This window comes from Telmatherina bonti, assembly GCF_933228915.1.
Source record: "Telmatherina bonti genome assembly, chromosome: 20".
NCBI classification, from domain to species: Eukaryota; Metazoa; Chordata; class Actinopteri; order Atheriniformes; family Telmatherinidae; genus Telmatherina; species Telmatherina bonti.
The window spans coordinates 19,636,279-19,759,943 of NC_136618.1; the positions used below are offsets into that span (position 1 = coordinate 19,636,279).

Consider the following 123,665-nt stretch of genomic DNA (forward strand, 5'->3'; position numbering starts at 1 on the left):
CAAACACTTACCTGCTGAGGCCATGCAGCTAGACGAACAAAGAGCTTACAACATGTCCTTCGCCTTGGCCGTTCCACATAAATAAGCTTTTATTCATTTTTTTCAGAGTGAAAGGAGACAGAGATAAACAAACAAGGCAAAGAGGACATTTTCTCTATTAGTCCTCTAAATAGTATAGTCTAAATATCAGGTGTGATGATATTGTAGATTCTGACAGAAAGGTTCATTTAAGTCATCTGCCTGTGGCTTTACACTGGATCAACAACACTATTATAATGAAGCTAAATACACTCACAGCTCTACTGCACCATAAATCTTCACACAAGCCAAAGAAAGTTTACAAATAATAAATTCAGCATTTCTATACAAGGGAATATATTCCCAGTTGTATATGTGTATTATCATTCAACCTACTGTAATTTCCCATTAAATCCAATGAGAACGTGTGTCCAGATTTTTGACTGGTAGTTTGTGGATTCAAACGTCTGTATCCATGGCTCTATGGACAATTACCAGAGTTACTTTAACACCAAAAAACAAATAAATTGTTGATGGTTCTTAAACTGTAAGAATATGCCCTTATTGTGTTTTACTGGATTAATGTTTATTTGTGATTACAAATAAAAGGGCTTGCTGCTATTCTTGGTTTTGACACATGTGCAACTGAGGTCTTTAGAGATAGTGTGTAACATTGTGATTGATTCCTGTGCAGGAATACAATGTGATAATCATGATTAATGACGGGAAGCATAACCTGCAGCATCAAAGCATGTGTCGAGTAGGAAGGGAAAAGTCAGATAAAGCTATGATTCTAAGTTTGCATTCTTCCCCACTAATCATGTGACTGTTGATAAATTAAGCCTCTCTGCCATTATAGTCTCATGACTGATTTGTCTGATATACATTTATGTTTATAATACAGGCAGTAAAATATCATAGTTTGAACCAAAGCTGATTGTCTTAAAATGAATCAAATTATGTTTTCATGGATTACTGGCTGTCAGGTCCTTATATTAGATATCTAATTTAGTGTGATAGACGATATTTATGTCTTTCTTCATTTAAAGTGTGAGTCAAGGACCACCAAGTAACTAGAACTGATAGTTCATATATATTTTTTTTCAATATATTAGCTCTGTATGACAATATCAATCCATTCTTGGTATTACTGAAAAAAACATTAATAGAGCTGGATAGTGAGTTGTAGTCAGAGCGATTTCTCATAAACATTAAATAATCCAACAGACAAGAAAAGCATGAAAAGGACAAAAAATTGTTATTCAAATTTTTTTTTTTTTTTTTTTAAATTAAGAATATTATATTATTTTACTGAATTAAGAATATGTTAAGAAAATTTTTAAAAACATCTTTCTTTTTTTTTTTTGCTTTGACTTATGTAACCCGTTGAAGTGTAACTACATTGACTTGAGAAAAGAGACCTTACACAAGTCAGTGTGGATGAGCCTATAGTGCAGTAATGCCACCAGCAGTACCAAGATAACAATATTAATCAATATGTGCATCTGCAGTTAACTTGGAGTGGTATGGAATGACAGCTGTAGCTAAAAAATGAACTAAATCAGCACCAACATGATGCTGCACCCTGATGTTCTGGCTTAGAAAGGCAACACATGAAGACAGACTCTTGAAATCTCTCCCTTTTTTATATATGTTGAAATCACTGCGTATTACTGAGGAACTGTTGTGCAAGCCGGAATAATCTGTGTCTACAGTTACAGTGTAGCTGCACACCGCAGGGCTCTGGCTTTGGTGATCATATGCTTCCGCTGTTGCTGAGCCACCAGGACTTTACTTCTCCTGCAGGAGTGTTTTAAAAGGCTTGTCAGATCTTAGGCGAGCGCCTCCCCTCTGCCTCCTACATAGTCTGATACCCAATGTACAGCAGAACCACAGTATAAGCACAAAACAGCCTGGGTTCAAGGACAGTTCACCTGCTCATTAATACGTTAGCCACCTCCTGCTGTACTGTTCTCTCTGTTTGCAGCTCTGCATCAGATGGAGCTTCCACTTCTCTCCATGTCTCTAACTAAGACTCATCTGATGGCTGGACTGCTCATTTCTGACAAGGAGTGCAGTGACAAAAGTGTTGCAGAATTATTTTGAATATAATACAGACATCATTATGTGTCTGAATGTAATTAGGCCTGATTTCTCTCACTGCATGAAGTCAAACATTCCAAAAGGTCAGAAAAACAACAAATGCCAACTCTGTTTTAGCCTAGCACAGCATTTTTTATTTAAACAATCCTTGCAGCGACTGGACAACCTTCACACTCTTTCCCCAAAGCCACCAATCAAAGCTGTTTCAAATACTTTAAATGCAGCCAATTATATTTTGTTTGCCATGTGAAGCTTGAAAAAACTGTGAGCTGTATCGGTGTGGTGACACTGTGGGACGTTTGTGTCTGTACATACGAGAGCTGGGTGAGGTCTTTGGCATGGAGGCTCAGTCTCTGGGTCAGACGCTCCATCAGCTCCAAGCCCTTGTCATTGGTGAGGGAGCTGGAAGAAACAAACACAAGGCAGCTAGGACTCAGGTCTAGAGACCCATACTCATGAAACACAGACACAGATATTTAGCCGTTAAAATGTTATTTTTTTCAGGGTGATGCTGCCACAATTTATTCCTCCAAACGGGTCATTGCACACAAGCAAAGGCTATGGTTGTCTCAGTGGATGTACTGCACAAATTTGCACATTGTGGACAGACACATTTAAACACAAACAAACACACAAAGTACTGTGCCAAGGGAAAAGGGATCAGCTGCCTCTCCAGGCTTGGTAAATCACCTGCTTTTTTTTCCCAGCAATGAGACAAACAATAAGGTGCAAATGGAACCTGCATGAGGTGTAATGGCTGCATCATATAGATGTTCCTTTTTCTCTCTTTCCTTCTCTCATCGTTTTTCTTCTTCTTCTTCTGCACTGACTTTCTCCCTCATACGTGCGTACCCTCAAAGTAAAACATGATCACACAGAGAACACATGAGCGTGCACGCGCCCTCACTGTGAGATGAGAATAATAAGGTGCAAATGGAATGGAGGTGAAGTGTAATGGTGGTCTGATAAAGCCATGCCTCATCTCAGCCCAGTCTGCATCTGCTTTCTCACTCAGAGAGTAAAGGAAGGAAATAGACCAAACAAAGGCAATCTGCTGGCCAACGTGCTGCACCCAGGAAATAAGAATGGATCCACATTCAGAAAGCTATTTTACTGCTGACAGCTTAACCTGGAATCACTGAGAATTACTGCCAAGTGAGTGCAAGGTGACACACACCGAGAAGTCACAGGTCATAATCGGACATTTTTGAAATTACGTATTATTTTTTTGAAACAATTTTATGGAAGACTGCCCAGTGAGTTCATTATAACTTACAGTACATGTCCACAGTTTTTTAAGACACCATCTGTAGCTTAAAAAAAAAAAAAGAGCTTCCTTTGGACATATATTGAAGTCAGAATTATGCAGAAATGTTTTGTTGAGTCTGTGAGTTCGACACCACATTACAGCTGTTTTTCCTCGAACAAAACAGAGAACAGTGTACTGTGCATGAGTGACTGATTCACTCCACCTTTGAGAGAGTGGGAGGTTCTTTATTCCTCCACTTTTTGAAAGTTAAAGCTTCACCAAAGCAATTCTAGGCACGTTTGCATCCCTCTGCGGTAATTCTAGCAACTGGAGAGCTTTGGGAGTGACTTGGTTGTTGATGCTAGCACTTTTCCCCCTGGGTTTCTCTGTCTCTTTCTCTTCGATCCATACCTTTACACCCCCCCCCCCCCCCCCCCCCCTTCCACATATACCTCCTCCTTCTCCTCAAATCTACCACCCCAATACAAGCACCACAATGTCAGGAGCTGTCAGATAAGCAGGTTTGTGTAGCCTCACTGCAGGGTGTGAAGAAGCTGGGGATAACAGCTATGCAATCAGGAGGTGCAGCAAATGTGGACACACCTCTATAGGGCGACTATAGGCAAGGAGGAGGAGGTGAAGATATTTCACTCAGAAGGTGACCTGTTTTTTTTCCCCTGGCACACACTCTCCTATACAGTGCGTTAATCGGCTATTCTATTTGTACGGCAATAAGGTGATGGCTGTACCCGATTCGGACCTTTATGATGGTGCCTGTGTTGAACAGGTGAAGGACAACACACTGACAGTGGACTTGATAACACCATAAAGGGATTTGAGACAGTGCCAGGGGCGAAGACACAGTTGATAGGAACTTATCTTTGCTAAGACCGAGCCGAGTGAGAGGTAAGTGAGAAGGAGAGGGAACTTTGCTACCGCTCCTCACAGAGTATCATCATTAAAACTGTAATGCAGCGCTGTAATACCCACACGCTGAGGGATTTATCATCCCAACTACTGTGATTAGGTGCAGTACACACTAAAGATTACAACCTACAGCATCTTTTTCCATAAAGATGGCTGTATGTAGGTGGCTTTGACAGAAATTTCACCTTCTAGCAGCAATTTTAAGAACACGAAGGGCTTCTTAAACAGGTCCAGGTTTATAGCTGAACCAATGAATTACACTGTAACATCAGATTAAAATAAATAAAGGGGCTTTTACTGCTCAAGATGATAATTAAAAAATGTTATGATTTCAAGAGAACAACTAAGATAACTGAGCTTACTGACATAAATTACACTGCAGAAAAAAATATGTCCACTTTGAATCTGTATGAAACAAACTACAGATTATATACACTGAATGGAATTCTCACACATACAGCCCAACTCTGTCACTGTGTCATTTATGCAATTTCATTAGATTATTTCTCATTTATTTTCACGCAGACATGCACAAAACATGACACGGTTTCCCAGAATGGTACATTAATAAAATTGACTATGAAAAACTCAGAGAGAGAACATCAGCAAAGCACAAAATATGACAAATAACAGATTAAACAAATTTTTATAGCTATGTAAACGGCAAGACAGCTTCTTGTAACATAATGAAGGATGTCGAGGAATCTTTGCAAGTACGTGAATCAGATTTCAACTTATTTTCATTACATATTACTATCATCAAAACACCTTGTATTCAGGGATGGACGGATGGATGGATGGACAGATGGACGGATGGATGGACAGATGGACGGATGGACGGATGACTTATATGGTCAAATTCTCTGAGCAGTGCTCTCCAGCTATGGGTAATTAGCCACCAGGACAGGGTCCTGATGAGCAAACTGGTGGCTAAATCAACTTGGAAAGGACCCATAAATTTCCTGAAGGGCTCGGGATTTTTCCATGCTCAAAAGGAAAGTGTTTGTCAAAAGTACGGTATTGTTTACCAGTTGCAGTAGCTTGCTTCAGTGACTGGAAAGGTGCATATTTATGCGTCTACATAATTTTTTGTCTGCCTACTCAGAAGACAAAGAGACAATCAGAAGGTCCTCTGATGGTTTCTTTTGTTTGATCAATCAGAAAAGACTTTGCCAAGATGCACTCATTTTCAGAGTCGTCCTCCCAAAAGAAAGTTTTCACTTCTGAAAAAATCTGTTGGGAGTCAAGATAGCTGCAACAATAATCTAAAAGTAAAGATTAAACACTAAATGGGTAGAAATTATGATGAATTTGTCAAACATGGGGCGAAAGATTTAGCAGATCAGATTTCATCTTAATAACACCAGCACATCTTGCATTTAGCAGTGTGATTAAATTACTCCCATACACTAACTTTTTACTGTCTTTATCTTTTTCCATGTTCTCCCTTTTGCACTCAATTGGACCATTTTTAGAAAAATTCTATTTCCAGCTTTTTAACTTTGAAAGTGTGTTATCAATGTTAAAGTTTAAAAAACAGAAACATGACTGGTTTTTGTTGTTGGCCCACTTCTATTTCATGATGCTGGAACTCGGAAGTCAAAACATAGATGTAGTTTTCAGAGTGTTTATGTGAACAAAGCAAAATTTTCCAAGTAAATTTTCAGTGTTTGTAGTCCAGAGATGCTGTATGGATTAGAAAACCTTTCAGCATTTGATGAGGAAAACGGTCAGTTTGATTCTTCCATAGGGCTCCTATAGTGCTCCTCACTAGAAGCTGATCAGATGTATTTTAGGAAAAAGCTGAATGTGAGACCTCATGTTTCATTTTCTCTGTCTGAATGTGTCCAGCCTCCCTCTTGTTCCCTCATCTTTAAAATGCCTTGCCAGGATGGGTCAGTCATCATGGTTTATCTAAGATGTGGTGGGTTTGAAACCCAATGCCTGGACCGAGGACTGCTCCTGAGGCATGTTGTTCAGTGTAATATCACATGTTCAGTAGTTCTGACAGTGGTTCTCTGTGGTAGCTTTATGATGGAATGCAGCAATTTTTAATACTGTTTAGAAACAAACAATGCAAAGATAAGTTTGTGTCTAATTTGCCTTTGCTTGGAGATTAGATCTCGTAAAAGAAAAAGTACAACTGGACATGATTTTATAGGATCCCACATAGAAACTAAAAATGTAACAGTTTAATAGCTGTAATCTGCACATTGTGTCCTATTGTCCTTGTGTACTGTTCAATTTGTATTGCAAAGACATAAAAATCTGACAATTGCTGATATGTCAGTATATAATATCACAGCAATTCTACTCACTCTGAGCCAGTGATAATGTAGCCAAAGTGTCTATCCTTCCCTCTGCTGGAAAACTCCTTTATGCCCACATGGACCAGCTGGGTTTTAATTTTCATGTCCTTCTTCTGTGGCTCATCATCCTGCTGGCTCATCGCTGGAGCCTGATCCGCCTGCATCCATTTCTCCACCTCAGAGTCCACCTGTGCATCGGGCCCTTCAGCTCCGCTGGACAACCGCAGGGTGGATCCTGCCTTTGCCGGAATGGTCGCAGTCTTCTCTTCTGAGAAATGTGGGACAGGAACTTGGCCCTGCATCGTCCGGCTCTGGACATTTTCAAGTCCCACCATTTTCTGAAGGGAAGCTGGCCGACCACCGTTGACCCCTGGAGCCTCCCCAAAAGGCTCCCTGTTGAGGTAGTCCAGCAGCTTGGAAAAGACAGCTGAATGCTGGGTAAAATCAAAGTAGTTTTATTTTTAATTCTATATACGTATTACTTTTAGTTTCTTTACAGAACACAATTTATGAACTTCAGAGATCAATTAGAAATTCTAGTCTTAGAAAAGGCCGGAAATTTTGTTGAATTATCACCATCTGAGTCAGATTGCTGCTTCAAGGTCTAATGAGAGGACTTTCTTTTCCATAGTAGCTTCACTTATTGACAGCCAAACTAAATATTAGTTCTATTCACTGAAAATGTTGAAAAATTTTCCAACATTCTTCAACTGGGAGTCATCTTTTGACTTTAGTTCATTCAAAACGAAATGATAGACTGTACAATTTTAAAATCATCATTATTTGAAGTAGTATTCAGAAGCGAATAAAACGTTTGAACACGTCTCGCTCCCTGAGAAACCAGTTTGTCGTTTGAGGAAAATAAATTGAAATTCACCTTGTCAATGGAATCTTTGTCAGCGCCGTCTATTTGTTGGCCTGGAAACAAGCACAATGTATGTGAGCAGATTGGTTGAAAACCGAGGTCCTCTTTTGTAGTTAGCAAAGAAAAACAGTTACGACACAAAATGAAAGACCCAAAAAAAATTACATTTGGCAGCACTATATGAGGATTATAAAAACAAAGCCTTTTTTAAAGCATTTAGAAGCTCACAATGCCTTGTACTATTACATTTGCTTCACAAAATACACTCATCTAGTCTGACTGCTGCCAGCTTCTCCTCTTTTTTAGCAGCACAAACACCAACCTTGTTGTTTCATATTCACTGTGTCTTTCTGGTTTAGATCCTGCCCTTTGTCTGATTTCAGGTTCTGGTTTTGATTCAACATTGCCGCCAGTGGCTCCTGGTTACCCTGCATCTCCCCATTAGCGTCAGTGGCTCCTGGTTCTGGCTGGGCACCAACCGCAGTCTGCTCCTTGTCCAGCTCCTGCAGAGCGCCTGTGATGACCTCAGCCAGCTGGTCCAGGTCTTTGCCCATCAAAGCATCTATGTTGACGCTGTGCCTCCCCAGCTGGTTCACAGCATTTAGGAGGAATCGTTCTAGCAGACGAATTAAAAGAAAAACACAAAATTAGATCAGAGATTTACACATTAATAAAACGTTTTAACAAAATGCTGATAAAACTATTTAAATTAAGAATGATATGAAATAAAAGCAGAATCCAGGCAGTGAAACGCAGTAGAAAAAGTAACCTTACCATCCATGCCACTGAGAGGCTCTTTTGCATCGGGTCGGTTTGAGCCAGCCTTGAACAGCAGTCTGTCCAGATTAGGCTTCGCAGTCTTGGAGCCAAAATCAACCTGAGTCTGCAGTGCTGTGTGATCGCCCACAGGTGGCCGTGTATAGCCGAGGTAGTGGAGCTTTCCTTTGGGCCACACAGTCTCACCACCTGGGCTGCCCTGCCGAGGGCCCGGTGCCCCCACAAGAAGCTGCTCCAGATGGTTGGAGAGGAGCTTGCTTCTGCCTGGGTCCTGGCTGGAGTAGGCTGTACTGAGCTTGGGGTGCCGGCCCTCTCCACTCTGGGTGATGACTTTGGTGACTGGAGGTCCGCCAGCTCCTTTCTGCAGGCTGTAGATGGTGGTTTCCTTCCAGCCCTGCTTAGGTTTTGGCCGGCTGGGCTCTGACGCACCATCAGGCTTGATGTCTTCATTCTGCAACACAAAATACCCAGTTTGTCACATCTGAAGTTTTGTCAACGTGTCAGACATAATTTTCACAGTATCAGTGGCTCTTTGGATGTGACAATCCATCTGCCAGTTAAACTTTCAGACAAATCTGCCAATTCGTGTGTATCTGATCGTTAGCTTGTATCTACTTTTTGATCCCTGAAGCCATTTCTGGTTATGTAATGTTCTTCTAAATGTTATTAAATAATAACTTAATATATAAAATTAACATTTTAATGCTCATTTTCTGGCATGGTCCAACCAGGAAAACAAAAACAATTTTAATAAAGTTCTAATAAACTGCTGCACAGATGCATTAATGATAAATGCTAGTATGTTGCCATGCTAGGCTTTCCGTTTGGGGATATAAGTGATCGCACTGGCCATCTCCTACCAGGGGGTGTCATTGTAGCAAGTCTAATTTAGATCAAATAAAGTCTCGGTACCAAAAACAGAAGACGAGACTGATTAAATCAAGATAAATGTAGTAATTCATTCCATTATAATGGTTTTTTTGTTTTTTAATAAGTGCCCTATGGTCAGAGAAGGAACCTATACTTAACAAGCTATAGATAAGGTGAGCTGTTTGCTTACTTGTTGCGTTGCAGTTTGTGGTTTTTTTTTTGTTTTTGTTTTTTTTTTACCTGAGACTATGTTCTGTGTATATCCATACTAATATAATTTTCTTGGTAAGCTCCCACTTATGTTGCAAATTTAAGAGGAGCATTTATTTACTAGCGTTTATTATAAGTAGCAGATATTTAATTTATTACTTCATGTTAGACATACATGTTACACGTTTTATTTTAATCAGGAGTCAGTGATGAGCCCTATCAACTGCTCCATAAGATTTTTGACCCACACTAATGCTGGGTGAACATTTGGTAAGAAGACCTGGTAAACACTGCTGTTTGCACAGATTAAGAATTTCAATTTTTAACTTTTGGAGAGATGATGGGGCAACATTCATATGATAAATCTTCAACCTAGTCAGAGCTCTGCAGCAGTTTTTTCTTTTTTTTTTTTTTTTTGCTCAATGGGAACATCAAATGGGCTGCACTCGGTCAGCATTGTTGTGACAGGCTTTAGAATAAAAAGCGAAGCAACCTGGGCTCGACGAGACAGGACAGGATATGAATAGGGATTCTAGATCAAAGACAACTGCCCTTGGAAATTGCATTATGGAAATCCCAGATGAGATAGTGTCACTCAAAGAGTAATTTCATGCATTTCCACAACACACAACCAACTTTAAAAGCACATCCCCACTGAGACAGAAGTAGCAGCCATCCCTTATCTGAAAGGAAAATATGAGGCACCTGATTTCAAAGTTTATATTTCACGCATGTTGAATGATGTATTTGCATAACAATGCATTAAATACATCTGTGTTTAGAGGCCTTTTAACCATGTGGCATTGTAGGTGGAGTTGAAACTGGCACCATGGTGTGTGATTTTGTCCTTTTTCTTTTTCTGAAGATGAGGAATCATTCTTCCCATCTGAGTCATAAGCGCCCACGCACACAGCACACTGTACATCCGATCCACTGAATAGCATTATTATCCATGTCGCTGTAGCACTAATACTAGCTCTCTCCCCTGGTGCCATTTTCTGTCCTTCAACCATACATAGAGAAAATGTCAGTCTTTCCAAACCCAGCATACTGAGAAGCTATAATGGCATTAGCACAGCAAGATGGAGCTGCTCTGCCATTCATGCTAACCATGTTTGCCTCTTTTCATCACAGTACACAACAAAAGATAGCATTTCATCAATAAGGAAGTTCCTGAACTCTTCAACTTTGCATTATGGCTGCACTGACACAGCAGCAGGAAGCGACTCGGCTACGTGGGCTCTGAGCGCATTTTGCACAAAGAAGGGCGTCCATCCTAAATATGAAGATTGAATAATGTAAAGGGGTGACTGAGGACCTTTGTGTAAAGAGGTTCTCTGCTCAGTGGGAAAGAGAGATGACAGAAAGCAAGAAACAAAAGCAGAGCTGGGACAAGGGGGCAACCCAAGGAAAAGACAGATGACCCTTCGTCAAAATGAATAGGAAGAGGTTCTTTCATAGTTAGGCTGAGGAAGATACAGTTTCTTTGTTTACTTAGACAAAATGAAGCAGTATTCCTTGCTTTGATGTTAAAGGCTGTATCGTAGACGTGAGGAACCCGCTTAAAACAGACCTTTAATGTTTCTCTAGCAATTATAGTTTGAAACTTAATAAAGGCTGTCAACCATTTTCTGTGGTATTTCAACATTTTCATAAACCTCCTGCAGCATTTTTATGCCTAATTTTTGTAATACAGTATACTTTAAAATTGAAAACTTTAATTTTTATGCTTAAATCCTTCTTTTTTTAATCTTAGCCATGATAAAGCTGACGTAATCGCGGTGGCATCATTAAACGATAAGTCTTTATTAAATCTTATAGTTAACTGACCAATATTTGTGATTTAATAACATCTTTTTACCTCCAGATTCCATGCATTTATGATTCATTCAACTCTCACCTGAACAATGCTTCCCTCTTGTTGGTCTCCTGGTTGCTGACCTGTCCTGGCTGGCTGCAGAAAGTCCAAACCTGTCAGGTACTGCTGAAGGTTTCTGCTCAGCTGTGCCTGCACGGGCTTCAGCTTCCAGTTTCTGGTGCTGCTGGATGCAGTCAGGGGGATTGGAAGTGTGCTTTGATGGTGGAAAGGGATATTCCTCAATTTAGAAAGCTCTCTGGAAATGAGCTGCTGAGTGGTGTCATCCTGCCATGTCAAACCTGGAAACAAAGAGTCAGAACTGTAGTGATGGCTGCGTTGTAACAATATTCTTATGTGCTCTTTTCAACTACTCCTCCTTCCCACATATGTGAACTTTGTGGCTCCTTAACTGACAGTCTCGACAATGAAACTGCTGCAAACATAAACGCAAGTACATGAAGCACGTTTCCGTCATGCTGCTGATGTGGGTGGTACTTTATAAAACAAGTTTCAGTCATTTCAAGGTATGATTAAATTACAAATATGACTATTTCAGCTGGAAAACATGAAGTAAAACAAAATATGTTGGTATGTTTTCTAGGCAGTAAAAGTATTTTCACAGTGTTATGTATTTATTTTTTTTAATAAAGAGTTTGAAATACTTATACTACTATGCTCCTAATATATGGAACAAGGTATGCGAAGGCCTGATATCTACTCACAATATTGCCACAATGTTTCAATTAAGCTAGAGCTTTTTTTTTTTTAAATAAATATATTTTCTTGATCATGTACACTGCTTATGTTTGACATACGTATCTCACTGTTTGTATTCCTCTGTCTGAATGCTTCTTTTGAATATGTACAGCACATTAGGTTGACTTATGTATTAAATGTGTCGTATATTAAAACATGCTTTGCTTCACCCTGCCTTCCCATTGCCAATACAAAAATGCAAGTAGCAAAAGATAAAGCAGGATATTTTTCCGAACCCTCAAATCAGTAAGTTCTACCTGCTCTGAGCCACCTGAAAATGAATATCTCAACAACAACTCAGAGGATTAATTAACTCTCAGTGGACTCAAGGTTGTTTCTATACATACAGTAATGAACCTGGTAGAACAAGAGATTAACTTTGCTCATGACAGTGGAGAATTGTGTTGGTTTTTTGTGTGTGTGTGTGTGTGTGTGTGTGTGTGTGTGTGTAGGCTGCAGTGTGGTGAGTATGAGCAGATTGCCTCTTTCTGCCACATGTCGACTGCCAGTATCAGGGGATGTCCTGATCAAAATTTCTTGTGTCCAGTTGTCAGGCTGACTCTTGCATTTTCCGTTCACCAAACAGTTGCAAAATAGACGACATAAGTTAGATCACGGTTTCCAAAACATTTTCAGAAATATTTATAAACACTAAAATATGACAGAGAAAGCTTTTAATACTTTTACAGAAGAAGCATGATTTTTGAATTAATCTAAAATAAATGAATACTAACAAAATTCAAAAGTAAATAAAATGTGTCTGAATTATACCATGTGCAACACTGCCACAGTAAAACTGGTTTGTGAAACATAAAAAAAAAGCCACCTTTAAATAAGCATGCAATATTAAATGGTAATTGCTCCGTGATGGTAGTGAAAGTAGCATCTTGAGCCTTAATGATATTGAGCATAGCGTAACAGGGTTACATGCTTCACTGGAACATAAAAGTCTGTCAGCCGTCTCTCATTGATTCTGTGATTGTCGAAGTGTAGTTGTTTATATTTTATACATGGGCAAAATAAGTCCAGTGTCTATAATGTTATTGCCATAATGAGAAATTGTTTTAGTAAAGTGTTACTGTTTTGATATGGTGGTTAACCATGTGCTAAGTCCCATACATTCAACATGAATTGGACATCCTGAGCACCAACTGTCTGGATCAACAAATCTTTGTTTTTTCTTCATTATTTTTTTACACATGGGGTTCTTGGTATTTCTTAGGGAGTACTGCATCTCATTTGATGTGCAGGCTGGATATAAATATTGTACATAAATGTGTGCTTGGTTAATCCGCTACATCAAAGGTGGGCAACTTAGGTCCTTGAGGTCCACATTTCTTAAGTGTTGGCAGTTTCCCTGCTGCAACACATTTGACACAAAGCAATGAGTAATTAGCAGACTTGTATATTTTTTTTATGTGAAACACCGCACAAGTCTGTTAAGCAAGTCTGATGTTTGTCAGGTGTGTTGCAGCAGGGAAACTCTTAAAACTTGCAGGACCAGATTTACCCACCAATTCATTATTAAGGGTTGAAATACATTTCCACTCCAAACTTGTCATATACAGATGGATGGTGGGTTAAGAGTCTTTGCATGTGATGTCACTGTAACTTTTTAATGCACCAAGAACTGCTGCGTTTTGCTGATTTTCTTTCTGCTGTGGTAAGAGACAAAAGCTGTACCAAAACACCAACATTAAAGCGCCGTTCTGCTGTGCTGAGTTATCAACAAGCAATACAGTTGCTTAAGGACATCAAGGGGATGAATGTTCATTTACAATGTTTTCACTTCTGTTTCTCAGTTTTGATGAAGATTCTCTTAAGTTTACTTCTGTACTGCTTCAATTAGTATTAAAAGTATTTTGTTAGGAATATACCATTATACCCATATTACATCATCATACACAATTAAAACAATTTGCCACTGATATTTGCCCTGATGCTATGGCAACACATCCCTCAACTATAAATTTACCAGTTCAGTAAACATCCCAGGAGACAATGGATTTACTATAACATCTACAATTTATGACTGACGCAGATGAATTGTGCTTTACTGATGCTCTATCTATAGTATTGGGTAAATAAAACAATACAAAACAGAATGAACTGGATATTTTTTTTTTTTTAAAAAAAGGAAATATAAAACAACTGTGATACATGTATACACAGACATGCACACACAACATAGCCAGTCAACAAGCCAGGGGAGAATGTCACACTGTGGCCTGACACCATGCCAGCATTTCTACTAATTGCCAGCACATAGCTGGGATGCAGAACTCCTGGGCAGGGGTGAAGCACAATGGTGCCAGCACCAGATGGAGTTACCCAAGCAAAAAAGATACCCAAAATATGGCTCCATTCCCAATGAGCCAAGAGGTACAGGATTCCATCACCAAAGAGCATAGGCATACCAAAGATATACTTTTCTGTCGAGCCAAGATTCCTACTGATCGTACTCCCACTGTGGTGCAGCAGTTTTCACTTTTTTTTTAATCCTTTTTTTAAAAAATTCTAATGAGAATAATGAATTACAGTATGTAGGCTTACAGATTCTTACCTACTCCACAGCTTACCGTTTACAGGACTTGTCTGACAAAATAAAAACTACTCCCAGTTATGTGGACAAGTTTAATATCAACCATCTAACAGCCATGATGGAAATATGAGAAAATGTGGAAGTATTAACATTGCAGAACATCTTCATTAGCATGATTTCTCACCCACCAACACCGGATATTCTCATAGTTATTCATAAGGGCCAGATGAGGATCTGAGCAATGCAGAGCAGCTACAGATGCCTCCAGTCATTCTTGGCAGCGCTGAATGGAGCACAAAGCAGCGTATGCTGTCATCGTTCTGGAACGTAGCTCAGCCATCCATCCATACAACAATGATAGTTAACTACCCGTGGCTTACCCAATGTGGGGTGTACTGGCTATATGTTACCGTGGTGATGATCATTATGCTATCATCAGCCGTGATGGGGAACTCAGATCTGGTTTCAGCCTTGAACACTCCATATGCTACCTGAGTATACTGCAGCTGGTTACATGGTTTCAGAGTAAATGTGTGATGAAGCCACAAACAGGATGAGGCTGGTTTCATTGACTGTGACACCACTACTTCCTCTGTCTCCTTGGCGATGTGAATATTTCCATACATACCATGTTTTGTGAGCCAGTGATGAGCATACTTAAGGAAAAAGGTGTGTCAGTACAAATTACATTACCGTTTTATAAAGAAAGAAAGTCAAGAAGAGAGGTGTGTGTTGGGTGTCTTTAGGGTCAGATTCCTTTCAATCAACCTCTTAGCCGATTTCTCTGACATGGAGGAGTTAAACGTCACGCAAATTCATTTACAAGTCTAGAAAAAGTGGGCTTCATTACCAAATGCTGCCACTTTCTGCCTGTTAAGGGTAGCACCCGGTCTCAGGCAAACACATCAGTTAATTAACGCCTCGCCATTAGCCCAACAGCTTTCAAACAAGCAAGACATTTCTGTTGGCCTCCTGTCTGTTTTTCGTATGACAGAGAGAGGCAGACAGGGGGGGTCTCCTAAATATTCAAAGCCTATTAGATGAGATCCTGTCTACATGTCATCGTGTTTTATCTGGTGTTTTTGAAATGCAGATTTTCCCCTTTACTTCACTTCTGTCTACCAACTGACTTTTAAAAGCATTAATGGAAAAGAGTGTGAATAATCTAGCAGTTAGTTCTACTTAATTACTTGTAATTAAATGTGGCACTCTGGGTTTGACACATAAATGAATCCAAATGGTGAAAGTATTTGTCAAATTTGTGACAAAATAATAATTTGATATTAGCTTTATTTGGATATTTGAGAACAGAAAAAAATGGTCTAACAACTCCACTTCCAAAAAAATTCAAGTGCTTTACAAACTAACAATTCAATCGTATTATGTTCTTACAGTATCAGTGTTTTTTTTATGTTATTGTTGTTGTTTTGTTTTATTACACATTTATGGTCAGTCAGATATAGTCATTTAAGTTGTTGTTCTTGAAGGTGGTGGCTGTTGACATGACATGACTTTCCATGTTTCAGTAGGCCTGAAGAAGCCTTTCACTAGAGGCTATGGGGAGGATATGAAGGACCATCTATTATGTTCAGCAGTCTTTGCTCCATTCTTCAGTGGACAATCAGCTCCATGGGTTGCAGAGTTACACCCAGATGGCTGCAAAGTGGATTGTAATTTTTAAAAGACTTTTAGGGCACATTCACACCAGGATAGTCTGAGAAACTTGGTTCAGTTCTGCAGTGAATACCCCAAAATTATACTAAAACTATGGGGTGTTTGATTTGGTTTTCTGTAACATGGCACTTTACTCAAGTAGACCAAACTACTTAAAGAACATTACACGGTTTCAACAACTGCTCGCTGTGACCATCCCTGAAACGGCAGCTGACAAATAAGATAGAAGAAAACGCAGCTCATTGATTGGCCGAAACTAAAAATGTCTAATTTAGCACAAGTCAACAATGAAGCAACAATAAATTTATACACTCCTGGGCTTTATGTTATTACTTTGGTATTCAAATTTGTTACATTTTTTTTTTTTTTTACAAGAACCTGTTCTGTATGAGCAGCAGGAATGAGATATTATGCACATTGTCCTACAATACACTAACACAATAACTGTACAATCAGTGAAAGCAGACCTGAGGTAGTGCCGGTGTCAATGAACCCTTAGAAGATATGTAACATTTTGGTGCAGACATTGAAGGCTCGTAGCTTCTTTAAGAAGAAAATTTTGGTCTGTATTTTGTTGTAGACGTCCTCAGTCTTGCATTTCCAGTCTAGTCTGTTGTCCAGCTGAACTCCCAGGTATTTGTGGTCCTTTACCACCTCTTATTCAAGAATGTAAACAGTTGTTGTTCCTTCTGAGATTTACAATCATCTATTTTGTTTCTTTTAATGGGGCGATATCATTGCAGTAGAAATCCTTCTTTGAATATCAACAAAAAGAATGTGACATAGAAACCACGAAAAAGAATGTTGGAAACTAAGCAATTTGTGATTTTTTTTTCTTCTTGGCATGTGGTTTTAAACAGCAAAAAAAAAAAATCCACAGTATATTTAAACATGAGTCTTTTGTGACAGGAAGTGATGATTCTTTTAACCAATCAATGAATTGCAGTGGGTCAAGCTCCATTCTTCAGGGTCAGATACGTTTGGGGCCTCAACAAAAAAGTCCCAAAAAAGTAGGACAGACTACCCAATTTTTACATGTGGAAACCCAAAAAAGGCATACCTGTTCCCAGATCCATAGTTAAAAATGGGTCTTTAGTCTGTTATTGTAATCATTAATTTTGTTTAAAAAGGTTCAATCAGTTGATCTTATCAGGAAACACCTTTTCCATTGAAATGGATAGTTGTTATTCCAGATATAGGGAAAAAGCCAGAGTAGAAATAACCCTAACAACACAATCTACAAGTCAGCACCAATAAAATATTTAAAAAGTGTTTTCTCATTTTTATGTTGTTACCTGCAATACACTAAAAAAATTCGAGACAGGGGCATGTTTACCACTGTGTTGCATCACCTCTAAAGAATATGCAAAGCATTCACAGATGCAGTTGATGGAACTTTAAAAATGAAAATGTCCCACTTTTTCTTGCTCTAAGCAAGACAGTTTAGCAGCTTGAGTCTTTCAAAGTCCTGTTTGCTGTTTGGTGAAGAAATCAATAAAAAAAAAAACATGGGACCGAAATGAATAGTTCATCCACATCTGTAGACTGTACTGCACCACTGATTGCACATGTTGCTCCAAAATGTATGAATATCATTCAGCATTAATGTTACGGTTAGGGTTGCACTGATGCTCCCTAATGCCATGTTGGCTGTCTGACCCAAAGTAAGTTTTTAATAGTTATAGCGTGCAAAATTCTCACTTGGCTGTGAGATGACAGGCAGATCTGAATTTCTGCTGTTTTCTAAAGAAAGTATGTTGCAACGGCCTCCGAACAGAATTAAGAATAAGATTGTTTCGTTACCTCTGGTGGGACTTAGTATCAGTTTATGGTCACTGAGTCTCCCACACTGAGGGCTTTTATCACTTGAGCTAATGCAAATGTCACAATGCATCATCCAGACTTGACTTGGCTGTTAGAGTATACATCTACTGCTCTCCACAGAGTCTACAGGACAAATTACAGTTACTTTCATGTTGAAATTATTTCTGGAGAGCAGCTCACTGTTCTCTGTTGTGGTGCTCTATAAGCACCACAACATGAGATCTACAGCAGCACTACCATTTGGGCTTTCTGACAATAACAATGAAATTCTCCTAATGTGCAGGTAACATTTACAGAAAAGGACTTACAACATGTTTCTGTTTCATAACCATACTAGTATGTTTTATGTTTGTAAAATATTTCCCTATTCTGGAAATAGAAAATCCGTGGGCAAAACATGGATCTACAGGTGGGACCAGTGGTAGTTTTATTATACTCTGACAGCTACAATTTATTTTTACACACACAAAAAAACATTTTAAAAAATCTGACTGGCAACATAAATATAGAGTGTTAATGTACAACTGAGCTCATATACTTGAAACTACAATAAATATTATAGTTACCAGTAACGTCCCACATGCATTTGGAAGTAAGCTTTATATTAGATTCCTTGTGTGGGTAATCTAATAACTTATAGGTAATATATGATTATGATTGACTGGACGTATAATAATGCCATTTATTTGTATGTGCAAGCCTATAAAAGATTCATTTATACAGTTAAATAGTTATTGTCTAATAACACTAAGATTGTGTATATTTCATCTGCAAATAGCTTGTCTTTGTATTAATTCTGCACATGAATATACAATTAAAGCTCTATCTTAATAAATAATAATTAATCAGTATTTATTATGACACAATATTTGATTTCTAAAAGTCTTCAGTCATGCAAAAAACCATCATTATGTCATTATAAAAGAGGCTCCATGCAGCTATATTTACATTAAGTTTACCACCAGTAAGAACAGCTTTCTGGTGGTAAAGTTAAAATTTAGTTTTCTACTGTTTAGTCCAGTTCAGGGTCGATGGGAAGCTGAAGCCATATCAGGAATAAGCAGGCGAGAGCAAAGGAACACCCTGGACAGGTCGCCAGTCCATCACAGGTTACATAAAATCAAATCAATTAAAAGTATAGCACTGATGTTGTTCTTGTCTTCAAGTCACCGGCTGTTTCTAAGCAGGAAAGCCAAACATAATTAGTATTTGTAGACTAGAGATGTGCAGTTAATCACAACACAACACATACAGACGTCCATCCACTCATGATACTGTATGAGATGAGGCAATATCATCTATGAGCACAGGATCCCGAGTTAATCTGGTACCCAGAAATATGTTTGTCAGTATGTAAGATCTAAATGATTCATGTGTGGAAGAATTGGAAAATGTGATAATATCATTATGTTCAAGTGTGCCATGAGTTATTAATGCTTTCCAGTTGTTTTTCCACATTACTACATTGATTCCATGTAAGTTCATCCTCTATTTTCATCTTATTGATGGTAGAAACCTGTATTAAGATACAGCCACCTTCACAATATTAATATATACTCATTATTCAGAGTGTATGGACGTTTTGGCAGTTTAGTGCAAAAATAAATGCAGTAACCCTGATAAGCTACAATTTTGCATTCATGTTCTTAGATCTCTAAGTTTCAGCGTGGATATCTCCCATGTTGACAGACTCCATGCAGCTACAACTGCTAAGCTATCACTCAACATTTGATTCTTTGTTGAGGCTTTTAAAAAATAAACCCTCCTTTTATTCACTATATCAGATATCAGTTTTAAATGGCAGTTTCTGAATTTGTTCCCAAAAGAAAATATATTCATTTTAAGCAGAGTTTTAATTATTTTCAAAATAAAATTATGCTAGAGCCACTAAAAAAATATGTGGCTGCACACAGGGAACGCTCCGCTTTGGGTGCTTTGAAATGTAAAAGCCATTTGCAGTTGGATGACTGTGACTTGCATTCAAAGGTATTGGGGTGAAAATTTAATACCAGACAATGTGCTCTGCCAATAGGGACACATCCAGACAACCCAAGCCCTTTTGTACAAGGGTCAATTTCTATTGATCTGAATGACATTGGTGTTGTGCAGTGAGCAGAGATTGTGTGATTTCTACCTGCTCTGATGCAAGATAAAGAGGATTGTAAATCGATTCCATTGATGTTCCTCCTGCATTTTTTTTCTTTCCTTCATCTCCTCAATTTAGTTTACAGTACAATGGTCTCTACAATCCTGTCTAAGCTCAGAAAAGGGTCCCCACGTCTCAAAGATGACACTTCAATAGCTGTTGAGCTGATAAGAATAACATGCCACTGAGCATTAACGGTGCATTGTGGACTCATCGGCTGATAACACGCTCCGTCTGTGGATGTGACAGAAAAGGGGTAAATGTTTCAAAGTGATGATGTCATGTCTGTAAACGACCGTCTTGAAGCACAAGGTCAGCAATGAAGTCTCATAAAAAAATAACATCTAAGGCATTTAGAATCCCTTAAAACAAATAGAGAAAAATCACACAACAGATATTTTCTCACCCTCATAGCTTTAATTTATTTGTAAGTCGTAATTAAAATAAATGTGTGGTCTCACTTGGTTTAATGTCATCACTGCATTTTTTTTTCTTCTTTTTTTTTTTTTTTTTTAATTTGGATCTCCGCATTCTCCTAATGATTTTCAACACAGGTTCACGCCTGTTTAAAGATGTTAAACTCACAGTAGCCTGCAAAGCCAATTATGTTTAGAGGACTGATGTTTGCCGTCACGGTCTTTGTTAAAGATGTCTATTGCCCCCTAGTGGGGCATAAATGAGGTTACAGGCTGCAGAAAAGATTTGGCAGAAAACCTTGTTTTCTCACATGAAAGACCTATATAATTAATTTATATCTATTACTATTATAGGTGTATCATGAAGACAGCTGTGTATGCCTTATTCTACAACATGCTGAATGGAAAACATGTTTTTATTTTTTTTGCAAATTAAGCACACATAACATGTTCACTCTCTCCAGCAATTACTTAAATCTCATTACTGAGGAAGGTACAAAATGAACGGTGTGTGTATACAATCTCCACATAAAATTAGCACCATATTACACTTTTGGCTCCAGGAAAAATCCTTGGAAATTAGTCAGAATTTATTGCTCTGCTGAATGAAATTTTACCAATTGCTTTATATTTTTCTTGCTTTTGCAGATTTTAAGCGTTTTTTTTTTTTCCTCCTGGATTGGTGGCATCTCATTTGTGCAGTAAACTGCCAAGAGGTTAGAGTCATTTTAATTTGTTGTTCACAATTCAGCAACCATCAGCAGATGAAAACTGTTTTCCAGTACAAGACGTGAATATCAAATCTGGTATGGTTGAATTACAAAACCGATAGGATGCACCTATTGGACTCTTCTGCATGCCAAAAGCAGACCCCGACTCTAGGATGGAAAACAAAAAAATAGCATTCCTTTTTGCAACTTCATTTTTAATGAAGCTATATCGTTACTTTTGTTATGAAGATATCATATTATACATGCATTATAACTGCCTAAGGCTGCAACCTCGTACAACAAGCACATTATCATCTGCCATTGACTACATGAGAGAGACAGCCTGATGTGATTAAACTGCAAACCACACAGTTACTCATCCACAAAATTAGCTCTAAATGTCCAACTAGCACACAAGCCAATAAGATTGGCTGCTGGAGTTAGGCAATGATGGCAAAACAATGGTCCAATATGAGTCAAGTGACCTGTTCTGGCTCTGCGGTGGTGTGCTGTGCCAGCCAAAGAGACAGCTTGGCTTATTTGGCTTGCTCCACACAAAGGCATTTGCTGTAAGCCCTGCACACAACTGATCCTGAACGGGAAAAGAAAGTTGGACAAAGACAGACAGGCGGTTTATACCTCTGTGAGCCAGTTTCTGTAGGAGGATCCTGAGGCGTTGCAGCGCTGATGAAGAAATATCATACGTGTGCAGGTCTGCACCAGCTAGCTCCTGGCACCTTCCAAACACCCCATCTACAGAGGAAGGACAGGAGAAATGGTGAAAACATGTTCGTCAGGGATGTGTTTTTCAACAGTTCAAAATGAGACACGCAAAAAAACAAAACAAAAATAAAACAAATTTTTAACACACTCTTGCAGTGCCGATGTAAAGTGACATCTGCCAGAGCAGATGAAAGGCTGTAACGATGTGAGGCACCTGCTGGGTTTCATTCATCTGATTTTCCACTTTTCTTTTTTGGGGGGTGGGGGGGTTGGGCAGTAGTTGACATTTTTTCTCTGACAGCACAATGATAAGCAGACATTTGTGGCAGAAAGGACTATATCAGAGGCCATGGTAATCTCACTATCAGCAGGCCACTTGCCTGGTTGCTAGGCAACCCACGCCATGCTCCCTATCTGCCCCATAATTCAATGGCAGGTCTAGACCTGTGAAGGATGCTGAAGCTCGGGGGGTTCAGAAAGCACATTGTAAATGTATAGATGTAAGGTCTAGAATGTAAATTAACCGAGTCGTCACCTTCACTCAGCTGAGAAGACGAATTCCTGCATCTTGTTGGCTGAACTTTGTAAATGAAAGTCCGGCCCAAAGACGGCCTCTAGAGACGTAACCAGCAGATTCATTCTTCTCTTTGCAAAAATGTGTGAGCTGTCATGCATACAACCATGTGAGAGTACGTGCAATCGTTGCCGCTGTGATTAGATGGGATCTAATGATGTGAATCAACACTTGGTCATGCTCTACAGCCTCACTTTAATTAGCCCCAAGATATAAGACAGTGACAGCAGACATCAATACAGACGAGCCTCACTTAAATGTTTCTAGCCACAAAACTGATGTCCATTACATGCTGCAGTTTTCTGTTTCTAGTCTTGTGCTATTTTTACACAAGGCCACGAAAGTGGTGAAGCATAAATCCAAGGATTTACGATCAATTAGATTTGTGATGTAACATGTTGAAGCAGAGAGGAACATCCATATCTTTACATTGAGAAATAAACAATCAGAGTAGGTGGTGAATAAACACAAACAGCACGGTTCAGTGGTTATTTTGAGCTCGCAAACCGCACAGAGGAAATGTTCTGCCTACAGACACACAGATTGTGACAATTGTCAATTGTCTTGGGAGTGTTGAGTTTAGCTGACAGTCTTTTGTAATGACATAATCCCAGCTGGTGTGGTATATAATACAAACACACAAAACATAAGGCATTTTGTAAAAATATCTATGGTATGATTTTATTTCTTCATATTTTAACAAACAACACATATTATGTAAGAAATAAAGGAAAACTGGTGACGTAACAATTGAAGGGAAACTGCTAAATGTATGTTTTGGTTTTTTTTTACATCTCTTGCTGGTTTCTATGGCAATGTGGCATTACTTCCGTCCTTGTTGTCAGGGATACTCCCATTAGCAACCACACAGATTTAAATCATTAAATATAGAAATTAGAGGTATTTTACAACAAAGAAATCTTAGTCTAGAACACACAGCATTTGACTGATTTATCGAGGTGAGGCTGGGGTATTCTGAGCTACATGCATGATGGATCACAAAGCACTGTTCTGTCACTTCTTTTTATATATATATTCACAATACTGAGGGGATCAAAATAAAGCTTATTGCAGTTGACAGCTTGGAGAAAAACAGACTTTTTTTGCCCTCAATTTCTGACAGCTAAAAACAGCAAGTTAATTCCAGGCATGGAGGAGCACATGAGGTGTGTGTGTGTAGAGGGTTGTCCAAAACTGAAAATAATCTGCAGACATGCAGTTTGGTCATAAGGTAGTTTTCCTGATATTTATTCAGCATTCATCCATGAGATCTACAGTATGTCAATGATTTTTAAATAATCAAATCTCTGGTTTAATCCTAACAATAAGTAAATTCCTAATAAATTAATTTTGCCTTTTTTAAATATAAAACTAAAGCTGGCAACATGCTGAGCGAGATTTAAATAAAATGCAAATAAACCACAATCAATGTAATCCATAACACATAAAGCATGCCGCAAAAAAAATCAATTAATCAATCCTTAAATGCTCAATCCTCAGTCAAATTCTCACTAAAGAGAAGCTATGTTTTGAGAAGCAGCAATAAAGGAGATTTTCAGGCAAAAAAGGTAAAGAGCTCTAAATCCAGACACTGTCTCTCCTCCCACGGTGACAGACAGAGCGACACCCAGCTGCTGCTAAAGCTATTTAAACTGTGAAAGCTAATGCTCTGGGATAACAGGAGCCAGCACTAAAGCTGACAGTCAGCAAAGCGTTTTTAAAAGACAGTACGTTAGAAAAGAGGCAGACAGACCCAGGAGACAAATTAAGACGCATTGGAACAGGTGTATTAACTGAGCAACTCATGTCATGAAAATGAATAGGCTCAAACCAATGCACCGAGACCGGCCAGATGTAGTCTCCTAATGAAGAAAAATGCAGGAACAAAAGCTAAAGTGATCAGGATATGATTAATGAACTGTTTGCTGATTATTCTGGCCTTTCTAATGTGACAGTTGTGGCTTTGAAATGATAATTATATTTATGCAAGCACAGTAATAGAGGATAACCCCGGCTCAGAACGACATCAAAACATGCTACCTATTGAATTTAGCTGCAGCATATAAATTAACTTGATTATCATTTTTTTTAAATAAAACATATCTGTTTCTTTCCTTTTCAATTTATAAATTACAGTCTCTTTACTTTGCATTTCATGTTTGATTAATTGTTGATTTGCCTCTTCAGCCCCCTTTCTCTGGTCAATGTCTTGACAGACGGCTTATAATTAGCATTTTGCAGGGGTTACTAAGACTGTATATGCTGCTGCTGCACTAGTTTCTGATCAATAGAAGCATCACCTAAATCGTTTGAATATAAAATACAGTTCAGACATTTCGGACAATATTGGCTCTTGTGGAGGCAAGATAACCACCAATCAATATAGTGCTGTTGGTTAAGTGTTTAATAGGAGCCAACCAGGACCCCAAGGGAAGCATGTAGCCTACCACTTATCCGCTGTACTTTAGCTTAGCTTAAGTACAGCAGTAAGACACACACTCTAGAGGATAACATCAAATTAAAATACCTTTCTATGTTATCACATATTCTTTTAGGGGAAGCTCTAAAAAGGTATTCTGCCTACATCAAAAATTACATACAACATGCTAACAGGATATCCAGTGATTTATTCGATTGGGCCTGATGTGACTCTGTATGCTTTCCTGTCTTCATGCCCATAACAAAGAGGTTTCACTTTCTCAAGCTAAAGTTTTTCTTTAAATGGGCCGATATTTTAAGTCCTGCCAAATTATTTCATCCAATGAATTACAGTTATATGCAATGAATGTCTGTTTTAGTTATAAATGGCTTAAAAAACCTTCTATGGCCTCAGCCATCCTGCATGGCAACAGCCTGGGTGCAAAGGAAAATGGTTGGCCCAGCCCAGAATAAACCAGGTTACTCCTTCAGGGATCTAGGGAAGAGTGAAAGTGGCAGACCTAGTTACTCCCACACATCATCTGTCTGTGCTGTGGCTGCCGCTCACGAGCCCAGTGGAGAGTGACAAAGTGTAGACAGAGTAGGCATATGGCATTCTGAGTTAACTGAATAATATCTCATTACTTTCATATTATGAAGGATTAAAATACAGTATCAGTTCTTCATTTGATTAAATAAGAATAGGACCTAGAATTAGCACGTTAGTGTGAGAACAGGAAAAACATGTGGAAGAATCAACCAATTTTAAAACAGTTAAGACTTACATTGTAAATTGTTCTGAGAGTTCAGGTGAAATAAAAACCTCCTTTCTTCTTGTGGTTATGTTTTTGTTGAGTTGTCAGCAATTCCTCTGTATTAGTCTTTCTCTATTCCAATGCAGGATATGTAATTAAAGTTGTTGGTTTTTTTTTTTTCATATTTCTGCTCTGCACTGCATCCGCCTTCCTTGGCTCTTCTGAAACTAGGTTAATATGGAAATAAGACAGGACGTCACCAAATTTACTTCTCCGATATGCTGCAATTCCACACACTACATACTGCCTCCTGCACCCCATATACAGTATGACTCGCAGCTGTTTGTATCTTTTAGCTGCTAGCTTGCTACGTGAAAGAGTGGAAATAAGTCACACACTAGCATTTAGCTCTCAAGTAAACATATATGTATATCCCACTGAGAATTTTTTTATGGTCAAAAAGACATCTAAAAGACTTCTAGCCAAAACAATTTAACTTTTTTTTAAATTGGAGAAGGAGATTAACATAAAGGTTTAGCAGCCAACATGAAGATGTTGATACAAATTTAGTCCACATTTAACCAGGATATACAATATAATTGTGAGCTCTTGGGGAAGAACTTGAACGCACAATCTCAATCGTCTTAACCCCTTTGAGAGTGCCCAGAGAGACTCTAAGCTATACAGCCATGGTTGAATGCAATAACGTTGCTGCATCGGGGCTGTATAACATCAATCTTCCCAGCAAACAGCTTCTTTGTGTGGCATTCGGGATTGTTACATTTAAATCATCAATTCTGATCATGTATACGACCACAATATCTAAGGCGTCTTGGTGTCGACACACAGCCTGCATAACTTTATATAATGTTGACAGTGAGAGAAAAAAAATCTTCTCATGATCTCATAATTAAACTAAATGATCATGTGTTTTTAACATTTGGACATTTTCACATATTTTCACTTATTAAAAATGAGTAAAGAAAGCGACCTGAACTGTTCCATATTTAAGTACAAACAAAACAGACTCCAGCTTTGTTTCTTACATACAGTTATATTTGTAATAAATTAAATAATTATAAGAAATAAACTAGAAGCTAAAACTGCAGATGGAACATTGGACCCATGTCTAGTGCTCACAGAAGTGAACTATTCATTATGACTCTCTTTCCCTACAAAAACATAGCTATTGTCTCTACTTTTTCATTGTCAGTCAATCTGAGAGACTATTTGCCTTTGTTTTGTTTTTCTGAGTATGCCTTTCTGTTTGTTCAGCACATTGATAAACATTTGATTTATTTCAGCCATTAAACTTCCAAGTATTGTTTAAATAAAGAAACTGGTTGAAAGAAAATGAATGATTTTGAACTATGTGACTACATTCATTGATTTGACACTGGCATGACTTTTAAAATGTGTGTGTCCTGATAAATCTGGAAAAAAAAATCTGTTGAATGATCAGTAAAGGAAAATATTACCCCTGATTCGGATGCAGCTGTTAAAAATGCAGATTTTTTCTTAAAATATGAAGCATTGCTTTTTCCTCTATAAAAACTATTATGAGTATTTTCCAGTACCAATAATCAGTTGTTTAATCAAAATGTCTACAGAGAGCAGATGTACTTATACAGTATATAATGAGAATAACATTTAAAGTATGAAATATTATAAGTTCAAAGTCACAAGAATGCATGCTATCACAGTGTCATATAACCAAAAGCACAGCAAAGAGTCATAAACCAAAGCTGAAATCTAATTCTACCCCAAGTCTTGTGTTATTATCATATAAATAGACAAAATGTTTGGGCTCTGTGTTCTCCTGTCCTGTCTCCTGCAGTACATCACATCTTATTCTTTAAGCAATTCTGCTACTTTATATTGTTTTTTAAAAATATTGTCAAATAAATCTGCTGTAAATGTATAAAGATAAAGGGAGCGATCAAACATCCCCAACTAGAAGCATTTAATCACCATGCCCACAAAGATAAAAACATACATCCAGATGTAGAGGCTTTTTTTTTCCAGGTGCCGCTGTGGAACCACTGCTGTGGTGTTGAAACCTTCCGCTGTAAGAATACATTAACCTTTTTCAATGGCTTGACATGAAGATGATCCTCGATATCAACGCACTCAATTCACACAAAATTACAGGCTGCTGAAGGATTCGCCCGAAAGCCATGCTGTGAAAAAGCCTGACATTTCCGCTCCATTCATCAGCTTACAGGTTGTCATGGTAACTAGGGAGACAGACACATCAATCTTCTGTGACAAGATGGGTTGTAGACATGATTGTGATCATTTGTAGTCTGGGGAAACCTTGTTGTGAAGAAGAAAACGTCCTGCTAATGTTGCTAGGAGAGAGATGTGCTTCTACTATTTCAGTCTGGTTTTCATTTTTTTTCTTTCCTTTTCATACTGGACTGATTAGTCTAAACTGGGGAGCTGAAATAAGCAGTGTGGTCTGAGCAAAGCTTTACTTTACCTTCTACTATATTTAAATCCCATGAGAACAAAAATAGCAGAAGACTATATATGGGCTTTAGTTTGTTAGATGTTAGATTTTAAAGATCTCAAAATGTCTGACAACTGCTGATCTGCAAGTATTTTGATTTAATGATCATTGACTAAATAATTCCACCATAAAGAATATTACTAAACCCACACAAATAGTGTGAAAAAAGTTCACCAGAGTTTCATTATTGTAACAAAAAAGTAAGCACATTATTTTTGTTGTAATAACTGTTAGACTACCACTGTTAAATAGTTTTGATATATTTATTTGAAAGATGGACAAATTGATGGGTTCTCTGAACTTGAAAGCCCATTTAAAGCCTTCTTTAAAAAGGAATTAGCATTGCAGGTACTTGTGATGCTCTGGTAATTGCAATATTTGAAATTTTCTGTGTTTTCTCATAGACAATATGTTTCTTTCAAATCTTTCTTTTAGGCATAAACACAGACGGATCATGTTGCTGAGCAGCATTGTCATCTTTCTGAGATGATGAAATTAATGACAAGCATGACTGATATCAAACAATTCAAGTTGAACAAAAAGTTTCCCAATGCAATTTGAAGTTGCAATGAAGTATGACTAGCTTTTTCATTGTTATGTTACTCTGGTAACTTGGTAACCTGGGGTGGTGCTTATTTTTTCTAGAAAACCAAGGGCAGAAAATCTGGTGAAGATATAAACCTGCCTTCACAGCTTGGAATGCAGGTTCCATGAATCCCTTGTGAGGTAAAAGTGATAAAAAAAATTCCAGTCTGGTTCGAAACTGGGAATAAACTAGTAAAAGTTTACTAAAACAGAATATGACCTTCCTGCAAGCCCATAGCTTGATGCAAAAGTATCTGCTAGTTTCTAAGGCTTGTCTGAGCATAGATGTCCTCTTAGTTTGTGCCTCAGACATTTGAAATTACAAGGCAGAGCTTGTTCACCATTTTTAAGGATAATTAGGACCTTAATGTTGCATAATTTAATACATTTTTAGAAGTGTAAGAACACCGTGAGGAAAAGTGTGGGTCTCCAAGGAAGGCTTACCATTGACGCAGAACTCATAAGGTGCACAGAGCTCATCTTCAAAGAGACAACCTGGAGGTCAAAGAAACAGAAAGGACAGGAAATTTAAACATAGCATATAAAAGTAAAATCAACTTGGCTGTAAAATGTAAGAAAATACTGTGCAAAATTAGTTAAATGTTGCAGTTTCTATATAAGCCACTGTTCCATAAAAGTACAGCTTAGTAGTACATTAACTCTGGCTGTGGGCTGTGCTGCTAATGGCAGAGGCATCAATCATCAATTAGTGTGACTTCTTCTATCCTTTCTGTGACACTAATACTCAGACTCCATGGGCAATGTTTCCATATATGAATGTTGTATGAATACTAATGAACTTTAACGCTCGGACTAAGAATGGGAGTTCTAGACTAATAAATGAACAGATGGCAGGAGCGTTATGAGTAGCAGTTTCCTGACTTCATATCACACTCAAGGGAGATGCAGCGAACAGATAAGGACTCATTGTTCCACTCACTTATTAGCACAGGTTATTCTCTACATTTACACACTTCCGGGGAGAAGAGGAGAAAAAAAATGGTGTTAGAAAAAGGTGTCATGTAGGTTGAATGTGATCACATACTGAGGGACACAACGGGCTCATATAATGACTAAGATCTCCAGCGAAGGTATCTTTATAGAACATAATATGTAGATTTACTCAGCGAGTTCGTAGCAGTTTCACTGGTTTCACCGGAGATTGTGTCATTTATGGTGTTGGCACACAGAGAGGAAATGCAAACAACCAGGCCAAGCTTCAACCCTCTTTCCTCAAGTCTTTTATCTTTGCTATTTCCTCTCCCCAGGCTCATCAGAAGGAGTGTCGGAATTGGATGCACTCTCTTGGCCCGGTGGCCTTGATGGACAGCAACGAGGAGCTCGTGACCGTGAATGAAAAACAAGCTGAGTCGGAGGAGAGCCCTCTGTACGACTTCTTTAATAATGAGAAGAGATAAGTGCAGCAAGTCTGTTAATCGATTGACATAGAAAGGACAGATAATAAGGACAGCTGTGCACAAGACTGGAAGTTTTCTGGCATCAAACTTTGCTCAAGTTAAGCATTATTAGGCTGCTCTGTACTCTTAAAAGCTAATCTGCATGAGAAATTGATTATACAGACACAATGAAAAGCCATTTTGTTTCAGAGGGGGAGGGTGCATTTCATGAAATTCTGCCTTTCTAAGGTAATGGCTTCAATATGTCAGTAAAATGGCCATTTAATGATAAAAGTGAGACATCATCACAATGCTGTAAGGTCATTTAGTTCCTTAGAAAGGAAAAAAACAGAATGTCCTGAACTGAAGAGATATCACTTACTGCTCAAAAACCAAGATCATAAATTGAACTTGAACTTATTGTACCAGAGATACACCATGTAGTCACAATTTTAATAGACAAATTATGTGTTATTTAACCATTTACCTCCACAGGAGACTTAGGAAGCCAGAACAATTTTTCAAAGTAAAACTTTACCATCATTCCGTTCTTGAGTCTTTAAGGTCATTGTTTGAATGCACAACCTGAAATCTTTCTCTTGACTAATTCAACTTACTGTTTTTATCCATTTATTTTCAGGCAAAAAGCGCAGTTATTTATGATGAAAATATGGCAGTAGTCTATATTGGACACTGAAGAGGACACTAATGGGGCCTTGATCATGTAGGAATTACTTTTTTTTTTTTTTTTTTTTTTTTTTTAAATCCTAGTGTTTGACATTTGTCCACACAGAAACAGATTTAATAACCTTTTCAGCTTTAACAGATTGTGTCTTTGCATGAAGTAGTTCAGCACAGTTCAGGGGCGTTATGCACTACAGGGTTTATGTTTCAGATTACCTCAAACCAGAACGTAGAAAAAGCTCTATTGGTTGACTGAATAGCTTTTAGGTTTAAACCAGATGGGTATTTAATTAATTTAACCTTTTCATTGAAGGAAATATGATGATCTGGCAATTTTTCAACCACATGCTGAATATACCCTGATAGTGCCAATAACCAGGATGTTCATATTTGACTTGATGTAGTTGGAGATGAGTGCAAAAACATAGACCAAACTTATGTGAAGCGCTCATTTGGAGCTGGAGGACTCATGCAGTCCCTCTTGACCGTGCATCTCAGCGCTGTGCAATTAGTGTCAGTCCATTCAACTTTACCTCCTCATCACTTTCCTGCTTAATTCAATGGATTCGCTGGGAGGCCTTGTCAGCTCTCAATATTAATTACGACTTTCAACTAATGACGCATCCAGTCAAGCATAGAAATTATGTGTGTACGTGTGTGTGTGTGTGTGTATGCATGTGCATGTGTTAGGCAGGGAAACAGGATTGGTAACTGCCCATCCCTTTTCTGCAACACTATGCCAGAGATGATTAAAATGGTGGCTTTTAATTATAATGCAATCACTGTGGATGTTGCTGATTACCTCAAGCCTGGGGGGGAAAAAAGACCTGAACTAGATGGGAAAAAAGCTGGTAAAACTGAAGAAAGAAATAAATAAATAAAAGATGGCCAGGCTGCACGTCAAGGAAGCATTATGAGAACTGCAACATAGAAGTAGTGCTAGATTAAATATGGTAGCTCATCAAAGGGAAAACAGACAGTTTTTTAAATTAAGTGTAGCTTTAGCTGCATTTAAGGACCAAGAAAGAAAACTGGTCACTTAGCTATCCCAATAACTCCCAGTGCTCCAGAGTAAAGTTGAGTTAACTAGTGCTCATTAAGCCCAAAAATAAAGCACTGAAATAACGTTTTCTACCTAAAACAAAGCAGAATAATATATATATATATATATATATATATATATATATATATATATATATATATATATATATATATATATATATATATATATATATATATATATATATATAAATCGGCTTATTTTCTTTTTGCACAGATATATAGATATTTTTGCACACTATTTACATGCCAAACATAATTTCCATTATAAAATTAATCAAATTAATTTATTTAGTTCTCAAAAGAGAACAAAGAAATTTACTGATGCTTCTTTTTTTTTTTTAACTATGTCTTGTTAGGCACTGAAGCAAGCAGAATGATGGTCTGGGTGCTGTGTTCTGCTGAGCAAATTTGCTTTACTAAGAGGAGCTTTATAGATATGATGATCCCTTTGATAAAACAGCTTTTAACAGGAAGAAGGTTTGCTGATTTGTTTACCAGTTAATGGTTATTAGTTTAACATGAATGGTTGCTACTCCTTTGGTCATGCAGCTACTAGAAACTGTATGAATTCACTCATTTCCACTCAGTCTGGTTTTTCCTTTTATTACTCTAAAAACTGAATATCCTTGGATTGTCTGTTAGTTAAATGATCAGTAATCACCTTGTGCAAAAATGATGTTTTTAAGACTGTGTTTTGACACTATACTATACATTTAAGTGATTGTAAACCATTTAAGTGATTGTTCAGTATAGTAAAATGAATTGATGATGATATTGTTCGCAGTAATGCTAAATGAGAGCTAACTGCACAGCTCTGACTGTACAGCAAGTCCCGCTTCAGAAATAAATGCTGTGTGACCTACTTTACCAATACAGTATGCAAGGAGAATCCAAAAGGATCAGGTCAATGAGATGAGTCAGTTCACAGTTTGTTTTTTTTTTTAACAGGATTCACTGGTAGTTATTTGCCTGTATTCTCCAGAAATAGTGAAATAGGAACCAGACTGAACTGCACATCTTGCTGTAGCTGCCGCAGTTGGTCCTTTTTGTTCTAACAAAAAGCTGGAAGTTTGACTACAATGTATGTAGAGTTCGGATCAATTATCAGTTACCAGCTATTCGTCTTTTACAGAAAAACCCTTTGCCATGCTCCTCTACTTGTTTAAATACAACAAATGATTATCAAGGATAACAACTGCACTACTGTTAAAATTAGCAACGTACGCAAACAAACACAAACAAACCTTCAACAGAAATCTCACAGCATGTCAGGCACACAACAGCATGGAGATTTCCCTTCAGGGGCATAAAACTGGAGAAGAGGGAAAACCTCATTAAAGGCAATTTCATGACAACAGTTATACATGAGTAACTAACAGTCGCTCATTATGATATTATTATACAAGCATATAGAACATATTAGTTAATCTCCACCTGAGCGTTATCAAACCAGTCATTACAGAAGGAATTAAGGGCTGAATGATCTGGCTGTGATTGGCTGACCTTGCATGAAACATTAAACATGCCCCAACGAGGCAGAACCCAAAGCTAAACAAGAAGTCCATTCCATGTTCCCTCACAGGTGGTTGGACGGTAAGCGAGATACCATCTGCAATATTTGAGGGGCCAAGGAGGATGCTGGGAGCCTGGCACCGAGGACATACACTCCCAGAGCCTTCTGCACTTAAACACATATTTCATTCACTCATTGGAACATCGATGTATCGTTTATGAAAAATATAAACCTGCCACCAAGGACACCTGACTCATTTCTAATCACACATACGCTGCCAGCCAAAAAAGCCATTTTAAAACACAGCAGTGGGTGACAACTGCAATAAAAGTGCAAGTGAACTGAAAAGGGAGCGTGGCTGTAGCAGGGACAGCAAAAAGCATCACCTGCAAGCAAACCAGCATAAGCTTGATACCATGTCTGCTGATTTAAACAGCTTGTGTCATCAAGGCTCTGTCCTGCTAAAATTAAAGAAGGCTTCAAGCTTTTTTTCTCCAGTGGGGGTGTTTGTGTCAAAAGCTGCATGTCACCACGAGCGGCTGAGCTCAGCGCGTCTTCATTCTCAACATTTTCCAACAAACATGCAGTTTCTTTGCTTTTCTGAACATGTTAGATTGAGGTTATTGCAGTTGTTTAAGCAGGGTAATGACATTTTCTGCGCCTACTATTTATCCATTTATTTCGTCTTTGTGGTGAAAATGACAGTAAATGATCATAAAAAAAAAATAATGTAATAAAAATTTATGATTTCCTTTTTTGAAATGTTTTGACGCATAAACTTCATTTTGTGTCCAACAGTTAAAGAAGTTTGCCAGCTTCAGCACTGTTTACTTGTTTTTACTGAGGAATAGATACAATTTTTGAGAGAAACACTGGAGAAATCTAGCTCGATTTTATTAAAGGGGTAAATAGATGAATAAGATTTGTCAAAAAGGAAAAAAACTCATTCAGCTTCTGCATGAGTTAATTTAAGTCATAAAATGGTAATCACTGAGTTCGGTGCTGACTGGAAAAAGCTGTTTGTTTCCACTGAACGAAGCTAACTGGTTAACACCATCATTTTAACAAACAATGCAGTCAAAGTCATTGTTTATGTTTGCAATTCAAAACTTTTCTAACCCAACGTTTATTAGAAATTAACAGAGCTGACACGAAAACTGCTCAGTATTCAAATTAATTTAAACTCATTTTGAAAAAAAAAATAATACATCCTACATACATCCTCCAAATTAATAAGGAAAGGACACTTCTCATTGGCCAGAAGCCAGCAAATATATTCTAGTATATTTATGCATTTGGCATGGGCAACATGCAGATCTGGGAAAGAACCATGAATTCCATGAATTGAAGGTCCTTCTTAAGTAAGTCACCTTTTTTTTTTTTATGTATACAGCATCAAGTAAAGGTCAGGGGTCAAACTATCTCCCTGATGTTCACTTTTTAGTTACTAAAACGTACAATAAAAATATAAAAGTCAGAAATTAGCATTTTTTTTTTCCAAAAAACTTCAGCCAGGGCTGCATCACACAATACTAAATGTATCCATGTCCAGTTTTCTGTTAAAAATGATGCAGCCAACAAAATTAAAAAATGAGCATATGTTTAAAATAAATTATTAAATTCCTTGGTTTCAACATTAACATTGTTGTGTCTATACAAATTTTGAGTTTAAATTATTTGAGTCTTTCTTTTTTATTTGCTTAAACAATTTTGGAAAAAGGAAGACAATTATAATTGCCATCTACGTTCTGGCATAACAACCATAATGTCTTTCCAAAAAGTAGAACTTTTCTTTTAGGACAAAAACAATGCATCAGAGGATAAATCTAAATGTAATGAAGATGATTTATTATTGGGCCAAATAAAGAATTTGAGGTCACTTTGAAGGGTGGACCTGATGTGAGACCACCTGACATCTGGAGGAGTGTAAACAAATGTGATTCTTCCAGAATTCCCAGTCAGGCAGGTCACTTTCACTCACTCAGTTGCCAGCTTTAGGCGACAGCTCAGACAACGGCCATGAATTAAAGATGGCAGCATTACTGCGGCAACAGAGGACCCAGAAATAGGCTGGCTTGACCTTTTCCCTGACCCGTGTTGAGTGATTCAGAAGTTTGATTTTCTCCCCTCATCTGAGATGTGATTGTTGAAGTGCGGAACTAGAGAAAAGTCAAACAACTAAGCATCCTCTTTCTCAGGCTCTGAGGAGCTCAAAGTGAACCAACACAAGCTCCCCCAGAGGGAAATCTCAAGTCCTTCATTTGAGGATAAAGGTTTAGCTGCAAGTTGAACTTCAAATAAATTGCAGGTCATCACAGCTCCATTGTGTTTGAGCTCCTCTTTACAGCAGATGTGAATGCGATGGACATGCAAATGTAGAGGAAATTAGATTTTTTTTTTTTTGCTCGGCTCAAGTCATTCTCGTGGTAATCTCGTGGCTCCTGCTCAGCTGTGCCACCTGTGGGATGAAGTACCTTCAGCTGCAAATTAGATGAAATCCTAGTTTCCACTTTTCCATGAAACGCTTCATATCAGCTTTTAGGTGCAAATAAAGTCAAACTGTAATTTATTTATATTTTATGTACCTAAGATTAAAGGAAGCGCCGGGTGTCAGCTGATATGATTCTCAAAAGTAATACATTAAATAGTCAAGTTAAGAAACACATCCCTTGAGCTAATAAGCTGAGGAAAAGATCGATATAAAAAAAGGTGATGTGATAGTATCTGTTACTACCCTACAGGCATAGAAACTGACATTATCATACTGTGAGCATCACCTGAAGCTGCTCTGACTATCACCTGGGGGTGTTCTCATTATCAGCAAAGTTAGTAAAATCTATATTCACATGAACAGAAATGGAGTTACAGACCTCGACAAATTCTAAATGCAGAGTATCATTAATGCATCTAGTCGTGGAACAAATTTTACCATTTGATATACTATGAAAGTAATTTTTTTTTTTTTTACATTTTTTGCTTCCTTTGGACAGCACGATGTAAGTAAAACACTTTTCTGGTAAATCATTCTGACAGTTAGTGTGCATGAACAACACTGGAGGTCATTATAGGTTTGTTTTTAAGGAAAGTGGATAAAATCTATGCTCTCTCTCTCTCTCGCTCTAAACTGGTGGTGTGTCATTTGGCATGCCAAGTATTTCTCTTTCTTGTCAGTATTTTTGAGTGCAGGAATGAGCTGAACAAAGCATGCTACCATAAAACTCCAGAAAGCTGTTAATCCAAAATATTGACAAATGTGGCTTTTGTGGCTTTGAGCTTTGTGTCCCTTCACAGCTCATTAGACTGTTTATGTGACAACTTTACAAACAAGCTTATAAGAGTTTCGCTTCTAATGTCACAATAAGAGATAGGATCCATCAATACTGTCAGTCTTTGTGCCGGTGTGGCACAAAGAGGAGCTATCCAAACTGTTTTGATAAAGCTAGCAAGCCTAGTCAAAGCATGTCAATAATATGCAATGCTTCAGACAGTAGTGACGTCAATTAGTCCAGAAAGGAGGAAAATGTCTCTCCCAGTCTCTCTCCTCAGCCTTTCTTCCCTCTAATAGTAATTTCTTTCCTTGCTGCACTGAAAAATGATGTGGAGTATTAATCAGCATCTAGCAACGACAAAACAGGCACATTACTGCTTTAATTACAGCTGAGATAGTATTGATTAATTGTTTTGCTCAACCTGCAGCTTTCTGAGTCCTCATTACTCTGTTATTGCATTCATTATAAATCTTGGCTCTGCCAACGCAGAGGTGACCTTCAGGCTGACCCATTTACCAACAACACCTAATCTGAACCTCCAAACGATTGTGGAAGGGTGTGAGAGAGCTGCCTCATCCTCTTCCTAAAAGCTGGGATGAATTTGCATGTTCTGTGCTGCGAGGCGACAAAGCTCAGGAGTGTGCAGAGGTGAGGAAGGTGCACTGTTCTATGTTTTCTATCAACAAAGAAGCATGCATGGATCATATTTTTACACCTAAAATGTCTTCAAGAAATAAAAAAAATACCCTATTTTGAAATGTCTAATCATCAGCTACAACATTAAAACCATCTGTCCAACATTTAACGGGTTACTCCCAGCAGATCTGACCCATTTATAAAGAACTCTGGGGTGTCCTGTGGTCTCTGCCCTTTGCACGTTTGCTGCAGAACCTTTGGGTCATGTGGGCAGTACTGCAAGTCGTCTATGAAGCAAGGAATCTCACACAGAATTGATTAGACATGGATCTTTGTGATGTTCTGACATGTTTTCCCGTGTTTCTAAGCCAAACAGTGGACTACACTTATCAGTGTTGTGGTCAATCAGTGTGAACTAATCAGTGTGTAAAAGAAGATTCCCCCCCTTTAAAAATGTCAAACTTTCTCGTTTCTCTGGTCAATCCTTTTCCTTGACTCAGAACATCTTCTAGGTTAACCTTGAGCCAAAGCAGGAAGGAGCCTAACAAAATGGATCGCCTTGACGTGTCTATTTGACACAATTATGGCTGACTCCCTCTCAAGATGCATTCATGCTCATCAGGAAATATGCAGAAACACTTTTCTCCTGTGCTGCCAACACGCCTCTATTGAGCATCTGTTGATTCACAAAGACTCTGCACAGATCGCCTGTTATCACAGCAACACCCCAAGCCACGAATACACAGCCTGCTGAGTGTCGTTTTCTTGTTTTCAATCTGACAATCACTGTTTGCACTTTAAAGAATGCAACTCTGAAATGAACTAAAATAGCATGAAACTCCAAAATCCTTTTTCCCTCCCAATCTGAAAAACAAACACACCTGAAAGCTCATCAGGGGACGACTGTCTCCCTGATCTGCTAGAAATAAGACTTCATCTGCATGTTGGTTCAGTGCAGCCATGATAAGGTTATTTATACCGCTGTTTGCCCTTTATTAGTAAGAATCCATATGCACACATTACATCGCACAACGGATGAAAGCAAAAAATCTTAATGTTGATCAATTGCGCTCATATTAAATGCTGCAGCTGTTGGGAGTTTTAATTTTGACAAACAGGTCTTTGCAAATAACACCAAATGCTCATTTACCCATTGTGCACAGTCATGCACACAAAGAGGATGTGCTTCACAATAAAATCTCATCCAATAGGTCATTACTGAGTCAAAGCCACTGGTGAATCCTGGAGGGGCTCTTCATCTGATGTGTCAATAAAGTCTGAACTCAATGGCAGCTGCATCAAGCTGACCCTCTACTACATCAGTCAGGATGACTAAGACGTCCCAAGAGAAGCGAAAAATGCACTGTGACCTTTACTGAGAGTGTGAGAGAGGGTTATATTCGTTTGGAAGTCCTATTTATTATCCTTGGATCGGGTTTTGCTTTAATTATGTTTAGGTCAGGGACAGTGCTTTAGACGTGGTGTTTTCATTATTAACTCCTCTATGATATGAGAAATGAACTGCTTATATTAGTGTTGAAAGCACAAGTCTGATTAGAAAAGCTGGACAGCTTTATACTTTATTCACCATTTTCAAAAAAGGTTTAAATAAAAAATGGATGGTTTCTAAATCCGGTAGCAATATTCTAAACTTCTTTACATACCCAATTCACTCAGAACCTTTACTCCTAAAGCATCCCTATTCACTCTGTTTAAAGACTTTAGAGTCCCTTTAACAGTGAAAAAAGACGATCGATGCTAGTTGATGAAGACGTTGTCACCTGACAGGTGATCATGCTTATTAGAGGAGTGAATACTTCTTAATCCCAAGGAGTTCTAAAAGACACAGAGGAAAAAGCAAAATGCAGATAGAAAGATTAGCCACTCTTTGGGCAAGATGCATTCACAAAAATACACTTAGGCCATTTTCTCCAGACAAGACGAATGTATGCTTTTCCTCATAGTCCTGCTAACAGAAGTGTGTGACGTTAGATCACTTTGACATGGGAGGGGGGAGTAACATATCTGCCCTCAAGTATTGATCAAATGATCAAACTAAATCCATCTTCAGTTGATAATTGTGGCTAATAAAGAATGACAGAAACAACAGCCAACTATAAACTTTAAAAGAAATATTTAAATAAAGAGAAAAGTTTTTTGGAGAAGAAAATAAGCAAACTCAAAACCAAACTCTAATATTCAATCTCCAGGTTTAAAATCTTGTTTAACTTCCAATTTTAGACTTTGAATAATAAAAGTCCTGATCCAGCTAGATGTGACTGTCAGTCACAACACTACACCTTGAAAATGATGCTAAAAGGACTAAAGTATGATCAGAAAGAAATGTAAACATAAATATGTTTTTGTTAACCCAAATACCTGCAATCCCAGTTATATCTGGCTCAAAATAACTCCCATAACTCAAATAACTAAAAATAGCTTCATAACAGTAATCTTAATAATAAAGTATTTCTAGTTTAGGAAGAGTTTAGTTATCTCTTGTGTTTTTATCAAGTAGCAAACATTTGTTTTCCCTCATTTCACTTACTAATAATATGAAAAACACACAGAATACTGCTAGAGCTTTTATACAGAATTAAAACAATTTCTAGTGAGGCAGGACTCACATGAACGTGTTCATCATCTGCGCTGTGGTGAAATATCTCCCATCATATCACTGCATATTTCAATCCCCTTAGATGATTTAGGACCACTATAAGATATTTGATACCATCAGTCAGTCCTGATATCTATGGCATGATTGAGGCCCATGGCCAAATAGATAGAGCTTAGAAGCCAATGAATCAAATCTAACTTGTCTGGGTATATTAGGAGATGGCTGCAGATAGTTAGCTGTAATGAAAAGACCCTGCAGCGCAACCTCAAAGCACAATATCTGTACATACTGGAGATAAGAAGCCATCTTGTGTATCTCTACCATCAGTACATTCTTTTTTTTTTTCCTCCTGTACAGAGTTGTTTCTATAAACTGGGTTTAGGTGGGCTGAGGCAGAATCCCTTAAAGCCTGCGGTGATCAGCGTAATCAATATGAAGCAAAGATCTGTTTCAGTATTAAACTCTCCTCAGCCTGATCTTCGTGATTGTATGAGCATTAATACCTCGGTAAGAGATGGATCACGCAGTTTAAGTCTAAAAATCTCTCCATCACACATATTTTATTAGATATTTTTCTCTTTAACGTTTTAAAACGCATGTCTCTTGTTAAAAACGTGACCTTGCAGGTGGAGAACGGCTGTCTGTTTAACAAGCTGGAGGACTTTCTGAAGGTGGTATTGGGATTCAGAGCACTGCCAAACCGCGGCAAGCAGAATAGAGATGCTGAACAGAATTTTAACAACCATCCTGATAGCAGTAAACAGAGAGAGGCACTGGAGTGTTGAGGTGCACAGAGATTAATTTCTGCAAATTTTCCATTGGCTGAGCAGTACTCAGTAGAGAATAGCTTCATTATTTCAAACATTATGCTTAGTTTGAAGAAAACAAGATATTAACCTTCCTGCGATCTTTTGACAAAGTATTTAGAATCAGTTGTAAATCTTTTTTTTTTTTTTTAAGATATCTTCATTGATAAAATAAACATGATTTGTTGTTACTTCTCAGTCATGAATTTTTTTTGCCTCTTGAAAGAGACAAAGATGAAGTTTAGTTCCTTTTGATTCAAGCTCCCTGGTAGTTTAACATGTATGCCATGGTGTACTTTATGTCATAATACACCAGGAATACTCTAATGTTTGTTAAATATTGATATCCTTGGTTCATTAACAAGCTTTTAATGACTTCAGACGACCAGACTCAAGGTGGTTAGCAAGTTAGCAGTAACTTAACACATTAACCCCTCCATGACCTCTGTTCTTTGGGCCAGAGCGACCTAGAGGAAGCAGCTCTGACATCATTTTCTGAAGTTGACATAACTGCATGTCGTCTAAATAAACATTAACCTGGTCGTCCACTGGCCTGAAGGTGGTTCGAGTCCCCCGAGGGGGCCATAACCCCTTGTTCTCTGAAGGCTGGCCCAGAGTCCAGATAATTGCAGGAGTTGCGTCAGGAAGGGTATACAGCGCAAAACATGTGCTAACAAAAACATGCAAATACAATTTCCGTACTGGGTTGGTAGGTGGGAAGTGGTGGTTCACTGTGGCGACCCCTTGTGAAAGGGATGAAGCCAAAAGGGGAAGAGGAGGAGGAAGGTGGGTCTGTAGCATAACAGCAATAAAACCAACACAGGGCCGAAATGGGTCCATTTTCTGTTGCTGAAAAATAACTATTTTAATCTGTACTCAATAGATCATGAGCAAATGAAAGGTCAGTCCTGTCTCTGTGTTATCAGCTGTTTAATATGGGTTGTTTTGGCAAACAACATGAGGTTTGTATTTTTAGAAACATAGTTGCATGAATTTCACAAGAATTTTAATCCAGTCTCAAGGCAAGATGTTAAACAGACAAAAATGGAAACAACTGCTTCAAATACTGATTTACAACACTTTGTTAATTTCCATCATGCTACTGGAAGTGAAAATAATAATAATAATAATAATAATAATAATAATAATAAAGTCTGTAGAGGAATGCAGCTCTGCAGCCTTTCTTCATATAGTTACATATCCAAACTATTGTCTGATATTTAACCGGATGGTCGATGGTGCTTCTTGTTGCCAAGCTTTTGCATTTGCTAATCCCACCAGAGATGAAAAAAAAAAGTGTAGTCAAGAACAGATGAAAAAGGAGTTCAGGTGATGAACATTTACCAAAATGATGGATCCATATCTGAGAGTTTCCTTTTAGGTCAACATAAGAAACAATTGCATCATTTAACTTGTTATATTACATCCTAACACTTCATTCAACCATCAGATAAACATTAAATCAGTTTGTAAAAGAGTAAGAATTTACTTTGGTTTTAAGTATAAAGTGGAGGATTTCAATCCAATACCCCTTTCAGACACAGAGAGCCAAACACACTCTGGTGTATCGGTGCTTTTAGCTCCTCCAACAAGTCTCTCTCCTCCAGGTGTAATTTAGGGCTTCAGACGTCCTTTAAAATATTTTGCTGTGAGTCATTTCTGGGACACAAGCAGAAATATGAAGGAGGGAGGAGAGGAAGAAGTTAAAATTAGAGAAATGAGAGGAGATATATTACTTTTAAAGATGCTTTGATGCCATACAGCAGTACAGATTTAACCTTCATCAGCATGAACACAAAGTTCTCTGCTTCATTATTTTGTTTTTACATTTTGCTTACCATTTGCTTTTGTAATGGTCCGCTCCACCTTTACCTAGTGGTCCTGACTTAAATAACCAATTCAAGGTTGGAATTAGGGTGAGTTTTTTCCTAGATAACCCCAGACACAGTGCTAGTGGAGCATGATAATCTCATTTATTTCTAGGATAAGATCAACTAATTGCTGCAGAAAAATTGCCGTTATAGCTAAGTAAACAGGCCAAAGCAAAGGTTTGGAATTTGGAAATAAAGATGAGAGTCTGGAGATTTCACCTCTGAGCCTGATCTGTAGCTTAAGAATACCCTGCGAGCTTAGCATGTATAACGCGAGAATGACGTTTTCAGTCCTATAAGGCCTCCCGAAAAGTCACGGCTTTTGACACAACAGCCACTTCTGACAACAACTATATGCTCTTGAGCATGTAAAAAAAATGTGACTTTTATTGTCATATGGCGCCTTTAAATGTTATGGTGATTAACTGCACAATTAGAGCATTAAGCTGCAGATTTATTTACTCTTGTCTGGCTTTCATGTGCACTCAGACATGCAGTCACGCCCACACAAAGCCCACTCTCTCTCTCTCACACACACACAAGCATTAAGTACATCCATGGAACTATTTTTGTCATTGTATATATTGTTCATAAATACATCTTATCACACCAACACACTTTAATTCAAAGCTTTCCAATGACATAATCCGCAGCGGGGCTCATTAAAAATAACAACTCTCAGCTACACTTTCACAGTTGAAACCTTAGTCTTTTAGACACAGAAATACACAGTCTGAGAACGTAATGAGAAAAATACGCATGGGGAGTAAGCACTGACTCATACACAAGTACTTATAGGCATAAATTAGCCAACTTGCAGGGATGAGAACCCCATCAAGAATAGCAACTTTCAGACTTTCTATAATACTGTTTGTTTGTTAAACTAACAACCTACAAGAGCAAAGCCATCCAAACATGCGTAGGTATTAAACATAAAGGTGATGAAGGATAAAAAAAAAAGAAAAGGGATGCTCTCTTGTTCTAAATATAAAGCGTATGATGCAGCTTGGTGTCTGTATGAATCACCACAGGGCAGGAGTGCAAGCCGGAAACCTATATTTGCCTCTTGCTCATGATAAAGTTGATCCTGTCATATGTCCAGGCTGCTCACACTCGACCGGTGGGTGTGATTCGAAGTGTAAAATTCACAGTCAGAAGTGAGATTTTTCTTTCAGTCACCGCAGTACAAAAGCTGTCAAGTGAATTTTCCTTAAATGTTTAACGCAGTCCAAACAGGGCTGTTTTTGGACATCTCTGCCACTCTTTTTCACATCACAGTAGTGTCTGAGTGAAAATACAACTCAGCCCAGTCTGAATATGAAACAGGGCCACGACCTCTTCCAGAGGAAGCCTAGGATATGATTAAACATTTAACTGATTTAAAAATGGATTGTTCCCCAAAGGTATATATGTGTGTGAGTAATTCTCTATTGAGGCCTTAAGTGATGTGGCTTTAGTTGTGCATTTCAGGTGAATAACACTGTTCATGTGGCTCAAGTGAGAAAATGAAAAGTCTCCCAGGAAACATTTTGTCCATTAGGCCTGACAGATTACGTAACTTTTCCTGTTGGATCTCCACATTTCTCCCAATCTGCTACGGAAAAGCAACAGAAACAGAAAATGGCGCTTTTACAATGTTGATGCAAACGCCAGATTTCCTTAACTTTTGCAGAGAGAGGACGTTTATGACTGGCGTTTAGCACCACGGACAGAGTGTGTGAGACACCTGGAGAAGGGGAAAATGCAGGTAGAAAAATACTAATGATTAAAGTGCATCAGAGCAGCTTACCAAATTTTCTGTCGGCGAGGGCAGGTAAGGAGCAGAGGCTGACAGCCAACGCAGCGAGGAGGATGGGACAGCACCGGGGATCCATACCGCTCCTGCCGAAACACCAGTCCGTCGCTAAAACTGCATGTTCACCGTCAGACCCGAGCTGCTCGGAGGAGGAGGTTAAAGCGGCATGTTGGAGAAGTGAAAAATGGGATAAAACAAGGGGCAGAAATCGCTAAGTAACACAAGACAGGCGTTGTTTCAGCACCACAAACAGCAACCAGCTTCACGGAGGAGCCCCTCCTAAGTTTCTGACGTCAAGCACACACATGGCGAGGAGGGACAGCGCGTGCAGCAGCATGCAACAGAGACGGCACGATGGGAGGAAGGATGGGTGGGAGAGGAGTCAGGACTTCTGAATGATTACTACCCGGAGGGGCGTGAAGGCAACACCAAGCCCGTGAAGCAGCAGAGGAACTTCAGGGACAGACAGCTGGAAAAACAAGTGGTGTGTGTGTGTGTGTGTGTGCAAAGCAAGATGCATCATTAGCATTTCTAGATTTATTCTACTACTTTTGATTGTTTATGTCCAGCCAGGAAATCATTTCAAAAGTGCATTTAAAAGTCTGACCTGAAAAAGCAGGAAAAAAGAAGAAAAGTGAATAAAAAAATTTTTTAAAAAAAAACTAACATACAGTTGTGCTCATATTTATGCATACCCTTTCATTAAAGAAGAAAAAAAAAAACAAAAAAAAAAAAAAAACAGCTGCCTGTAAAATAAGCTGAAATTGACGAAAGTAAAAATAAATTTAAAAAAATTATGAAAATCATTACATTATTTTCTAATTCTGGTTCAATAGAAATATTTTTTAAAAGGAAAAAAAAATAAGAGAATTTATTACATAAGCTAATATTTTGTTGAACAATCCTTTAATGTTTCCGCTACGGTCAGGTGTTTTCTGTTCCTCTCAGTCAGACTCCTGCACCTGTTGACAGGTATTTTGTCCCACTGTTCCAACAGAAAAGTGCTCTAATTAGTCCTGGACCAATTTGTTTGTTTGTTTTTTTTCTTTCTTTCTTCAACTCAATAAAATAAAAAAAAAACAGTGTCTTATATGACTAAATTATATTTTTTTGCAAACTTTTAGTTATTGTTAATTTTTTAAGTCTCCAGTTCTTTGAGTGACTGTTGTAAATTCAGCCTTTTATTGAATGAAAAGGGTATGAATACATATGAGCACAACTGTATGTCACACATTATATCCCCATTCCTTTTTGACTCATGGAATGCATTTTGCAATGAACAACAGTAACTATGCAAGACGTTGTTGTTGTTGTTATTATTACTAATATGAGCAGTATTTTACTATTCTGGCAGTTAAATTTCTCCATAAATAAAAAAAAAATCATTACAGCTTTTTGACATCTTGGACAACCCCCAATACAACAAATCTATCCCAGAAGAAGACTGTTTTAAAGATATTCTTGAAGGTATTCCGACATTTACTTGTGAAACAATAATGACAATGTGATAAATCATTCGGCACTCATAAACTAGTTGTACATTCAATGTCACAATTTACACCCATGACATGTGACAGAACTGCTCCTGTTACATATTTTCTGTTGAAAATCAACTGGCTATGTGACAGAGCAACATTTTTTATTTTATTATTTTATTTTTGGTACATAAATGTAATTCTGTCAACTGATGTTGTGTAGTAAATATTACCATCATTAATAGGAAAATGACGCAGTGTAGTTAAACTTTTAAGAATTAGCGTAATGTACAGCAGCTGCTGTTTCTTTAAATAATATGAGTCTGTGCCACATTTTTCTAAAACAGAAATATATGAATTAACCCTTGATAACCCTCACGGAGAAAGAAGTAGAAGCATTTTTTTCTAAAATTTCCTTTACAAGATAAGAATCTGTTTTAATAGTTGAGATGCCTCCTCAAAGAAAATGTTTGAAAATCTGAAAAGGAAATGGCTAAACTCATATTCACTTCTAGCGTTATGTAATTAACAGAATGTTAGAGATGGCTCAAGCATTTTCTCTTCCACACATTTTAAAAAGACAGAAAAGTAATCAAAATGTGCGCCCTCCTAAACCGAGCAGGACATAAAAGAGTGAATCTACATGTGTGTAAACCGTAAACTGAGACTGGAAGCCATAAAAAGCAGTGAGGATGATGTATGGTTTCTTTGTACAGTTATTACTTTGCAAAGTGCTGCAGATGCAAGAAAAATCTGAGGTGCTCTTAAAAATAAAACAGGTTTGAGTTGAGTGATGCATTTCTCTTTATTATGATCAGTTACAAGTTGCACTTCAAGCAAACAAACCAACATATAGATATTTATATATAAATGAGAGGTATAGAAAATGAGCACTGAAGAAAAATGACACCTAAGGAAAAACATTTCTGCTGTCTAAATAACTAAATCAGTATTTTTTCCACATCGGTGTTAAAAGCCAGAGACAACACTTGAGTGATGAGCACAACCAAGAAATGAATAAACAAATGGCAGCCTGGAAAATGTAGCAGGCATGGACTCTGCTTTAGGTTTCAACACGATATATGTCCTACACAAACCTATAAGGGAAGCTGGAATATTGATGCCGTTAATATTTATGCTCTTGTTTCATACAATACAAAAGTGAAGCAGAAATTATGTCGTAGCAGAAAATCATGGTTGCAGAATCTGATTCAAACACGCCACTGAAGATTCATAAATAACCCTGCGGCAGAAAAAGATTACAAAAAAAAAAAAATCATTAATGCTCTTTCAGCAACGACCATTCATCCTCTTAGTGTGTAAATAAAAACATCTTATTCCCACTAACTCACCTCTGGATGTCTTTGCCGTCTCCATCGGAGGCGGCGTGTTTGTAAAGCTGCTGCTGGACAGACACCGCAGCACTTTTCAAGCCAGCTTTACACTTCCCCACTGATTAATAACAAATAAGAAGCAGTTTTATTAACAGAAACTTACATTTTTTTCTATAAATTCTAGCCATGTAAACTCACCGTGTCTGATGACCACTAAGACGTGCAGGACAGCAGCCAGTTCAGTCAGACTGTTTATGGCCTCTGAGTCCAATGATGAGCTGACTTCGGCCAAAAATAACCTTTGAAAAAAGAAGAAAAAAAAAAAGATCTTAAGTCACTATTCTAGTCGTTATTAAATATATTTAAGTTCATGGAAGACTTTGGTGCGAGTACTTAAAAGATGCTTCAAGTGCATACCTGGTGATGGAGGGTGATTTGAGGATGACAGACAGCAGGGTGCTGGACAAAGGAGGCATGTCCTCCACAGACTGAGGGATGACCAGCTCCTCTGGATGGCTTATCTGTAAAAATACAAATATCTGACTCCTCTTTTCATCAGTTTTTTATGTCAGTCTGATAATCAAACAGCTTAAAAATATATGAGGCAAAAATATCCAAATAATAGCGTGTTCTTGTTGATGTTGTTCTCTTGTGCTCGCACCTTCTGGAGCACATGTCTTGTCTCCACAATGATGATAGCAAAGACAGTGGAAAAGACACTGCTGAGAAGAGCTCTGTCCCAGGTCTGTGCCACTTGCAGGAAGTCTGTCAGACCAGGAACGGCTGACTGACACAGCTAGTCAGTGCAGAAAGAGATATAGACTCAGAATATAGCAAGCAGCACAAGAAACTGTTGAGAGGCACTTCATACTTCAGTCTGTCGTTCTGTTAGCTCATCAACCTAGTGCAAAAATGTGCACATTATAAATAAATAAAGAAATAAAAAGTGACAATATATACCTGTTTTCCTTCCTCAGGCTGCTTCCTAAGGCAGCGAGCCAAGAGTTCTATAATCTTCTGGAAAATGTTTGCCACTGTAGCCAGCATGACAGGAGCTCCCTCCTCCTCATCACTCTGACCTCGGTTTTCATCTTCAGGTACGGAGCAGGTTGCCACCTCCTTCAACACCTGCAGCACTGCAGGGATACACAGGTAGCCTGCCTCTAAGGGGGAAAACAAAACAAAACAACAAGCAGAATGATCCAACAGAGCTGTGTGTAGCGAACTAAACAAGCTTATTGGGATCTTCACGTTGTTTTCTCAATCTCCTATAAAAGCTCAGAACAGAAATTTTAAAACACTCACCTGAGAGAAGGACGAGGGAGCACAGGTGAAGGATTTGGCTTTTGAATTTGTCGTCCCCCAAACCCACGAGCAAAACATCGTGACAGATTGACAGAAAGCTCTGGTGGAAAAGGAAAACCCGTCAGTCAGGATGAAGTTTCATGTGTAAAATCAACAACAAGCACGGGTGACTTGAAATTTTAAGAAAAGGATCTTTTCCAGAAATATTCATTTATGCTGGTAACTACCACCTGTGAGCTCTCAAACACATGCATGGTTACTCCGAGGATCTGACTGCAGGAGCAATGGGGTGAGAACAATGGTCTAAATGAGAAATAAACCCTATTCCAGTCTGGCAGTACGATGGGCAGGAAGAGACATGTACTGAGTGTATGATGGCTCTAAATTTACCCTGCAGGACTCAAAGTCCTGGATAACAACATAACTGTGTGCTTTGTCTACTCCAGTCTGGGCACAGGCTGTGCTGGAGTGAAAGAGAGTCTGATAAAAATGTAAGGTGGTAATTTATGAACAAAAAAGATACAATTCCATCTGCTTGCTGAGAAATCATGTCGTTACTTTACAACCCACATTAAGAATCTAACAAATGTACTCCAACATGGTACACCATCCATCTGTACTATAATCATCCACGATTCAGGAACAGAAACAACAGCTGTACAACGGTGTTTCCCTTCAACAGTAATCTGAAAGCTTCAAAATGTCCTACGCTTGCAGCTAATGGACATTTCTTTAAAGTGAAAGGAAATGTTATGGTCTGATTATGTAGGAAAATACTTAAAGGCTAAAAAAAGCAAATAAAAAATGGACAAAAAACATATACAGTAGCAACATACCTTGTCTTGTATCATGTAAACTTAAATTACATTTTTATGAAAGGTAAGAAACACATAAACTGACTTTCTAGAGATTATCTGTATTTCAAGAGTAAGAAAAGAGTTAACCTCGGTTATCTGAGTTGCCAGCTGCTGGGACAAATCCTCGCCATCATCTCCAATACGTTTAGTCAGAAAGGGCAGGACTCTTTCTGCTACCCACGCTGCCACATGCTCCAGGGAGAGCAAGTAGTCTCGGCCTTCTGTCAACTAGGAAACAGAGAAAAAAAATTTTTCCCCCCCTTCTTTTCCTTTTTAGAGGGTAATAGTGGGCTCCTGATGAGAAATGAAACATCTCCAAATGAACAATTTGGAGTAATGTGTAAAAACAGCTTAATAAAGAAGGTGTGAGGTAAGTAAATTATGCAAAGACAACTGTTTATTTTCATTACCCGTTAATTTGCCAATTATTTCAGTATAAAAAAAAAGTCCTAAATTGAAGAACAGAAAGTTTACAGACAAAAACATCCACATACAAGAAGAGGAGGGGTGTTTCAGCAACGTGTCATGAACTGGAACTGGATGCCAGAGCTCTAGAAATAACCACCTCTGCCTTTTTCCATTTGCATCTTTGTTGTTGATGCAAATGTATATCCATGTTTAAATAAAACAAAAGACCCATGTCTGTACATGTAGAGACTTACACTATGTTGCAGATGTGCACCAAGGCGACCATGGCACGTAAAGGCTTTCAGTGCCGTCTCCACGCTGGGGCGTTCAGGGTCCTCTGTGGAGCTGAGGTGACTGTACAGCACTGACTGCACAGAGAATAAACGTCTCACAATGGATGTACATATAAAATGTTATCTGAACACATGAAGAGTAAATACATGGAACAACTGTTTCAAATAATTATATTTTTTAAAGGAAAATAAAAGGGAATAAAACCCAGACTGAACTGTTTTATTACCTTCCAGTTTCCTAGAGCTGCATGGAGCTCTCTCAGAGGTCTCTGATCAAGAGCCAGGACTTTTGTCCGTGTTGATGTGTAGCTGAAAAGGTAATCCAGGTAAGCCAGTGCCAGGTCTGGTTTGGCCTCCACCGTCTCCTGAATACGCACCTTTCTCCTTTTTGTCACCTTGTCCTGCAGTTGGTAAGAAGAAACTTTTACAGATAAGGAGGTGGAACCATGTCATGTGAAATCTTTCTGTTAGTTCAGATTCAAATCGAAGCTTTCTGGTGCAGTATTCACTGACCCCTTTGCTGGGAAGAGACTCTGTGAGCCAATCAGTGACCAGTTCAACGATGTCAGCAGCCTGGCCCCAGCTACAGATGCAGTCCAGCAGCTGGCTGTACTGTGTGGGCACAGCTCCTGAGTCCATCCTTCTCAGCCTGGACAGGATCCCACAGCTGGGTCAAGATAGTGAAATGCGTCCGATAAGATGAAGTTGGTACAAAACACAGCTACAACAAAATCATCATGACAAGCTGGCAACAATATGACGAAGAGAGGCACTGCTACTCACCTGAATGTTGGAACTGCAGCTGGGGACATAAAAGAGGCCAGTTGGATAAGAGGAACAGTGGATCGCTCATCCTAAAAAAAACAATCAGCAAGGCTTTATTGTGCCGTCAGGTTTCATCTGAACGGGAAAAAAAAAAAAAGAAAGAAAGTAAAGAAGCTAATGTACCTCAAAAGCCTGGAAATACTTGGCCATGACATTTCCAAACTTAGCAACAGTATACTTGTGCGCCTCTTCATTTTTTTTCAGGGCCTCTTCGATACTTCTCCACAGGATGACCACCACCTCCAGCAAACTGGATATAACAGCTGTATTTTTTCCCAATTTGATGGGTCCCTCCTGCTGAGTAAACATTTTACTTTGAATAGTCATGAACACAAACATCAAGTTTAATTTAATTTCTTATCATCGTAAGTTAGAATATAAAAGGTTTAGAAGCACATATTTTGATACTGGATTAAAAAGTCTAAAAAACAATATTAGATAATCTGCAGCAGCATCGTATTTCACATTAATGAATATTTAATAAGAGACAGCTCCAGAAAGCATTGACTGGCATTTATGTGGCTTCTTGAAAGTGTCTGGTAAGTTGATCTTAACGTTGTACGATGTGCTTGTTGTACAGCTGACTACTAGCAACGGGAGTGCAGTTTGAGCCTTGTGGACTGGATAATCAGAGCAGACAGTGGAGATGTGGAACATCACTGTGCTTATTTGTGATTAGGGAACAATGTTCCTTGTTTGTTTTATTAAAACTGATAGGGTTTGTGTGCAACCATGTTAGACAAATAGTCCCACACCTCACTGTACTGTTTCTATAATATCTGTCAGTAGTTTTCTTCTCACCTCACTGTTTTCCTTGTTGCTGTCATTAATCTCTGTCAAGTCACAGTCAACCTGGATGCAGCTGTTGAGAGTGCGGCGAATAGCCAACATCAGCTTTACTGGGGACGAAAGCAAAACAACAGATGAGTACAGCACAGCATAGTGTGAGGGGAACTTTATAATCTAGTCACTGTGTACCTACTTATGTTTGTGGGTGCTGTATGTTTGTGGGCATACTGGTAGAACTTCCTGGCAGCCATTGGGTTCATTTGGATGAGAGTGATGCACCGGCTGCACCACTCCTTCTCCGAATCATTTACAGGTAAAAAGGACTTGAAGAGCAGGTCAACAATGCGCTTGGAGACTGAATGGGAGTCTATAGCAAGGCGGGCAAGTAGATGGTCCATGTTGCATATGTCCCAGAACTAGGGATTACCAAACAGAGAAGAAAATGTGAAGAAAAACATCGCCTATTGTCATGTGCATTAACAGGCATAAAGGGAAAGGATTTGTGTCATACTGTCATTTCGGAAAAAATGCTTCTTATAAAAAGTTATAAATAATGACAAAAGAAAAAGGTTGTTTTTTAATGAGAGTAAAGCAAGGAGAAAATCTCCACACTCTACCTTGGCAGCACGAACTGCTTTAACCTTGATAAGCAGGTCAAGGAAAGCTGTGCGGACTTTCTCTGAGTTGTCATGGAGGCTGTACTTGAGAGAGGGAAGGAGCTTTTCCAATAACGGATGGCTCAGAGAGTTGTCCAGGACAATAGGCAGACACTAGGGTTGAAGGGATACAAAAAAAGAAAAAAAGAACACAAACTACAACTAATTAGACATTCATTTCCCAGTGACAGCTTTTAATTTGCACTGATAAAGCTTGAGGCCTTATTATGGTTATTCACTAATTAACAGACAGACAATAAGTTTCCAGCTGATCCTGGGTAAGATTTCACGATACTGTATCCAAAATCAATCAAACCAATTTCCTAAATTTACAATTTTTTAAATTTTGTTCTCTGTTATGCAGGATGCCAAGATATATACACTACCAGTCAAAAGTTTGGGCACACTTTCCCATTATATCCAAACATTTGCATCCAAACATTTGACTTGCACTGTGTGTATAAATAAATCCCAAATACAGAAACCTTTGGAGTTTCTCTTGCATTCAGATTCATTTATGTTTACCAGAAGAATACTTTTGATCTGCCTGGACAGTTGTTTGACTTGATCTGAACTGTTATTTCCAAGACAAGTTACATCAAAAACAGACAGAGGCAAAGTCGTCCACCTTAAACAGAGAGCAGCGGACGTCAGGGGAGCTGATATCAGCCGCAAGTTCCATCACCAGCTTCTTTAAGAAGTCTGTGATGATGGTTGGAGGGAGGAGTTCCCAGTACTTTGCCAGGATCTTACAGACACCCAGGATGGCATTGGAGCGCACGGTGGGGTGAGGGTCATAAAGGAGGCCCTGTAGATGACAGATGGCGGTTGTAATTTTAGAGTACTAGAAGTGGTGACAGCTCACACCTGAAGCAATGTGTAAACCCAGTGTTGCATGGATAAAAATAAAACATTTAGATAACAAGGCATGTTTAGTTTCCTCAGAGGAGATGAAAGTGAATTTCCCATAGAAATCGTACCATTGCGGTGTCTAGCTGCTTTTGAATGTTCTTGTCTATGTTTTCATTATTCTGATCCGGATCGTGTATCGGGAAGGCCTCAGTGAAAATCAAAGTTGCATTTGCACGCACCTCAAAGTTAGGAGCCTGAAGATGAACAGAAACACATGAGGACGTAATAAAACCAGAAACTACCTGCAGAAATCCAGTAATTCTGTGTGCTTACGCTGAGTGCTTTCCAGAGGATTGGCTTGTAGAGGTTATGCAGCATCTTGCCGACATCGTGACAGCGGCTCCTTTTGTGAAAATAACTCATAATCTACAAAAGTGTGATGATAAAAAAATTAGCACACAATGAACAAAACTCAAGAAAAAAAAAAAAGTTAAAGCCTTTTCTATAGACTACCTGTCGGACTTTGGCATGGACAGGTGATGCTCTATGAAGTAAGATTGCACTTTGCATAAAATCCTGAATGCAAGTACTCTCAATCTTCTCCAAGAAGTCCCCACAGGCCTTCTTCCATGCTCTGAAGTAGATTTCTGCTATGTGAGTCACAATGCTCCTAGGAAGGAGAAAAATAAAAGCATTTTGAAGGAATTAATTAATTACAAACCAAACCGTGTAACTGAGAATAAAGTGTGCCTCTTACTTGTTAAAAAACTCCAGCTGGTTTTTGATGGTTCCATGCAGAAACCAAATGAAGTCAACATTCCAGCTGAAGAGAAACACCAGGAATCGCTTTCCCTGTGACAATACATTACGAGGCAGACAGCTCAAGGACAAAGGCACAACTGTAATGATAACTGATTGTAAATCATAAGAATGTCAAACTACACACAGAGCTGCTAAATATCATTACACTCACATCATCATTTCTAATGTAGGTAGGATGGTGAAAGCACTGAAGCAGCAAGTCAATTATCTGCTTGTTGTCCTCTGATGTGTAGTCCAGACTCGAAAGCACATCATGGAGAGTCCATACTCTCTGAATCTCAGTACCCTGACAAAACACAGAAGTTATGTCAATAACTCTGAGGAGGTTCTTAAGCTTGTTACATACTCTACGAGAAACAACAACTTTGTTCTTTACATCGAGGCGGCAAACACAAGAAAAAATGTCTTTTTCATCTGGTCAATTCAGTCAAAAAGCTCAGTTTGCAATCAATATGGGGGGATGTCTGTGTTTTTATGTGCAATGAACCTGCTTATTTTATATTTAACTAGAAACTTTAACCGCAGCAGGGTGAGTTGTACACCCGGCTGGTTCTGTATGTTTAAATGCCAAACGTGTCGAGAACTGTCTTCAACCGCGTCGGCAAGAATGATGTAATTTTCTTCTTGGGGCCTCAAGATCAAGAAAAAAGTCCTTTCTTCTAACAGAGTATGTAGTAGGCTTTATTTCTCTGTTTCTTAAATGGTTATCAGTTACCAACAGACAGGTGTGACTCATTTATGATCTTGGCTGTGACTACTGTTTTACTCCAGCCTGGAAAGCATTCCTGCTCCCATTGCAAAAATAGTGAACAAACTGGCATGCAGCTGAGTGGATATACTGACTGGTTTCTTCAAGGTGAAGCTCTTTTGCAAAGAAATTCTGAAAGCGGTGTGACCAAATTTTTCTTTATCCAGCAGGCCCTTCTTCCACCACGTTTCATAAAGCAGCAGTATGTGGAGCTGAAGAGGAGCCTCGGATGCAGGAAGTGACACAAGGACTTCTGAGGGATGGGGAAAAAAAGAGAAATCATTCTAGAAACAAAACTAAAATTTATAAAAAGAACATTTTTGATCCAGACATCTGTGCAGCAACATTTACCATGAAGCCTGTGTGCAATTTTCAAAAGGGCAGCGTAGGTATCACCATCTTGTAAAACCTTTAGAGACACTTGAGCCACTAGTGTCACACCATCCACTACAGCCATGACATGTTTCTGAAGGAAATATTTGGGGTTGAAACTCAAAAAAAAATGTAAGCAGTGGAAATAAGCAAAGCTGTAAACACAATGAGATGGATAAAAAACACAGAACGGCTTTTGTTCTAACTTTGTTACTAATTTAAGTGTAACAATACAGAAACTTGTAGTAATGCTTTAAAGCTTATGCTGCATTTCATTGTAGGCTGAGGGGTTAACTTACAAGGTCTGAAGCTGAATCCTGCTGCATGCCCTCCTCCCAGCGGTTTGGAGGCAACACCAGCAGGATGTCCGAAAGAAGCAACTCCAGCCTCCCCCACAGAGCCTCTCTTTGGTCTCTGGACATCTCCTGCACCACCTCCTCCACATCGAAAGGCTCAGCTTTATCCTTCTGCTCAGCAGTATAGACAGATGCACAGATTAGAGAGCTACATACTTTCTACATCTAATATAAAACAATAATTATAGGTGGTTGAAAATAAATGCAATACACATTTAGTTATGCTAGATTACTTTTGAAAATAAATTTAAGGAAAGTTGGTGGCAATTGTAACATGGTTATGTTCTGATTGTGTGCACAATACTCTTTAAAAGTAAAAACATAGTGTTTTAGTGTCATGCTAATAGATAAAGTGAATATTTTCTTATTCAAGGATGTCCCAGTAAGTCTCAAAAACACCTTCAGTTGATACAAAATACTGTAATAGAAGGACCACAAAATGGGAAATGAAGAAAAAAATAAATAAAAAGAGCGAAAGCTTACATTAAAATAATTTCCCGAGTCTCTCTTCATGGTAACTCCAACTTAGGATCTAAAATCCTTCATCTATCAATCATTCAAAGCATTTTTATGTCCAAACTCTATCATATCGTAAAGACGCCTCAATTTTGTTTAATTTCTATAGAACATTTAATCTCCAGAGTGTACATTTAATAGTGGCACACAAGATAAAGAGCCATCAGCTGTCAAGCTCCTCTTCTGTGAAACAGAAACCCCAGTAGAACACCCCCCCCCCCCAGTAACAAGAATAGGAAGTACTAAATATTACTTACGTGAACCTGAACTATCCCTTAATCGAGGATGCTTACCGGGATGACTCCCATGATGTTTAGAACACCTCTGCATCAGTGTTCCTTGTATTTGTTTTTCATTTACATGCAATTTATTTCTCTGCCATATCTCAGCTCTTTCCTCTGTGTCGCAGGATATCTAGTGTTGGAGCTGTATGTGACCCTCTTCTTCTTTTTCTACACACGTCTTGACATTCCCATCTGAAGTGCCCTGGTGTTATGATGTGTTGTATTACTTGGGCAAATGGAAATCACAGGTTCAGATTACTGTTAGCATTAACTAGCATAATGTTGCTACTTACATGAAGCTGAATAAAGCGCAGAAAATCCTTCACATTCTCCTTGCAGGCAGCTTCTAAAAAAGATTCTCGCTTGGACATTATTCCTGATCCCTAAATGATATGAAGAGGAGTAAAAATGTCAATAAAAGCGAAGGTGAAACACCAGGTAAAGCGACAACTGTTTCGCTAACTACACTGTAACAAGACCAAAACAAATATGGCTGTCTGTTAGACGTTAGCATTAAAAGTTTAATTTGCTAATTTATCGCGAAATGTTATATCAACAAACACTGCTGCTGACATCTTAGTGTTGTATTCAAAGGTATATGCTTTGAGATATCGCATATGAACGACTGTTTTTTTCTTTTACCTTTTTGTTGTTGATTTCGAATAGCTGGTGACAGAAACTGATAGTTTACCATAACAGCAGTGAACCCGCGCAAATTTGGATAGGTTCTCTACGTAATGACGTCATACGTTTTGTGTTTACGCCAGCGTGTAGTTGTCATTTTTCCTTCAACCACTTGATGGCGACAAATTCCGACAAATACATCCTATCGGATCTCAGTTCAACAAAAGCAATCATTCACAATGACGTTTTAACTGGGGTGGCACACGTGATCTAATATCTGTTAAAAGTCTCGTTTATCGATTACACTAACAATGTGGCATGGTCAAACATACGATTCGATATTCTTGCATTTCTGAGAGAAAAATAAAATTGAAGAAACACCACGTTTCACAAGAGAAACCATTTATTCATCAAAAGTCATCAGGCATTTTATCATTTAAAGTAATACAGTTAAAAGCCAAAAATACATAGTGTGTTTTTAAGGCACAGGATTTATAATAAGAAATTTATTTAAAAGTTTCAACAAACAGTTTTAACCGCATTGCAAAACACATACAAGTACAGACGTGTGTATGCATAATCTTCACAGATTCTGTCAGCCTGCTCACATAATTCAATAATTATCTTCTCTGATATTCAATTAGTTTGTTCAACTCGGTTTTAGAATAATCAAACCCTTATTCAAGTATCCTTTACAGTATAATCAACAGCACTTATTCATAGCCCTAAAATGCCCCTTTTTCAGTGTCTGAGACAATATTCAGATCCACCAATATTGCACAAATCTCTAAAAAATATACAGAGCAGACATTTTATCGTTTGCATATGTGCATTCCATGTTTTTGATCAAGCATAAACAAAACGAGAAGAAAACAAACAAATAACACTGCATGACAAAAGAAAAATGCTATTTACTAATACTTCAGCGATTGCATCTGTTCCTTTGGTTAGAGTTTAAACAATAAACAATGAGGTTTTTTTCACATTTTGTCAAACTGGATGGAAAATAATTTGGACAAATCTCAATAAAAGTTTCCTTTAAGGAAACATAATGCCATTAAAACACCTGCAAATTCCTGCAATCACAGATTTTAGCATCTCCATATTTACACAAAAACACAAAAAACAGAGACAAGGCAGTTAGTGTGTTTCAGCACAGTACAGTATGGAACAATATCGTCCAATTGTCATCATGACATAAAACAGGAAATGTTTGGAAAAACTTCTTACATGCTGAAATTATTCCGGTAAACTATATAAAAAGATAAATGAATATATCAGCATGATGTGCCCAGGCTCTTTGTTCCTTTGGACAACAAGGAGGTGGTTTGGCTATGTGAGGAGGGGATCTTGACTACTTCTGATGCTTTGAGATGAGAAACCATCTTCACTTAGGTTATACCTGCACAGAAAAAAGAATTTTTTGTGTTAATTAAATAAAAAGAACATATTCAACCTTTATAAATCACTAAATATTGCAAATGAATAAGATGATAAGCATGTTTACCATTGTGTGATTCCCTTTGACATATCATCTCCGCTTAAATCTACCAGTACCTGTCATTTTGGTCAAAAAAGAGAAATTTTAATTATGGAATTGAGTTACAAAGAATAAACAAAATTGAAAAACAAAGTTCAGAAATTTAATGAAGCACAAAACACAACAAACATGTATGAAAATACTGCACCCTGTTGTATTTCATATGATTAATTTCGTTGGTCTGTTTTTGTTAAATGCTTTAATTTGTTGTTGGGATTTTGACATTGTTATTTTTTGTAAAATATATACATTTTTTGGTTGCATTTTATAAATAATTTCCTTTTCTCCACAGCAGAATTGCTGTTTTGATAGCTTTTGGTCTTTTTTTTTTTTTTTGCACCTTTTTGTTTTTTACCTGCAACATAATTACATCTAACACTGAAAAAAGAAAAAAAAAATTTAATGAAAGTCAAACAATAAACAGGTGTTACCTTTCCCAAAAGACCTTTATGTTTGGACAGGATGCTCCCTCCGTTTTTCACTGCTACATCCAGAGTTCTTCTGTAAAGCTCCACCATAGATACACTAAACTCAAACCTGCAAACACATGTACATGCACACATTATAAACCAGTAAGCTACCATGACAAATTTACTTCACAATGCAATCTTTAATCAAATATTCAAAATCAGGAAGAGTTAACAAACATCTGGGATGAAAATAACCATTGGCGAGTTTTCCAAATAGCTAATATAAATGTAGAAGTTGATTATTTTCTCTGCAGCAGATCGCTTTGCCAATCAATACACACATTTAACGTCACCAAAAGATAGTTGGATGATGGCATTTTATGTATTTATTAATTTATTTATTATTCATTTATTTATTTAGTCATTCATGTACGTATGATGACATTTTAGATGTTTGCAACCTCCAGCTTCACCTCAGTAACTGTCAAACTCTTTAATATTAGAACTTAAGTAAATGCAGGAAACTAGGATGCCACAAAAACAATAAAAAGTAGCTTTAAAATGTCTGTAAAACACAGGTAGCGTTTAGATGAATATGACAAAACTTCAAATGTGATCAGTTGAAAGCTGAAACCTCAAATATGACAGCAACAGATGATGAGTCGTCTTTAAAATTAAATGCAAGAATCTAAACCCACGTTTGATCATAAACAGGGTTAAGAGTCCTCTTCATCGTGCTCGTCTTCCTCCTTCCTGTCCGGCTCTTGTCAGGCAGCAGATAGAGGCGTATGAAGGGATCTGAACCGTCTTTGGTGAAGGCGATTAAGTTGCTGTAAAAGCACAGAACTCTTTCAGATTAATGCTGCTTGTTCATACATAGCTGCTTCTGTACGGAAAGCAATAGTCTGAACAAAGACAGCTAAAACACAGCAACTGTGTATTGTTGCAGTTTGGACCTCACCGGCAGGCGTGCACCACCACAATGAGTCTGTTCCTCTGGGAGCTGTGGCGAACAGTCAGCTGGACCTCACCCAGGGGGTACTGGCTGGGGGCCGAGCCGCTATAAACACACCAAAATTTGACAGTGTTATTCCCAGATGCTGCAGCTGAATTTATACCGCGTACATACACATACAACTGGGACAGATGGATCACTTGACATAAAGGATGATTGAATATTTATGTGTGTACGCTCCAAACCAGGATGACACTTTAACACAGTCATCTGCAGACGTTAAATAAAGTAGTACATCATATCCGGTATTTACTTCTGCAGCTGACGAAGCCTTTGCTGGAGCTCCAAGGTGGCGATGGGCAGAGAAATGTCCGAGGCCAGGCTGGGGGTGGACTCCTTGTGAGGCAGGTGTTTCTGAGAGCCAGACATGCAGATGCTCAGGCTGGAGGTGCTGTGACGAGGGCTGGTGGAGTATGGCTCGCCATCCCGACGCTGCAGGGTGGACGTGGAAGCGTGCATAGGCTGTGGAGGTGTGGGCGAAGGCAGCGGGGATTCAGAGGCTGACAGTCGCAGGGTGGGAACTGCAGCTGCGGCTGGCTGCGGCATACTCGATTTCCTGACCTGAACTGATGTGGGCATGTCAGAGGATATCTGCTTCTCCAAAGACAGGATCTACACACAGAAAGGATGATGCTATCAGGCAGAAAATGCTGCGATACCGCTTTAACTGAGTCATTTCAATGGAGAAATGAAGGATGTCTTTTTAAATATAAGTAAATATTTGGAGGCATTAGTGGTAAAATAATTATTTTTGTTAGATTGGAATTGACTTATTAAATAGATTACTGAGGTATGCTTGGATTTGTATTTATAACCAAAACATCTACTAGATGATGCATTATGTGGCAGCGTTAATCATTTTTATGTGATCAGTGGTGATTCTACAGAAGTGCCAGCGCCATGAATAGTGTTCAGTGTTTTCAGACATTAACGCAGCAAATATTTCCATTATGGATGTCCACTGTAGAGCACTTTTAGTTCAGACCTGAACGGGGTAAGATATAATAAACACTCGGCCAAACCAGAAAGCAGCTGTACAATCATGGTTAAGTAACATTAAGTGGTGGTTTGGGTGCTACTGGACTATTAAAGAGTGGAAAAGAACAGCAGTAGCTCTGCACTGGAAAAGATTAGGAGTTTAAAATATTGCTTAGTATTTACAAAAGCAAAAGGCAAAAAGGACGTATAACTTATATACGTATAACGTATAACCAACTGAGTTTAATTTATGAGCTCATAATTAGACACAAGTCAATAAACAATCCTAAGGATTTAAATTAAATAATGGTTATTTTTCAAGCTGCTTTTTGAGATATTGGGAAAGACAGATTGAAAAACTTTACCACTAAATCTGTTTATAGGAGTATTTTCACAGATTTTCCTTCTTGTCCCTACTCCCAGTCTTAGATCAGTGCTGTTATTAAACCTGTTTAACTGCCAGTATCTAAGTTTCTGTTTACCTGAAAGTCACAAGTGAGTGGCTCAAAACCGGCAAAATCTACACACAGTGTTCCTTCCAACCCCAGCGATTTGTGAAAAAAAAAAAATGCAAAGAAACAACTAAGTTTTGCTCTCAGATTTGGAGGACTTTAACACAAGGTCATCAGAGTCCCAAACCCAAATTATTAGTCACACAAAGTTAAAATGTGTAACAAATAAATACTCAAATAAGACCTGAAAAGCAAAGACTGAATATTTGATGTGAAATGTTTTCTTGACAACAACTGCTTCCACTGGTGAAGATGTTGACTCTTGCCTCGGCCCTCATGCTTACGTCTCTTACTTGATGCACTTTTACTTGTTTACCTGCTTGTTTGTCAAGTAAATTAAATGGAAAACAGGTAATTAATCCCAGGGGGAAATTAAAATAATTCATATAAAATCTGATTAAAATAGACGTTTATTTGATTTCTAATCTATGGTTAGGGTTTATGCATATATCAAATGATTTATATAAAAGAATAACAATATAACAATATTATTAATATTTTGAAATGTACAAAGTCATATAACTAAATTTAATTAAACTTAACATTTAAGTGGACAATGTACAAAATAATTAGGTAGTAATTTTAATTAAGTTTCTCAAAATTTAGAAAAAAAGGCATTGTCCCTGGTGAAGGATGTGTTCTTTGAAAAGGCCCTGAATGCACTTTAAAAACTTTGTGAATCTAATTCTGCTCATCATCTGTTTGACAAAAGGCAAAAAAAAAATCTGCACAAGCCAGCTGTTTTTCCAGCTGGAATAATTATTAGTTGTTTGCAACGCCTTTGTTTCATCTATTTCTCTCCAAGAGTCAATCAAACGGATTTAAAGTGGTCAGTCTGCAACGGCTGTAAACTGTACTTACAGCAAGAGCCAATCTATCAACAATTATTGAGTGTTTGAGTTAGAATACAATAACTTAATTAGTAAGCTACCGTATTGTTGACATGACAATACTTGATTTACTGCATCATTAATTCATACACTTGGTTTTACACAGTAACTCTCTTACTGGTCATTCTGTGTGAATCTGCACATTTTAAACATTTCTTCTAGCTGTGATGAAAATTTTGTGCATCACTAATGCTCACAGTACATGTGTGACAAGTGATTCAGTTCATTTGTACCCTCAGGGCCATCTTCAGTTTTATGATGGAGCTGGGCCCAGAGTTCTTGAGGGGAAAGCACTGAGTCAGCGTCATGTCCTCCTCCTGCAGCAGTCCACTCAAAGGCACCGTTAAGTTACCCAGGGTGCATCTGTGCTTGTCATCTTTTATCTGTACATTTAAAAAAAAAAAGGGTAAGGGGGGTTAAATACATAAACTTTTATATAAGTCATGGGCTTCACTTCATTTTACAGTATGATCTTGAAACAAGCATCTATTATTAGTACTTTTTCTAAAACTGCAGAATTACCTCCACCTCAAGCTCCTGCCTCCTGGGATTGTGGACGAGGAACGAGAAACAATCCTCCCACAGAGGCTCCTTGGTCTTGTACCGAATCTTTAAAGACAGACAGGAAATCGTTTGTTACGTACTGATTTAAAAATAAAAGACATAGAAAGAAATTTCATCTGATAAAACGCATCAATTTTAGGGCAAACATTTAAGTTTGAGGATATTTGCTGTGACCTGTGCTCAAGAAAATATAAGATTTTAACTAAAACAAGGACAATGAATTTAAGTGCCATCAGGTTCATACTGTTTGAGAAAGAAATATCACTTATTATATGCATAAACATCAAACAACATCTAGACTTAATATAGTATACGATGGGCAACAATCCATTAAGTTTTCCACTGTATGCTGCCAAGTCATTTATTTGGCGTCAGTACAAATGAATGTGCTTTTGAAGAAGTAAAGGTAAAAAAGCCTGGAAACAATAATAGTTCTGTTAAAAATAATACTATTTCTTCTTCTGTTGCCAGTGGGTGACATCAAATATCCAGTCACAAAGCTTAAATCTATGTTTTGCATGCGTCACATAGCAGATGGACTCAAGGAAAAAGCAGACCAGGCCATTGAGAAAGTTTAGATGAATTTAGCAACTTTAGTGTTATATTTTGTTGCCATCTGCACGGGGAAATTGCTTTCAGTGTGATACAAGTTTGATGTGTTCCTTCACCGGCTTAAAGCTTCTTAACACCAAATTAAACTAACAGGCAAAACAGAATCTCTCAGATGGTGCCGTGACATAAATGTTGGATGGCACTGTGACATTAAATGGAAACATCCTGTTTTGTTCTTTTCCTTGTGCAGTGACACGAAAATAGTGAAATTTTAAAAATTGTGTGACTAAATACATTAAGTGTGATTTAATCATCTGTATTTCCACTCCTGACTTCAGCCTCGTAAACCACATGTGTAACATGACAGATATGTTTTTGTTTTAAACGCTAAACATATGATTCCAATGGAAAACCCATCTTAAAACACACTTCATCTGCACATCATGCTGCTGTTCTTTTATTTCAGTTTCTCTCCTAAAAATGGATGCACTGTTGATGTACATCGTTTATTCATTCGTTCATTTTCCTTACTGATTGGTCCACTTAAGGGTTGTGGGGAAGCTGGAGGCCAACACAGACGGACAAAAAACCATTCACGCTCCCATTTATTGCTAGGGAGAATTTAGAGTGATCAATTAAGGTGCCATCATGTCAGGTGCTGCCAGGTAGGAGGAAACCAGAGAACCCCAGACAGAGCTCACGCATGCACAGTGAAAACATGCAAAGTCCGTTGCTGTACTTCACGACAGGAAAATAACAACAATGTCCAAAGCTTCATAGCTCAGACACGTTGGAAAGCTTCAAACAGAAAGGAAAATATTGAGCAATGGCAAGACATAGCAACATTTTTCTTCTAGCAGGAGTTAAACTTTAGAGAACAACTCGATACAGTATTTCTGGGCAGTATAGGCTGAACCAGTTCCGTCAGTGGAATAATCCAGATACTCACTTTACTCTCATGGGTTTTATGCCCAACTGTGAACTGGACATAAGGGCTGGGTTCACTGCTGCTCTTCTTGGCAGACTGTTAGACAATCAGAGAGGAAGGCGTTAGCTCATTGCCCAAACTGTGACATGTAATTCAACATGGACACCACAAAAACAACTTCAGGCTTGTGGAGACTCCATCAAGCAAACAGCGTTGAAAGAGTCAGTTGTTCAGACAGGAGGAAGATCAGCATATGTTTAGAAAAGCAGGGCTGCAGGCAGAGATGCTTCTGAGGGGACTGCCAAGCTTTGTCTCCTCTGCACGCTAAATTTAGCATGCCTAAGTCTGACAGCTAAGTATTACTCAGTATTCCTCACACAGTACATCCTAAATGCTTAAAGAATAGAGGCTATGATAACAATGGGAAGGCCTTCCTCTGTATGCTTTGTTTTCTCAGGAGGACTGAGCTGATTTAAAAATCTTTTTCTCATCAGCAGTAGAATTAAGCTTCGTGGTGCATGTGCAGAGTGGTTAAAGCAATCCTTTTTTATGTAACACTGCAATTAAGAAAGGCTTCTTAATTATTAATGCATGTAATATGGCTGTGTTATGTGCATTTTGTATGTCTACTACTTCTGCTTTCTGTATGTAAAGTGCATTAAAACACTTTTGCATTAATCCCCTCATGAGTCGGAATCCTTTCTCTGATTCTTCTCAGGATTTTTCCTTTTAGCCCAGTCATAAAGTATCATGTTTCTTTTGTTTTTTTTTTAAATCTAAATGTATACAGTACAAATGTAAAATCTGTTCTTCCTTGCTGTGCACAGTTAATACCATGAATTTGTTCAATTTTTCCACAAGCAGGTTAGAGATGGAAGCATTTTGTACTTTCGGATGATAGCTTAGCTAGTATTTTAAAAGATAATATTTTTATTCATTCATTCATTCATTTTCCGAACCGCTTATTCCAATTCAGGGTCGCGGGGAAGCTGGAGCCTATCCCAGCCGGCTTTGGGCGACAGGCAGGGTACACCCTGGACAGCTTGCCAGTCCATCGCAGGGCCACACACAGAGAGACGAACAACCACACTCATGATAATATTTTTAGAAAGAGAAAATTTTTTGCAATATTTTTGAAGTGTGTTTTACAGCAGCATGTTTATGTTAAAGTCCACTCAGCAGTTATCAAAAGTAGAGCAGCTTTTAGATGTCTGCAAGTTAAAGATCATGTTCATTTGTCTCTTCTTACATATTTGCATAGTCTTGATCTTTAAAGCTGATCATAATTATCTTAAAAAAATATCTGTCAATTATATTTACTTGCATGGAAACATATTTAGAGTTATTTATGTTGTTTTGTACCATTTGAGACATTCTAGACTGGCCGCTGGAGCTGATGTTTTAATGGTGAAGTGATGTGTGTTGTTGCAAGTTTTGTAAAATAAAAAAACACAAAAATAATCTCAAACAGATATCTGTTTCCAAATGACAGAATAGATTAAAAGTAATAAGACCTCAAACTAATTAGAATTAAAATTAGACACATGTTGTTATGTTATGTATCTATATATTATATGGATTAAATTTCCTCTGGTGGTATTAAACTAAGCACTAAACACATCCCTGACCTGAATCTGTTACACAGGTAAAAACTAGAAAAACTTGCACAAACATGATAAATACATGAATGAATGTGTCACATATCACCAATATACACTACCAGCCAAAGGTTTGGACACCCTTTCCCATTAGATAAAATAGGAAAGTGTGTCAAAGCTGGTAGTGTAAATATAGGATTTTTTTTTTTTAATAGTTAAGACAAATGTTAAGTTAATGCAGGTGATATGACCATAAGCAAATTATTTGTGCAGCTAATTAAAACTATGAAAGTAGAGATCTGTTGGGGAGTTCTGCTAGATTCTGCTAGATGTGTGTATATGTCATATTCAAAGATCAGCAGCCAGCCTGTTGTAATCCATGTAGTTGGTCTACTACTGTATGTGTTTGGTCAAATACTGTTGAGAGGTAAAGACAGTGCATTTGCACATTTTTCTGAAAACAACTCATTTGTGCAACTTTTTTTATGACAAAATCACTCACTTTAATTTCTGACTTCCAAACACCTCAGAATAAACAGCCTGAGATGCAGGAAACATTAGGAATCATTCTTAGAGCAACAACAAGATTGTACTATCAGTTATGGATGTTCAAGGAAAAGTTTAAGCATTACAAAGACCAAACAGCTGTTAGGGAAACTTGAAATACCCGGTACCTGTATTCCTGCTGCCGTGGAGCACAAGATAAGACAGCTACAGAACGTATCTGTCATCAATCCCCTACCATACAATGGAGAGAGAGCAGGGCCACAGTGTGTGGGAATGTGAAAGGCTCAAACTTCTTGGAATTAATAAAGAAACCACTTCTGTTACGTGAAATTTGTACAAGCTAATCTCTCAGAGTGGAACCTGAAACTAGACTTTGTTGTTGCATTGCAGCACGTCACACCTGTTGCTGAGACCAAACATGGCAATCAAAGCTGTTGCAAGAACTGACAAGCAGACTTCTGTCTTCCAACTGACATGGTCTGCCAGCACAACTTACACAAGATGTTGGGATATAAAAATAAGTACATGATGTGTTTCTTCTGAATTCCAGTTCATAATTTCACACTGAAGCAAATTTTTCTACCAAATTCTGTTCTGCAGGTTTGCTGTTGAATATTAAATGTTTTCGCTTTACAGAAAATTTAAAGTGCAATATTAGACTTTGCATGCAAGATCATGAGTCGGGGTTTGGGTTAAGTGTGACAACGATGCATCATTCAGGAGATAGGAGTGCACAGCACAGCACAACCAACACATCCTCATGCACAATTCACTCTTCGATAATCGCCACAATCACTTAACAGTGGATGGTGAACTTGAAGAACCAGCACAGGTGAAAGACAGGTTGTGATCTGGACATGCAGACCCTTTTCTTCACCACATTACCTTCAGAGCCTTAAAGACTGAGACTTGCTTCAACCCATCATAGGTGAAATCAGACAGGTTGCTCTTTAAGCCACAAGGAGATTTGAGGGAGAAAATCACACCCACGGTTAGTTTGAATGTGCTGGCATTGTTAAGAATGATGGGGAAAAAAAAAATCCAGATAAATGTGAAAAATAAATTTTTTTTTCTGACAACTGATTGGTATTGGTGTTAAAATAAAAAGCAAATGCATGGTAGTGTTGGGGCAGATACTGTTGACACTGCAGGGAGGTATTGAAGAAAAAAAAAAATACAGGCATTCCCAGCAGGGAAGACCTGGAGGAGCTCATTTGAGACAAGACGTGACTTCTGCTTTGAAAACAAGCTGCAAGATTTCTGTTTCTGAACAGCTCCACACTGGAACTGACAGATCATAACAAGCTCTACAAGTGAGTTTTTTATTCTACGTATAATCTTACACTTCAGCCTTTAACTAAGTATCTCACATGGCAGAATATGAAGCAACAGGAGGTCCTTGCATGGCTGCATCCTGCGCTTTTAAACCGTCTGCTTCATGTTAATGGTTACTGGACATTTCCATTAGAGAAAACTGGAAAAGCGTGCAGCTGACACATGCTTTAGCAAGAAACCTTCTGACAACTCCAACCCAGGTCATTGCACACTGCTAATGCTAACACTATGGGGATGCAGAAGCACTAGGGGACTCACAAATATTGTTTTACACTCAGATGAATTGCTCTCACAAAAGACTAGGCCAGATGCTCTCCTCTCACTTAAGTTTCCGCAGCATACGCTGCCTGTGAAGACGCTCTTGGGTGAAGAGGAAAAAGAATAAAAAGGAAACTGTGATTTTATGAGGAATAAGTTAATTAAATCATGCATTTCTGGTACAGTAGTGAAAACAGGTTCTGTTATTAAACTGGATGAAGTGAGAGAGGAAGTTGGTGGGGGGGAGTTGAAGTGTATTTGCAGACTGCAGTTAGGTTTAACCCATAAGAGCCTGGCGTGACATTTATGATACATACAGTGTCAGAGACATTTGGCATCACTTTATGGTAGATAATTTGCTCAAAATACTGTGTGACACAGTTTGTCTTTTCCCCTTTAATGGACACCAGAAAGCAGAAGATTACACTTGAAAATTTTGTTACATATCTCATGATAACAAATGGCAAATATCCCTAAATAATTGTTAGTTTTTTTTTTACATTTTGTTAAAGTGGCAAATAGAGATCTCAGTGAAAAAATGGAGATTTCTTACTATTTTTTAATGGGTTTTGTCTTTGAGGGTTAGGCTTAACTTAAGTTGTACCTCCTGTTTCTGTTGAATCATACAAGTAATGTAAGAATTATGTAGATTTTTACTGTGTAATAATATCTCCAATGAATTTACCTGATTCCTTTAAATAGCTTCAGACTGACAAGACAATCCTCTTAATTGTTATGCCTGTTTTAAAAACCCATTTAGGAAGTGGAAAGTCTGTGCCCACAAACACAGATACTTAAAGCAATCAAGAGTAGGTCAAACAACATGACCAATAAAGTTTAAAAGAAATAATAGTCTGCAGTTTTGTCAAATGAAGGCTGTGTCTGAAGAAGGAAAATGTTACAAAACAAATTCTTGACCTTGTTGCTCGTGTAAATCCAATTAAAACTGAGAAAGCAAACTGAAGAGGTCATGATGAATAACCACAGTAGTGCAAGAACAGAAACATGAAGATGAACAAAAAACATGAACACAGTAACATTTCTACTAAACTGGTTCAGTGCTAATAAATGTGGACATATAAGCCTACATTATTCTAGCAAAAACTACAAGACTGCAGCAAAACATGCTTCAAAATCACGGCAGCATCTTACTGGTAGGTTCTTAGCTGAGTCCAGATAGACGACCAGTAGAGCTGATGACAGCCCGTCATTTGCCAGGCTTCTGTCTGCACGCACGCTTTGTAGCGCCTGTTTGAACACAGCAGTAGCAAATACATAAACAGTGCAGGCAGTGATTACTGGGTTAAAGCAAGAGAGTTTGCTTTTTACTGGTACCTGATCCAGCTTCTCAGGAGTTGAGTACAGAGACAACCACTCCAGTTTTAAGTGGAGCTTCCCTGTAGGCGCCTCTTCCAGCTCAAACCACTGCAGCATTGAATTGAAATGAAACTTTATTTATCTTGCAAGAAAAAGTTTAAAAAATATCATTTTTATAATAATTTAATGATGACATGTTGACATCAAGGTTGTATGAAGGTATGCCTGGACCAGTGCGACACATGTTGCTCACTGTCATATACAGTATTCATAATGTGTTTTTCAAGGGCAGTAACTTCTTTATCTCCTGTCAACACCACAGGGTTGCCAAGCAACAGGGACTCGAGAAGATACGGACTTCATTTTCACAGCTCTTCTCTCAGGCATTTATTGTTGCTAGGCTGCAAAAGTACTCAGTAACAATTAGGTTCAGATTCTGTGTCATCTTTGTTGCATCAGTGCTGACAATCCCATCTCCCTCTTGATTTGGAGTGTTTGGACAGAGATGAGACACTGATGAACGGGGAGGGGAAAGTAAAGCTGAACATGTGCCTCGTGTGCCTTTAGAGCTTTATTTGGTAAGTCCCACAGGATCAGTCTGGAGTGGGGTGTTGCAGCCAAGCAAAAAAAACCTTATCATCTTCATCAGTGAGCATGGACATTTAATTCATAGAAACTAATTCTTAAGGTGTCAAACTCTTCAAGATGTGTAATGCATGCATAAAAATACAAAAAACTTACCTCATCAACTTTCTGCTCTTTGTATACCTCAGTTAAATCAATCAAAAGGCTGCAAATGATAGCAAATAGTTAGGAAAACTGAGATGACAAACAATAAACAGAAACATAATGCCAATTAATAATAGCAGAGGGGGTCCAGTTATTGATCAGCCTCTGTGTGTTTAATCAAATTTGCCCTTGGGTTGATAACTGTGAAAGAATACTTCTGCTTCATCATGACTCGTGTATACAAGCAACAACAAATAAGGCGCATCAAACAACCTTATTTCCTCTAAAGAAATGCTTGTTAAGATCGCTGCAGGGCAGGAAATGAAAGAGGCTTACCTCCCCAGGAAGTCATCTTTGTCTGGATCTTCATCAAACAGCTCAATCTCAAGATGTTGACCTGACGGCTCGTAAACCAGAGCCTGGGGAACACACAAACACATTCAAACCGGCACAAACAATCAATAAAGAGTGTGTGTTCAAGCAATCAGGAAAAAGACACACTTTAGTCTTAGTGGAAAACAGATATTACTCACAGTTCAAATTAAAACTGTGACAAAGAAATACATTCCTGTTTCGTCTCTGAGAATTGAAGCTTTTGATTGACATGATAGACAAAAGAATGATCACCTCATAAACTTCGTTCCACTTGGGATGAAGGGTTTGTTTAATAGTCTTGCTATGGAAAAGCTGAGTGCCGATCTGCAGGACACCGTAAGGGTCAGACTTGCCCATGATCAGTCCTCCCAGAAACTTATCCTTCCCTTCCAGGTCCTGAGCCTCCAGAAAGTGGATCCTCAGGACTCCCTGAGGAGACATGCAGAGCAGAGTGTTAATGGGAGCTCAGAAATAGCAACTAGCAGCATCCCAGTGCGGCCGCTGCGATAATATGTGATGCAGCGTGGGGTATTAAAAAAGAAATGAGGGAGAAGATGTGGCTTTATAGCTTCATTGAATAATAAGAAAAAAAAAAAAGAATCATATAAATTATGTACAAACATGATTACATGAAACTGATGGAATTTCCTGCTGTTACCTCACTGTAAGGAGTTTCCTGGTTCAGATCTAAGCTGGGGCTTTTCTGCAGCTTGTATATTCTCTCTGTTTATGTCAGGATTTTCTCTGAGTGCTTAAATTCCTCCCACAGTGTGGAAGCACTTGTTTTAGTTTCACTGGATATGCTAATAGGTGCAGGTTAACCATAGACTGTATGGGGTTAACATGCATGGCTATTTGTGTCTGATGCGGCCCGTGGTACTGACAGCTGGGAAAAGTTGAGGTGAGGGCAACAAAATACGCTCTTTGCATGATGAATTAGTGCATCATATAATAATATAATAATAACTAAATACTTAACAATTAGCAGATTGGTAGCATGACTGAAAAAAATCTCTCAGAGGCTGAGTGTCAAAGATCCTCAATTTGAAATTTCAAAGAATTCTGAAATTTCTATATCAATGATGCAAGCAATTATCATGAGATTTAGAAAAGTTAAAAATTAATTTTTGTTTTTTGTAATCTTCAGGCTCTTAAGTCTCTTCATCTACTTTAGAAACAGACAAAAGTTGTGAAAATCCCTTTTAGCTGTCAGACTTGAATGAAGAAAAGTTCAGAATGTCTAAATGCACAAGAGTTGAATCTCTACAATAAAAATGATCCAGAAAAGTTTTGTTTCTGACCTTCTTTTTTTTTTAATTTACTGAGGTAAAAATGAAAAAAAAGTCATGTGGTCTGATGATTCAGAATTTTTTTTTCCCAAGAAACATTGTCCAAAAAGGAAAAATGCTCAAAGACCATTGCCACAAAGTTAGGCCAGAGTTTGTGATGCTCATGTTGGTGTACATTGGATGGGTGATGTACAACAGTACCAAGGCTCAATAAAATAAACAGGTTTTAGAAAAGCATATGCTACCACCTAGATGAAGTGTTTTCCAAAGAATGCCTTGATTATAACAAGACTATGCCAAACCGCATCACCACAATTTGTCTCTGAAGTCAAACAATCCAGGTGTTAAACGTGTGTGAGGGTCCTCTGTCATCAGCTCAGGGTAAACCTAACTGCTTAATGGTAACGTTACATTTTCTTTTGTTTTTTACTGTTCCTGAAGACATTTTCACCTCTTATCTGAAAGGCATTCTTCATGAAAACTGACCGGTGGAACGTTTCAGGCTAATAAGCTGTTTTAGGACAAAGATGCCATGTTTGGTGCACAATGTGGGTTCTTTAACCTGTGAGTTTTTCTTTCTTTCTTTTTTTTTTTTTTTTTAATAAAGTGGTTCCAGTGCTGATTTTGTAGTCAGATCACAACTTAAAATCAGCTCTTTCTGGTTTGGCTATCAAAGAACTAGTTCCAGCACAGAAACAATGGTGCTAGATGAGCATTAACTACTTGCTAGGCCAGCGCCAAGAACTACTGACACCATGGACCAGATTACATAAAACATGCAAATCAATCCTGCTCTGAATAGTGAAAAGAAATATCATTTCTTGCTTTTCGTTAATACAGGTTAATAACCGGAAGACCATTATTCTCTGATGAGTGCGTTCACAACCACCAACTGTAGGTTAAAACAATTGTTATTAAATAAGCTGCTGATTTTAAGATGTTACTTTGAAAAGAAACCGAGGCAAACTTGTAATATCTAATCTTTTTTCTGATGATAAACTGTATCTGCACTCTGGATTCCATGACAACTGCTCACAACACTCAAAGAAAATGAGACAATTGCTAATGTTTTTTTTTTATATCTAAAACATGTTCACTTTTTAATTAAAATTTTTGAATATTCAAATATTTTTAAATGTTTTCAAAACCCAATGCATTAATAAAATATGTTTATAAAATTGATCTCCTTTGTAGTTCTCTCACACCTAAGGTCACTTTTTTCACACACTGGTGACACAAAGTCTAAAGGGCTTTGAACCCTTTATAGATGCTGCTTGGATAAGGTGTCATCAGATAAATTGGGCAACCTTTTGATAAACCAGCTGGGAAACTAAGAAAAAATATTGATTTTCCCACAATGCTGTCTGGTTTTCTTATTATGCTCTCGACAAAAAGAGACTTGTTCATCCCCAGAACACTGACAGGTTCACAATCACCTGTACCTGAACAACGTAACCCCCCAGTTTATCTCTTTTTCTTTTAAAGATGTAAGCAATTAAGGCAGCAGATCAATTGAAGTTAACGTTGATCATAAAACTTACTGTTTTCAATAGGAGTGATAAAAACAGAAAAAAATGGACTACGCAGAAAAATGTGAATAAACTATTTTATTGACTACTGGTTTCACATTCAAGGTAAAATTTGAATAAATGCTAATTGTAATTGCATGAAATAATGGTAGCAAAGTTGCACAAAGTATGTAGATCAAACCTTTTATCTTGTTGCCATGGATACATGTTTTAATGGTATAGCCTTCCTTTTCTTTTCTTTTTTTTACTGGAGCGGCTCCTTTTTGTTCCTTTTGTTCTAGTCCTGAAAACACTCAGCTACTGTGTTTTCCAGGAAAGGATCAAAGAGTTAGATCTCACACCAACATCCCAGAAGAGTTCTGATGTAGTAACCATGAACTCCCTGTTGGAAAAATCAGCTTATGAACAAACAAAAATGAGTTGAGAAGATATAGTACACCAGTACCTGGTAGAGTGGATGCATTTTAAAACTGTATTAGTACCTTTGGCATTGGAAAGCGTATACTGGCCAGTTCCGAATCTCCAACCAGTGGGATGGTGACACGGTTTGGTAAAACCACATAACTGTAGATTATATCTTGAATCAGGCTGTCGGAAAAGCCACTGTAAGGACAGGAGGGAGGGTTGAGAGAAGGAAGGCAGAAGAAGATCAACAGAATTAAGTAATTAATTATTTAAAAGGCATCAAGAGTACCTTAGGGTCATGAATATTCCTTTAATCTTAGTTTAGCACAGTGTATTTTTGTTTTACATGTGACATGAAAGCAGGAAAACTGGAGTTTCTACCGCCAGCCCTCAAACTTCTCAAGGTCCACTAATGATTCAGTGCTCTGTGACAAAAACAGCAGTGAAGGAACACAATTACGTTATGAGAGCCTTTCTTTTATTCATTTAGCTGCCGTCGCACAACTGGAAAATTGCAATCACAGCTAGGAAAATTGAGTTATGATGAATGTTCATCATGCTGCGTTATTGCCCAGCATGCCTCTCCAAGACTAATGGATGTTATTATGGAACAAAGTGTCCATATATTGCGATGTGTCTATCCAGACCACAGGCATTGCTGGATATGAGCCCAAATCCTTTGGAGGGATTCCTAAACTTCACTGCAGGGAGAAATAATGAAAATAATAAATAAGCCGCAGGAATCCATTTCCATGTGAGAAACAAAAACAACATGGTCAGGTGACAAGCCGCAGATAAAACATTTATTTAAACAGAGTCTGAACAGTTCATTCCCTGAGCTTTTCTACATCTACATGAATGTCGACTCCATCCATGTAGAAATTTACAGTAGCTAGGTAATAGCTTGGATATAATTGGTGCATAAATTTAGGAAGCTTGTGTCATTGGTTGTTTCTTGAATTACACTCAGGCGTTTTCATTTATGACTGAACCATAAAACTCAACTTGCAACACTGATGACCGCGCTGAGCAACTCAATACAGTTATCTCTGAGCTTTCAGCATCTGCTGTTGGTCTGTTTCTAGTCTCACTCTGTACCAACAAATCTTACAGCAAATAGCAGGAATAGCGTCCAAGCCACCCAGTTAAATGGCTGTAATAGGCTGCTTTTCTACATAGTGTGAATGCCAGGTTTTCCCCCAACAGAAGAAAAGGCAAAAGAAGTTTATGAGTACTCTATAAAAGCAGATCTGTCAGTAACCGGTTCATCATCAATTAAGTAGCATCATTAAAAATAACAAAACATGATATTCTCTCATCTTTTAAATGTAGCTATGTGTTGCGGCACTAAGCCTGCTGGCTGCAGGGCCTATATGTAAACCATACACTGTACATAAAAAGATGGACGTAGCCTCTGTGACGTCACCCATATGTTTCTGAAGAGCTGAATTGAAGCTCGGTGGGCGGTTCCTACCACCGCCATCTTGGCAGAAGCTTGCGTGTCGTCTCGCCCGGAAAATACATATATGGGCAAAGAGGTGGAGCTGAGAGGGGGGCTTTGAGTGTCATGGTGGATGATTGATATTGAGCGAACTCCGAGCTTTCTGTAGCTTAGAGCTAACTGAGCTAACCCTGAGATAACAGGAGCCAACCAGCTAACGGAGGTAAGCAGGCTAAAGCTAAGTCATGTTGTTAACCAGCTAAAAACCACGGTTGTTTTACGTTCTTCTTACTTGAAGCGGGAGGTCAGGTACCTGTCAATCAAAAGGACACGCCCCTAAATATGCCAAACTTCGAGATTAAATTACTTTTAAACGAGCGAGTTAGAAAAAAATTCACTCCCCCCCACAGTTGTCATGAAGGTAAACCTGACCTATTAAACCGAAAATGGGTTTTTGAACATGGCAGTAAGCATGTTTATTTCTGCTGTGAAGTTGGTCTTTTTAAGGTGGGAGTCTATGGGGATTTGCTCTGTTTTGCAGCCAGCCCCTAGTGGATGAAGGGGGAACTGCAATTTTATGCACTTCCGCATAGGTTTCACTGTTAATCGCTGGAGGCTCCGTCCATCTGTCATATACTGTCTATGATGTAAACAGTAGAACTTCAGTGCCTACGAGGGATTGGCTGCCATCCCTTAGCTCCGCCCAGACCACCATGCTCTGGGATTGGTGGACTGCCTAGTTGTGCAAAAGAATCACAGATATTTTGTTTTTTGACTTTTTTTTAGGTTGCTGCCTTTGGCTGGTCTTTGTGGCTACAAAACATTTGGTCTGCCTTTTGGTTTTTGTTAGTCATTCATGGGACGTTTTAAGTTGTTTCCTTTGTTTAAAGCACTTTGTAAATAAATCACAATAGCAACTTCTACCTAGTTGCCTAAAACAAGTTGTATTGCCGCCCCAGGGTTAGATCCCACAGGGTTTGTAACACTATGTGACAGCAGCTTGCAAGGCTGACATGAGCTTCCAAAAACAAAGAGTTGTGCATCTTGTGCAACTCGTAAATGTGAGTTGCACAAGAGTGGAAACCTCACAAGCTATTAAGAACTGCTTTACACCACAAGCTAACGGAGGTGTCCCATGTCACACAGGTGAATCGTCACACTCAGTGTGACAATCGTCACACCTTCAAAGTGAAATAATATTTTAGACGGCAGAAATGTTCCAGCATAATCATGAGAAACATCCCAGTTGTAAAAGTGTTTTTTATTTTAGTACAGTTTCCAAATATCTGAGCTGTACATTTTTATTTTAAATATTTAGTTTTACAAGTGTTATTGCTGCTTCTCTCGGGTTAGAGATTCATGTTTTCTGATCATATTAATAACTACTCTACAACACCACTGTCAGTAAATAGTTAACAGTATACTTGAACCTACATTACAACAGCAAACGTAGTTCAAATTGATCTATCAAGCTGAGAGCACGTCAGTTAGCACAGAAATCACATCAAGCACTGGGATCTGTCACGCAAACTGGTTTTACAAAAGATTGCATTTCAAGGAAGCCGGAGGAGCTTGTTTCCTCATATCAGTTTACCCTGATGTTAGAAAATGATTGTTTATCAGCAAAGACTTCTCTGGAACTTCATGCGAGTGCCATTTGCGATAAAATTAACCGGGTTTTGAATCAGTTCCAACAATAACATACAAACAACCAATTTCTTTTTAATACTTGTGATTATGTAAATATTTTCTATCTTTTATCTATTATCTATCTTTCTATCTTGTACGGACATCACTGGGCATGATTTGTTATGAACATCACAAGTCATGAATAAAAAATGAACTTTTTTAAAAGTGAACTTTGGCACAACAGTGAGACCACAGCCAGCAAAGTCAAAATCTGTTTGCTTGTTTGTTTTATTCGTAAACTGGGTGAAGCATTTATTTGATCAGTTTTCAGCTTATCTTTTAGGGAAGCAGCATTCTGACTCTGGTGGCAGACCAGACCGAGCCGGAGCACCTCTCAAACTGAAAGCTCAGGATGTGTAAAGAGATTCCTGCTGCATCAGCGCTCATAGTGGTGCTTCTCTCCTGCTGCCCAACATAAACACTAGAAACACCCACATGTCCGTATGTGTGGGTGTGCTTGTGTTTGTGCACTGCAGACTAACAAAAGCAAGTGTTCATTTATTTATGTTACAATACCATTGCTACCTGCTTATACTCTCTTATCTTACCAATTACAGTATGGTCATAAGTGTTTTCACATGCTACTAAGCTCCTTTAATGGATAAGCATGTGTGTGCTGCTTGCATGTCTTAGGCATGTCTGTCAATGCGGCCTTTTATCTCAAACGAAAGCACTGCCACAACTAGTGGAATGCCATGAATTTTTTTTCTATTTCTTTTTCCCCTGAAGATAAATCCTATCGATCGGTGGTAATAGTGCCTTAATATTTTTCTCTACAGCACAATTAGCAGGTAAAGGTTTTAAAACATTGACATTTGTACAGAATAAATTGGGACATACATTAGGACTCTACAAATATTCATGGCACCCCCAGGAAGGCCGTTAATGTTTTTCCTTTAAAGGCACAATAAGGTGGAAATCTGTGGCTTGGGAGAAGTTTCCAGATGGATTGTTATGAAATTTGGTACAAACACCATTTTCCTTTAGAAGGAAAGTGATCAGTTTAATCATGACCTGACATTTCATCGATGACACTGAACACTGAAATTGTCACCATTCTTAAATAACTAAACGCTTCAGCTGCAAAACAGCTGGTAGAGGAAGCAGCAGCTGTGATTTAGCCGCGACTTTAAATTAATTACTCGTGGTTAAGACTGATGTTGTCCTTTTCTCCCAGAAAAATGTTGGAATGGTGCATGAATGAAGGAAAAGGGACTTGTGGCACTCATGAAACTTAAAGAGGTAAGTATGGATGACTGAGTTATCTTAATTTCTTCCAACATGTATGGGCATGCAGCTTGATTTTCAAAGGAAAACACAGTCAGCAGTGTTTCCAATCATGTCAGTTTTAAAAGTCTGCAGTAGTGTGAACAGAAACCCTCAGGGCTAATAAACTGATCCAACAAGGAAGCACCACAAACTTCAGTTAATTGAATGCTGGTTTCTAAAGCAAGCCAAACAAATTTCTGACAGAAACACATTTACAGCCTGGTACAAGAAGAGGAACCAGGTTTCCATTCCTGTAATTGATTTGCAGGTAAAAGAAATAAGTAAATAAAGGTGAGCTAAAAGACTAAAAATGTTTATTCATCGGCAAAAATTTCACGTTCTCTCGAGGCTCCTTCCTGTTTTAAGTGGGACATGATAGCAGATGTTATTTAACAACCCTGATATTCCTGGAAATAAAAGTCCTGTCTGAAGAAAAGCTATTACTAATATCTTCTTGTGGAGAACCACCAGAGATGTTACGTACTTAGGCTAAGTAGACTAAGCCGCTTCACCACAGATTTGTGTTAATGAATAAAAAGCCTGCTACTTTCACAAGTTTGACTCATGCAGAGTTTATAAGTAATCCATTATTATGAGTGGAGCAGCTTTAAAAGACAGAAGTTACCCAAAGTACAAATGTAGCATCTTCTCATTTGTCTGGTTCTTTCATATATCACCTTTGACTTTAAAAAAATCAATATTCAGGAACTTTACTAGTCACGCCACACTACAACACCACATTATAAACTTAAAGCTTCAAAATGCTCAACCACAAACCGATGGACAACATCCTGGTGGCTGTATCCATGTTTTTTCATGCAGCCTATGATGGAACGATTGCAGGTGTAAATAAAGCAAAAGTTCTGCCTTTTGATACAAAAATGATCATTTTACACAAAGCCTCCATACATAGCCAAAAGCAGTGTGTAATACTAAGACTGGGACTCATATTTACTGCATGTTACAAGATGAAAAAAAGATTGTCACTACACAGTAGTAATACATTGTTTAAGCATTTAAGTCAGCAGCTGATACCTTCCGTCTGTTTCTGCTTGTAGGGAACTCTGACTGCAGCTAAGATTTCACCATGTGGGCCTCTACTTCTATAGCTAATGCCTCTTTCACTGTACATGCTCTTCACAAGTCCGACTAACCTAATACAAGTACACAAGCTCAGCGGATCAATTTCACCTCCACTGAGCAGACAGGCAGGAAGAAAGTGTCTATGGGACTCTAACACAACTGTGATATGTGACAAGCAGCTGTAATCCCAGAAAATTACATTCAGTATTCATGACTGTGTCACTGTCTTTAGGGTGTAAATAATGAACAACTCAAGATGGCAGCAAGTAATTGCTTTGGGATGTTAGCAACTCTTAATCTGCTCTCTTTTACTCTCTGCTCGGCCCACGTGGAAGCCTGAAGCGTAAAGACTCTTAATGTGAGCAAATCAGTGTGAGCAGGAATGGGGAAACTGTTCAAAATGAAAGCATGTCACATATGACTTGTTTTATGTTAAGTTGGGTTAGGTTGTTTGCTTACTAATGGCTGACAGGTTTTTCTAAGTTAGCCCAGCTTAGCCACTATGGTAACTAGCTCAAGGCATACTTTCACAGACACAGATCAAGTGACCACTTTTATATGAAGTATGATTTTATTTCTTTAAAGCTAAAAATATCACTAGAAAAAAATCATATAATTGTAAATATGTCTTTGATAAAGTAAGTCAAAAATAACTTTAAAAGCAAACAAAAGCTACATCACATGCTTGCAGTTACACTGTAGAAAAAATGTTTCCCACTAAACACTGAAAACTCCAAACACGTCTTCCAAGTCAAGTTTTTTGTCTTAAAACGTAATAAAAACATGTTTAAATTGACTTACTTGAGCCCAGGAATGTCCAATATATTGGTGAGGCCAGTCCAGTTAATGTCCAGAAGCTAAAACAGAAGAAAAAATAGGAATACACCTGGGAGTTAGACTGTGAGAGCAGAGTGTGGAAACTAAATGGAGCCAAACACTTAACTTTATTGTTTCATGCCCCCGAACTACATTTACCACTTGGCTCCTTGTTTTCTGGCCCACACTCCCAGCTGATTAATAACAGCAGGGACCAATCCTTCTCCAAGTGGCTCCAAGCTTGCATATATATCAAACGTTTTATGGATTAGCTGCTGCTGTTTTGGCCCGACAGACCTTTCTTAACTCATATATTGTCTTATTGTTTCAACCTTGTAGACTCTTCAATTACAGTTGCTGTGAAAAGTTTTGAAACACCTGGAAGTTTTTTTTATTTTGTTATGTTTCAGACTCATTCTGAGATCGATTCAATTCATCTGTTTCTCACCAAGTAAAGTCTCCAAAATGACAATGCATAAACAAACACCTATTTGCATATTGCAAGGATGCAGGCAATTTGTTATGGCACTCACAGCTGGCTTCTGGGTCACCTCACTTCTTTCAGTGGAAATTGGGATTCTTGTGCAACTTAAAGTAGAATCCACCTCTACCTAACTAAACTCTGTCAACGTAGTTATAAAGGAATACAGCTGTGTTTATGAGGCTTAGTTGATGATGTATGTCAGTGTAAACCAAGTTGTCCAGTTAAGGAAAACGGACCCTAAACCAGCAAGACAACTGTGTCAAGGCTCAAATCCACAAGCACAATGGTTTCCATCACTGTAAAAAAGGGGTGCACAAGTCCAGGCCTTGAGATCTACTATCCTCCAACTTTAAGATGCAACTGTTCTTTTACAGTTACCAGGCTTCTGCAGAGCTGCATGACATGTGCATGAGGGAAGTCAGGCATTTCCTTCAACTGGGAAAGCAAAGGAATGCATCTAAAAGTTGAAGGACAGCAGATCTCGATCACTGGACTTTGGGCACCCCCAGCTGTAGAAATGTAAGTTTCAGACCACTAACAGACTGCTGGCATCCGTCTACCAAAACAGTTAATTGGAATACAAAATGTTTGATCAAATAGATAAAAACAAGCCCAATATCTGAGTCTGTTAGCTTAAAAAGTCGGATTCATTGGGGGTGCTGCTTCTTGCAGAGCAAACACGTGAAGTAGACCAAAATTTCCACTTCCTGTATTTTGTTTGGTGTGGCATTGTGGTTTAAACAATATCAAAACAATGTCGTGCATAGTTTTCAGAAAAGGTTTGTTTGTGCACAGAGATGGAATGACACTGGCTACGGTTACATGGTGTTTTTTTATTTTCAAATTAATAATTTGCAATTTAATAATTCTAAATTAATGTATTCTTCTACGAGTTTACATAAAAATAATAATTCTGAATGAAAGTTTACATGACGCATGTCTTCACTTAATTCCTCTCTAGAGCGGCGGGTTGGGAAGGGTTCTGATTGGACAGAGAGTGCACGTGACGTGTGAGGTATACCAGAAACAAACAAATTGGCTCCCTGCGTCTCATCTTTTTAGTCATAACTTGTAAGAACTACATACTAAGTACCAGTTTATTACCAGTTTTATTATAAATCTGAACTACCAGCTCGACATGAGCATACTACTTGACTTTTTGCAGCAACTGAGAAGGAAACGAAAGATAGACCACCGAACACAGGAGGCAAAACAACACACGTCATCGTGACAGGACAAGGTAAGGAGCATCCGCAGAACGATCAGAATTAACTTTGAGTGGAATTAAGGTTTACATGACAAAGGAATTAAATAGTTTGGAATTAAAATGTGAATTCCTGGTGAGAACAGTCAAAAGGCTTGGCTTGTTTGGCTAAAGAGCATTGTGAATGGGATCTCAGTCTGGAGGACTATCCCATCCCCCTTCTTGCTTTCCCATTTGTGGGGAATTTCACATAGTGATGAGGAAAAATAGTTGACTGAACTGAATTCAGATGAGTCTAAAGACGTTCTGGCTGCAGTTATTTTAATAAATCCTGCAAATTATATTAGCCACAACACATTATTTGCAACATTAGTATTAATAGCATTGAACCCCGCACATCAATTGATATAAAAACACCTGCCTACTGAAATCTTCATAAAAGCTGCAGCACTAATGCCTGGTTCTCATTAGTTTTGAGGATAATGAGGGCAGGTCCTTCACCAGTCTGCAAAGTTATATTTTCATATTACTCTGCCTCAGAAAAAGTTCAATCTGAAAATGGGGTGAGAGTAAAAAGAAATCAAAGAGAGGTGTGAATAGAACGACCTAAGACGGAGGCAGCAGGCAGACTCTCAGTGGGCTTTCATCTGCCTCTGCCTCCCAGCTCAAGTAGCTGTTGTTTTCTTAATGAGTCTTTCTCACCCTTCTTCAGCCCAACCTGCTTATACTGCAGCAGATACAGAGTGCTGCAGGGAAGAGGGGAGGACTACAGAGCTGTGAATGATGGCGGTGTGAGCAGTGCAGTCAAAAGAGGTTTACTATTCCAGGAAAAAAGGAAAAAGGGAAATAAATATCTTACTAAAAGCTTTTTGTCAAGAGAATTTAACAATGTGATGTAAAAACAAAGAACCGTTTTATCCAGCCAGCATTACTGTTATCATCCAGTATAAATATAAATGTTGGGTTTAGCTTTTAAAACACACTCAGATTCAAGAAACGCGCTGACATCCTGAAAAACATGCTTGTTTGCTTTTTTTTTTACAGGAACAAATCAATATTATCTGTGCACACTCAGTCTCACACCGGCTATATTCTAGGCCCCCCTGGACACGACAAGGAATACTTGTGGGCTTCCAGCGAAGTCAGTAAATATCCAGATGACAGATAACCAGGTCAAAACTTACTAATCCCCATGCTGATCATTGTTTGAATGTAATAAATAAGGACTAAGAGCTAAAATCGAAACCTCCAAGATCGTGCCTTTACCCTCCAGGCTCTGCTTGTACCAGATCTAGAGATTAGTTTGCACTCAGTGTGAAGCTAAGGCCTCAAGCTTGTTAGCTTTGCTACAGTTTAAGAATTGAAAACAGAAATGACTCAATAAGACTCACTCTGCCTAAAGATTAAAAAAAAAAAAAAAGGTTCAAAATGGCTTCAAATCTGTAGCTGGGCAAACATTTTAATGGTATGTAGTTATGCTTATCCTTTTCTGCCACAACATTTCTTCATGGTAAAAGTTATCTGACAGGTCGATTTCTAACCCAGCCTCACTGTTTTTACAGCACACTCTGGTCTCTGTGCTGTTTAGACACGCAGTTTGGCAAACATAACTTCCAGCAGAGCCGAGAGAGATTCCTGAGTTTCCCCTAAAACACCCTGCAGGCTGGAGACTCATGAAGTCACAAGCATAGTGCTGAGCAGCTATGATCAGCCTTATGCAGGCTTCACATCCACCTGACAGCATCTGCATTAGGTGCGAACTGCTCCTCTGCTGCTTCAGGGCTGCATGAGTATTTTCACACAACTAACTTGCATGTTGTGGCACTGCAGCAGCGTACAGCGTCTACTGCCTGCATAACCGCAGCAAGATTTCTGTGTACACATGACAAACTGTGGTCAATTACCTGATTATTTTTACAGTAAATTATTTACAAAAAACTGTTACTTGTTATTTTAGAAATACAAATGCAAGGTAATACATTCATAAACTGATAAAGTAATGTTTGCATAGTAAACAATCACCGTGGTTCCTTGACTCTGATACTTTGCTTTGCTTGTTATCACATAAACTGTTTGTTCATCTGAGCCGCAGCAATAAAGTCTCCTTAGAGGATCCACTGCAGAATGTGTTGCTTCTTTTTAGTTTCACTGCACTTAGTCGCGTTAATGTGAGCGCACTGTGCAGACATGGCCAAGACCTCTTATGGTCTGGAAATATTTTTGTTTCATTTGGCACTCAGTGCTCATCCCTGTATGGCACACAGAAAGTAGGAAGAAGAGTTATTCCAGGTCCAGGATACACAATAAAGTGTTTTCCGTTTTCATTATTTCTTTTTTTTTTTTTTACACATGGGAAATTTCTTTTGGCAGTTAATTTTCTCTCTTTTCCAGTAAACCAAATGTTTTGTCATCTCAGGGATGGAAGAAGACAGGGATATGTTTATTTACATGAGGGATTACATCATGATTTGCTTGCTGGAGCTTCCTTGGGTTTCCTACAGCATTGTAATATCTCCACCTTGAGCTGTAGCTGAATGCCAGGGGTAGAGAAGTCCGCCAAAGTAGGTCTGGCTTGATCTGCAGCTATTTAAAGAACTGCTATAGCTCCACCGAGTCCTCCTCATTTGTTTTTAAATCGGTCAAATAATTTAAAGCATTGCAGCAGGAGCTCTGAGCAGTGGGCTGAACTGGGGGGATCAATGGAACGTGCACGGGAAAATACTGGCAATGTGAACGCAAATCACGTCAGGTGAGGCAGAGCGTTTACTCAGCGAGAGCACAAGCAGCCGTCGATACCATTTACAACAAAAGGAAATTGCCTGAAATCAAGCTGAAAAGTAACCGATTCACATCTTTTTAAAGTCCAGTTGGGTTCATCGCTTCTGGATGAAACAGGCAGAAAGAAGAGCAGAGGACAAGCAGACACCATTTAGAGGAAAATAGATTTTAAAACACACTAAGACTCGAAGTGGGTGTAAAGGATATTCAGATAGGTGTGATAACAGTTTGCATTAAAAGCAGAAAGAAAGGACACCATCCAGAACATTGTGTACACAATGAGACTGAAACACTGTGGTGCCGCCACAGGTGCTCTACTTTTGTATTTCAACACACAAATCCCAGTTTAATAACCTTCTCAATAATCATATTGCATTTATCCAGACTACAGTGTCATTATAACTTCAGCTGATGATGTGTTTATTAAGTTTAATTGAGGCAATTAGTGCCGTACTTACTGGCTTCTTGAGGAAGAACAGGGACAGAGCTCCGACCAGAGGTACGTCCCCTAGCAACGGCTCCATCACCACCCTCAACACGCCGTGGATCTATGGAAACACAGGAGGAACGCGATGATGCACACGAACACAAACAGACGGCTAAACAGAGCTAACACCCTGCTGACCCTTGACATTCTTCAGCGGTGGAGCCGTCGAAGCTGAAACACATGACAGGTTGGAAAGTCGATCACTTTCCAGCTTCACACCTGCCAGAGCGTTCCTCCACCTTCTCCATAACATATTAGGACAATTACAAGGATTATAGTATTGGAAGCGCTTTAGTCGTGTCATGTGGACACCAGCAGCTGTGACCCGCACCGAGGGAACAAAGGATATTTGATAACTGGCACAAATACATTTGTTTTGAAGCTTTATGTCTATTTTCAGGACTGAAAATCTTTTCCAAGTAGAAAAGGGTGACACTAAGAAAAGCTGCAGAGACTCACACCAACATTGTTCTTAAATGCCTCTTTCCTGCGGGAGATTCTGTGTATTAATTAGTGTGTAGAAGCAGCGTCATTCAGTTGTTCACATGTTGCTCAAAAATGCCTTTGAAATTGACCGTAAGAGCTGCGGTGCACACACCACCGGTGGTCTGAGCGAGAAGACACAGCATATAAAGTGTGAATTAATATAATTGCTTTCAGAGTCAGCTTTTCTTGAAAACAATTTGTCCTATTTCTCGAACGATTTGTATTTACATGCTAAACACAAACAGCTATAAACAAAGCAGCAAAGAGTAGCCGTAGCTGGAAAAAAAACAATCTTTTCTAAACATATGAGCTTAATGAGCATCCAGTATAAAGTTTAAGGGTCTAACTATACACAAATACCTGTGTAGCAACTTAAGAATATTTTATTTGTCTACTTCAGCTAAAATTGTCTCAACGTTGTCGCTACAGATGATTATCTCATAACATGATGCTGTTTTGCCATAAAAATGCATGTACAGCGAACAAACATTGCATGTTGTGTAAAAAAAAAAAAAAGCTTTAAAAAATGGCAGTGTGCTGGAGCAGAAAATATTGACATTTGGTGTGACAGAGAGCAGAAACTTCAGCTGCAGCTCAAACATTTTTAATCAATTTTTATGGAGATGTTAAAAAATAAGCAACTCAGAAACGCTGCTATTATGGTTAATGATCATTTTTCAGATTAATCCACCCCTGTTGTGTGTCTGTCTGTTAATATGACAGCAGCACTTTAGACCAGTGCCATAGGAAAATTGGTATTTATATCCCATAAGGGCTACCTCACTGGGATGAGCCTATCAAAATGTTACAAACAGGATATATGATAAAAGTTTTCACACGCAGTTCCTCATAGTAAGTGCTATCACATTCATTTTTCAGACTTATTTTTATGTCCGTCGCCCAGAAAAGTTCAGAAAACGCTGATCAGCTGGACCAATAACTGATACTGAAATCTGTCTGTATCTTTAAATGTCAGGGAGCTACACACACAAACGTAAACCTTATTTGAACATGAGTCATAAAAGTCACATAAATGTGAGTTCATTCTCACAACATCTCATTTATAAGTTTTTTATCTGGAACACTGTGTATTTATTGCAGTATTGACAAAACTGTCTTCAGGAATAATAATGGCTTTAAGGTAAGGAGACCTACACTAGTTAAACAAAAAGGATTTTCAATAATGGGTCCATTCAGAAAAGAAAAATGACTTCCCCTTAATGCAGTTTGTTGATTTATAAGCAGGTTTAGCAGGCTTCTTTAGCTGCAGTAGTTAAAGAGGCAACTTCTTTCCAGGAATTCAACCATTTAATAAACATATTAAAAAATGAACAGCAGTGTCTGACCTTGTATGGAGCCGCATGAATCCACTAGGTGCAATGCAAATCACCTTGGATATGGACAAGCACTGATGTATCTGTGTTTATAATGAGCATGGGGAGATGCTCAATGTGGGTCTGCTGGAGTTACATAATGAGGACAATGAGCAACAAATATGTCCCAGGGGAAGACCTGACGGCACTCCGAGGAGGAGCGCAGATTGCTCCTTCTGCCTGCTGTTCCTCAAAGGCAACACTCAAAGGGCCAAAGACACATATTAACGACATGCAGGAAAGCAGAGAAAATGCAAATCCTCTTTATGTTTTCAAATCTTTTCATTTCACCTCAAAAATGTTTATGTAACACAGCTCAGGCTAAACCATAAAGCGCATCCACACTATATATTTTTTTTTTTACATTGCAATGTAATCTTCTTTATATGTTTCTTTTTATTGCTCACTCATGCGATTCATTATTTGAATAGCTCTGCAGAGTAGTACATCGCATCTACCGAGTGAAGAACCAGGACTGACAAAAAACAGACTTTTAAACTGTTATGTATGTTTTCAGATTTACCTCTGTTTTTTTTGGTTTGTTTTTTTTTTATTTCAGACAGCATTTTCAGAATTTTACTTCTTGAGAAGCATAAATGTGATAATATTGAGCAATATTTGTAGATAAGAACATTTTTTTTGGTTTACCTCAGGTGTGCATAGTTGATTTAAAGGCACCTACCGGCCCTCGCTCTTACTCGGCTAACCTGCTTTCACATAGAAGCAAAGATTGTGGATTTGATTATCGAGATAAAATTGAGCTGGGAGTTTTCCACCTCACTTTGGTTGAATATCTTAAATATAATCAGTATTTTTTCCCTGCAATGCCAATGAAAGCCAGTCATGAATGGAGAGACAAAAATCTGAACTTATGCAGCCTGTGAGTCCTCGAGGGCAAAATAGTTGATAACCAGTGCATTGCATACTTATTTCCAATCTGTTGTCTGCCACGTTGTTATACAACTTCTGCCTTGTATGATCCTGTTTCTCCTCTATTTATACTGTCATAAACCACGATAATGACTGTATGCTTGCTTTGTTCTCTAAAATGTGTTTCCATTTAATACATTTCAACATATGGAAGGAAAAACATTGTTGCCTAAATACAGTAACAACCTTCTGTTATTATGTACACATATGGGGAATGAACACAGAACAAATGAACAAGGCTTCATAAATCAGTCAACAGGTGGAGACCTGTATGTCAAGCTACATTGTCACGTCATATCTAATACATTGTGCTCCATTCCTGATGGTCAGAGACCAAGGCTTGGGCCATGAAAAAGCTCCTCTATAAAGTCGTGAAACAAAAAGGACTTTCCTCACCTGGATGCTCTTAATGCCGGCTTTGCAGTAGTAGCGTTTGATGTCCACTTCGATTTCAGTGTTGCCAACAAAGCTGAGACAAAAACAAGACACAGTATGCTGAATAAAAATATGGGGATTCAGTCTCCATTTAACACTTTGAAGATCTTCTCTGTTCAAACATTTATATCTGCAGTCTCGTCTGCTAAAGATCTGCATTTTTAGTCGAGGTTTTTTTAAAGTCTTTTGGCTTTATTAATTATGTATCAATGATCTTGTGGTAAATGTTCTCTGAAAGGTTGATTTCTAGCCAACGTTCACAGTTTTCCAGCACGCACTGGGTTATCTTTTTATTAAGTAGCTTGTGCTCTCTGTGCTGTTTAGCCATGCAGTATGACAAGCACCACTTTTAACAGGGCAGAGGGCCATTTCTGGGACGCTCCTGAAAGACCCTGCAGGCTGGAGACGGATGAAGTCACAGTCTTGAGCGACCATGATCAGCCTCACGCAGGCTTCACACCAGCTGGACGGTGTCTGCATTAGGTTTGAATTCCCGGACTGCTGCGTCACAACTCCATGTTTATTTTCACACCACCAACGATTCTCTTTTTAGATAAAGATTTTGGTGTACAGATAATATTTTCTCAAAGTGAAAATATGAACGCTACGCTGCCAGGTCTAATTAAAGAACAGTCACATAAAATTCATTATTTACTGCTTAGAAAGAAAGAATTAATATATCTACCAGTAATCCTATATATTTATACATATGGATTGTTGCAACATTGAGACTATGATTATTTATTGATATTGATATAAGGACAATATGACAATCATTGAATGTTTTGGCTGTGGCTGCTTTTGTGAAACCTGAATTATGGGTAAAAATTGTGCAAAATACTGAAACTCTACAGCAGACTGCACTTAGTTTGAGCTCATTTATCACTGCTAGTGGGAAGCTGGCCTTAGTACATATTAGGGGATTGTCAGGGGGTTAAAATTCAATGCTAATCTAGTTGTGCCTCAAGTATTTGCATTATTTCTCCATGAAGTTTGAATAGTGGAGTAGAGTTGTTGATTTATTCATCTGTTTGTTAAAACAACTTATGCAAAGATTGTACAAAAAGAAACTTCTATAATCAGGTTTCATTTCTTTTTTTTTTTTTTGTCCAACAATGAATTACTCATGAAACATTATTGTTCATTAGTCTGGACATCTCAGTTGCTGTAGATTTGCAACAGAGAACATTGGCTTTGGCAAAAGTCAGCAATATCTGCCTTTCCAACTTTATCTTCAATCTGCCTATTAGTGTCTGTGACTTCCACGGGAGCAGGATAGAAAGAGGCTATTTATTCACTGACGTCTGGTTTTGCTGTACTGTAAACAGAACAGCTAAATGGTTTTTAGCTGTTAAGTGAATATTTGTTGTTAAAAATCTAAGTTGAAATAAAAAAAAAATAATGGCGATCTCACCTGATCTGCAGGTCCATTATAATCTGCCGCTTATCCACATTTTCTGTGTAAACCTTGACCCCATTGATCCTCAGGGGCTTAAAAAAAAAAAACAAGAGGTAACCATTATGACCACAACACCAATCCAGTGCATCAACACTACACCAGCAGCCCCAATCCTCCCAACCCCCACGCGTTTGCCGCAAGGTCAACCCCCTCCCGAGCCCACACGGAAACTATTTGTGAAACAAGAATGTGTGTCAGCGACATCCATGTACTGTATGTTCACGTTTTAAACTACCCCCCTCCCCCTAAACCCCCCACCTTCCCCCAGCTGTTCCACAGCACCTGCTGCTGGTGGACTGCTTACTGACTACTGGAAGAAAACATGATCGCTGTACCAGTGTCTAACATGCTCACTTTATCTCCTATATCGATCTTGCTGAAGCAGAAGGTGCTGAGGTGGGCATGGGACTCTTTCACAGCCGGCTCGATCATTTCATGGAACAGCTTTTCCACAAACTGGCTGATGTACGGCCACATCTGTTTCACCGTCTTAGGAGACACAGGAAAAAGGAAATGACTTCTCATTTTTTGTCGACGTTTTGTCTTTGTCCACAAATGCATGCGTGTGGTCACTTAATAGCACTGCCTCACACAGGTGTGTCACACTCTGAACGACACATCAGAGTAAAATATTCAAAAAGTGGTTCTATTTAAAGAAAACCGTGTCAGACTCATTCTCATCAAGCATGGACAGAAACTCATGAAATCTTTATCAGTCACTGCTCCTCCACTATTTTAATATATACTCATGACTGGCTCTGAATGTACATCGTGGCTGTTGCCATGGGGATTTACAAGGGTTAGCTGCAGACCCAGGGCTGCATGTTAAAATCAAATGTGCTGCAGTGTGCTGGCCCCGTTGGGAGAAGGAGAGGGAGCAGCAGGGCAAGAGGCATCCCATTTAATCTTTGCTCTAAAAAAAATGTATAAATAAAAGAGAAAAGATGAGGGATTCACCGAAGCGAACAAATTAAAGAGACAGCTGCTCGATTCTTTACCTTGTTTAGCCACTCCACCCGCTCCACATCTGGAAAATGGACCTATAACAAAAACAAAACAGAACAGATCATCCCTAAAGAGGTAATGCTGTTAATATTGTGAATTAGACATATAATGTTTCATAATTTCATTGCACAGGTCTCTCAAAGTATGTTTATTTGCTTAAATTACTTTTCTCCCTTTATCACATCTTTAACCTTTAACTCCTTTTTCTTTAAAGCTCCTCCTGAAGTGCAGAGTCTGCTCTAACTGGTCAGCTGTTTGTTTAAAAAAAATAATAAATATAATTGCAGCTCCTTGTGCTTCATTTGAGGTGTGTCAAATCTGCTACTTGCCAAGTATCATGCAAATGTTGCACGGCAAAGTCGGTGAGTAAAGGAACTAAAACCTGGACTGAAAACAGTGTTTCAGCTTCAGTTACTCTGCAGAACTTATACATGCACAACAACAAAAATCTAACAAAGTGAAAGTCTCTGTTGCTTATGAGCATACACACTATTCAGAAAAGAAAAGGTGGAGTTAAAGGACTTGTTTTTGCTCAACTAAATACTAAGCAAATCTGGCACATATTACACCATTATTACAACAACAATTCAATAAAGTGACTGAGTTTTTATCTATGAAAGTGTTTACTGCAAGAGATTTTTTTTCTTCTTTACCCATTTTACGGATTGTCTCTGCTGCCAGTGGTCACTATTATACAGTAGCTAATGAGAAAGAAGAGAAGCTGACATGCAACTAAGGGGACTTGAACCCATGCCGGCCGCTGCGATGAGGATATACAGCCTCTGTTGATGAGGCATGAACCCCATCGTGCTCCAGTTCCTAGTTAATACAGAGTTGCTGCTTCTTGATGAAAGAAAGGAAGATTAAAGAAAAGAAGATGAAAAATATATTTCAGTGCATTTTTTTCTTTCACATTAAAAGACTTAAAGACATGGCTACTCTTTAATCACCTTACAGGTGTTACATTTCTGACATCCTTGCACATCTCTGATTCATGTTTGACTTTTTTCTCCACATCTTGACTGGGAGCAAAGTGTTGTGATCTAATGAGTCAAATCAGTCCAGGTTACTGGTAAAATTAGAATTCAGATTCAGTGTCTCTGTATTTGTGGTGAATATAAAAATATATCAGCTATCATGTGTGGTTTTTCCATCCTGATCTAGTGTTACATTTCCTAACCTCCCCTGCGTTCATGTTGGCGTCTCAACGGCAGTTTAACTCATCCTCTTGAATGACTAAAGTAAACCAGGCATTGATTAAAGGTGAAATAAAGTAAATTCCTGAAATAAAGTCAATACAGCAGTGTGCAGACATACACACACACATTTATTGAACGGCAGATGAATAATGCTTCCTCTCAGCCACTGGGTTTAACAAGTTTATTCCCTAATCCCATGAGAAAGATGAAGTGATGAAACTTGATGCGACTCCACTTAGATATGAAGTGCGGTGCAACAGCTACAAGCGACGAGGCCGTTTCTCATCGGTCAGCTACGCTGCTGATGCAGCGTTTCTGTCAGAGCGTGACTGAAGAAGTGGCGAGAGCAGGAAGATAAGACACAGAAGGTTCCAGCTAACGTGACAGATTCAGGTCTTGTGGTTTAATTAAAAAGTCTCCATCGATGCATCTCGCTGTGGCGTCATTCAGAAAATCCAGGTGAGGTGATTAAAAAAAATGTTGTTGTTGTTGTTTTTTTTTTTTTAGCTTGTAGCTGAGAAAACTAATAATCCATGTGCAGCCGTCATTGTTAGAGAAGTGTTACACTGAAAAGACTTTGAGCTCTGTCTCTTCAAAGTGTGATTAGTGGTCTCTTTGGATTTTCATCAAACAAAGCGTTTCTCTTTGAATTCAAATTTCCCATCCTCAGATTCAGAGACATGCAGCTAATAAGACCTGACATTAATGAGGCGCCACATTTATATTCCAAAAGCAATCGCAGAACTCACAAAGAGGCCGTGGTTTTTGACTGAGCTCACATATAATACCATTATATTTCACACGCGTAAAGCTCACCTCTTACATTTACTCATCATAACGCCCGCTGACAAATGCAATGCACAGCACCTGAGTCCTGTGAAACTACATGCTTGTCAAAACCTTGAAGACGAGCCAAGTTTGTAAAGCGTCACACTGTAATAGACTCAATATTTCACCGCTGGTTCGTGACATTAAGAAAATAGAGTAATGTCTGCATAAATGAGCTGTAAATACACTTGTAGTACACAAACCCTGGTCTGCATGCAAAGTTTGCAGTATCTCTGTCTAATTTCCCCATTCTGTTTGAAGTCATGCAGAACAATTCCTGTGAGCAAGTCAGTTGGTTGATAAGAGAATCAAAAAGATGAGAAAAAAAAACAATGAAAGAAAACAATCCACAATGACAGAGACAGTCCGATGAAAACTGACCGCAGAGACTTCAGAGCTTCAGAGCTTCAGATTCAAAGCTATCACAGATAAGTTGAGACCTGTTGAAGTCACTGATGAAAATATACACTTGTAGATTGCGTTAAAACTTACTCAGTGCAAATAGAGATACAAGCAAAATGAGCAAACTAAATGCAAAACGGCTGCAAACACATGCAAAGCGACAACAAGGGGAGACACAAAGCAATAAAAAAAATAAAAAAAAGAAGAGGATCAGAATGCATCCAAATGAATGCAAAATGGCCGTGAAGATGCACAAAATGACTGGAGGTCAAACTGGACAAAATGAAAAATCACCACAAACAATGACAATAAGACACAAAAGGAGGACTAATATAGATTTATGATTCCGTCAGTAATCTGCTGCTCAGAGGCCAATCTAGAGCCACATCCTCAGCAGCTACAAGTCTTGGCTTTTGACTTTGAACTTTGACTCCAGCTGGATGTAAAGTTAAGCATGGCCAGACACTTTAAATGTTAAAGTCTTTTCTTCACCAGAAAGCCACTTGCTCACACTGCACAAAGCTTTGAGGGACATAAAACGTGATACAGATATGCACTTCAGGAAGTGATGTTAGAGAATAGGACAAGAAAAACTCTGTGAAAGAAGCAGAGTCAAGACTCGTTTCTGAATTTTGTGGACAAATAGACACTAGCCAAGATTAGAACCCATAACTGCTGACAATCCTCCCACTTGATGACAGCTCAATGTTGATGCACTCATGCGAGCTCAGCTTGTAAGTCTGAGACATGCTGTGAAGCTGCAGAGTGTGATGAGATTTCCCATTATGATGCACATATGACTATAGATTCATGTAAAGCTTTCGCTTTGATAGATCACACACATAAAAGCAGAGGGTGCTTTAGTGTCTGAATAGTGCTGCTTATTTTAATGGGATTCTTTAGCTCTACTCCGCCTAACTCCTTCACCCCCACTTAGTAGCCTCAATGCATCCTCAGCCATGTGTCAGCAGCAGCAGAAGTGCTCTTAACTGTTCTCACAACATCAGGCTGCACTGACGAAACTGGGATCAGTCTGGGATGAACTGGTTTTAGAAGGCCTTTATTCTTCCAGCTGATTTGAGATCCAGCTGAGATTTGACATATTTTAATTTGCAACTCATTTAATTCGGATTTTATGCTTGCTGATTGAACTAAACTGGAGACCCTCTGATGGTTTTAAAGGGGGGAATCCTCAACCGAGCTGTAATTTCTGTGGGGTATTAAAGTGATAATCGTATGAAGTCTGTTAATTTTTTGTCTGGTGGACTTAGCTGAGTTAAAAAGCATTGCTTTCATAGCAAAGCTGGTTACTTCTGCTTCTCCATGTGACGCTCCAGTCAGCAGTTAACATGTAAACAGCAGCAGTCTTACAGCTGTCTTTCACAACCATCAGTCCCAATATCCTAACATATGACTAAATGATGACCACCCATCTAAAACAATGTGTCACATCCAGCAGTAAGAGTAAATCTCAGTTTCTACCATGTAAAATGTATACATTTCATTAATATAATTTGTTTTTGTTTGTTTTGTAGGTTTGACTGGAATAATTAAAGACAGTCTTTACCATCTGATTAGTTTGTGTTCTGGAGATAGTTGAGAATCTTTGAGGAAGTTTCAAACACTTCCCCGAGCTGTCTGCAGCTATTGTCCAGATAAAGTGTCTCGGAAATAGGCTGAAATTCTGGGGAGATAGCTAGTCTGAATCCCAAAATAACAGAGAGCATGTGGTCATGTTTGCCTCCCTGCATGGTGTCTGGTTTACCATTGTACCCTGCTGTATTTAGACTGGGACTGAGTCTCATGTCACTGCTGAGGGACAGCTGCCTCAAAGCTGCCCCACCTGATCTGATCAGGTGATTGTTTTGTTTTATATATATATATATATATATATATATATATATATATATATATATATATATATATATATATATATATATATATATATATATATATATATATATATATATATATATATATATATATATTCCTGGAAACTCGTGAATGGTGCCCACAAAAATACCATGCGCTTCTTCAGCCAGCTGAAAAAAAAAGCTATAGGCATCATTTTTCTGTTCCTATCTCGTGTCTTACCCATTGTGGTAAATCAGAGGTCGTAAGACTTGCACTTCGTTCCTCTTGATCAAAGAAAGCCAGAGCTCGGCTCAGCCGTGTGTGCTTCCCTCCTGCGTTTCTCCTCCACCAGAAAAATATAACAAGTCCGATCAGCAACCAGCTAAAACTGAACTCAAAATAGCCCAATGCATAAATAGGAAAGACCAGAACGAATGTTTTCGCGAAGTGGACCCAGGTCTGGGCCAGCTCGCTGGTAGACGACACGGGGGCATTTTCGGGTACACTCCCCGCTGGAGGAAGGGGAAAGTTGACGTCTGGCTGAGCGGCGCCCGGCGCGGTGTGTCCATTCTCTTTCGGTACAGCGGGACTTGCATTGTGTGATGGGGCTCCATGTACAGCAGTCATGCTGTCTCTTGACATGTCTCTGTGTCCTGGAGTATGTCCTCAAAAAGTCTAATTGTAGATTGGGTTGAGTGACACAGATCCCATGCGTGAAGCGCTTTCCTTTGGGAGTCTGCTCTCACGTTGGCTCACCTGCGCGCCTTCCCATCGCCCTCCGTGAACTCGCTGGCATTTACCTCTTTAAATTGTGATAAAAACAGCTTGAAAAAAGATTTCATTGATTAAACTGGTCTGCTCAGTCAGTGTAGTCCACACCTACTGTCCTCCTGCCTTCGCTGGGTGGGAATGATCTTTTCCAAGAACGCACTGGTATCCAGCGTTACTTGAAGCGCCAGGGGGGGGAAAAAAAAAACTAGAAATATCGCCATCTGGTGTTCAAAGGTGGTAACTGACCCAATGAAGTAACCCGCCAGACCCCCTCATCAGCTTCAGGGGCGTTGTCGGGACATCGGGCGAGTTTTTATTGTTTAAGAAGGATCAATTTTTAATTGTAACTAGATGTTAACTTATACATCTTGATATGTTTTCACCTGTTCAGCTCGTAGTGTCGGTTGCACCCTATTTCTTTTGACTTTTATCTAATCTTGCTCGTAAGAAGAAATGCCAAAAACACTCTTGTCCATCTGTTTATCTCAGATTTCATCTTAAGATTTTAATAAACTGTTCAGATACGTCTCTCAAAATAAGTTTTACTCAAACTGATTTCTGCTCTGGTGGCCTTTTTATTCAACTTTGCACACGGTGTCGTTCTAACCATCTATTCTTTGATTATTACTGTTTTGTGACTTGTGAGCCATTTCATCTATTAAGATATTTTCTTGTCTGTATTCACTTAGACATTTGATGTTCAAAAATTGAAATTGTCAATTTTTCCATTATTTAAAACTAATTATAACTCGATATTTGAAAGACAACCTCTTCTTCACCACCCTGAGCGTCTCAGAAGCAGGGCCAATTTGTTGCTACAGCAGGAAGGACATTGTGCTTCGTCTCTTTTTCAAATGGAGTAGAAATGTACATCTTATTACGTGTTCACAGACCATGGTGTCCAAAGAACTACAAAGTGGTTATAGAGTGACATAAAAATATCTAAATGTTGACAGCAAATAGAATATACAAAAAACAAATGGTGTTCACATAGTGAAATGCTATAGAAAGGATAAGTAAAAGGTGCAAAGTCTAACAATGAGGAGATAGAAAGATCACAGATAGCAGAGACATGACCTAAAATAGGTCCAATTTCCAATGTAGAGTGAGATATCTGAGACTAATCAGCATTTGATGCATATCCAATGAAATGTGAAGAACTAATACGACAAAGGACAAAATATAAACAAATAAATATATTAAAATTATGCAAAATAATAATATGGGTTAAATTAATATAATGGGATGTTTTCTGGTTGCTCATGGTGACGTTGGCAGGACCTTGGTCTGGTGGTGGCTTTCACACGTTGCGTTTCCGGGTTCTGAAGTAAAGAGTACAGAATAATCGTTCAGGAATCGTTAATTAGAGCTTTAGAAAATTCGGAAATTGACATATACACAAATTGTGGTCATAGAAGAAACTAAACCAACTAAGCCAACTATAAAATTGATTATCTGTCCTAAAAATAAACGAATCCGTCATAAAAGACAACGTTTTAGACTGTTACCGTGGTAACTGACTGTTGTTAACAGCGATTTCTCTACTGCTGATTAAACATCCTGTTGTCAAGCCAAAGTGACGCGTTCGCCATGGTTTCAGTCAACTGCGCATGCGCATCTGAAATTTACCGTCATGGCGGCGTCATTACAAAAATATCGGCTAATTTTCTGCGTTTTTAAAGCTTGAAAAATCAAAAGACCGACAAGAATATGCACAGTGAGAAGGTGAGTGACTTTTACGGTCATTGGGATAGCTGAGAAATGTTTGTGTGTCTTTATTGAGGTAGAATGTATCCATTTAGTTCGAAAATCTGCTATTGTCTCAGAACGAAGTGGCTGTGATCAAGTGAAAATAAAAACTGTTTATTTAGAAAATAACCAAGGAAGACACATGGAGACCCTCTGACCTGAGAAGACATATACGCGTAAGTTAGTCTGAGTTCAGAAAAGTCTTGTAGTAGCTGGATTTATATCAGTAGACAACTATAGTTTTACCATATGAACGATTTTGTTTTATCCAATATTTAGGAGACAGATCACAGTGTTGACTATGCCAGGAGAAGAGACGAGAATGAGAGAAGACACCGTGGTGGGGAATCCATAGAGAGACGCCACACTGAGGAGTCCAGAGGAGACAGGGACAAAAGGGAGAGGGAAAGAACAAGAGAGAGGGGAAATGAAGATAAAAAAGACACATTTGTTGAAAGAAGGAAAGAGGGTTCCCAATCCCGAAGAGCTGAAAAAGACAGAGAAAACAGAGATGAGAGGGATAGGGAAAAAATTAAATTAATAGATGACAACAGACGTAACAGAGGAGACAGGGACAGGAAGAGAGATGATAGAGAGGAAAGGCATGACAGGGAAAAGGATAAGGATAGACGCAAAGATAAGGAGAAAGAGAGGGTAAGGGACAGAGAGAGGCACACTGAGCAAGACAGAGATAAACGGAGAGAAGAAAAAGACAAGGAAAGAAGTAGAGAAGAACGAGACAGAGAGCACAGGAGTGACAGAAGAAGACATGAGGAAAGTGGTGAAAGAAGAAGAGATCACAGAGAAAAGGGCCACGGGGAGCGGAGTGATCGGCAACACAGAAATGACTATGAAGACAAGAAGAAGGACAAAGACATCCAAGAGAGACACAGAGACAGAAAGCATTATGAGCGGAGAGATGAAAGAGGTGTGTATGTTTAGGCTGGCATGTTTACAAGATTATAGTGTCCATGTCATGGCAACTGTCCTGTCTTTCTGATCCAGACTATAAAGAAGAACACAGGAGACACAAAGAGGAGAGAGAACACAAACACAAAGAGAGAGGGCATCATGTAAGCATATATATAGTAGTAGTTTTAATTATTATCTCATTTGCTTTTTCAGGAAAAAAACAGCAAAGTTGCTGTGTTTGGAATAACCACTGAGATAAAAATAATTTAGCTACACCCTTTCTTTTTGTGGTTGTTCCTGCCATATAGGATGAAAAACGGAAGAATGGGAGTGAATCCATGGAACACCATGACTTGAAAGAATCAGGTGAAGGAGTCAGAGCTTCCCGAGGTAACAATGACCAAGCTAAAAGGGACAAACACAGAGAAATGCCAAAAACAGAGGAAGACAACGCAGAAATTAAATACAGAGAGAAAACATACAAGGAAGAAGAAGATGTCAAAAGAAATCATAGTGACAGAACCGGCTCAAAGAAACTGTCATCATCAAGTCACAGAAATGAGAGGAAGGAGGCAGTAACAAAGGTTAGTACACACCTTTGTGCATGGGTCTTAAAACACCAATCTATTACTATGGTTTCCATATTGGAGTTTATGCCAGCGTAGTGTTGTGTAAAAAAGTCTGTCAGTGATGAGGAGTCTGGGTTTTAAGTGAAAAAGGATTTACAAAGTTTATTAAGCAAAAATAAAATGAACAAAGTACAAAGGGTTAAAATTACAAATTGCAATTTGTAGAAACTGTTCAAAGGTCTGATCAAGTCGGGAAGGGTTCTTATCTGCATACAGACTAAAGCGTCTTTTAAACCTTTTGCGCTCCAGACATCAAATACCCATAACAAATCTATGTCTATCTGTGTCTAAACAAAGATTGCTCTGAATGTCGGGCATCTCAAGGCCACTGCACATTATCTACATAGGAAAGGCTAAATGAGCAGACACTAGATAATAGGGCTGTGACAATATGCATTCCCGATTTGATTTGATTATGACTTTTTGGGTGCCGATTGGATTTAAATTGCGGTTCTCACGATTTTTATTGACTAAAAGCAAAAAGCAAAAGTACAAAACTCTTTTTTGCGAGTCCTTTTTCCTAATTTCAATGAGGAAAAAACAACACAGCTGCCAGACCATCATTCTGCTGCTGTAATGCCCAAGAAAAAGATCAATAAAAATCATTTTAAAAATCACCAAAAAAAAATTATTATGGATTTTTTTTTTAAATCAAATTTTTAACAAAAAAATTTACTTTAAAATTGTGAAGCAAAAAAAATCCCAATATTCGATTTTTTTGGATTCAATTTCCCACCCCTTCTAGATAACTAAGCAAAGTTCTTAATTTCATCATGACCCTCGCAGCAAACTCAGAAAAGCATTAATCATAAATTAATATATGCGTGAGAATATGAAATATATATGTTAGAATACTAGAATATGAAATTTCCACCACACTAGTTCTCTATTTTCTGCTTCCACAATCTTGGATGTTGAAATGGATTCTGAGCAGTGGACACTCAATATAAACAATAGAGGAGATTCTGAGAAACTCGTAAGAAACATAACCTGGAAAATAAAACCTCCACTTTTTTCTATCTGGGAACTACTTCAGTTGTATAATGTGGGTTTTAGCATGTCCTTTTATATCTCATGCAAAATAAAAAGCACATCATTGCTTTCATTTCTACTGGACTTATCTGTGCTTGTATATAAGTAAACAACTTTTAACTCATGCTGATTGAGCTCTCAGTAGTTGCACTTCTAACTACAGACTCTGGGGGTCTTCAGCCACATGATGTCATGGATGGATTTCTGAACAAGCCAGTGGGCACAGACTGGCCCGCAGCCTTTCATGCTGATTAGCTGGACTTTTACAGACATAAAATGTTAGTTGAGTATTAATTGTGATACAACTTATAATTAAAGATCACTCTTTTTACTGTTCACTTGAGGAACTATAATGAAATATTAATCTTGATCATACACATCCACTTTACAAAGAAAATAAGGCTGTAGTTGTGTCTCTCTACCGTTTAGGCTCTCTAAGCTAATTTGTAATGAATTGGTTTGCAATTACTGTAACAGGCATTTTCAGTTTGAGGTTTAAACTAGAAAGAGGTTAAAAAAAAAGATTACAACAATGATGCAAAGTATTAATGAGAGTGTCAAAAGGAAAACAATAAGCATAATACTTTAAAAACCTCTCTTAGAACACACTAAAGGATTGCAAAAACGCTAAAAGAAATGCAAAACAACCGCAAATAAAAAAAAATATGAGAAATATATTGCAAAGAAATAACGGATGCAAAATGAACAGAAATAAAGGCTAATTCACTGTTTGAATAAATCCACAGATGCTTAAAATGTTAGTTGAGTATTAATTGTGATACAACTTATAATTAAAGATCACTCTTTTTACTGTTCACTTGAGGAACTATAATGAAATATTAATCTTGATCATACACATCCACTTTACAAAGAAAATAAGGCTGTAGTTGTGTCTCTCTACCGTTTAGGCTCTCTAAGCTAATTTGTAATGAATTGGTTTGCAATTACTGTAACAGGCATTTTCAGTTTGAGGTTTAAACTAGAAAGAGGTTAAAAAAAAAGATTACAACAATGATGCAAAGTATTAATGAGAGTGTCAAAAGGAAAACAATAAGCATAATACTTTAAAAACCTCTCTTAGAACACACTAAAGGATTGCAAAAACGCTAAAAGAAATGCAAAACAACCGCAAATAAAAAAAAATATGAGAAATATATTGCAAAGAAATAACGGATGCAAAATGAACAGAAATAAAGGCTAATTCACTGTTTGAATAAATCCACAGATGCTTAACAACCATAAAGAGACTCAAAATGACAATAAAGAGACTGAAACAAATAAAATAAAAGAAATGCCACTAAAGGCAAAACCATTACTATCAGATATGCAGAAATCAAAGGCGTACAAAAGCACCAACAAGAGACATAAAATGATAATAAAGACTTAAAGTGCATCAGGTTTTTTGGTGTTGTTTATCTAGTTTGAACGTGTTGCTCCTCTGCAGAACAGATGTGGGATGCTGTTAAAGTGTCTGCAGGGATCTGTTGTAGAGTAATCCATCCATGTTCCATAACACTTTCACTGCTGCACAGTCTCTTCTACTTTCATCTTCAGTATGAGCCGAGAACACCGTCATCAGCAACACTCACTGCATAGGTGACATTTGTCTTCCTTTATATATTTTATTTACATCTGTAGGCCATTACGGATGAAGATTTGGCAGAACAAGAATATGAAGATGATTTTGAGGTAACAATGCAAAAACCTGTTTATCAGTATATTACATAACTGGTTAGTATATTTGTTTTTAACACTTATTTACTTATTTACTTTTGCATGCCTTTATCAATTTTACATTCTAAGAAACTGGTGAGTAGCCTGAGCTGAAGATGTGAAGTTTGTGCTTGTTTTGGGAGTTTGGAGTTTGACATATTATATGAGTTAACTAACAAATGGGATTTCTCGATTTGTAGGATTATGAAGATGATTTTGAGGACATGGATGAAAATGCAGATGAAAGTGAAGATGACAAGGAGTTGCTCCACTCACCGGTGGAGGATGAAGAATCGAAGGAACTGACAGCACAACGGAGGAAGGAGATCGAGGCCATTCAGAGAGCCATGGCTGAAGAAAACAAAATAGCTGAAACAGCTCAGTCCAGACAAAGTACAAGCAGAGAGGAGGAAGACATGCCTCAATGGTCCAAAGGTTGGTTTTACTGTTCTATAGTCAATTCCATGGGTTTTATTAACAGTTAATATGCGCTGTCATTGCTTTGTTTACAGATTCTGCAAAGAACAAGAATACATCCTCCCAACGTGGAAAATTTATTGACTTTGTGGCTGCAAAACAGCGTGAAGTCAGTCAGAAAGTTGCTACAAAACAGAAGTATGTAAACTTTTAGCATTCAGGAACAATCAAAGAGAATATGTCATTGTCCCTCCAGTTATTTTTTTTTCTCTAAATACAGGAAGCGAAGCAATGAGCTGCTTCGCCTAATTGATCTGGATTTCTCCATGACGTTCTGTCTCTTGGATCTGCCACCTGTCAGTGAATATGACATGTACATAAGAAACTTTGGAAATTCAAACACTAAACAGGTGAGGGATCCTTTTATAATAAAAAAATATAATTTTTGAAACAGTAATTGTGCATGTTTAGATGAAATGTGAGTGTCCACCCTGACAGGCATATGTTCAGTGTAATGAGGATAACACTGACCGAGACATCCAGACGGAGGAAATAGAGCTGAGCGAGAAGTGGACACAGCATCCTCCAGAGCGCCATGGAGCCTGTGGCGGTATAAAACCTCAAATATGATTTTCTGATTAATGTAGAGTGTTTAGTGTTCAGTTAGTTTACTGACTTTTTTTTCTGGAAGATCCAAACCTCTCACAAGGAAGAAGAGATGAAAGCAGAGGCAACATGAACACTGATTTACAACGTCTAACATCTTTTCTGCGCTCAGCCTCACAGGTTTTTAAATGGATCCTACATTTTTGTACACAATTTTCATGACTTCTGAGGTGATTAACCTTTTCCAGCTGTTGGTGCTGACTTCTTTTGTCTTTTGTGGCTAAACCAAGGTCATGGTTGTGCTGTTGGAGGAGGATCAAGCTGAGAGAAAATCACTAAGAAAGCGGAAAACTCAAACAGACTCGCTGTCTTTCAGTGACGGAAGCTTGCAGCTCAGCTCTGAGTTGTCTTTTCTTCATGGTACATGTTCTTACTGTCACAGTACTAATGGATTGATGTTTTGTTAGATGTTAAACAAAGAAGAACAGCAGCTGTTCACAATAGGCTGTTACACAGCAGCTCAAGACAGTTCCTCCCATAAAATATTCTTTTTTTTTTTATTGTCAATGGCAGGTCGACAAATTAGCCAGATGGACTTCTCTCAGGTTCAAAGACACGTCATGATGTCAGTCCACATGCCCAGAGCGAAACCCAGCGCTGTCCCTCTTGACAACAGCACCATCATCTGTATCTGGAACATCTGGGAGCCGTCCAGACCTCGGAAGATTCTTGTCTATGAATCTGAGGTGACATTTTAAGTTACTAAGTTGGTTTCACTTATAGAGTAATACGTTCTCATCAGAGATTTTCACATTTTCTTCATTTTTCAGGAGCCAGCACAAGTTTAAAACACTGGAAGTTCAGCGATTGCATTTCTCATTATTTTTGTGTTTCATTTGGCATCTTTGCATGAAAATGATTTGCCAATTTCATTGTAAGGGATGGGGCAATGCAATCCACAGGTGTACAAAAATGCAATGACTTTATAGTTTTGAAAGCTGAGGGATGATTATATATGAATCAATAGAATCCTTAAATTTGAAGGATGGTTTCAATTATGTGAGTGAAATGAATCCTTAAATCAGCTCTTTGTGTGTCAGTTTTTCAGCAGCAGAATGAAGACATTACAAACATTTTTAAGATGCAAACTATTTTTACTTTAGTTAAAAATACAAATCAGCCCATATAAAATGCAGTCTCCGCTCATGCTGATTGTGAACATGGCCTGAGATTGAATCCCAGTGAAACAAATACAACTCACCTCTGAAATGTACTGACCTAATACCCTGGAAATGCTGTTCGTTCCAGGTTCAGTGTTGCTGTTTCAGTCCTGGAAACGCCACACTGGTGTTTGCAGGAACGTCGGTTGGCTCTGTGGTGCTGTGGGACCTGAGGGAGCAAGCTAGTAACCATTACTGCTTGAAAATTGGGGAGGATGAGTGGACCGTAAGGCATCCTACCTTCTCCACTGGTGTGTTAGCCCTCATTTTGTTCACACATTCACCCCAAATCATTAATATCTTGTCTTTTGTCATATTTTATGCTTATAAAAAGAAATCACTTCTTAAAATATTCATCAAATACGTTTCCAGCTCTTCTTTTGAGAGCATGAAGCCCCTTTATATTGATCACAGTGTAACATATATCACTTTTACACTTCAGTTCCAAGAAAGTGAGGCTGGGAAGCCAGAAAATGAAAACATGAATCACTGCACATGCTGAACAGACACTCCATCCGCCCCTTCTCCTACATGAGAGTATTACAGACACATTGAAAGCTGATACTTTCTCTTTTGTCATCCTGTCAACACAGATGCAGTGATGGCTGCCTCAGCCCATTTCTCACCTGTGATATCTGTGGAAGTTGTTCCCTCCAGTGTGGCTGGAAGACTGAGGGCAGAGGTCTCACTGCTGGCATCTGAGGAAGGTATGAATTGTTAGTATGACTGGAAATGTGTGTGCTGTGTATTCATAAGTAAGGCCTTATTTCATGAAACATTTTCTTTGTTTTTATTGATCCAGAGACGTCGGGATTGTCATTCCAGCTGGCCTCTTTGGATGAAAATGGGCTGCTGAATTTCTGGGTGGGTTGATCAATAGTAGAGTTCTTTTCATCAGAAGTTCTCAATCTGGTGTGTGTTTGAAAACAAAATCATTGAAGGCGATGGTCCTGGAGAATGAGACATTGGAAGACTATGCAAGAGCAATGAGGCTGACGGGTGTTTTAAAATGATCAAGCCTCCTTCGCATTTGCTTCCAACTTCACGTCCTTCTTAGAACCATAAATCAGTCAACGCAGAGACCACAGACATGTTTTTAGTTTCAGCATCGGTTACGCTTTTCAAGCACATCATTATAACTGTCCATCATTTAAATCCCTTTTATAAAAGACACTGCTTTCCATTAATCGTACGCCAGCAGACTGTTCCTGTAGCTGTTGTGAAACAGTTTGTGGCTTCCCCATCGCGTTCTTTAATGGTATTTTTATGGTACCTCAGTCCTTTTTGTGAAAACAAACCTGCAGTTGCACTTTTGCTAACAAATTAAAAAAAGACTGAACAGATATGACAATAGTGTCACGTCAGAGAGCACACAGACGGAGGATGCAAGCACGAGTAGTGGCAGCTTTACTGGGGGGGGACAAAGATAAGTGGTGCGCGCTGGCGAAAGAGCAGTGAAGACTGCAGGCTGAGCAGCAAAACCACTCTGAGTGGAAGATGACTGGGACTGATATACGGCTGAAGGTGATGAGCCGGTGCACAGGTGTGTGTGATCAGGTTTATTAGTAGGTTGGTGATGTGGAGCGCTGGATGGAAGGAGGAGAGGGCGTTATAAATAAAGACTGTCGGTTACCCGGGTCTCTGGGTTCTCCTGGCCTGCCTCTAGCCGTGGGCGGGCGGGGTCACATTGGCATGATCACTCTTCTCTGAACACGTTCCACTCTGAATGTTCTGCATGTGTCACAGTCACTGAGTCATCCAGCAAGTTTATTCATTAACAGCAGGTAGCTCTCTTTCTGTCTTTTTGATTTAACTTGCTAGTTTCTGGTCCTCCTGACAGTCAATGGTTCTGTTCCCCACAGGGACCATGAATCTAGAGTTGGCTTGTGTGGGTGTACATATATTTATGTGTTGGTGTGTATGTGTGTGTATATATATGTATATATATATATATATATATATATATATGTATATGTATGTGTATGTATGTATATAGATATGTATATGTGTGTATATATATATATATATATATATATATGTGTGTGTGTGTATATATGTATATATGTGTGTGTGTGTATATATGTATATATATATGTGTGTGTGTATATGTAGGTGGGTATGTATGTGCATATACGTGTATGCATTGATCTCTTCTTGGCAAAATAAATTTGCTCAGCAGAACACAGCATCCAGAATATCAGTCTGCTTGCTTAAATGCTGGACAGGACAAAAAAATAAAATAAAACAAAGACTGAAAAGCCCATATTTAAGCCTTTCCTGCATGAATAATTACTTCCATATAAGTCATCCATCCATCCATTATCCTAACCGCTTAGTCCGATGAAGGGTCGCGGGGAAGCTGGAGCCTATCCCAGCAGTCTTCGGGCACAAGGCAGGGTACACTCTGGACAGAACCAGTGAATAAACTACAGTCTTTTGAAAATGGCAAATATTATGTGTGTGCTCTATGACTCTCTCATTCACTTTGTAGGTTTTGCATAAAACAGAGATTTGCTTATTTTGATCTGTGGATGTATAACTCAATGGTGCTTTATGAAATAAAAAAAAAAAAAGGCGAATGAGACTCTAAGGGATTGCAGAGTTAAAGTAATTTATTGAGTGTGAAAAGGAACACATGTCACCAAACTACTGCAACTGGTCCCATCAGTCCCAACAGTGATGCAGCATGGTGGTAAACATGGCCATGTCCCCAAGTTTTTATTAATGAATATAAACATTTAGATCATTTTCAGACTAATTCTAAATAATAATACAATTTTGCACAACATCCACTTTTTTTTTTTTTTTTTTTTTTTTTTTTTAAGAAATATGGTTTAGTATAGCAGGTTCTATTTTCTAATATATAACCTAATTTGAATTCATAAACAAGCCTCAAAATGATAAAGTGTAGTTTCAAAACTTTTATCTTCTTCCACTATTTTTGTAAAAACGACTTTTTGCTGCTATATTTGTTCAACTGGCAAATCAAAGTCAAGTCAGGAAAAAAACTTAAATTAATCTTAGCTATTATTTGAAGTTACTAGACTCTATTGTAACCATGTATTGAAGGGTGTTCCTCTCTGTGTCCTTTAGGTGGTGGTGGAGCTCCCAAAAGCCAGCGAGGCTGGCTCTCCAACAGATCTAGGTCACGAGATCACGTTTTAGAGGCCTCTCCCTTTTTTCCACACATTCTCATATTTCTCTCACATGTGCAACAGTCCTCACCCTTTGTCCTCCTTCCTACTTGCAGGTCTCCGACCTGGGGGCAAAGTAAAGCTGCTTCACAGCTCCTCTCTTCTCACTACCGAGAGGTGAGATTGATAGCTTGTGATGATCGTCTGTCACTGCAGCCACTGGCCTCAAAATAACCCAGAGTGTCTTTGCCCAGTGGGGCACAGCTGCTCGGCTTTTGGCATGCGATCTTGTTGCATGTTTTATCGCCTCAACATCTGATGGGAACTTATCTGTGGTCATGTGCTGTACAAGCAGATTGAGTACTGTGTTCGACTTTTACCAGTTGTTTTTTGAGCTGGGGATGTTGCTGCAGAACTACTTGTGACTGTTTACATTTTCCCTCTGTCTCTCGCTCCGTCTGACTCACAGGTCATCGTCGAGAGACGTAGAGAAAACACGGCCGTCACAGACACTGCTTTTAAAGTTCCATCCAACAGACTCCAATCACTTCTTTATCGGCACCAGTTTGGTGAGAATAATTTAGACTATATTTAGAAATTTTCAGACAATGTTGCCTATTTTTTTTTTTTTTTTCTTTATGATTGAATACTCATGTCATTCCTGTCTAGGGTCTGGTCAACCATGGAACGAGCCATGGTCTGAAGGCACCACCAAAGTTTTACAGGTTTCAGGAGGGTGATGTGCGACCTGTTGACGTCATCTCAATCCACTTCTCGCCCTTCAAACCACATACGTTCTTGGTAGGAGAGCTGATTTCAATAAAATATATTGAGGGAAATAGGTTTTGTTAGATTTAAGTGAGAAGATCAGTAACAATCAAGTTAGTCTGCTTTGAAGTTGGGTCTATAATCCAAGAAACTTGATCTGTTTCTTGCACTTTACTGAGCAAGTTTCATGAGTAAGTCATCATCTTAGGCTGTTCTATTCTCCAAAAACACCACTGGTCATGGTGTGTGTTTTAAATATGATCAACTCCAGACATGTGTATTTACACTATGCCGTATCTTCAAATGCAGTTTGTTCTTTATCTGTTCATTTGTTTTCTAGGTGGGCTGTGGAGACGGCAGCATCAGACTGCATACAGTCAGCCATGAGCAGCCTTTGGCAGAGTGGAGGAGCAGCACAGCTGGAAACCCGGTGGTCTCGGTGCAGTGGGCTCAGACCAGGTCGACGGTCTTCTGTGTGCTTGATGCTGCCTCCAACTTCCATATTTGGGACTTGTTGAAAAATGATGCACGACCTGTGGTGACAGAGAAAATGGATGCTGATAGGTAATGCTGCTAAGATAATCTGCAAATGAATCTGTAAATAATTGTTTATATCTGTTAATTGTGTGCTGATATCTGGTGCATTTTTTCTGTTTTCAGGGTGACGGCTATGGCCGTGTTTGGAGACTCAGGACAACGAAGCACATATTCAGGAATAGCTCTGGCACACAAGTCAGGAAAAATAGAGCTGCTATATTTCAGTACAAGTTTTACTGTGTCAAGCTGTGCAGAGGAGGAAAAGTTGGAAAGTTTAATAACTGAAGCATTTTGACCTCCTCTCATCTTTACACCGACAGTGATTCACAGCTTTGTTACTACAACTGTTAATTAAATCTTGGAGAGGCATAATGATCAATTTGTTAATCCATTTTTGGAAGCCACTTTGTCTACTTAGTAACATAAATATGATGTATGTATGTGTGTGTGTGTTTTTTTTTTTAAATAACACTTGGTTAAAGAAGTTGTTGTATTTAAATACCAAAGATCCTCTTCAAGGATCTGTACATTTATTATACATGTTAAAAGAAGCAGATGTACATGTTTGTTTAAATAAATATTTTTATCTTTTGAAGAATTCATATATTTGTATGGTATTAACAAGTTTACTTTCTGAAATAAACTCAGTATATCCATCCTTGAATTGTTTGGTAGGTTCTCGCATGGGCATGCATCCTCTTTTCCTGCTACGGTTAGTTATACGGCCATAATAAATTCCTTAAAATATTCTTTTAACAAGGTGGAAGAATATAAACTACCAGGATGTTATTAAACAATGAAGATAAATAAAAAAGCTAAATACTTGTTTAAATAGCAAATAATACTGTTTTAGTTACCTATATTATTATTAAATTAATAGTGTACTACCTCTTAGACAAGTTTCTAAGTTTTACACCGGAACCAGTGCACAAAATATCAAGTGCTGTAGAATATAATTATTTAATATATGGAGATCAGTTGGAAAATATATCTTTCTTTATTTTTTAAGAACAACAGAAAATATAAGAAAAAAAATAAACATTTTCAAGATTGAGGTTACAACAAGCTGCAGTCATGGCTGTAGCTGAGCAACCTGTTGCCTGGCAACAAAGAAAACTATAAGTTGCAGAATACAAAGCACTTACTCCTTACACACTCAATCATTGACCTAGACATCCAACAGCAGCCACATAAGTGTATCTGGGACTTACAGCCACCAGGTGAGTTTCTCAATTTCTGAACAGATGAGTGTTTTTAGTCACAGCATGTAAAGAAATGGCTGAACAGAATAAAGAAAAGGAGGCAGTTTGGTCCTCTAATGTGTTAGGCTAGTACAGTTTTTAACTAATTTAACTGACCAGCACATTTTGACTAAGTTATTTTTAACTTATTGATCTTGTTTATGAAAGGGTTGCTTGATTTAAAAAAAACAATGTGAATGACTGGACAGCTACAAATCTATAAAGTTGCTTCCTTCTAAGAATTAGTCAAAATATAATCAAAACAACACAGTGCATTCACATTATATTTGATTTAATATCTTCATATTTATCTTATTATTGTTATTATTCAGTGCTGTGCAAAATTGTTTTGGTAAACATAAAGTAATTGTTTTGAATCCTGTGTAGATGCTTTGAGATGGCGTGTCTAGGAGAGAGGGGCCCAACATCCACAGCGCTGTTGCCTGGTCCAAACCTGACGCTGCTTTCTCAACGTCCTGAGACATCAGATGAGGAAAAGTTTGAAATGCACGATTTGTCAAGACAGGATGTGAAGCAGCTTATTAAAAATGTAAATTAATATCACACTGACCTCCTTCGAGCACCATCAGTCCTCTCAAACTGATCATTCATTCTTTTCATGTGTGTCTGCAGGTTATAATTCCTGAACCAACACGTTACCTACTCACTCATCACAGTCTCTGTCGCCTGAAGCATATTTCCTGTGACAGCCCTGTTCGTTTCATGATGTTTTCTGAGGCTGCTAGAGCTTTCATTTCCCTCCACATGGACAACACAGTGTGTCTTTACAAAGCTTATGGTCACAAGCAGACCCTCTCAACACACTTGAATTTCAAGGGTTTGACTGTTACAAAAACCCCAGCCCGTCTGCTTGGCTGGGGCCCTGGCCCCATCTTGACACTTCTGGACAGCAATTTACACCCACTGGTTATTGCTGACAATGTTCTGGATATACAAATTTGTGAGGCTGCAGAGCACTCCACAGAGCTAGTCACTGCAGGCACGGGGAATGTATGTGTGTGGTCAGTGAAGCCCATGCAGTGCAAGGTGAAGATACAGGACGGGCTGCAGCAGCATAGTGCTTTCACTCACATGGCTTTGGCACCTCCACAACCTGGAAAACCCCACAGAGGGTTTGTTGCAAGTGGGCAGACTGTGACAGTGGTTGATCTCGACGGTGGGAGGGTCGTGGAGCACAAGAAGGATCTTTGCTCATGGTGTGTGTAGGATACATGTGATATAGTCAGTTACATCTTAATTACATAGATCCACATGCACAATCTAATGCAGTTTGTCATAAAATGATTATACATTTGAGGTCATTGTACTGGATGTGACTTCTGTTTTCTTCAGATGCAATCCAAGTTAAAAGTATGGACCAATCCACTAAAATAAAGGGAATGGGCTGTTCAAATCTGCTTGGAAACAGTTAAAATTCATGATTAATTTGTAACTAAATTTAGATTAAACTTATATCACTAAACATTTCTAACAGTGTTGACAAAAACAGAGGATCATTAGTTTTATAAAGGAGATGTCAAATTATTGAGGGTAACCTAACAAAATTGTTAATTGTAGTAAATAGCAGAGGATGACATCTCTTAAACTGTAAAAATGAATGTTGAACATTACGTTTAACAAGTTGTCTTTTGCAGTGACATCACTGCAATGGCGTTCTGCTTTCAGCTGGACTGCTTGATTATCGCTTCCCGAGAGCTGTCCATAACAGTATGGGGACCGGATTGGGAGCAACGTGTATCTTTTTTAGGACATAATGGTAACATTAGAACTGAATTTCTATGCATTTTTATTTTTGACTCTTTATGATTCACCTAATTCCCCCTTTCTTTCTTTTAGATGTGGTGACTTCCCTGCTCTACTGCCCTGAATTAAACATGCTGCTGTCCTCCTCAGCGGATTGCACAATTCGTATCTGGAATGTGGAGGAGTGTGAGGAAGTTCAGTGTGTCCACACAGAGCAAAAAAACCCTCCACTGCACATTGGAGGCACAAGAAAAGGAGACACCTTCTTCTCTTTTTCACACAAGGGGGTGGACTTGTGGACTGTGAGAAGTTTGTACACATTGTGCTGTGAACTCAGAGGGGATGAGCATGCCACTCTGAGACAAATTGTAGTCTCACACTTGCCCTCTCCTTACCCCAAGCGAGTCGTCTGCATCAGTGGTGATAACTATATCACTCTTGTGGCTGCTGCAACTGGAGCCGTGTTGACTTCTTTCAGGGCAAAAGACAGAGTTGTATGTGCTGACTACTGCATACACAAAGAGATTCTGTTGGTCCTGACTGAGGCAGGTACAGTGCTGACAGCCAACACACTTACTAATCCAATCACTCTGATGCAAGAATGGAAAGGCAGAGGTCAGGAGCCATGGAACCATAAGCCCCGTGTGAAAGAAAATTATGGCCAGAACCTGTCGGTTCCTGGTCCAGCTTGCTGCCTGGTGCTTTACAGTTGTGTGGCAGATACACAGACAGCCTTAGAGGTGTGGGAGAGTTTACAGGAAGGGAAGGGACGCAATCACAGGAAGTACACAGAGAGCGATGATGCCAAGAATAAGTGAGAGATTTCCTTTCAAAGTTAAACTTGAACAGTGCAGGAGGATCTGTTTACTCAAGTTTAACTGTATTGCTGTGTTTGAAACAGGTTCTTGATATTTATTGGCCAAAGTGGAGGCTGTGTGAGTGTTCTCAAACTAAATAATGGGAATGTCTTGTACAGGACGCCAGCACATAACGGCCAGAAAGTCACAACAATGCAGGCCTACCCTGATAAAAGCTATCTCCTCTCGACAGGTAAATCCAGGCCTGAATCCATATACTTATGCTTGTCAGGATGATTTGATGATTTTTATCCCAATTATCAAGGTGAAGACTTGACAGTTGTGGTTTGGAGAGTTCACCCATATGCTAAGGAGTGTCTGACCCAACAACTAAGCCTGCAGTGTGGCCAGCCTCAGGTCTATCTGGCATTACTGGGGTCTCAACTGGCTCTGACTTGTCAAGAATCCTGTAGCAGGTCCTGCAGTCTAAGGTTATTCAACCTGCTCAACCAGAAAGAAACAGATTATCAGCCAAGGGAAGGACATTCAGATCATTTCACAGGTCAAAGAGACAAATTGTGTTTCTGTTAACATGTATGCTGGTAAATATACTGTTTTCTGTAACTTTTCTTTTTTTCAATTTCTTGCAGGGTTGTGTGTTATTCCTGAAATGAAGGTGTTTGTTTCATGCAGTCTAGATAAGACATTGCGTATTTGGAATGATGAGAATCACCTCATCAGGTTGGACTTCATTACTAGACTCTAATTATCCGCACTCTCATCTGAGTCTGGGTATATTTCAGACAGAATGCTATTAAATACTTAAGTTGATCCTTACAGGAAGCTGCATCTTCAAGCTGCGCCTGAATGTTTGGCGTACAGTGCGTTTGGAGGAGAATTGTTCCTGGGTATCAAAGGGAATCTGTACATGATGAACTGTGCAAAGTATCTGCCACATGAATACCAACACATGGTACAACAATCGGCTGTCTTTCTGGGGTGTTTGTGATGGGAGAGTGATATATTTTTTTTCTGCTGTAGCAATATACACACACATATATATATATATATATATATATATATATATATATATATATATATATATATATATATATATATATATATATATATATATATATATATATATATATATAAATATATATGTATATAGTAATGTAGAGTAATGTTTATTTTCTTCTCATTTTTATAGCTCCATCATCCTCGTATTCAGCCCCATCCTGATGTACCTATTCCTGTGAATAAGGAAACATACAACCAAACAGAGTAAGGTTTATTAAATGTACATAATAAAGGTAATGCCAAGGACTTTATAAGTTAAGATTAATATTCTGTGTTTTAGTACATCCAAAGATGAAACAGATAAATCAGAGGCTGTCTCCAGTAAGCAGTTATTGATTGGAGTCATGCAAGAGCAGGTCTGTGTACAGTGATGGAAACTGACAGTGTATAAGTCTGTTTACTTACAGGCCTGGCTCAAATTATTTTCTTTTTTTTTGTCTCCCAATTTTCAGGAGTTCTTTGTGGCGATGAACAATAATCTGGAGGCACTCCTGCAAGGAACTGTAAAAGACAAAAAAGAGCAGCCTCGCAGTACGAGGCAAACCAGAAAAGATGCTTTTGATTGCTACATGAATATAATCTATGATTTGCCACCTGATTGCAAGGTCTATATACTATACCTTAACAGTTTCCCTATAGCACTTTCAAGAAAATGCAAAAATTGGCAGATAAACGACGCAGTTAGCTCAGGGTTTTTGCTGAGCGAGAGCTCTTCTTAAGAAATCATCTACATGCAGAAATTTGATATTTTGCTGAATTATAAACACATTCTGTTGATGTGGATTGATTTATATTTTCGGTGGATGTATATTCTGTTAATAGGTTGATTGGAAAGACACCTTTGATGTTGGAAACCATTCATTTTATTCCCCATCAAAACACATAAGACCTCATAAGTTTCTGAAGTTAAAAGACAACAACTCCTCTAAACCAACACCGGAGGTCCCTCTGAAGTGTGAGAAAAAGAAGGTAATAACTCTCTGCATGTTGATTCTTCTGAATGCTGTTTTAAATTTGTGGGAGTGCATAACAGATGGATATTGATATTTTAAGCAAAAGTGACTATTTGAAATGTTAGATGTCCTTATGTTTTGCCTATTTGTATGTTGTAAAGTAACGTTTTTGTCTGTGCAACATTCGCAGAAAAAGTTCCTGTCGACCATTGTGAAAGTCTTGCCACAGCCTGCAGAGAAAGTCCCGCTAAAAACAATGGTTCAGTTGCAGAAGATTGTCAGGGCTGAGAAGACTGAAGAGATAAAAGTGTGTTTTGTTTTTTCTTCTAAAAAGAACAAAGAAAAAAAAGCATTCGGTAAAAAACGTCTGTTTTCTTTTCTGTGTGATTTACCTGATAGCCTCAACACATCGTACCACCAATGGAGCAACCCAAAACTCCTCCTCCTTCTCCTCCTGCTCCTCCTCGTCAGCCCAGGACACAGCCGAAAACCTTAAAAATACCATCATTCCTCAAACAGTTTGCGGAGATGGGATGGTTTAATGATTTGTTTCCTGATGAAAAGGTCCCACAAAGCAAAAAACATCAAGATTCTTAGTGAAACAAGGTTCGTGGTTTGATTTGGAGGTGGGTTTGTGTGTATGCAGAGCATCCTAAGCAACATGACTCCAGAGGACTTCTGCTTGAGTCTACTGAACCATCAACAAACCTGCAGCAGTACTTCCAAGATCAAAATCCTCAATGCAATTCAGGCCCTGCACAGCCAGGGACTTCTACTCAACATAGACAAGGTTTACAAAGGCCTTGTCAGCAATTTACCCAAATTTGCCAGACCATACATGGTACTGCATATTCCAGGTTGTTATTGTGAAGCTTAGGCAGCAAATGATGGGATTCTGTTTAATTTTACTCATGTTTTAGCCAGCTTTGGAACGTGCTATTGTGATAGAGATGTTAAATCTAATGGCGCGGCTGAAACCTGAGATCAGTTTCGATCTTATGAAAAAGCTTTTAGCTCTTCTGGCTTATAAAGAACTGGACCTGCGGTGAGTTTCTTCATTCTTAGTTGCAAACTAAACCTTTTTTTTTTTTTTTTTAATTTTGGTTATAAAGAGGTGTCTACTCTTCTGTGATTTTGTTGACAGGAAAATAGTGCTGGGACTGCTGGCAACATCAGGTGTGGATGAGGCTGAGCTGTGGCTGTGCCCTGAGTTGGAGAACTGGGACTCAGACCTGCAGAACCAGTCCAACACCTGGAACAGCCTCTATGGCAGAGCAGATTGCTGGCTGGAGCTGTGGCTTTCCAAATTCAAGGTTAATAACACGTCACGTTTTGACTTTTCATCTTAAATAGATGGAGACATTTGCTGTTCACTCTCACCGTCTATTAGAGGATTTTAGAGGCTGACAAAAGGACAGAACAGGTGTTTGAAAACTGAGAAGCATTCCCTCTATATGTCAGCTCTTCACTGCTTCTGTCCTTTACTTTGACCTGAATGCCTCTAAATAGGACTGGGTGATAACATCTCACGGTTTTGTTGACCGACTACTGTTGTTATTAATTATCTGACCCCCCCTATATTTTTTTTGCAACTAGAGCCACAACCTCAGGAGTACAGCAAAGTGGAACGCCCCCAATTTCAGTGTGGTGGACGTGCTCAATTATTTCTGCTATGTGCAAAGAGAAGAGCACAGGAAGACCACCAATGTACCTGCTGCCCTCCAGGACAGAATGATCTTGCCCCAGCATGACTGGTATGGGAAAGCTATATTCATGTACCACATTTTATAAGGGTTTTAAAGCATTTTAAAATGGAAACAGATGCAGAATCCAATGATTTGCTCATTTAAAAAAGAAAATAGAAAACATCAAATTTTATTATGAACTTTAGGAGATGAAATCACCAACATACAGTTCATAATCATGTCAAATTATTCAAAGAAGCTGGAGAAAAGTGTGTGTGTAAGAGATGCTTACAAAATTTCGTATGAGATGCTTCTAACTTTTGAGCCTTTAGATAGGACTACATTAAGAACAAACATGATTCTGTGGTGGAAATCCCTGCATGAGTTCAAGGTTTCTCCAAATCACTAAATGGAGGTTAAATTCAGTCACACATAAAAAAAAAAGAAAAACCATGTGTGAAAATGCAGCAATGCTGCTGTCTGCATTGGACCAAAGATCAAATTACTGTAATGAAAGTAAAATGGACCGAGGCAAAGGCGAAAGCTGTTGTGTGGTCAGACAAATTAAAATCTGAACTCATCAACCCTGTATTATCAACACTACAAAACCTTGTAATGAAAGAATCCAGGTGTTATACCGGCTTGCGTGCTGTCCAAAGTTTTCACCAGCTTGGAACATTTAGAGAATGAAGAAATGCAAAATACAACAACCTAGGGCTGTTGAACAGACATTAATGTGTGGAGATTACCCCTCTTAAAGATTCAGGCACGGGTCTTCAGAGTTCCCATGTTTACTGACTGATGTTAATAGAAGAGAGGATTCTACAGGAGGCATGTTGCTGCCATCAGAGTCAAGATAAGAGGACAACATTTCTCACTTTGAACAATTGGCATATTTTCTGTTTTACTTTGAACATACTTTAGAAAATCTTTGCGATTCCCTGGATTTTGTTTACATTTTATACACACTTCCAACCTTTTTGGAATTGCAGTATTGATTACAATATTCTGCTAAAATATCACATCTGCAGTTACGCTTTTTGGATTCTTACAGTATCTCCAAACCGATTATTCGCCTAATCGAGACCAATACTATGAAGAGGATTCGCCAGCCATCGGGTAAGGAGCGACCGTATTCTGGCTCAGATTGATGGCTAAATGCACAGTTTGCTTGCACGAGCAAACTTTTAACGTGACTTGTTTTTCAGGTATTATTCTGCCTCCAATGATAAAACGTCCTTCCCTCATGGACTTTCCCAGTTTCATCACTCTGCCTCTACCTCGAGTCATCCTGAGCCCATTTCACAACTACCGAGATGAGGACGGTCTCAAGGAATTCGCTAGATGTCGTTTCATTCAAGATCAGTCTTTGGTGGAGTACTATAGGCGGTGACTTTAACATTAGTCTGCAGAATCCCATCATCTGAGAAGCGATGCAACAGTCTTTATTTCAAAACAATTTTCAAGAAATAAAAGACTCTTGAAACTCTGCTTTTTGACTATTTATAGAGCAACTTTTAGTGTATAAACATTTTTGTGGAACACATAAATCTGAACCGTGTATTCATCTACTGATGCTGGTGAATGAATACAAAAGGTGCAGGTAACTTTTCAAAACAATCATTCAAAAATGCAGCAGAAACAAGTAAAATAGTGAATAATAAAACTGATTTGTATAAAATTCAAAGATAAATATTGTGCAGCTGAATTTACTCTGACGGTATGTATTACATGTAACATTCAGTCAGATTGTGGTGAAGAAATACTCCAGATAGTTCAGGCGTTTGTTTGCAAACCATCATGTTGACCTGATCCAGCTTTGATAACTTTTTGCTTAAAAGAAAATATGCAATGACTTGTGTGATGCACTTCCATTTATACTGTCAGAAAGCAAATTTACTAAATTAGTTCAGCATTTTCCGATTGATTTGTAACTTATCATCACTTCCTATCCAGTCATGTGTAACTAGACCAACCTATTTACATGAGTAACTATTTAATGCATTGTTTTTCTGCTAATAGAAACACGTTGATTTGAAGGCCAAATTGGCTTCCTGAGGGCCATTCATGCTATTTAATCCTTTTATTCAAATTAAGACAGACAAATGGCACAAAAACAGCTTTAAATGTATAAATAAACAAAATAACCTTGGATGTGATGGTCTGATTGTCAGATTTTTCTGCTCTGCTACGTTGATGACTAATGTAAAAAGCACCCCTGACCTCTGCTCTAGTCCACTAAGTCTTTATCGTAATTGAGCAAATCACAGGTCAGGAAGAGGTCAGTGCGTCCACTGTCTATTAGCACCCTGTTGAGCTGGCCGCTGGTTATGTTGATGTCTGTGGCTTCATCCAGAGGCCAGTCCAACAGCTGAGCACTGGAGGGCAGATCAGGGAGACCAGGCTGGTAGTCCTCAAGGGGGTTGGGGTAGAGTAACTGTCGTAGGGAAGGCATTCTCACAGCCATCCGCACCAAGTCCATGAGACCTATCATGGAGAGCGGGTTCAGGGCCAAAGCCAAGGTCTTGAGAGCCCAACAGCCCCCCAGTGAGGGCAGCAAAAGCCCAAGCAGGCCATCAGTCAAACCGCAGCCACTTAGAGAAAGGTGCTGCAGGCTACTGGATGCCTGAGAGAGGAGGCGGCGAATAGAGGGCAGGGTGTTGTCATCCAAGTGGTTTTCACTTAGATCCAACTGCTGCAGAGTGGAGGCATGATGGCTGCAGGAAAGATAAGCAAGATCAGCTGGACTTAGGCTCAAATAGGGCAGCTCCAGGATCTCTAAAGGCTGAGGGAGTGAGCTGAAACAAAAGAGAGCAAAACAATGTAAATAATCCCATTCATGCTCCATCTTCAGTTTAGGAATTCATAATATGGCTGATATATTTTTGCTTAAATAGATTAAAGATCCCCTAATGCATTTCCAGTTCAGACATAAAGTGTTAAAAATGCAGACCAACTGGAAACTTTTACATGCTGCCTCATGCAACCCCACTGCCAAATATTAATGAATAGTAATCATTTTAAAAAAATGTATTCAGGATATTTTTTCAAGCAGCAGTGGAAAAGAAACCCTGAAATTGTGTTTTTCACAAGGTTTATAGGACAAACAGTTTGAATAAAGATTATGTAGAACTGAGGCTGTACCTGAGCAACACACGCAGCTGTCCAGGCAACCGCAGAGCGGTGAGGCTGAGTCGCCTCAGTTCTTGCAAGCATGCCAGCCCCTGTGACAGCTCCTTCAGTGCATCATCCTGACCTAGGTAGTCTCTGCGAAAGTCCAGGTTACAGTAATGCAGGCGGATGGAGTTCAGCTCAGGGAAGGTTGAAAGCAGAGGCAACAACTCAGCAAAGCCAGCCACTCCAAGGCTGCTGTAGCGAATGTCGATGCCTAAAAGACCCCTGCTTGGAAGCAGGTCCAGGAGGTTCCTGATACTGGACACTGAAATCTCTTCCACACGCAGATATCTGCACTGTATTTTCAGGGGTCCTGATGTGCTCAGAGCGACACGAACACGCTCCCAAGATCGGGCATTGACAAAAAGATCAGCCCTCACATGCACCAACACATCACTGTCTACTGCCTTTTCTTCTGTTTCTCTTTTACTGCCCTCTGTCCATGTTGCTGAAATCCCTCTTTTCTTTTCTAACTCCATTCTCCTCCGGACCCCCTGAATCAGTTTCTCTTCATTTACAGAACCTGAAGGTCCAGTACTCTCTCTGTTACTGCAAATCTCATCACTTTTCAGTTCTTTTAGCTCCTTCCTCCATCCCTTCTCTCTCTTTATACCTTTTTCTCTTTCAATAGCTAAAAGCCATTTTCTCTCTCGGTCTCCATCTTTCCTGAGTGTTCTCCGTGCTCCATGTCTGGCCTGAACCACCATGGTGCAGAGAGCCACAGTCAGAGACCAGCCTCCCATTGAATCCCCAACTCTTCCCTCATCTCCCTGCAGTCCACAGAGGTCCAGCACTTGCAGGGCACACCTGGGCAAAAAGATAACCACACAGCAATATTAACAACAACAACAACAACAACAAAAATAATAATAATAATAATAATAATAATAATAATAATAATAACAACAATAATAGTAACAATAATAATAACTCAGAGTTTTGTGCTTTTCAAGGAACCCACAGTGCTTTGAAATCACTCACTTCACTTCATATATGATGCTTAAGCAACATGTGTAGCCACAGCTATTTGATGCTTAAGCTCATGATGCCAATTGGGTGCAATATAAATTGGGGTCTTAGGTGTCAGCACCAAAACAGTTTCTTTTCTTTATTCAATATTTTGCCTTTTTAAAATATAGACCAGGAATTTGAAATATAAGCCCTGGGCCCATGTAAAGATTTTGGTAAATGTGAAAATGACACAAAAGTATAGTACTTTAAAAAAAATTTTTTAAATAAAAGTATTGTACTGGTCGTTAGATATTTTGTTATTATGATATCCATTGAGATTTGTAAGTTGTATTGCATGCGTAAATGATAAACGGAAACAAAATAATATTTTTTAAAGAAATTCAAACTTTTTCATAACCCTTTCCTTAAGGTGTAGGTCATCATATATAAACACCTTAAAAATGTGTTGTTTTTTTAAACACTAAAACAAAAGGAAAAGTTTGTTATTATTACTAGTCATTATGCTATTGTTTTACTCGTTCGGGCCACTTAAAACTAAACTGTGCTGCATGTGGTCCGTGAAAAAAAATGAGACACCCCTAGTTTGGAGAACCTTTACCAACGTTGAGCTATTCTTCTATAGATCTGACCAATAACAATCTGTTGGTTTATTCAAAGTATTGGGTTCAATTATAACAGAGATTAAAACCTCAACAAAATGATCAAATATTTGAACACTAAAAACCTTGAACAAGTAGAAAACAACAGAAACTTGTATGTCTTTTCCTACCTTTGATCCACCAATCCTCTGACAACTGCAAGTAACAGAGCCTGGATGCAGAGTCGATTAGGAGCAATTTGTCCCTGTTTCCTCTGCCCTCCGACTCTCAGGGTGCGTTCAGGCCACCGCTGCACCAGTTCTCCCACAGCCAGTGGTCTACAGCTGCTGAAGGCGGCCTCCAGCAGCGGTCTGTACAGCTCTCTGGGAACCCACCTGAGCCAGCTGGGTGACGAGCTGTGGTCACTAACCACCTCTCTGGCACAAAGGCTCACCAAGGACAGTACCATGTTAGCTCCGAGGACTAAAAACTCATAAAGTATAGCTATTTTGTGAGGCAGCAGTAGCACATGCAAGACTTAGCTAACTCAAATGAAGGAGCTCCTACACTAATATTAGCTTTACGACAGCAATCTGATGCAGTCTTGTAAAGCCCCGGAAAAGCTTTTACAGCATTATGTGATAGCTGCTGGTAATAACAGAAGTAACATATGTAGCCGCGACTGAAAGCTCTTTAGCAAATCAATATTAAGAACTTGCAACCATCCTTGCTAACTGAGCCGGATACTGCTGGACGACTGTTTACATTTTTCACTGACGTGACGCAGTGACGTAGCACGGAGAGGGGGCGTGGCCTCGTATCTGCAGAAAAGCAAGGACGGTGTTGCTGCAGGCATGAACCTGCAGTAGGTTTGAGTTGCTTTACATCTAATGAGAAAACAACAAGCAATTAGATCATCAGCTAATATTTCTGAAGACAAGAAAACGTTCCAAGATAACTAAGTTAAAAAGCACACTTACAGCTGATTTAAGACATTATTTAAGACATTGTCCAGTCCTTAGGTTTTGAAACTCTACCATGACATAATCTTTTTGAGCAAACGGAAGACCAAATATTTTTATAAACTTTTCTGCAACACACATATACAACTGGCTACCGGTACTGGAATCATGGTGGTTAGTCCTGCAGCACCGGAGCCACAAACAAAATACTAATTGCAATGATCCATTGTTAAAATTCAGAATTCCTGTTAAATGCCAATGGATATATCTTTTGTGCAGCATTATTAACGGGGCTTTGTGTATCCATCTTTCACATACCTACGACTGGTGTACACAAAACCATATTAATTGCTCTCATTTGCTGTAAAAGACAACCACCAGGTATGTTGGAAAGTTAATGTTTAATTTGCAAATGACTGTTGACTTTTTTTGTAGCTATTTAAAGCTTTACCATTTTTCTTTCCCAACTCATACAAAATGTAATATATATATTTAAAAAAAAAAAAAAAAAAAAAGGTAAATGTTTTGTTTTGATTCACCCATCAACATCACTTTCTATTTCTACTTTCTAAATGGCCTTATGCCAAAGGTTAGTGTCATTGGTGCTAGTGATGATATACCCTAAGGTCTGTCCTACACTTTAACTGATTCAGTCCCAGACATGAACAACTGGTCCTAGGTTTTTATGGCATGCCAAAAAAACTTACCTACTTATCTACAGATAAATTTAGAATTTTTCACTTAAAATGTTACTGTTGCTTGTATGTTCAGCAGTAGCAGGAGTGCTCCATGGACATGTTGCATCTTTTTGTCCAGCTTTAAACCATCGTAATCCAAGTTAATTGAATGATATTTCTATACTTATATAGTCCAGGTCATGTTGAAGAGGTCCTGAACCTTCCAGCACATAAAATCCACTTATAATGTGTGCATGGAAATAACTGTGTGCAGGTGTGTAGTACTTTGATCACAGTTTCAACAACAGCAGTATTTTTAACACATAAAACTTCTTTCAATGACCATGACTTAAAAGCAACCAAACAAAAAGAAAGTGTTGATAAAGAAGAAAAAAACAAAAGAACAAAACCAGTGCTGTTATTAATCATTCAGTTCACACTGCAACTACAGACTCTCACAGTTTAGGCCTACACTTTCCAGATGACAGGGAGAGAGAATAAGCAGATTCTTAGGAAGAACAAACTGACAGGTGATAAACAGGCAAAATTTCTTCCTCTGCCAGTCAGATGATTTTTAGACGAAGAAAAAAGATTAAGCTAATTTAATGTACTAGAAGGACATATCAAAACTGATAAGCTGAGACCATGAAGAATATTTCTTCAGGTAAATTAGCTTTCTGTTCACTAAGCTGCAATAAACAGTTAAACCACTAGATGGCACTAAAGGATCATGCATTTAATGCACATTCTCACATGACAGTTAGTTTCCTATTCATCCTCATGTTGTTTACAAAACATTATATAAACTTAAATAGGCAGATGTGTGAAGCTAACATCTAGAAACAGGATTTATAGAGTTGGTGGCAATAATAGACTGTTTGTCTCTGATTTAGTCTTTCCACTAAGTGTTTCTGTTGCAGCAGCTTCACTTCTGTCTTTATATACAGTAATTATGTGTTAATTAAAAATTCCAAACAATTGCTGGCTCAAAAAAACCCTCAAATGATCATATTACTTTCACAGCCACAACTAAAAGCAGCAATGTTTTTGTTTGGCATCGTTAGGTCTCATTTTGATGGTTATTATTGTAAACTTGTTCAATGTTGTGTCTAGGTAAATTGAACATTTTAAGAATATGTAAAGCTAGTACATATAATTCAGGCTTTACATATCGTTTCAGTTCTGGCTAATGCTTTCTTTGTGAATGCAAGCACTTTCCTTCATTTAGACACACTGAGGGCAGCTACTGAAAGAGCACACACACCTACTCACACAGACAACACAAAGAAACATCTTTTAAGCCTAGTTATTACTGAAATGTCACTTATTGTTTTTGCCTTCAATATTTAAAATC

At 38.5% G+C, this 123,665-nt stretch overlaps 5 protein-coding genes across 5 annotated transcripts in view; 1 reads left to right on the forward strand and 4 right to left on the reverse strand.

The window, feature by feature from the left end:
* Positions 1–44,556, reverse strand: part of ptprn2 (protein tyrosine phosphatase receptor type N2) — a gene marked incomplete at its 3' end in the record, with an annotated part of 135,722 nt that extends 91,166 nt beyond the window's left edge. The window contains exons 1-9 of the mRNA XM_079259492.1: positions 44,466–44,556; positions 29,266–29,316; positions 21,894–22,007; positions 11,229–11,485; positions 8,246–8,699; positions 7,794–8,087; positions 7,484–7,524; positions 6,616–7,040; positions 2,437–2,523 (exon numbers count right to left, since the gene is read on the reverse strand). Of these exons, the coding sequence (XP_079115618.1) occupies positions 2,437–2,523; positions 6,616–7,040; positions 7,484–7,524; positions 7,794–8,087; positions 8,246–8,699; positions 11,229–11,485; positions 21,894–22,007; positions 29,266–29,316; positions 44,466–44,550 (1,808 nt within the window). The 5' untranslated portion in view covers positions 44,551–44,556. The remainder of the gene's footprint in view (positions 1–2,436; positions 2,524–6,615; positions 7,041–7,483; positions 7,525–7,793; positions 8,088–8,245; positions 8,700–11,228; positions 11,486–21,893; positions 22,008–29,265; positions 29,317–44,465) is intronic.
* A 2,574-nt stretch (positions 44,557–47,130) lies between these two features.
* Positions 47,131–56,734, reverse strand: ncapg2 (non-SMC condensin II complex, subunit G2; the record flags this gene model as incomplete). Its single annotated transcript, XM_079259497.1, has 26 exons — positions 47,131–47,189; positions 47,299–47,398; positions 47,479–47,579; positions 47,698–47,801; positions 47,942–48,076; positions 48,241–48,443; positions 48,586–48,685; positions 49,530–49,670; positions 50,105–50,218; positions 50,371–50,544; positions 50,657–50,810; positions 50,927–50,997; positions 51,092–51,262; positions 51,770–51,867; positions 51,951–52,173; positions 52,375–52,527; positions 53,042–53,221; positions 53,394–53,519; positions 53,599–53,691; positions 53,779–53,935; positions 54,023–54,117; positions 54,239–54,373; positions 54,931–55,088; positions 55,187–55,301; positions 55,507–55,674; positions 56,657–56,734. The coding sequence occupies 26 exons, from the start codon at positions 56,732–56,734 to the stop codon at positions 47,138–47,140; spliced, it is 3,399 nt and encodes a 1,132-aa protein (XP_079115623.1). The 3' UTR covers positions 47,131–47,137.
* A 749-nt stretch (positions 56,735–57,483) lies between these two features.
* On the reverse strand, positions 57,484–95,824 carry esyt2b (extended synaptotagmin-like protein 2b). Its single transcript, XM_079259405.1, has 23 exons — positions 95,181–95,824; positions 90,651–90,692; positions 90,007–90,141; positions 89,608–89,684; positions 88,155–88,227; positions 84,941–85,030; positions 80,002–80,057; positions 73,796–73,916; positions 70,748–70,924; positions 70,457–70,539; positions 70,133–70,181; positions 69,410–69,499; positions 69,227–69,322; positions 68,075–68,176; positions 64,398–64,472; positions 62,855–62,941; positions 62,566–62,715; positions 60,206–60,564; positions 59,899–59,997; positions 59,636–59,767; positions 58,959–59,064; positions 58,495–58,544; positions 57,484–58,389 (listed from the first exon to the last, which is right to left on the reverse strand). The coding sequence occupies exons 1-23, from the start codon at positions 95,580–95,582 to the stop codon at positions 58,320–58,322; spliced, it is 2,721 nt and encodes a 906-aa protein (XP_079115531.1). The 5' UTR covers positions 95,583–95,824; the 3' UTR covers positions 57,484–58,319.
* A 2,662-nt stretch (positions 95,825–98,486) lies between these two features.
* dync2i1 (dynein 2 intermediate chain 1) lies at positions 98,487–108,975 on the forward strand. Its single transcript, XM_079260163.1, has 19 exons — positions 98,487–98,533; positions 98,681–98,956; positions 101,672–101,722; positions 101,947–102,181; positions 102,259–102,361; positions 102,444–102,573; positions 102,662–102,773; positions 102,855–102,949; positions 103,060–103,189; positions 103,343–103,515; positions 104,078–104,240; positions 104,583–104,696; positions 104,792–104,853; positions 107,083–107,134; positions 107,240–107,300; positions 107,593–107,692; positions 107,793–107,924; positions 108,232–108,455; positions 108,552–108,975. The coding sequence occupies exons 2-19, from the start codon at positions 98,711–98,713 to the stop codon at positions 108,721–108,723; spliced, it is 2,355 nt and encodes a 784-aa protein (XP_079116289.1). The 5' UTR covers positions 98,487–98,533; positions 98,681–98,710; the 3' UTR covers positions 108,724–108,975.
* Positions 108,976–118,008: 9,033 nt separating this feature from the next.
* Positions 118,009–121,141, reverse strand: LOC306770809 (leucine-rich repeat-containing protein 14; the record flags this gene model as incomplete). The annotated part of the gene is made up of 3 exons (XM_079259776.1): positions 118,009–118,746; positions 119,093–119,929; positions 120,864–121,141. 3 exons carry the CDS (start codon positions 121,139–121,141, stop codon positions 118,179–118,181), a joined length of 1,683 nt encoding a protein of 560 aa, XP_079115902.1. The 3' UTR covers positions 118,009–118,178.
* Between the last annotated feature and the right edge of the window lie 2,524 nt (positions 121,142–123,665).

Bases quoted from the DNA above. Each gene is read 5' to 3' on its own strand.
- dync2i1 (XM_079260163.1), top strand. From the start codon at position 98,711: ATGGAACACCATGACTTGAAAGAATCAGGTGAAGGAGTCAGAGCTTCC. The intron at 102,574-102,661 runs GTGAGGGATCCT...CCACCCTGACAG, and splicing joins GAAATTCAAACACTAAACAG to GCATATGTTCAGTGTAATGA. The intron at 107,693-107,792 runs GTGAGAATAATT...ATTCCTGTCTAG, and splicing joins TCTTTATCGGCACCAGTTTG to GGTCTGGTCAACCATGGAAC.
- esyt2b (XM_079259405.1), bottom strand. From the start codon at position 95,582: ATGTCAAGAGACAGCATGACTGCTGTACATGGAGCCCCATCACACAAT. The intron at 88,228-89,607 runs GTGAGATCGCCA...TTTTTGTCTCAG, and splicing joins ATAATGGACCTGCAGATCAG to CTTTGTTGGCAACACTGAAA. The intron at 58,545-58,958 runs GTAACACCTGTT...CCAAAATGACAG, and splicing joins ATAAAGGTCTTTTGGGAAAG to GTACTGGTAGATTTAAGCGG.